The 122230-nt window shown below is 38.4% G+C and overlaps 2 protein-coding genes and 1 long non-coding RNA gene across 4 annotated transcripts; 1 reads left to right on the forward strand and 2 right to left on the reverse strand.

Moving 5' to 3' along the window:
* Positions 1-1516: 1516 nt before the first annotated feature.
* LOC139730816 (uncharacterized) lies at positions 1517-77665 on the reverse strand. The gene is made up of 6 exons (XM_071641684.1): positions 77589-77665; positions 66720-66787; positions 64915-64990; positions 9986-10059; positions 8650-8771; positions 1517-7514 (listed from the first exon to the last, which is right to left on the reverse strand). The coding sequence occupies exons 2-6, from the start codon at positions 66774-66776 to the stop codon at positions 2201-2203; spliced, it is 5643 nt and encodes a 1880-aa protein (XP_071497785.1). The 5' UTR covers positions 66777-66787; positions 77589-77665; the 3' UTR covers positions 1517-2200.
* Positions 26203-54231, reverse strand: LOC139730817 (uncharacterized). The gene is made up of 5 exons (XR_011710945.1): positions 53526-54231; positions 47558-47633; positions 46403-46438; positions 35447-35477; positions 26203-27819 (listed from the first exon to the last, which is right to left on the reverse strand). It is a non-coding gene; the product is annotated as an uncharacterized lncRNA (long non-coding RNA).
* A 15284-nt stretch (positions 77666-92949) lies between the features above and the next one.
* On the forward strand, positions 92950-110485 carry LOC139730818 (AN1-type zinc finger protein 6-like). Of its 2 annotated transcripts, none has more exons than XM_071641685.1 (5): positions 92950-93030; positions 106023-106254; positions 107262-107423; positions 108456-108761; positions 109717-110485. In XM_071641685.1, the coding sequence occupies exons 3-5, from the start codon at positions 107270-107272 to the stop codon at positions 109863-109865; spliced, it is 609 nt and encodes a 202-aa protein (XP_071497786.1). In that variant the 5' UTR covers positions 92950-93030; positions 106023-106254; positions 107262-107269; the 3' UTR covers positions 109866-110485. The 2 variants fall into 2 exon arrangements, with proteins under 2 accessions (XP_071497786.1, XP_071497788.1); XM_071641687.1 differs by lacking the exon at positions 92950-93030 and adding an exon at positions 101480-102549.
* The last annotated feature ends 11745 nt before the right edge of the window (positions 110486-122230 follow it).

Below are 122230 nucleotides of genomic sequence, written 5' to 3' on the forward strand. Positions count from 1 at the left end.
CCTGATTTCTTTGAAGTGTGGGCTGCACAAAAACATTCTCATGTACAAGATGTCTTACGGAAACTGCAAATTCTGTCAGTTCTGACAATATACACAACAGCTCTATTGACAATCATGACACACTGTCATTTGTGTCAGATTAACAATGTACAGGTGTGTGTGACCAGTTGCACTGTTAGTTAAAGGGCAACCCACCTATGAGGGTGACAGAATGATGCTTGCTACTGTGCACTCCTTTGTTAGACCTGCTTGGTAAAGTATTCAGTCTTACCTATACTTCGTTCCAACACAAATTATCCATAGCAAGGCAAGAGTTTCCCAAATGTTGCTGGCCTTGCAAAACAACTAGTATGGTCAAAACAGCAATAATGCAAGGAAAAGGTATAATACATAGCTCATCACTTAATATGCATAACAGCCAGAAAAGAGCTATGAAATTGATTCACTGATTAAAGTAGGTAACTGGTCAACTAATGAGGCTAATCAATGCTGATTGGACAGATCATGATCTTATTACATCACAGTTTAGTTTCTCATGAGTTAGATATTTAGTTCCTCACTATCAAGATTTCGTACAAGCTGTTCTAATGTCAAACACAACCTGCTGAACACTACTACCTTTTGGAGTGTGCTCCTTAATTCCTAACACTTTATGTGTTCCGTTTAAATATATTTGTTTCATAAAGCGCCACCTTCACGTTCATTCTTGTGCCAATTTTGTTTTCTTGCAATGGCATACAGTCATAATCTTGTCTTTCAATCTGTGCAGATCACAGTGTATGCACGGTTTATGCCACTATTGCAGTAATCCCCTCGCATACTAAGTTCTAATTGGCCTTTCAAGAAATCTTTACTGAAGTAAACTACGGAAATTCATCTCGAGTCTCAAGATAAATCTGGCACTAGAGGGTTAGTATGTTGGCACTGGCTGAAAACTCAGTTATAATAATAATATTAGTTAAAATTTCAATAGACAGAGCATTGTTTTGGTAATATCAATAGCATTCACCACTTATCTCCAAGAAAGGCATATTCAGGACTGATGAGAAAGTGACATAATTTACCCTTGCATTGCTTTAGAGAGCTTCCAAAAATAGAAAACATCTGTGCAGAGAAAAGATTCACTGGAAAGCTGTGTGCTGTTGATATCTTGGATAAGCCAATCCTATGACCTGTGTAATAATCAGCTGGATGAGTACACTGTGTTTCAATGACAAATTCATGTAATTATCAAAACATGCACGACTTTGTCCTTGATCATTGACTTACAAATATGCAGACAAATCCAGTGCTGGAAATGACATGGAGGAGGTAATTACTGCTAAAAACACTTTCGTCTATCAAAACAACATAATTTATCCAACTTAAGTTCTTCATAAAAAACAAAAAAGCGAAAACAAAACAAAACAAAACAAAAGAAAACAAAAAAATCCCACCAATACCCAGTTTCCAATGTGCCCCATTAACGAGCCGCACATGAATAAAATCTAAGAAAAAAAAAAAGAAAAGAAAGAAGTAACATCTCGAGCAATTCTGCTCAAGGACCAGCCAGATCCAGGAGAAACTACATCATTGCACTTCTGACATACATAAATGACGAGATCGGTCAAGATATTCCACTTTCTCCTGATCATCAGTTGTACATACATATTGACAAGGCGAGTGCTTTCTCTTTTGGAGTGACATAATTCACAGTGTTGCCGATTCTGCAACACATCTGTAATCCTACATGTTCCCAGCAATGTAAGAAGCACAATGTGAGCATGTTTATTAGAATGTAACATTCAACTGCCACGTCAACCCGATTCTCACTTGGAGAAACAGAAAATGACATACACTTCATAAGACAATGTCACCACCTAACCATTTTCAAGTGTCACTGGTATATCATTCAATTTACAGAACATTGGATACCTAAAAATGAAAAAAAAAGTGTCCTGGTGACCAACGATAATGAACAAATTTACATGCATGCTTATGTGCATGTATAAAATATCTGAGATCACCAAATGATTAAAATAAATAAATGCTAGATTGAACTTTGTAGATACACTATAGTTCAAATTGCAGATACTCAAACTGAATAACAGTATGGAGCACACATTACAAAAAAACATCCTGAAAAACAGAACTTCTTCATGTCAGGATTCTATTCTACATACTGCTACTTGTCACAAAGACGGCCCCGTGACGAGTGACCCTAGGGTATTCTCGGAAGGCCGGGTTTAAAGAGTGGTTTTCCCATGAGGGCAGCAGCTGGAAGTGGCATTCTGGGAGCACCAGGCAAGCGACCTGGCATGGCCCCAGGAAGCCTCATTTGCATCATTGCTTGGCCCCCTACTGGCAGACCTGCTGCACCAGCATGTATACCAGCTGCCCCTGGGGGCAGACGAACTGCACCAGGGGGAAGGCGTATTGCACCTGGAGGCATACCAACTGCGCCTGGTGGTAATCTCACTGCACCTGCAGGCAACCTCACTGCTCCATGTGGCAAGCTCCCAGCAGCACCAGGAGGCAAGCCAACAGCACCTTGAGGCAGACGAACAGCACCCGGTGGCAATCCAATTGCTCCTGGAGGAGCACCTGTCATTCCCGGCTGTACAGAGACTGCACTGTTACCAATACGAATGGCACCAGGGGGCAAGCTGGGTCCACCTCCGTGACTAGGATCTGGCATCCTTGCAGGAATTGTTGCAATGCCGCCAGGAACACGTACGTGCATAGAAGGTCCAACTCCTTGTAGACGCATCTGAAGGTGAGCACTTGTTTCTGGCATTTCTGCAGGTCCTGGTGTTCTGATCGGCAAACCATGTCTCTGTAGTGATACACCCATTTGACGCAGAGCCAATTCTGGAGACAAAACTGCAGGTCGGCCTACAACAGGTGCCATAGCAGGTGCCATAGCGCGCAATGGAGGTCTAACCATTGCTTCTGCTGAATGTAACGACAATGGCGTACCGACTTGTGGGTATCTGGTGGGCCTAATCATTGGTGATATTGATGGTCTTGGTGGTACTTCTGGTGCAGCTGATGTATTACTAGAAGTACTTCCTGGTGAGGATGAGCGAATCACACCATCTGCTGGCATTGGTATCTCAACACTTACAGGAACTCCTCCTATACTTATTGATATTGGCACCATAGGCCGCGGGCTCGGCGATCCATGACTTTCAGATACAGGAGTATGCCTGGGTGACTTTGCATTGTTGGGTGTTTCAGGACGATTACTTTGTAGCACAGGTGCTGGGGATATTGCAGGATGGTTTTGAGAGTCATTATCACTTGAAGGTATGGCATCCTGTTTAGGTGAACGTGCAGCGACCAAATCTGCAGAAACAGGTCTAGCAGGCTGAGGTGATGGTATAGAAGGCCTGGCAAAAGAAGTCTGAGGTGATATCACTTCCCTTGCATAAACTGGGGGAGTAGGAGCCCTAGCACTTGGTGGTCTTGGTCCGACCATAGATAAGCCGCGTGGTCTGGGAGATAAAAGTGAGCTCGCTGGTAAAGCAGACCTCATTTGTACAATACCTCCAGGAAGAACAGATGTAGCTGGAAGTCCAACAGGGAGAGCTGCACGCTGTACCGCACCTGGATGAAGTGATACAGGAATTGCTCCAGTTGGCACACCAACACCAGGAACTCTTGGAATAGCTGCGAGACGAATGCCTGGCTGCAGGCCTGATGCAGGTATGGCTCCAGCTGGAATTCCTCCTGTGGCAATCCCACCTGCCGCTAATGCTCTAGCAGGCACAGCTCCAGGTGGCAAAGCTCCCACTGGCAAAGCTCCTGCTGGTAGCGCTCCTACTGGTACTGCTCCTGCTGGTACTGCTCCTGCCGGTACTGCTCCCGCTGGTAATGCTCCCGCTGGTATTGCTCCTGCAGGCATTGCTCCAGATGGCAGTACTCCAGCTGGTACTGCTCCTGCTTGAATTGCTCCAGCTGGTATTGCTCCTGGTATAGCTCCTGCTGGTATTGCTCCTGCTGGTATTGCTCCTGCTGGTATTGCTCCTGCTGGTATTGCTCCTGCTGGTATAGCTCCAGCAGGAAGTGCCCCAGGAGGGATTGCCCCTGCCTGGGGTGTCCTAACTGGAATGGCACCTGCCGGTAATGCTCCAGCAGGCACCACACCACCTGCAGCCTGCATTGCTTGTAAAGCTTCGTGAGACACCGAAGCAGGAACCATTGCACGGGGTACAGCTGAAGTAACAACATTCCCTGGCTGGAGTGCTCCTAAAGCAGAACTGACTTGCAGTTGGACACCTTGTAATGGGGCAGATCCTGGTCGTAACCCTGCAGGAACCATGCCAGGCAAGCCAGCAACAAGTTGGGATGATTCCCCTCTTGCTTGCAACATTTCTGGAGTAATGACGGGTGTCATGACCCGTAAAGCATCAGCTCCTGGAACACCAGTTGGAGTCATTGCCCTGATTGCACCACCTAAACCTACTTGTAAAGGTATTCCTCCAGGTACAGGAACACCTGCCTGCAGAGCTAATCCTTGGCCAGGTACAGGTACAAGCTGCATTGGAGACACTGATGAGGTTGGTGGAGTATGAACACGTACATACTGCACACCCATGGGACTTGCAACTGGTACTGGCGTATTCGGACGAATCATTGGCATTTGAAAGACCATTTGAGGGCTACCAGAAAGTTCAGAGCCTTGAAGATGGGGGGATTGTGCAGGAAGTGGTGATGGATGTGATGATGAACGTGATGCTGGTCGAACTTCCATCTCTAACTGCTGCTCCTGCTGGCCAGGTACATCCTGTAGTGGATGGCCTGGATGTATTGGACCAATGAATCCTGGAGGTCTACTGGGCTCATCTTTGTCATCATCATCTTGTCCCTGGCTAGCCTGACTAGTCTGTTCCGGTAAACTCATGAGTTGAGGCTCAGGGAATCTCTGAACCACACCATGACCAATTTGAGGAACATGGGCCCGTATGAACCGTCCACCTGCAACTAAACCTTGCTGGGGGATTAGTACTGGACGAGGCACACCTATTGGTTGTGGCAACACCTGGGGTATACGTGCCAATGCAGGCCTATGGCAAACAAGATGCTGAGGAACCAGAGTAGGTTGTGGAACAACTGCTTCTACATGCTGCTGAAGTCCAACTTCTTGCCCCATTATCTGCTGCTGATGTGGCTGCTCCATCTGAATTGAGTGCTGAGATTCCTGATTACCTTGGCCACTAACTTGCCCCTGAGCTTGCATCAGCTTTTGCTGTACATGTAACCTTGCCTGCTGCTCCAGCTGCTTGTACTTTTCCATTTCTTCGGGTGGTATTGAAACAGGGCCATCCTCTTCTGATTTTTCTTTGGGCGTATCTTGCTCTTTTTTCAAATTGGGTGCATGCGGCACTTTGAATGTATCTTCTTTGCTGTCGCTTGCCTCATTTCTTGTGAATGCAGCATCACTAGTCGCCCCATTCGATGAACCTTTGAAAGCACAGCTCCCATGAGGGGTTTGGGACTCTTGCTTGATTTCAACTTTGGTTTGAGCTGGCGGAGAATCAGGCACTGGCTTCCCAGATATATGTGTTTTCCCCGTTTTACTTTGTTTGACAATAAGTCCTTTGCCTTCAGGCAATTGAGTCTTATCCTCAACACTAGAGAGGTTATGAATCAAATCAGACAATTTTGTTTTGCCTGTGGTGGATGTTGATGGTTTGTCAGTCTGCAGGGATGGATCGCTAGCTTTGCTTTCTTTGAGAGCTTGTCGCACCCATTCCTTTAGAGCCACACAGCTGCCAGCACGATCTGTTGCTTTCAGCTTGGGTGCATCCTCTTTGATTTTGTCAAGGATGCTTGCCTTACTCCTGTCAGGTTTTGGCGATCTACTCCTTGATCGTGAGTGACTGTGTCTGTACCTTCGTGGCGATCGAGAAGCACTACGACTGTGTCGCGATCGCTTGCTTCTGCTGCGATCTTCATCGCTATAGCTATCACTACGATAACCTCGCTCTCTCCTAGAGGACCTTCCTTCCCTATCTGAATATGAGGAGTAGCTTGAAGATCTGTGCCTCCTGCGAGAACTCCTGGATTTGTGATAGTCTTCATCACTGTATGAGCTCTTCCTACGTCTGCGGTCATCATCGGAGCTGTACTCACTGTCTGAATACCTACTCCTTCTCCTCTTTGAGTGCCCTGATCTGTAGTCATCATCAGAGCTTTCATGTCCTCTTTTGTGTCCTCTGCTGTCCTTTGAATCCCCATGACTTCGCTTTCTGTGCTTCTTTTTCCTATGCCGCTTGTTTCGTTCTGAGTTATCTGAGTCATAGCCAGAACCATGAGAGTGGCGACGCTTTGACCTTTTTTTCTTTTTGCGTTTTTTCTTCTTTTTCTTTGAACTTTCAGATTTATGTTCACCATTTCTCATGGAAGAAGTGCCCCGACCACTGGACTTTGACTTGTCTTTTCCAAGAATGCTTTTAAAGTCATATGATAGTGGGTTCACACTATAGGAGAGAGCAGGAGAAGCCTTGGTGAATACTACCAGATCAGTAGGCCATGGAAGAGTAGTTTTGTAATCTTTACCAAGAACTGCTAGATAGCCTGCCTCGACAGCATCCAATTTGACAGGCCACGAGATTCCTTTCTGTTCACTCTCGAGAGCCGCTAAAGCTTCATTCTCATGACGCTTATAGAATTCTTCTAAACTCTCAGTCACCTCTCCGGCATTTGGAGCAGTTTCCAATTTACTATCAACCTCACCAACAACATCCTCATTTTTCCCAGCTGCATCCACAACTTTTGATGACAAATTTTCATTCTGTGGGCTGTTCTTAGGTTGAGTTGCTAAACTGCTTACACTAGTGTCTTCTTTGTCAGCAGCCTTTCCTTTGATGAGGCTTTTGCCAAGAGGACTATGATTTTCTGTCGGTTTGCTTCCAGCCTTGACTTCAGAGTCCTTTGGGACAATTTTAGTCTCAGTACTGCTTTCACTCAAGTTCTTACAATTAGTACTGTTCGGAGGGAATATGACCTTAGAGTCTGCCTTAATCTTATTCAGTTTGGAGGGCAAAGCACCCTCTACACTGCTACTCTTTTTCAGGATTTTGTTCCCACCCAATTTACCATTGTTCTCTGCACTGGATTCAGATTTTGTCTTCTCAGACGGAGTGCTCACTTTGGGGCTTTTCTTCATGGTAATCTCTGGGGTCACTTGCACTGATCCTTGCACTGATTTCCCCTCGGCCTGCTTGCGATCATGCTTTGCCTTCTTTCCCTTGCTGGCTTTGAGACCGTCGGTGATCTGTGTGTCTGTGTTGCGCGTGATGCGGAAGACTGACCTCTGGCTGATGTTCACTGGGATGGTGTTTTGTTTGCCTCCACTATCATTTTCCATTGAAGCCGAGGCTGCCTTGGGACTTTGGGAGAGACCACTCTGCTTCTTTGGATCGGGCTTGTTGGGAGGGGTACCTGCAGCTCCAGAGTCACTGGTGGTCTGGCCACCACCTCCTTTAACACCTGACTTGGTGCTGGATCTGGTCACTCTCTCTCCAGACCTGCACAGACAACAATAGTAGAAATGTACTTGAGCAAGTAATAACGGCATCACTATCATACACATTTCACATGATTAATCTATGTCCTTCAACTTTAATGTCTTCAAGATGTCTTCACGATAACATTCACAATGTGTGCTTTCAGTAATGCATGTGTTTATATTATTATATATATACATATATCATGTTCACATAATTGAGGGTATCGCCAATACGTAGGTGCCGTGCGCAGAGCAGCGTTTTAGATGCATTATGGGATAGCTCATGTGGCAAACTAGCCCCGGTTTTGGCTGTACATGCACTTACAACACGCTCTGTCTTTATAAAGAGGTATTTTTTGTTGAAGATTTCTTTGCTTTCCATCATGTGACCAACACATTGAAGCCTTGCAGTAGTGAACCATGACTTTAGTGACTGCAAATCAGTAAAGCTTAGACACTTTCAACTCTTTTAAGCTGAATTATAGCCAAGAAAAAAAGGGCTAACAACGGAAAAGCAGACAAAGAACTCCATAGAATCATATGGGAACTGCGACTCGCATTAGACAACCGGAAGCGATCAATGGACCGAGGAATCCCACAGTGCACCTGTGACAGAGCTCTTTAGCGTGCGCAGGAGTTTTATACGTCCTTGGCAATAGCGAGAATTATGAGTACAATAAGAAATGTAGTACATTCATATATGCTCTACAATGTTTAAAGCTTGAGTTCTTGAATATTCGCACATTTCTTCAGTTCTTATCTCAGTTTCTAGAGTTCTGGGGATTAAAAAACAAACAAACAAATATGGATATACATTTCAACAAGACAAGCAAGCAATCACTTCCACCCAGGATGATGGACATAGATAATAGCCTTCATTGCACAAAAGCTTCACAACTGCATGTAAATACTGTAAAATGAGGAATGTTCGTGTGCATTTTAATTTTGCGAATTTCGCGACAGCCAAAATTCGCGAAATTAAAATGCACGCAAAATTTCTTGTCTACACTACATTGTATATGCATTGAATGTTAGAGCCACTCGCGAAAATTTCATACCGCAAAAAAGGCCGTCAGCTCCAATTCGTGAAAATTTCATGCCACGAAAATATCATGTTTTACAGTATAAAGTGAGCAAGACGTGGAAACCATTACCGTTTCTCCGATGACTTGTCGGGCCGTTTCTTGGAGTCAGCAGCTGGAGGAGCAGGTGCTTCCTGCTTGGTCGTTCCTTTACCTGTCTTGCCTGCAGATGCCTTCTCCTTGCTCTCCTCAACCTGTTCAAGGCCAATCACGCAGGGACACACAATTGACCAACAATCATTTTAATCACTCTCCACTTCATACATAGTCATTTGAAAGTACTTCTTGTACTGCCATGCCCAAGGCTTAATTACTCTCAATATCTCTGTCATAGCTATCTCTACTCTTAGTAATCCTGATTCAGGAAAGGTATCAACCTGCTGAACACAGCTGCTCTCGTCATATCATAAGAAAATGAATGAACCAATTTATAAATTAATGGTAAAGAGCAAATGAATAGATAGATAATGGGGAGCCTTCCATTCTTGTTTTGCTTTCTATTGTTAGTGGGCAAGGTATCATGTTTCTTGTTTTTCATGTTATCACATATGCAATAGCCCGAGTTGGGAAGGCCATCCACTTTACGACGGAAGAAATGTGCTCTTAAACAAAGGCAGAAAACCTTCACAGATATTGTATTTGGTTACTCTAATGTGCTGCATTTGGATGAAATGATATTGCCAACAAGAATTAAATTTCAATCCAGTTCATCTCTTTTTTCTAACTGGACTATTGATATTAACAGAACAAGTGGGTTTTTAGATGTTTGCATATGTATGTATGTATGTATGTATATATGTGTGTGTGTGTGTGTGTCATGTACTGACATAGCACTAAATTTCCAAGAGATTTGAGTAATGTGGACAGTAAACTACAAAGAAGTAGACATTCTGCTTCAGCCCCAGTTTGTTTACAGTTTGTGCGCAAAAGGACTGACAACCAAAACAAAGACAAGTATGACATGACCACAAGGCAATAGAATATTCAAATCTGGATTAAGAAATACTCTACATATACACATCCTCCCTGGCAAAGGTTAATAATGAAGTCCAATCTTAAAGAAATAAAAAATATATACATATTACTTTAATGAATATAAAATGCATATATTCACCAAAATTTTATGAGAAACCTTGTTTTGTTCGTATGTATTTATGTTGTTCTGTTTTGATACCATAAACCTACAAAAAGGCATAGCAAGTAGGCATTTGAAATTTTCACAGCAATTGAAGACCTCGACAGAGATTTCCACATACCACAAAGCAGCCATTGCTCAAAGGCATGGCAATTTAATAACATTTTGAAAGATTCATAGAAATTACAGAGTAGATTCATAGAATTAAAAAGGAACTCATCCAGAAGGACTTGCTGTGAGAGTGACAGTGGGTCAACTCTCTAATTTCCTCACCTGACCAGACTTGTGCTTCACCTGACCGCCGCTCTCCCGGCCTCCCCTCTGCGCCGAGGCTCTCTTGCTTGGCTCTACGGAGGGAAGAGAAAGATGGGCTAGCTGCGTTATTTCACAGCATCCAGACACCTCTATCTGACAATTTGCCACATGAGAACGACGGATGAAACAAAAAACTGCTTTGCAGAATGATACTCGTTTGCAATTCAGTGATGGACTGTGTGTTGCAACATGGAAGCTTTGACATGATGTTTATAGGAGTGAACATATTTGACAATGGATACATACCATGTATATTCCAGGAGTGCATATGTATGTACATACAGAATACATACATACACATATAAACACATACAAATACACACCCCCACATGTATAAGTACACATAAATGTCTGTATACTTACTGAAGCGCTTGTGACATGCACATTAGATTTTCTAACTACACTGGAGTTACCCAACAGCCACTGCAAGCACTGTGCTAGTGAATCACTACAGCACACAGGCAAAATATATTCTTCACATTGTGTACATTTTTTCCTACTAATGCTAAATGATGCAGATGAGCATCATCACCATCACCATCTCTCTCTCTCTCTCTCTCTCTCTCTGTCATGTTACTTTCTTGCTAACTGTTCCCATCGTAACATTAATTCCACAGCTTGTCCTTCATATTGGTACAAGTATGAAATACCTTCCTAAATGGTAAATACTTTGCAATGTATTAAAAATGAAAATATAAGTATGTATGGCGAGGTGCTCAACTTAACTTCTAAATGCCTGTTTAATAGGTGATTTGGAATTATGACATAGATCAATTGTTAGAACAATCAACCACCTGACGTTAGGGGTTATAAGATTTCTTTGTGTAGTACATGTATAAATTACTTCTTACGAAGGTGTATTCTTCAGTGTACCATTCTTTTGAAAAGTGATATTGGCATTGCAATCCATATGATTGGTATATTATTATTTTCCTTCTTTTTTTTCATCAATTCAAGCTATGAATGTGGCAATACATGCAGCCAAGACTTTTGGGCCAATCTGGGCAAAGTAATCATACAGCCACTGGGAAATCCTCCTCTGTGCATATGGATGTATTTAGAACTCAGAGTATTAACATGCTGGAGTAAAAGTCTTATACCATCAGCAATGCATGGCATTGGTATGACGACACAGGGATGGTTACAAGCAGAATATTGAATATGAGTTATGACATATGCCAATAACACATAGACATAAAATGCATTCATCCATGATGCATGCAAACATAACCCGCAGTCAACTTCCTCATACATGTCTTTGTTACCAAATCTGCCTCTTTTTCACTCGTGTTGGGTCTGTCGGCTCAGATTCAGAAAAGATATCGACCTAAGCCACTGGCGTTTACCAATGTACTCCCATTGTTCTGATGCAGAAGGTTATGATCAAGTGTTATCTTATCATCTCAAATTATTATTGCAGGCAAAGTATCCATAGGGGTAGAGTCCTTACTGTATGTTCTTTACAGCTTTACATTTACGTGATAAGCTCCACTTTTTGCATAACTTTGGTTCATGAGTTGCCTTTCATTTCATTTAACCCATGAAATCCCAAGGAAATTTTGCAGCAGAAATTATCATTTTGTCATATTAGTGAACTGAATTCAACTGCACACCTTTACACTGAAAAAAGATTAGATGTACCTGATGGTCAAGTAAATCTGCATAATATCAGTACAAATTTGTAAAAATGTTGGCAATTTGAGAAAGAAGCAGGAACTTTAATCTTCTAGTGTTGACAATTCAGGAAGCAATTAGAAATCTAGCAAGTAAGAGGCACTGAAAATTTCCGCTACCAAAACAAAAAATTATGCATGAACAATAATGAAGGGATCAAATGAGAGAGAATTTTTCACTCTATCTTGTGGAACTTTGGCAAAGAATACTGGTAATGAAAATTAGAATAAAAATACAGCTCGCTAAACCACAGAAAGTTGTCTCTCTGACTTGATGGGATACTGTTACTAGTATTAATATGGAGGTTGAATCACCGGCGCATTTCTGTTACAGCTTCATGGAGAATATATCCCGAGTAGAATGTTATGACAGTCAGTTTGAACAAACTTGGAACAATATTACAAATTTATGTTATGGCCATTAAAATGTTAGGGAGTTATCTTGAACTGAAAATTTTCTAGCTTCAACTGAGCCCTTACTTCATCAGTAACCATCATTTCCTTGCAATGAATTTTTGTCTGGAAAAGATGACATGTCTGTGACTAACGTAAGATAATATTTCACAGACATCTAAAATATCTGAGTGAATCATTTACTGGTAAATCAAAATCTATAACTTCTATCTAAAGCTACTTGTTCAGGTGGCAATATTCCAGGTCATTGCATGAAGAAGAAAAAAAGAAAAAGAAAAAAAAAAAGACATTCACGAGCCACTAAGGTCCTCACTCCAAAGAATCAAATAATATGCTATTCAAGAACATGAGCACTTCAACACTATGCAAAATAACAGTTCTACCCATCCACTGTACATGTCTCCATTGCACACTTCAACATGTATGTTGTTCAGACAATTCATACATATCTATACATATATGTCGGCATAGATATGGCCTTTCAGAGGCAGACCACAAAACTGTAGTCTCATTAAAAATTCCTTCCATGCCAAGACAACAGTACTACTCTATAAAAAAAAAAAGATCTGCTATCACAAACATCATCCAAGGATCAGCAAAAAAGAGTTCTAAAGGTACAAAACTAGGCAGTCACATGACAGGGATTGAGAATAAAATTAAAACAAAACAAAACCAAAATCAAATAATGTCATGCAGAATTTCATACACAGGATACATTTGTATACCCCTTATACCTAGATGTGAAGACAAGACAATGCTATATTACCTGTTACTATCAAAATAAGGATGATTATTTACACAAAAAGCCATTCAAGTTGCTCCAGATACTGCCCCTAGTCTAAGAATTTGGAAACATTTAAACACAGGGACTACATATTGGTACAAAAGAAATGATTTTGAGATAAATGGATAAAATGATGTCTAGTAAAGCAATGTCAAGAAAGTAAAGATGGTTCTTAAACCCCAAGGTGAGGGTATAACAATTCCTGTTCCCTCAATGAATAACTGGTTGGCAACATTGGTTGCTTCATGTTTGTTTGTTTGTTTTTTGTTTTATTTCATGTTTCAACACTTCAACCTATGAAAAATATAGAGAAATCATCAGCAATGGACACTACAAAAAGCAAAATATATTTAAGCATAATGTAGCAGTAGGAAATGGAATAATGTAGAGGCTGACATCACTGAGTTTTTGTGAGCTGGACTCAGAATGAATATCACAAGTGCTTTTTATACCAAGCAGCTACAAAAAGACCCATTTACTGATGTATAATGTTTATAGACCTACGTTCTCCAGCCATTAATGGTAGCAATTATTCACCTTCTCCCAACAGACACATATCAATGTTTGGAATCAAGCTAATGAGGATAAACTGTTGCTATGACAGTCAAGCCTCTGGCAAATTTTAAAGGAACAATCTGTTCTACGCTATTGGTATGGGTAAGCTTGGAATATATACATTGTATATGTCAGCAGATATATTTCAATGGGCCTAGAGCAGTCTCAGCACATGCTCCTAGTGACAAAATATGTCATTATTGGGCCACATTAGCAGACAGAAAATGGCACCCTTGCTTGCCCAGAAGATGCCTCACAAATTTGTTAGTGAAGAACATATACAAATTTGGGTTTGTTCTGACAAAGTGAGCTTGATTTTAAAGGAAGTTGTTGTCACATGGTTGCCATATGCTCTTATTTCAATCTGAAACTGCAGTTTATTCTAGATATAAACAAATCAAGAGAGAGCACTTTTGTTTGAAGAAAAAAAAAAAACCAATGTATACAGCAAATATTTAATCAGCTCGCATTATACTTTTGCAAGGAGAAATCAAATGATCTGGGAATTTTCTTTTGAGTTTTTTTAGTTCATGTGGCCTCATCATGTCACATGAAATGACAAACACCCTGCAATTTGTGTATGAAGATCTCTTTCTGATCAACAGCTAGACTTTGATATGTTCTCTCGATGCGAGTTTGCAAATCTAGTTTTAGTTTTGTTAATAAAAATGATTTCATGTGTAACAAGGTGAAAACATATACTCCTTGTTGAAAATTATCACACAGTATGAGTAAATAAAACTGCCAAAACTTGATGAAATTTTTGATATCAGGCACGAGTACGACAAACCACGGGCTTGTATAAGAACATGGATAACAAAAGCAATTTTCTGAGGCCAAATTAATCTAAATGCTAAAACTTGGCTTGGGGTTGGCAGGACATGTCAAGAATGGTACCATTTTTACTGATTCAGACCAGCATTTCTGTTACTTCATGACCACTTTTTTCCCTAGTACCAGTACATGATCTTTGTAAAAATGTATACTTGTCTATAATGTCATACATTTTCAGTGTTTCTATAACAGGGGCATACATATGAGAGCAATAAAACTACTTTCTTGGAGATCGTACACCTTGCAAATAGAATTGGGTCAATCATCTTTTGAGGATTACCACTTTTTTTTTTTAATGTAGACTTGCAGTGTTTGTAGTGAGATTAGAAATCGTGAAATCCACTGTTACCAGGTTCAAGCCATTGAAGTATAAGATATGGTATCTGGGTTGTGGGCATGATACAAGTACATGTACATTTACTATCACCCTATACCAATGTTTTATCCATTTATCAACCCTCTACTAGGACAGACATGAGCAAATGAAATTGACATATCGCAAGTGAGTGGCTATAAAAGATATTGAGATACCTCCCTGTATTATTGATGGAAAACAAAACAAACACAAAGACAAGCAAACAAGCAAACGAAAGCGTAGGCATTACATATCCTATGTGGATTTATTAGCCATGATGAACTTGCAATGCTAAGATTGATTTTCATCACTGCGTTTCAAGTGACGTGAGGCACCATAGGCATGCTTTACAGGCAGGTGCTTAAATCAGCATTTACTCTGATCAAGCAATGTCATATCATACATTGTGACATTCGATTGATTTCTTTTTCTTTTTCATTTAAGCAGGGAAGAGCATATAAATGCCATGAAAAGGTAGCTAGCCAACTCTCTTCAGGACTGCAAACGCACCATATACATTAAAAAATGATGGACAGTTCGTAGTCTACATGTGTTCATGTCGCATGGACACCAGAAATGTTGTCAGAAGACAGTGACACACCATCTTCAACCCTCGGTGGCATAGCACAGCACCAAAAACCAATACCCTGTAGAAAAGGGAAGTACTCTAATGCAGTTTTCAACATGCTTCAGGCAACCAAAACAGTGTGCAGAGGTTGGCATGTGTCACCAGTTTGCTGGCAAGACATTTACTCAAACTGCCCCCAACACACAGTCTGATGCCAGTAACTACAACTATGAAACCTAAACCATGCAATGCAACTATAAAAATCAAGTCATACAAATTAATCAATTTTTGTACCCCCCCCCCAAAAAAAAAGAAGAAGATAATTTTGAATGAATGAAACTGAGTATTGCATTGGCAGCTATGGCTATGATATGCCAGGCATCCCCTCCCTCCCCCCCCCCCCCAACATTTGACTGATAAATAGAGAAAGAATGCTATGCTAATCTACACTTCACACATGTTTCTGACACCCGAAGAATCATTAAAAGAAAAAAATAATTCTGCTTAAAAATTAACTATTGCCACCTACTGCTGATTAATCAAAACAAATCACTTCATGTCTGGCAGTGTTTCTGAACTGTGTTTGCAGAATTAAATTCTTCTACTTCCAGTTTCTCAGTCTGGATTTTATGTCGGTAGACAGACTGATCTCATTAAGTTATTATATGAAATCTAAGAACAAATTCCTTGTTCAAATTGGTCCATCATGAACTCTGATATTCCCTATGACAACAAAATGTACTTTGTAAGAATTGGCCAAGATTCATATTGAGTGTCCTATCCTATCGTGGTGCCATCACATTCAAAACACAAATATATTATAAAACAGGTATCCCCTCTAGTGAGGAAATTGAGACATTTTTGTCCACTATCCTTAAGTATACTGTCATGCAACAGAGAAACAGTTTCAAATTAAGGAGCTCATTGTAATCTTAAAACATTTTATTAAAGAGTTGAAAATTTTCTACTTTTAGATTGCAAAGATATAACTACACTAGGCATTGCAAAAATGTTAACCATTGTGTTTAAAAATATATAAGAAAGATTATACAATCTACAATAATCTAAATTTCATAACAGCTGCACTCAGGAAAAGGTTTTGGCAAATCATTGCTTGGCTAGGCTGGTGAATGTGGTAACTGCATATTATATGCAATGATTTTGTCTAAGATTTTTTGTAGAGAAGCAGGGAGCTGGCTGGCACGCTTTCATAAGCATTTAACACTTCGCAGAGGTGAGTTTCATCTCAAATGATACAAGCAAGTAACATAAACTGTGCACTTCCAAGAATACAACATAACTCAGGGAATACTGCCTCACTGTACTGGAATCAACACAAGCTGTATTCAAATTCAGCCCCGCAGAAATTGGGTATACAGTTTTGCGTCCAGGGATATAAGAAAAGTAAATGTATGTCAGATGATAGATGATAAGGCCAACAGACTGTGGAGGAAGAAAGAGGCAACTGAACCAGAGGGAGATCATTCATAACATGCAGGACTTACTTCCTTTTTATCTTTTCTTCTTTTCTTTTCTTTTTTGGTGTGTGTGTGTGTGTGTATTATTATATTTGTTAATGCACCGTGCAAATAGGCATGCTACATGAAGCATAACAAGAGTACTGGTATCACAATGATTAAAAAAAACGAAAACAACAACAACAAAAGCTCATCACAAGATATGGCTCTGCTCTCCGCACTCCTGTGGGGGTTAAAAAAAAAGGACAATAAAAATTCATCGAGTTCACACACTTGCAGCAGGGACAGTTGACCATCTTTCTTCCCTGGTACAGGAATATACACACAAAACACACACACAAGTGGACTATTTACTATTATATAACAACATGGTATAGTATAGCCAATACGGGACATATATTGTCTCATATTTACCACACAGCTTCCCCACAAATACACAATGTCTGAGTGAGAGACACAACTTTTGAGACATGATGCAGTGACCATTAATTAGTGGTGCCTGGGTGAAATGTATTACGTCTACTGACAGATGAAGTAGAAGGAAAAAGAAATAACTAAATGAATACTGGGATACAAACTTCTATTTCCATGCAAATATTTAATAAATCCCAAGAGACAGGGAAAGAGAGAGAGAGAGAGAGAGAGAGAGAGAGGAATGAGAGTAATGAAATACCACCACAACTCAGACATTAACATCAACAACATGCTTTTCTTCTGGTCCCTTGAAGTACGATCTATTCTGCATCCATTCTGTAACAAATGACCATTAGTAAACACACGTGCACGTACAGACATACATGTTCATAAGATTATTTTGCTATGGAGTGCTCTACATATATAAGGAAGATTAAATGGAATTGCAAACTATAGTTTAAGGGAAGCCCAGGGTATACACCTCAAATTAGCTAGGTATCTTTTTTTTATTATTATTTCAGATACACTACCCATAATATCAATAATGATGATGGTGTGTTCACTATGCAATCACCAAAAGAGGCACACGTAAGTATCATTTATTGACAGCATGCAGAATTCACAAGAGCAAAGCAACTTGTCGTATATCTAAAATTTTGAAAAATAACCAGACTTGAATGAGACATTGTAGTACAAAGTTATCCTAAAAAGTGCTCATAATACATCTGCTGTTCCATGTTAACCCTTTTTAGATTTAGTGAGATGAAAGAATTCACTGATTGAAAAACTTATTAAAGATATGTAAACGCAACAAGAAAATAAAGAAGACACGTGAAACACAAGTAGTCTCCTCTGATTCAACACATGCAATAATGTGGTGCAACTGCCACAGAAACAAATACGCTTCTCATGCAGCCTTTTTTTTTTTTCTGCACTTTCAAAATGAAACTCAATGCATGCTGAGAGGAATGCCAACAGCGCTTGTGCTGTTGTGAGAGTTGTGCGTGCACAGTACAACAGCAGAGATAACACAATATGGAGATGTTACGGTCATTTTCTCATCTGTGAATTCTCGCTGCTTCTAGCATCATTCACAATATATAAAAAGAAAATAAATCCCTCTATAAAATGCAGAATATAATAATGCTAATGTATTGATCACTGGTGCAAAACGATTCACAGGAAAACTGTGGTGAGCATATCATTCAGATTACTTAATAATTCAAATCTATCCTCTCTCTCTCTCTCTCTTCCCCTCATTCCTTCTTCTCTCCTTCTCTTCCTCTTTCATTCTGCATGTCTATCATGATCTACTTTGTGTGAATAATGCATCTTACTCTCCAAGAAATGGCTACAAATTTGCACTCTCCTTGAATTTACATGAAAGCATTCAATACATGATTTAACATGGCTTCACTTTACAATTTATAAAGTGTATTAGCTGATTTTGATACCATTGTGTCTAATATATAAGAAAGAGAACCAATGTAACAAATCATCAAACTTATGTTCAGCAAATCGACAGTCCATGACAAGAAAAAAAAATGAGGCAAATATGAAAATGATACAGATACACTGAAATGATATAATATATAGTACAGGTATCCAAAATGAAAAAACATTATCATAGTGATGACAGATTATATACAACATGAAAATGTCATCAACACTTCCAACTTCATGGAGCGATAAAATGAAGTGAAATGTTGGTTAATCCATGAAAAATTAAGCTTTGGCCTTTACTTGTTAAACAGATACATACAGATACAATAAAATGTATCACATCATACATTTCTTCTGGTTTTTTTTTAAAGTAATGTTCATGTTTACATGATTTAGTAACAAACAAAAGTGAACAAAATGTGAAGTTTGAATATTCCATTGGCGAATTAATTTCAAAAGCCTTTTATAAATTATTACAATTATATTAAAATCAGTAAATACTAAGCACAATTTCATATCATCTCTAGATCCCATCTATGTCATGGCATTATGTAATCTACTGGTAGGGCAGTTGAAAACTAGTTTATTCCACATAAGGATGAAGTCTGAACTTACTTTAGGTATTAATGGTTGTGCTTGCTGCAACACATTACTTGCATGAATTCAGAATAAATAAAACACAATATCTCTTTGGAAAAAATCTTTTACCACAGCTACATAGCAGCTTTCAGGCATGAAACAAGAGCAATTTCTTTTAAGTAACTTGAAATACATGTATTAAATGACTGCAGAATGTAAAAGGAAGTTGGGAGTGATTTGTTAATTTTTTTTGACAGAACAGCAACCAATTACAGATATCACCTTTATATAGATGGGAAATGATTTAAAGAAATCAAATCTAATGAGCCATACTCACAGGCACACCCCAGAGTTGGAAAACAAGACCAGTGTAAGGATAAATAATGTGGATGAATGTAGTGAATGGTGAACGATTTAAAAATGAAAATGCTTAACATGCCAGCAGTAAGGGTAGCTGTCCTCATTTGCTAGCTTTATATGCAATAATCATAATGCTGCAGCTGTAGGCAGCAGTTTAGCAAAGCAGCCTACCATGGATTTGAAACTCACATTGCAATGCCACCAAGTTTGGCGAAGGGGAACAGAGGTCTTTTGTAAGATTCTGTTGAATTCCATCACATTCTTGAGCTACCTCCCTTTCTGGCATTTTTATCATGACACAAACCTTGTATTAACATCACCTGAATTCTGAGATCAAACCTGTCCTTCAGTCACATTCCATTATGTGCCATTTTTCTACTCTGTGCTACAAATAGAATACATTGAATGAAATCATCCAATTATCAAACACTGTGGGCAGTGTCAGTGAGAGAAAAGAAGATCATCAGATCGAAATAGTAACTTCTAATTACGAATAAAGGCCTGTTCATACCAAGTACAGTACAGGCAACGGGCCACGTTTTTGCTATGGTGCGCCAAAAGGAACCATGTCTGGTTCTGCTAAAAAAGAATCAGTAATTCGGTACAAAATCACCCAAAATGTTTTTCTTATTAGACTAGTCAAAATCAAGAGCAACAAAATCTACAGAAGAAGATTGATTTTGTAACAAAATTATTAGTGGGGAAGTGATATGATAACAGAAGCAGACATGGTTCCTTTTGGCGCACCATAGCAAAAACCTGGCCCGTTGCCCGTACCGTACTCGGTGTAAACGGGCCTTAACACTACAAATTTGCTTCATGGTCTTAGTGTATCCACAACTTTTAGCACCTTGACTTTTTGGTATTTGAGCACAACTGAAAAATTTAATAGGAGAAAGTCAAGAGTAATTTCAATTCTCAGTATTTCAGCCAATGGTTTCATCTGGTTCCAAATGCCACCCTTTTTGCCGAGTTCGAAAGAATGCTTGCTTTTGTGGGCTGCTGCCTTTAGTTTTATGTGATAAGTGAAAGACAGACGACATTTGAGGAGGACGTGGCTTTGACTAAATACATGCAGCAAGCTACCTCACGTCTAATGAATTGCTGACAGTTCATCTACACAAAGGGCAAAGGAATCATGTTTAAGGAATCTCTCGACAAAAAAAAAAAAAAAGAAGAAGAGAGATTGAATGTTACAAGCACAGCGCTGCACACATACACACCACCACCACACACTCTGCGTCAAGCTTCATAATGGATGGTTTGGCATCTACAGTATTGGACACACAAACAACGTACAGTGTGCTTTGCAGTCATATACACAAGAAAATTTCTATTCAGTTTGATCTTGTTGGGAAGGGCGAGGTCTGTCATTTACTAGGAAATTAGATTATACTACAAAATTCTCAAAAGCTCTCAGCTTTAAGAAATGCTTTGTGAAAAAATACAGCTACCCCTGATGTTGAATCACACTTAAATTTCTTCGCAGTACATGCAGTATGTCATTTTCATGAAAATTAAAGAGAAGTGAATCTGGTTTTTATCATCCAAAATATGAACAAGCAACACTGAGCCATTAGGTTATCACTGGATATTACCACATTATTTTTCCCTCTTTGTAAACTGTGTAACTGGGCAAAGTATCCAATGCATTCAAAAGCGAAGAGTTTTGAAATGTTACTTCCCAAAAGATATGGCTCTTAGTTGCCCTGCGCCAGCCAGCATTAGATGGGTTTGAAGCACCCCACGGGATATTAGCTTGCTTTCTACGGGAGAGATGGCATAATTTTGGAAGAGTACAAAATGCATTATCTTTTAAACAGTCAGAGCATTTCTCTGATTCTCTGCTGTGGTGGGTTAGATGCGTACTTACGCTGGCAATTTCAAAATGCATTAAAACCATGTATGACTTTATAACATTTTTGTTCTGTTCCACGGATTCACAATTATTGTGGATTGGAATGCTCACGTCTACTGTTCAATTTCCAAAGGTTGCATGTCTTTCAAATTGGGTACTCGCTCTCCCATCACCCTGTAGACTACACCCCTCCCCCACAAACACTCAAACATACGCACACACAGACGTGGTTGTTCACTTACAAAGAGCATGTCAATGTGATGACGTCAAGGGGATTTGGAGATAAATTGGGCCAAGGTGAATTCACATTACTAGATGCAACACACACGCCATGCAAACTGCTGGTAGTTCTCACTACAGTTATCTAAAGCACGTTCTGCAAAAAGTAAAGATTTTAAGCTATGAATCAATGAAATGGAAAAATGAAAGAATGGAAAAATGATATGTGACAAAAATGACTAGGAGGGAACAGCAAAGAAGCACCACAAGTTGACCAATCACTCATTTATGAACATTTAATTATGTCAATGGAGAAGAAACTGTCAAAACAACATATGAAAGTTGGTTTGAGCTGCTACATGTAACTGGCTTAGAGTTAGAGGATACCTTTAAACATCATCTTTTCCATATGTCCCATGTCACTCTAATCCCGCTAAACACCAAAATTTTTCTTGTACCCTCTCGCCAATTTCTCAACTACCCAAAAAAAAAAAAAAACAAACCTAACACAAATAAGGGTATGAGTTGTTAATGGAAAAGTATAAGAAAAAGATTGACCACTTTATAGAATTATACTGACTTGAGAAGGCCGCAAACTTACTTGCAGTAAGGTAGGAAAAAAAAATAGCCATAATCAATCATAACAGACTCACATACAAGCAGAAATGCCGCATACATGAAACATAAGTGGAAGAGGGATGGAGGTTCAATTATTATGGCCATTATCGAACACAGACACATTAGAATTTCCCATAAAACCCTGCATGCATATTGATTAGTACTATATGGGCGTATTCAATTTACCAGGCAGAATCCAATAACCAACAGAACAGCCATCAGCCTGATGCACGCCATGCTTTATTCCCCTCCTTTCGTACCGCCATCAGTTTAATCATGCTGGATGCAGCCATGAATAATGCAAAGTGCGGTCTGCAACCATCCACGGAAGGGATGTGTACGCCAGCTAGCTTCACCATCATGACTAAACTCATTGAATTTTTCAGTTTCTGTTGCAGCAACTGGTGGAAGTGAATTGTGTCGTCAAGATATTGCCTGCTAATCCACATGTAATTTGTGCAGCTTTCTCATTTGCATGCAACCAAAATAGCATTTGCTTTCTCACTCAATGTCAATACTACCATTTCCACAACCTGGCTATACTACAATCAAACTGCCCCTTTCAGACCTTCTCCTCCCCCCCCCCCCCCCCCCATTTTTCATATGAGCCCTATAAAAAGAAAAACAACAAAGGAACAGGGCCCTTTTCATACTGGAATGGCAATTGTCATGGTAACGACAAGAATCCAGCTTCCCGACTGGCTGTTGCTACAAGAAGTTGCTATTCTAGCAAGAGTTGCTTTCCTATATAAACATCTTTTTTGAAATAGGACCCAGATTCATCATGTTGATGGCACTCACCAGCATATTGCTAATATTACAGATTCTTGATGGCATAAGAACTTCCAAACTTTCAACATGTGAAAGCAATGAATGTATAGCATGAAACAAAAGGTAAGGAAGGGGGGGGGGGGGGGGGGAGGAGGCTGAACCTCACAAAATGAATATGACCCTTAACCCTGCTTCTGCTTTCAAATGTTTTATATTTCAAGCATCTGAACACCACCATGGTGCTAAGAAGTTATACATTGTAGGTAGTAATTGTCAATTAAAGCCTTTTCAATTTGATCAAGAGATAATTCAATTACAGGAGTACATGTAATTAGTACCAGGAATCGAGTCAATCCTCATTTCTCAATGAGCAATTGAGAGTGCTTTTAATTCATGTTCTCTGAACACCTACTTACGGCCCCATATTCAGTTCCACAGCTGGACACAGTTGACAAATAAAAGTCTGCTTTATGTTTTGTTTTGCAATGAGAGTGGTATCAGTTCATATTCCAGTCTTGCTCTGGAGTTTATTGCTCCAACAACAGGAAAATGTCACGCCAAGCTATCAATTACTAACAGAGAGTGACAACTTATGAGACAAATTTACTAATGGGTGATGAATGTTTCTGGGAGTTTGCAGGACAGAATGAAAATCAAGCAGTGCCACATATTTTATAGGCCAGCAAATGTACACAGAATCTTAACTAGTCAATAACTTGATTGATAACTGAATTGCAAAATGCATAACTTGCAAAAATTTAGATCCCGATATCAAAGGTAATATATATGACCTCTAATGCAAGTAATTTTCAAATTTTCTTCTGGAAAGAGACAACAGTTGTTTCTCATTCTGTTACTTTGGCCAACATATGCAAATTGAACTACTAGCAAACTTGTCTTAAAAGTGCAATTCACAAAATGTTATATTCGCAACATATGGCATTGCAAATACTTTGTTTATGAGTATAAAGCATGCTATAAACTGAAATATCTACAAAAGTGCTGACTGCTTCAGAATTGGTGTCTACTAGGATATATCTATGCTATTAAATGATGAAATTATGTGCACATTCATACAATTTTCAGTGCTTCATCTATTTTCATGTAGATCAGGGCGCACAATACAGTCACCAAACATTGTTGTGGATAATGCACTAAACCCAGCATGAAGTCACATCACGGTGCTGGCTATAATCGCTGGCATTTGTGCTAGTTGCTTTGAAAAATGAAATTTAGCATTAGGATGTTAATGTGTTGATATTTTCCTGGAGTTCTGCCATTGCATGCTCCCACATGTCATACAACAGTCCACTATAATCAAACTGAAAATGCATGTTAGGTTACGCCAATCTCCCTCTTTCTCGTTTTCTTACCTTCCCTTCCCTACTTGGATTTCAGTGAGTCACTTTACAAAACAAGCGGTAATGTACCAAAGACTATTACTCACAGCTTGACTTTGCAATGTGCCCATGTTATATCACTGGTGAAATACTGAGCAACTACTACCATGGTACGCATTTGATAACCTACTGTCGCTGAGTGATTTAGCAAGCATAAAACTGAGTAAAATTCTAATTTTTTCCCCTTCCCTCAAAATATCATGTTGATACACAGGCCCTCATAACTCAATTGTTGAAATGAATGCTACCTCCTACAACATGGAGTCTATAAGAGGAACATTTTTTTTTTTTTTTTTTTTTTTTTTTACAAAAGCTCCACAAGAACCATTAATACTAGCTACATGCAGCTAGGAAATCCTTTCTCACCTAGAGAATGAAACAGTAAATGGAGAGAAAACACAATCTACAATGTACAAGTTGAAATCCCAGTGTCCTATGAATGGCCAATATAAAACCTACCAAACTCATTCTCAATAACAAGGTATTAGCAATCTATATTACCTGTGCTACAAAAATGAACCGAACACCCAATCACCAACTGGCACTGTCACAGGGAATATGAAAAGAGCATCACTCTGAGCATGACATTACATAGAACTCGACAGGACAGCAGTGAATTGCCTCTATCATGACCTTACATGGGACATATTATCAGTATAAGTTGTGACTGAATATTATACACAATGGGTTAGGCCTCACATCCTACCATTCTGTGTAATGGATTCAGAAAAATCAGCCATAATCAAAATGAGTGAGATTGTGATGAGAATCATTAGTAGCACCTGCATACAAGTCCTGATTAAATGCGCAAACTATGAGAGATAGCTGGCCTCACAACACTATGTGCACTCAGTGATAATGCTATCATCACTCACCACTCACGACCACACAGTCATTATATCAATATTAATGGGCATAGCAAGGATGAAATCACCTATATTGACAATGCAACACAGAGGGAGAGACAGACAGACAGACGAACAGCCACAGAAAGACGAGACAGAGACAGAGTTACTGAGTGAGAAAGACAGACGAAAGGACAGACGAAGAGATGACAGGCAGACACACACACACACACACACAGAATAGAAAATACCCAAGAGCAAGGAGCACCATGGACATGAATCACACTAAATGCTTTTTAAACACAATGGTATACACAATGACATTTCAATGACAAAGGAGACAGTTTGAGCAATTGAGTAACAACATCCAGTTGCAAGTCAGTTCACCCTTCAAATTGTAACAAATCATTCACTTTTACTACACTGAGAAAATGTGTATCTTTTGTGGTATGGAAGTCACACATTAACCCTTCATAAATCTGAATGTCACATTTGTAGCAGGACACACTAAGTAGCAACAGCAACATTATTTACAAAGTTTTTGCAGGATTGTCTTCACAGAATTTTTTGCACACACTTTCTTTTTCATCTTTATTGTCATTACTCCACAGTATTGGGAGGATCTCGCATTAGTCTTTCAAAATAGACTACAGTTTTGCAAAAAAGTGTCTGGCCAGGCTGAAAGTTAGTGATGTTTGATATAAATCTGATTGCTTTTATTTATTTATTTATTTATTTATTTATTTATTTATTTATTTATTTATTTATTTATTTATTTATTTATTTATTTATTTATTTATTTATTTTTTATTTATTTATTTATTTATTTATCTATTTATTTATCTATTTATCTATTTATTTATTTATTTATTTATTTATTTATTTATTTATTTATTATTCATTTATCTATTTAATTAATTAATTAATTTATTTATTTATTTATTCATTCATTCATTCATTTATTCATTTATTTATTTATTTACTTATCTATTTATCTATCTATCTATTTATTTATTTATTCATCTATTTATTCATGCATTCATTCATTTATTTATTGAGATCTGCAGTGTTGTATCACACAGTATACTTTCATACAACACTTCCCCTAGAATCACAATGTGTTTATTTAAAGGATCAGATTCAATTTTGTATATCAGTTTCCACCACCCTTTTTATCTCTGGTTCATCACAGGAAGTACCCCATTTTAAGCATGTGCATAGAAATCTGGCAATTAATAATTCAATTATGATTCATAACTGTATCCTTAATACACAAATTATCTTGTCTATGAAATTGACTACTGGTATTATATGCATATATAATCAGTAGATAGCATTATGCAGAGATGCTTCTCCGTAACAATACGTGTGTGTGCGGTTGTGTGTATTGGGAAGGGGGATTGTTTTTTAGCAAACCTGACTGGAGCATGCATTCACCATGTTGTTTTTTTTTCACATAATATTTCTCTTTTTTATGGGGAAGCTCAAAAGAAAAGAAAAAAATTGAGCAAGAAAACTGACATCTTGCACAGGGAACATGATAAACAAATGAACAAGTCTAAGTCTGAAACCGTTTAATGTAGGTGTCATTAGCTCAAGGCAGGCAAGATACATGTAGCCTGATACCTTTCTACCAGGGGAATGTGCTGGTAATGTAAAAACTATGTGTCCACTTGCGGAGAATGCAGAAGCTAAAACTCAATACATCATCAGTCTATACTTACGGAATGCTATACAACTGCACTTTTAAGCATGCATGCTAAGATTTAGGAATTTCCCCAGCTTAGATTCAATTGTATACCAGGCCTATGCAAACATATAGGGCTATTCATTCATACCACACTTTTTGGAAAGTGACCCACTGTTACGGGCAAGAATTCCCAAGATATGTAGCATGTGAATTTCATGCATTTAAGCAAATGGCTCTTTATTCCTAGAATACCAGCAGGCTGTTTTGCAATATTGGGCCAGTAATAACTCACCTTCTTTGCTGGAACATGACGCCCTACAAGTACACACATACAATGTACCACTTCACAGAATGTTATCTACCAATACTAGTACATCCATTCAGGATTTGTGTGCACCCATCAAAACAAATCAAAAAAAAAGTGGAAGAAAAAAAAAAAAGATAGCTCACTTAAACCACTGATCAGTTGAGCTAATACAGCAAATGGGCCTGACAATATACCAGAACAATTTTTGAAACCTATCCACCAATAAATACTTAACAAAAGAATTACAATGTATATATCTATACCCAAAACATGTGTCTCGCAATGAGGATTGTTGCAACACAAATAGTCCACTCACTGATATGCAAATTTATGGAACTTGAAAAAGATGCACACAAGTGGATCAATATATACTAGTGACTGATTGAAGAAAAAAAAAGGACAACATGCAAGCCTCCAAGTATTCGTTCCCATATCTCTCACGCAACAAACACAAGACAACACCACCAAATCATTTCACTACACGTATACATCTTTTGGTATTTGTTAATGCAAGGAAATATATGAAAGCAAGTAACATAAGAGGAAAAAAAAATATTAGGAAGAATGGCTAATGGTGTATGTTTTCTCTTGATCTTTTACCATGTTGGTAAATCCGTCACAATCTTGCTGTATGAAAATAAAGTGATACAAAAGGGAAAATAAAAAGTCACTCTCTGTGGTACCTGTCATTGAAAAGGTATTTCAACACAACTAAAATGTCAAAAACAAGTACAAGGTATTCATGAACATGTTTTATATAACACAGATAACAGTTAAATATTCTATAAGAGTATTACTGTTAAAAGCATGAAGATTAAAGTCATGTTGTATTAGTAGAAAGACATGGTGTATGACATTAATCCTAATGAATAAAGCTTGAACATGACACAGAGTAAGCCTTCTTTTCTAGTTACAGCGGCTAATAAGTCCTCATGTTGCATGTCTTCAACACACCCTTAACAGGAAGATCACTTAAAAGAAGAAATAATAATCCATCCCTACTATGACACAGGTACTAAGATAGCTCTGCAGCCTAACAAAATGACCCAAGTTAGCTCAAGAGTACAATTTAGAATAAAACACAAAACAAAACCCTTTCAGCTAAATTGTGACACCTAATTAAAGAGAGAATGTTAAGAATACACATGGTATACACTGCACACAATTTCTACTTCATGAAATGTGAGCAGTGGAGTCAGCTCATAGGCACACAAATGTCTTTGGGTGTCGCAAGTGCTTTTAGTCAATCAGCCACCTCAAGAAAACAGGTGGAATAGTGAAATGGTCTCACAGCGGTGGGTTCTACGCACTCCAACTAATAATAGTGTGTTATATGTTTTATAGCACCATTCATCTCAGTATTCCACACAAAGTAACCAGGAAATAAGCAATGGGCAAAGGCTTAGACAAGTCTGCTATGGTGACATTAATTTTCGTTGGTGAGGTGTGTTTATCTGCTGGGAAGCAGGTGTACTTTTGGCATGTTGTCAATCTTTGTCACTACTGCAAAATGCATCAAAGAGGAAAGCTTGCTTTCCCTATTAAATGACTTGGCTTACTTGACGCTTGTCAATGGCACCGTTCAAAATGGGCGACCACAGCATTACTCCCATGTAGAGAGGTCTAGCTGGGCTGAAGGGTGTGCAATCTATCTTAGATCTGAATACACACAGGGAGAAGCTGCCACCCCCCCCCCCCACTCCACCCCACCCCACCCTCTCTGGTTGTAAATTGACTCTCTACACAAGATGATGGATGCTGATTCCCTTTCCTCCATCCATCAATCAGGTCAAAACAACACATGGTTGACTAGTGGCTCTGGATAACAAGCCTACCAGCCAGTACACTTTAAAGGGTGTCTGCAATGTAGTGTAGCTCTCACAACTTGAAGAGCCAACATGCATTATGACTATCTACTGCACAAGGCATATTCTCAGTATGGATCTGCCACTAAGATTTGAGCACATCTACAGAAATTAAACAGTTTACATATTGGGTTGATTTATTGTCATAATAAAATATAAAGATCATGTTCTAGCAAATCAAGCTTGATGAAGAGGGTGAGGAAATTTCTTCATAATCACACATTGATATGTTTGTTTTACCCACTGTGACATTTATAAGCATTTCCTTTAGGGGGAATAAAGAATTTTCTGTCAAATGCCTGATGAAATCAATCTTTCACATGGAATGAGCACCAACATCCTTTTCCTCATGCATACTGCATACATACAATAGAAAGGTAGCAAACATGAAGGCGAAATGAATGTTATGTATGCTTAGCATCTGCTCAGCTCCAGGCAAGTACTACGATACCTTCCAGTATTCATTTGTTAACTTGCGTCACTCTTGATCCATTTAAACGTGAAGCCCTGTCTTAATCACGGGATCTCTATCCACAATGTGCTGACATTTAACACTCGACAGGGAAATTAATGTGAGAGGGCAGAGGGAGACACAGGGAAAACATGTTTGAGCACGATTCAGGCTGCTACGTTTTGTCAGATAGCTACACCTTTATTCTGTCACATGGTCAATCTTGGGCATCGACATTTCTTATCTTTTATTCCTCCCCCACCTCAAAGCATTTGCTATTAACAGAAGGAAAACAAAAAGTTCTTGAAGCAAAGAGTGTGTCCATTAGAACTTAGGTAACACCGAGGGCTGTTTTTGCCAGCGTAAAGTTCATGTAAGTGCCTGACCACAATAATAATAATAATAAAGATAGATAGTACCATGACTGATGAGGCGTTAATAGCATATGATATGGGATGGATGAATGAAAGTAATAAGGGGCTACAGAGGGTGCTGAGGGAAGGTGCATGGAGGGGGAAAGTAAGTAAGGTAAGGAGATGGGTGCCACATTAGTTTCGGGTGTCGATTTGGCATTCAAAATATAGATTTCAGTGAAAGCATTATCTCTGTTTCCACATTCAGTGACAATGGTGTGTGGATTATTGATGTATAATGCCTTGTAGGAGACTGCTGAATGGTTTGTTAAGTGTATGGCAAGGACAGCAGCCTGATCAATATATCTCCAGTCGCAGTGTCCCAATGCCACATGAGAAATAATATGGATACACCAAAGCCCTGTCGCATGAAAAATTTGGGTACGATAGTAACTCACAATATTAGTAGCCACCACAGAAACAAACAGAAATCCTAAAAGCCCCTTGGCTGTTTTGATGATAGTGCCGAGTGGCATCTGTCAATTTATAGTAAGTACAATGGAAGAAACGGGAGGATCTGCTGGGCAGTTCCTATGATAGTTGCTGTTATGGGTATACTATCAAGGCACATAATTATGCAACTGGGCCATTGACTTGTATTTGCATTTGCATAATTCCTAAGAAAACACGATGCATGTTAGATGAGGAATGGGAATGTGAATCTACCACGACTGTAGAAGTATATATAAATGTGAACAAGACAGGAAATGAAAGACAGGAATACACTTCAACTCACATTCATTATCATTCCGAAAAACATAGTTTAGTGTTTAGATATGATGAGGCAGACAATACTAGAGCCTTATTATCATAGAACTTGAACTTCAGCTGAATGATTTGTCAGTTTCATGCAGTGTCCATGTGCACAATTTTATCATGCAGGGTAAGTGGGCAATACATCAATGTTTATAAAACCTTTCAAATATCAGCTAAATTCTGTCAAAATTAGGAATTTTGAAGGATTAGGTTCCCTCCTTAAGACTCTGCCCCCCCCCCCAAAAAAAAAAAATGTTTGTAGCTCTTTTTTTTTTCTTCAAAATACATGTAGTAAGGGACAAATACTTTGGGTTGGATTACCTGCGTACTGCCCGACCTATGAGAATACACATTGCAGGGTGGGAAACTGATATCCACTTGGACTCTTAGACACATGATATACACATTGGCCCGAATTCACGAAGGTGGTACAAATGAAACCATGGTTTAAACCATGGACAAAAACCATGGAGCGCCAAGTGTCGCATGGAATATTTTGTTACGAAATCAGTCATTTCGTCGATGCAATGATTATTTTGTAACGAAATGACAACACTTTGTATCTAAATGAACAGTTCGTCCACGAATCATTAACGAAACGGTCATTTTGTCGACGAAATGACCAATTTTGTAACGAAATATTCTGTGCGACATTTGGCGCTCCATGGTTTTTATCCATGGTTTAAACCATGGTTTCATTTGTACCACCTTCGTGAATTCGGGCCTCAGTGTAGCTTCATCATTGCCTGCATGCTACGTGACAGCATCAAACCCACTTCCCTATAGAACTTTCACCTCCAGTAACAAGTAGCATCTGTGCAATTGGTTTACTGTACAAATTACGGCAATTCTCTTGTGTTAGTGAAGGAAAACATGAAGGAAATACCTGCACACAGTCTACAAGCAGGACAGATTTGCATAGTGTTACTTAGGCTTGCGTTTAGCATGATTTAGAGTGCTGTAAACCACATCTGGTGCAAATATTTCCTTCTTAGGTGACTACAAGATGTGCCACATTTCACAGAAAAAGACGAAGATAAACATTTGGATTTAGCTTCAAAAGACCAATATGATACTGATGGTATGCAACAACAAGCGTCTCTGTACTAGAATGTGGATATGACTGATTTTAAAGTTATTGCATGGTGTTAAAAATGGTCATTCTATCTCAGTCCGAGTTCAAACAGTGTATATTTGTATGGTATGAGTGTAGCATTCCTAAAATTAACTGCATTCGCAAAAAGCGACGAATCATTTCATGCATACATTCATCATGCAGTAAAGCCCAAAGTACCAGCATCGAGCATGTTGCACACAGCTATTGTACAGATACAAGGAGGAGGGAGATGGGAAAAGAGATAGTGAGAATGAAAGCAAAGACCCGTTTCAGAAAACACTCTGCATCAGTTGCAACTTACAGTAAATGCAGTTGCCAAGGTAGCAGCCAGGAAATATCCAATCAACCGTGAGCATTCAGGCTGTTGCCATGGTAACTCATTAATACAAGCTGCAAGTATCAGCAAATGGATTCCTGAAACGAGCCTTATGATCCACAGTCTGAATTCTTAAGGAAATATTAGTACAGATCTAACAAATAACAAGATTATGGTTTCAATTTTTAGTGTGCTACAGATGGAATGGATCTGGTAAGAGACTTCTCACAATTTTTGCAAGTAGAACATTGTGTGAATATTGTGTGTAAGTTCTCTTGGACCTGGTAGATTGCACGTGGTATTCATAGCAGGCAATATGAGTCACATGCAAAAGGTCACAAAACGGCCATTCCTTCTGATGACTCAATAAGCTGCACTTCTAAACATGAATGTTGTTTCGTCAACAGTTTACAAATTATACCTTGTATTTTTGGCACTGATACCATCTACTAAAGCAGGCACTGCAATACTTATTTCCTTCCTACAGCAGCCACATCAAGTAACCCACTCGGTATGAAGTTTAACTTTTCAAGCAATCAATTTGTTTTTTTTTTTCGTCCATTACAGGAGAAAAGATTAAGTACAGTATTAAAGTTTAATGCCAAACTGAAATGGGCTGTCAAGGTTTTTTCTCCCACAACGTAATCATGCCACGCACTGCAGAGAAGATTCTGGTAATTATGTTGATTGTCTGAACGAAGTTCTTCAAATTGAAAGTCTCCCTGGGGCATTTGCTAATTACCCAATTTTTAGTCATAATGGCATTCTGTCTAAAGAGTAAACCTTGCATGACAAAATAACATGAAAATAACTACTCTCATTATTGGCTTATATTTTTCAACGTGTTCACTAATTGTGACTCCCATTACCGCAAAACCAAGCTAACCTTTTGACAGCAGAATGCGTAATAACCATTCATGAACAGACTTGCGTTTGTTTGTTTTTTCACTCTTCCATTCTTTTAAATATTCTTTCGAAGCACTATCATTATCATCATTGCACTTTTATTAATTGCCACATCAAATTTTAGTGTTATCCCCACTGTAATAAATGTTTGCCATCATTCTGATCATCCATAACATTAATGATGCATTGAATTCTATGCATTGATATTACTGTTTTATCTGTATCATTACCATCACTATCAGCCTCACTTTTAAACAAGTAAGCATAAGTGACATTTCTATTATACTGTTGAATCATGTCGGGTCTGAGCAAATTACAAGTGGAAGCTATGAACATATCTAACCCTCAATGTTTAAGAACTCTGCCCCCAATCTTATTCAAAGATGGAAAAACAACAACAAAACAAAGCATTGTCGTCTTTGAGATATAAAGCCAAACAGAACAATTTGATGAAACATTCTCACTGCGGGACAGATATCAGAAGATACTAGTAGCAACAGGCCACAGGAAACAAATCTTAATATTATATTCACTCATTAAATTCCACACATCCATTTGAAAGAAACAACTTTAATATTCATAGTTCTAGTAACAGACTGGTCAACTTTTATTATATGATCCTTGGCCTATCAAATTTGAAATGTGACATTGGAAAAATATTTAATCAAATCTGCAAATTCTTCCAATAATTTTACAAAAGAGAGACCTCACTTCTATATTAAATGATGACTTCATGCTAATATTTACATGGTTTTTCAGCAAGGAAATATTTCACATATCAATTTATGAGCCAAAATGACTTCACTTGCCAAAACAGACAATAAAGAACAAACAAACCTGACACAAAAAGTTTCTGTATGTTGCCCCCCCCCCCCGAAACAAAATGTAACTTGATCATCATGACCTGAAAGTCTTCAAAGTTATTCAGCAAACTGAAACATGTCCTTGCTAAGGTGTATGTACCATCATGAACAATTGTGTACAGTTTACATGCCAGCAGGATAATCAAGAAAAATTTGTACTCTTCTTTATGAGTGTAAATGATGAGCTTGGATGAATATTAACTTCAAAATCATGGGAACACAGCCCAGTGGATGGATACAAGTCAAGTCAAACCTGTTGGATTATTATAGCATCGATAGACCATTAGTGACACAAGATTCCACTGTGACTGCCTTTTTTCACAATCAGCGTTGCAAATGGAATTTTCAAAATAAGAAGGCACACAACAGCTGGAAGTGGATAAAGCAGAACTACAAAAGATAGCCCAAATTAACTAGCAGATATGGTATTCAGTTATCATTCATTTCCTGGGGGTTTAGTGACCCTTTACCACATTAAAGTTGTTTTTTTTTTCTTTTTTGAAAGGAGGCAAAAGCCATTTCACTTTTTATTTTACAGGTATGATTTTCATATTCAGACTAAATGTTAGTATGTGCATGTCCATTATCTGTCTCTTAGTAGTAATAGAAAAACAGAGCATTGTAGGAAAATTGCTCCAAAATGACCACCAGCCCAATTTGGAAATCATTACTAAAGAAACTTCTCCTCAGAGCCAAAATAGTTGAAGTAATGTTATGCAGGTTGTAATCTCATGTGACAGTTAGTGTTCACTGTCTCGTCTCGAATGTCAGGGCTGCCAATATTCCCATATCAAATGCAGGCAGATTCTAAAGAGCAATCTGGGGGCATTTCATGAAGCGTTTTGGGTGATTTTTTTTTTCCTGACAAACTGTTACTAGTATAAGCTACTGAAATCCTTGGATCAGATTGGCTGAGAGCGAATTTATCTGACAAATCTGTCCGACGAAACCCCCACAGAGATAAAGTTGTTTATTACATGCATCTTAATAGGCCAAAATAATTTCCGAATCACAAAGGCTTTTACATATTTATCATCAGGACAGAAGTTACAAGAAATTTCATTTTTCATGGGGCCTCCTGCAGAATTAGGGAGACCTGACAGCCCAGCAATAACTACCCTAATATTTCACCCTCCCAGAGCTGTGGTGTGCCTTTAAGAGGAATGTGCAGTAAGGTGAAGAGGCAAGCTGAGAGAAGCAATGTGCATGACTAGCTGACGTTCAATGGTGCGGATATGCAGCAAGATGAGAAGTTGGTGTGGGGGTTATACAAGGTAACATCATCTACTGCAGTCTCTAGTTCAGAGAGGAATGAACACAAATACATGCAAGAATTCCACGAACAAATAACCAATTCATGTTTGGGTGGTTGTTGCTATGTTTAATAAATCTGGTTTGTTTTGTTTTCTTGCTAATGAAAAGAAATGCTTTTAACTTCAACACACAGAAAAGACAGTGGATTAAAGGCACCAAAATGAACAGAATAGGAAAAAAACCTGAAAACAAAAATAGGTCTAAATAATGAAATAGTCTTGATAACAAGTAGGTAAAGAAGAAAGACACTTACAAGCTCGCTTGATTTCATGTTGCTACACATACTGATAGAAAAGAAAAGGATAAAAAAGTTACCAATGCAGTACTTTACATCAGTGTAGCTACATCTAGACCCATTTACACGTCTGAGTGCTGAGTAACAGTTTGCTTTCCAGACAATCATGCCTATGCTTCAGGTTTACACAAAATATATTCACAAAGACTTTATGGTGACGAATTCCCTTGTCTTATGACATTTGCTGAAATACTGAATGAAAGGAGACTTTAAAAATTCATGTACATTGACTGTCACAACCAGCAATCTGGAATGCTGCAGAACTCCACAGCCAAAAGCTCCAACATATTCCACACTGTGTCATAGTGACACATCATCAGATAAAACCATCTTTCATTTATGTGATACAACTTGTTACAAGTCAACACGGGTAATTTTTTTTTCCATAGCGTATTCCCATGATATTGCATAACTCTTCTTTCAAACAGATCACTTTGGCATTCTTCATGAAAACAGCAGTTAAATGTCATATCTCATACATGTAAAAAGAACAACAACTTGATTTACGTGTGGTGTTGGAAATTACAACATGCAACAAATGGCCAACTGTTAGCAAATTAGAAAACGCAAAACAGCAAAATAACAGGGCAAAACACAACAAGCATCTAACGAAACACTCTACTCGAGACATTCCATCTTTTCAAACACTTCTAAGCACCAATGCTATGCACATTATTCATTAATGAAGGAGGCAAAGATATTTGCATCTTCATTGACATGAGAGAGATTGCACTTCACTGATAGCATGTTAGCTACTACAAAGTTACAGGAAACTCATTGAAGCCCAGTGTCAAAAGTGACCAAAACCTGTATTCATGCCTCTACTGAAACAAAATTGTGGGTAAAAGGGAGTCTGTAACAAGCAACCAATTAAAACCTTTCCAAAAAAAAAAGAAAAAAAAAAAGAAGTAGAAACATGACATAAAACATGACATACTGTACGTGTAAAACAGAATACAGAAAACACGTAAACAAGAACTCACACACTCACACCACACATATCCACATACATACAAACACACATACAGATATGCTAACATGATTATCCACAATTATATGTTATAACTTCCATACTCATGCATGTGACAATTCCCATTCGTGAATGAAAAAAAAAAAAAAAAAAAAAAAAAGGATGAAGAAAAATTCAAGGTATGCAAGTAGCTGGAAAAGTACTTTCATATTTGTCTTTAATAATATGGATGTATCATAAATGAGATGGATTGATAGCAACCTGATGTCAGATATGATAATCTACCAAACTTTTCAATACTATTATGATTCAAATACTGGTCATTCAGCAGAAAATTATACAAACTACTTACACTGAGATATCAATAATTGACCATCATTTCATGCAGGCACTTACTTTTGGAGTTCACCATTTTGTGGTGATTTTACACAAAAGCATGGAAATATTCCCATCTAACACTGTGAACTTGTATACAATTTGTTGCTGCAGCTGATACAGTTTTCTAATGTTTTGTTTTTTTAACACAATGTCAGCTTTTCAGCCCAGGGACAAGAAACAATGACACTTGATGCTGTGAATTCTAGAAAATTCAAGAGTCTCTTCCACTGCCAATAACTTCATCTGATTTGCCATCAATATTTACATAATAATCACTTTGATTTAAATTCCTTCCACTTGATATGTATAAGTCCCCCAAAAAAATTACATAAGATGATATCATCTTGTGTGAACCTGCAACATGTTTTCTAGGGAGTATGTTCCCTTTTGCATTTCTCAAATTTCCCTCATTTACAGTAGTGTAAAATTGTACAATTTAAGGAAACTTATAAAACTTTGTAAAAGTTCAAGGTACACACATATCAAATCTTGATCAATCATTTGTTGTTGTTTTTTCACTTTTTTAAAACTTCTGTGCATTATTCAGCATCTTCCCTACTGAGATTGTAAAAAGGATAAACAAAGAATATTACTTGCAGTTGTATACTTTTGCTTTTCTAAAACAGTACTTGAGCTTTGAGTGGTTATCCACTAATTTGAATTACATGTATATGTAGTGCATTTACTACAATTTGACACACATAATTGGTAGGATTTCCAATTTAGAATGAGGGTTCTCTAACAAATCATGACAGCTTCTTGCCTGTGAGAAGTTAATGTGTCTTGTTTGCATCTTGGAAGTAAAGATTGTAAAAAGAATAATAATAAACAATTTTATGAAATTTTCGTTAAACTGTTGAATATAATGGACTGATGGTCATTCTCATGGGTCAGTGCTTGGTATGATTTAAACACAAATGGAAGTGGAAATGGACTACTAAGCACAGATGTGTGGAGTGCAATTTCACCACATAATCATAAAGTCTCACTTCATTGATATTCTATTCCATTTTAACTTCTTGCTACATGTTAGGTTCTGCTTATATAGTGATGAGCATGGACACATGAAGTGATCAAAGAAATAACTTTGTTTGTTTGTGGGGTCAAGTTAAAACAAACTTTAAAGCAGATAGCATAAGAAGAGCAGTCCTGTGAACAATGTCACAAACGCAACTATACAAACTTGTATGTAGACCAATTACTGCTTATATCTTTGACCATGGGGAGCATATTTTCTTCCAGCCTATGCTTTAATGTTACATGACGAAATGCTTCTTTCATTGATCAGGGGTTTTTGTGTTAGTAGTGATATTAGTACAAATTACTGATATTGCATGGTGTATTGTCATAATAGCTTGCATAGTAGTAGGAGTAGCAATTGTTGTGATAGTACAATGTAGTTGAATACTGATACAGTAGTACTGCAGTAGCAGTAGTGGTAACAATTGTGGTAGAAGCAGTTGTAATCGTAGGAGTAGTAGTTGCAGTTGCAAGAGTAGCAGTTGTAGTAAGTAGTAGTAGTAGTAGTAGTAGTAGTACAGTGGTCACCCGTTAATCGGGAACCGCTTTAGCGGGAACCCAGCTTAAGTGCAATTTAAAACTTGATGTAACAAATTTTTCACCTGTTATTTCAACCGCTTACTGTAAAAGTGGAAATTTTCGCGGTGTTCAAATTTTCGCGCATTTCGCGCAACCAGAAACTAGCGCGAAAATAAAAGCACGCGAATATTTTTGCTTGCCATATGTGCCTGTGCGTGATGTCTTGATTCCGCGGAATTAAAAACATGCGAAACTCTTCCGACCCGGCCAAGCGCGAAAAATTAGTCACGCGAAAATATCCACTTTTACAGTAATCAGAACCATGAACTGCTTTACTGGGACAAATCTGGCTGAAACACTTCCATTATTCATCATTAATGTCAAAAAATGATAAGTAAAATCCTCAAAAATGAACTTTGAACTCATTTTGTGGATCAAGTCAATGAAGGCTTGTTCTGATGATGCATTCGCCAAAATTATAAGACTGCTGTGTCTTTTCTTATCACCGTTTTGTGTCTACATGTCATAGCACGCCGCCCTTGTTGCTGTGGGTATCGGCTGGTTTGATAACTGTGCATGGTTAACTGTAATGCCCACATACTGAACTTCATGTTGTGGTTTGAAAGGGCCAACAATATCAGCCGCCGCTTAAGCGTGAGCACCGCTTAAACGGGAGAAAAACTTGTCTCCCGACCTCTCCCAATTAAGCTGTGAGCACTGTAGTAGCAGCAGCAGTAGTAGTAGTAGTAGTAGTAAAAATAGTAGCAGCAGTTGCAGTAGTTGCAGTGACATAAACAAATTCAGTGGGAGAAAAAAGTAGAGGCATTAGACTTGAATCTGGTACCTAAGAGCCAAGTTAAAAGAAGGTCCATACAATCAGAATGGTGATGTGAGAGGGTGGGAAGTCATGGGCAAGGAGCCCAACAGGTAAAGGGAGGGGATTAGAGCGAGCAGGAGGGTGGACAGACAAAAGGCAGAGGAGAGCGGACAGACAAAAGGCGGAGGAGGGTCAGTAATGATCATGAGGATCAAGGAGGCAACCATTGAAGGAAAGGATGAATAGGGAGGCAACATCAAAGAAGATAAGGAACACCAGAAGGATATGGAAAGGGAAAGAGTGAAAAAAGCAACAGCAAGGGAAGGGGGGGGGGGGCTGAACAAACAGGGAGCCCTAAAGGTGTACCAGGAGGAGGCAACAAAAGGAAGTAATCAAACATATCAAAGTATATACACATTTAGTAATGGCAAAAGTGACAAAGGAATAACAGTAATGAAAAAAATAATAATAATTAATATATATTTATATATACAGATAGATAGATAAAAGAAATAAAATAAAGCACATGTGAAAACTAGGGGAGAGAAAATTGTATACATGTATGTAGATAAGCAGGCAGGGCAAAATAAGCACAAGTATGTATAAACAAACAAACCTAGTGTGTGTATGTGTAGGCGGAAAAGGCTGTATAAAAAAGATTCGGGCTATAGGAAGGAATAAATTGGGGAAAAAAGGATCTGCAAATGAAAAAAGCGCAAAGAAAGAACAAAATGAAATTAAAAAATGAAAAAGAGAAAAATAATAATGGTGGTAATAATAATTCATTACTGTTATTCCTTTGTCACTTTTGCCATTACTAAATGTGTATATACTTTGATATGTTTGATTACTTCCTTTTGTTGCCTCCTCCTGGTACACCTTTAGGGCTCCCTGTTTGTTCAGCCCCCCCCCCCCTTCCCTTGCTGTTGCTTTTTTCACTCTTTCCCTTTCCATATCCTTCTGGTGTTCCTTATCTTCTTTGATGTTGCCTCCCTATTCATCCTTTCCTTCAATGGTTGCCTCCTTGATCCTCATGATCATTACTGACCCTCCTCCGCCTTTTGTCTGTCCGCTCATTTTTCAATATGAACGCCTGAATGGAATGAAGGCATAGCCACAATGTCAAACTACAGTTCAAGTAGTAGCAATTGAAATACACATGGTAGTAGAAGAAGTAAATATAGCAGGAGTACATAAGCAGTCACAACAGGAAATACTGATGAAGTAGCAATATTAGCAAACAGAGTAATCGTACATGTAGTGGCAATAATACTAGTACTAGTACTCACAGCAGGAGTGATAATTGAAGTTTTAACAGCAGAAGTAATAGTAGTGGAAGTAAGGTGATAGTAGTCATAGTAGTAGTAGTAGTAGTAGTAGTAGTAGTAGTAGAAGTAGTAGTAGTAGAAGTAGTAGTAGTAATAGTAGTAGTAGTAGTTAAGTATCAGTAGATATAGTACATGTAGTAGCAAAACAGAAGCATTCATGGTAGTATTTTGTGGAAGTGACATCAGAAATAGGAGTACACACTTGTAGTTGTAGCAGCAGTATCAGAAATAGTTCCAGTAGCCAGAAGAGGTATCATGATATGTACATGTCTTAGTAATACTATCACAGTGGTAGAGACTGCTGCAGCACAATACATCATCACCAATATCATGATCACCTATTCTCTTTAAGCCAACTCACAAACATCGGATATTAGAAGACAAAATAACTCTCCCACACAAAAGAATGATACCAATGATAGTAATTGAATGAGATCACTTGAATAGGGTAAATGAGACAGCTGCCATACCTTGAGAGCCAGACACGTCGGGACGTTGCAAATGACTGAACAAGACTCGAGCATCTAACCTGGCAATCACCAGCACAAACATGCAGGACTGAATAAGCTAACTGTAACTTATTAATATTCCTCTGCCTTGTGGATATCAAAATCAGTTTTTAAAAAAATAAACAAAAGAAGCTAGAGGTTGTTCATATATAATGAACAGCCTCTACTATATAACTACAGTCCCGAGGAAAGGTGATACAAATTATCTTAATTCATCTTGAGAACAGCTTTCAATGTAAATCTCAAAATCTTCTCTCTTTCCAATTTTACATGCCATCCTACAAAAATTTATTAACGAATGAATATACCAACAAACCTTATATCATGCAATTGAGCAAATATAGAAATATAACCCTGAACAGTTCATCTTGATGTGCTGGTAAATGCTGGATTAGACACTCCCAATGTTTTGGTGACATTTAGCATTGTTAAAGGTAGCAGCCCTTTGCTGTGCAAAACATCATAAGGGGTTCATAAAATGATACAGGCTATTTGTGGGCAAAAATGACAACTCAATGAAGCAAACATATCGGAATATGAGATGTACAGCCATAATGCAACACTAACATGAGAAATCAAATGCTTTTACCTTATGGCAGCTGGAAGGTGCCTTTAGCATTCAAAGAAAACGAAAGGAAATTCAAAGAAAGTTTTCAGTTTTCTCGCAAAACTGGACAGTACACTTTTAATTTGATCTGAAATTTGACACACTCTACCTACTTCTGATGACCATCTCCATCAGCAGAAGATATGGTATTCAGTGGAAGCTTGGTGGGGTTGCAAGCTCGGGTTACTACCTTTAACATGGCCCCTATAGCATGCTTGGGGGTTGTCATGAAATATAGGAGACAGAGAAACACAGATGCACAGAGATCTTCTGTTGTCGTCATTTCTTTTAAATAGTTAATGCTACAGACAGAATTTAAACAGTCAGCCAAAGACAACAGTTCTTCAGAGAGATAGGAGAATATCATGAAAACACAGCCACAAGTCATTTTGGATGGGAGGGTAGGAATGCAGGTGGGGGGGGGGGTAGGAGGGAGACAGTTGTGCATGTTCCTGCTTGCAACACATACAAGCGATCAAAGAAGATGTTACTGAATACCTACAATACACCCAATTGTGCTGGGTTTCCATGTGCATTGTTAGTAGCTATCATGGACAAAGATCACAAATATGCCACAGCTGCTATCACTGCCAGCACTTGGGTACCTCCAGCCTACAGGAAGAGGAGTTAACATAGCTAGGAAATAAAGGGCAACCAATATCCAGGTACAGGAGTACATATCACCATAACCTGTACAGTGCAGGGTACAAAGTGCTTTCCTTCCATTCATGTACACAACATCTTCATGTTACTGGTCCACTCATCAAAGCACGCAAAATGTAAATGAAAGTTTATCTGTGCATGACATATGACAAACGGAAAGAGTGAATGTATGGTGTTAGAAACAATATAACTGAAACTTCCTCCTGAAAGACTTTGGATTTTCCGGGAATTTCCTATCAACTTTCTTTTTCAAGTTGCGAATTCAAGGCTACAATCAAACAAATACCTTTTGTTACATTAAAACTGTGACTTGTATTATCATCCTAGGCCTTAAGGAAGAAGTCACTTGCTGTTATTTCTATGCAAGAATTCTATCATTCTTTAAACAAAGGCTATCTCATTCAGTGGATTCACAACTCTGTGCCACTCGAACAAGAAGTGGTTACAGACTGTATTACGCAGTGCATCATGGGACTGAGATAAAGTCATCTAAACCAGCCTACTTGAAAGACCAGCACATTGCTCGTATGTTTGTTTCACAGTGTTTGGGTTCATAAAGGGTCTGTAACGAAGACATTAAAAGCACTGAAAAAGTCTATTGAATAATGATGCATTTCCTTTATCACTTGGCATTAGCTTCACAATTTGCGGTATCCCAATTTTTCTGGCTTAAAAACAAAGTGTGAACAGAAATATGCACAGCTGGGGGCAACATTCCAAATGATCACAAAATGTTTTTGATCATTATGTTGTACATCTCCTTTCAGCAAACATACTTAAAAATATAACACCATTTTGCCACACTTATGTTTCTATTCAATTTCAATTACAAATACAGTTCAATTCATTTCATCCAAGTTTATTAATGCTCACTTTAATTTGATATTCAAGAAAGATCTATTGTACACAGTTTGTTTTTTGGTGGTTTTTTGTTTGTTTGTTTGTTTGTTTTACTGGTCATTACAAAGATCATGTACACGTACCTGTGTTGATTTCTGCAAAAAAAAAGAAAAGAAGAAAATCGCCCCTCTTTTATGCTTTTGTGCATGTGTGTAGAGTTGCGAATCCAGTGTTTTCTAGTAAGCATTTGACATATTTACTGTGCGCTTGAAACATATTCTGCATAGCAAGCAAACTTATAACCTTTATCGATACTAACAGCACAAAGGGTTTGAACTACTGGTACACTGTATATGTCAGGGACCTGCACTATTACTCTTGGCATAGTAACCATGTATTTTGTTGGTTTCTTTCTGAAGACATTATTGGAAGCTGGCTGCTGTGTTTGCCCTTTTCACTACATTCCTTTTCTGGTCACCAAAGTACAGTACAACAAGATCAAAGCAAAGCAATCACTGAATTGTTACAAAATTATCCATGTTCTTATATGCTGGAAGGGAGGGGGGCATCAGTTAAAGTCTTTCTCAAAGAAATGTTTGAATGTTAGCTGCACTTTGCAAAGGAAGTCTGCACGGTACTTAATGTTTCACTCTTTTGAATCAACTATGCTTGATTACAGTTTGATTTTTATAAAAAGATAGTCCAATATTTTTAAGGTTTTAATTACAAGTCATAGAAATTCACCGTCATCAGTCACAAAGTCTAATGAGGTAAAGTGGGTAGGCTGATTGATGGATCTCCTTGAAATTCATTTTTATAGGCATATTATTGTTTTTGTGAATTATATTCTAATGAATGGGAGTCCTTACGAAACCTTACATCTATACCCTCATTGTGTGTCATTGTAGTTCTCACATTTACTTTATGTCACATATATGCCTTCCAAATAACTGTCATATTGCTTCTTTGATGAGAGGGCTTATGAAAACACAATTACCTCGCAACACACAGCGAGAACAGATTCTAGGTGATCCCTCGCATTTATCCCCAAGTTGAATTATCCTTCGGGTTTATGCCAGGTTCAAGTGTGTGCGTGTGTGTCACACACATACACACTGCTATAGCTTCTGACCACCCGAGCATTGAGAATTAAGGGTTTCTGGGACGAACACTGTACTAGGGCTTTCTATAGCTCAGTCGGTAGAGCACCGGTCTAGCAATCCGGAGGTCTCGGGTTCGAATCCCGATGGAATCCCATTTTCTTTGCTCACTTTTCCACTAATAATTTATATTCTTTCTGGTCAGTTTATTCTGTCTTTATTTGTTAGCTAATATTAAAAGCGTACAATAGAATTGGGCGCTTGCCACTTATGAAAAAATGAAGGGAGAATTTCATGATTTAGTAATATAATTTACCTTCAACCTAGTGTATCAATACAGGCATTAGTGTGGCTCCCCCGACTGTCACTTGTGAGTATAGGGAATAGGCATCAGTGTGGAGGGCGATAGTTAAACATATGCTTTTGTGAAGACAGGATGGCAGAGTCATTACCAACATTAACGGCTTAGTCTGGGACCACACATTTGAAGGGGGGGGGGGGGGGGAGATATTGCCTGAAATCTCATTAACGAGATACCTGCACATGACAGCAGAATATATTCTTTTCTGTGAAGCTTCATAAAATGTTCCCATGGGGAAAAAAAGAAGAAAAAGAATGTACCCAGACAGATGATAAGTGGTATAGCAAATGAGATGAACATAAACTGATTCTGTTGTGTGCCTGTAAACTTACACACAGTCTTTCATAATGTGAAGAGCTTTGACTATCACACACATACACACAAAAAAAAACAACAACAACCCAGTGGTAACACAGTAACATCAAAACGAAAAGTGAATTGATACCATATCAACATAAAATTTGCATAAATCTTTGAACAATTCATCACAGAAATTAAGACAACTACAATGTAGCTGGTTTTTACAATTAAAAAAAGAAAAACTAAAAACTAAAAGTAACTCTCCTTTCTTTCCATTTCTGAGTCAACATGTATGTTATGAAACTGTTCTCTTTTATCTCAGATATCAAAGTAAGGCAGCATTCAAAAAAAAATATGGAATCCAGGATGAATGGAATTTAATGCACACAGCATGCCCTCCAGATTCAAGATGTTGCTGAAAATATGACCAAAAATGCCCTGATTTGAGCATTATCTTGACTACCATGCACTTACATGATAATACATGGTATCATCATTCTGTGTATTATCTTCTTTACATTGCTATTTTTTTTTACTTGCCTGAGTGATTAATCAATAGTGGATGAAGATGGCATATGACTTGTGTTACATGTGGTTTGCAATTCATACAACACATGTGGTGGGAAAGCATGCCGCTAAGAACGTGTTGATTGGACTTGCTTACATGTTGTTGGTTTGTTTTTTTTAGCAAAATAAAAGACTGCTCTGACAGTGATCTCACAAAACCCATCTCTAATAGTGCTAACTATTTCGCTGTTCCCATTATCACAGATGATGCAGTAATGTGAATAGGCGGGGGAGGAAGGGGATCATCCACAGAGACTCATGACAAAAACTTCAGTCTGTTCCTGCTTGAGGCCCGAGTCCAACATGCAAAGTTGTTTGATTGTGATGCACAACCATCACATGACAGAATTTGAGGACCTGAGGTGGTCAGACACCACAAGTCAAATACTGGGAAAAGAATGGGTGAATCTTAGCACCCCTATACCCCCCCCCCCCCCACTCCCCTATTCACATTGGCTAAGAAGGTGAGGAGTAATGAATGTGTACACGCAGTACCGAGGTGAGATTAGTGTCATGGAGGGCGGAGTCACTGTGCACACAAACTACGTGTTGGTACACAGCTATAGACAAGTAGAGAGATGTTACCGCACGATAATGATAGCACATTAGTGTTAGTAATGTCATGCGACAAACATGACAGGTAAATAGGCACACATGCTGAGCATGTCAAATATACATGGCACACATCACATCACATTAACACATGCTTTTACTGGCTACACTGCCTAACATGTCAGTCACCCAGTACCAATATATTTACAATTTTTGCTTTATGAACAATCCAATATAGCTCAGCATTTTTCAAGTTGGTACTATTTTGAAGGGGAAAAAAAGTCTGAAAAAAGTTGTCACATAAAAACTGACAAATCGAAGAAGAAAAAAAAACAAAAACATAAAAACAGATTCTAACGCAAAAAGGTGCAAGATGAAATTACCTCTTCTTCCCATTAAAATGGAGCTGAATTCACCATCTGTAATTCAAGAAATGATTTCAGTCCATACAGAAATGAATTAGTATTCATGGACAGTGCTATCTTGTGGCTGCAAAGGGTGGGAAAGGGATGCATACATCAAAGTGGATCTCGCCGAGAGAGTCATATGTGGCTGCCACAATGAACTACATACTCAAGAGCTGCGGATGACATCTGATACGCTCTCCCTCATTTTGTGTCAATAGGTACATCACAACACATCTGGCCAATGCTAATACAGATTATTGTGCTAAGATATAAAATGACTCCAGGGTGTGTGGGAATATACACAACATGCATACCTAGGCCTACTCTCACTTCCTGGTTTCACTTTAAATCAGTCCCATTGGAAATCTCTTAAATCACCCAAGAAGATAAAAGAAATAAATGATAAGAACACATGCAGGCTTTACCTATCTGATTACCAAAAACAGCAACAAAGTTGATTCATTGCAATGGATTGTATCCCTAATGCTCTGTGAGACTTGTACTCTAATGCCCTGATGTGACGCTGTCAACTCACTTGTGAAATTTAATACATACAGAAGTACATGTATATTACTCTATACGCCACATATTTAGCAAGTCTACCGGTAATTTTTCATGAATCGGGACTTCCCAACAATTATGCGAGTGGTTAAATTTGCGATCGTGGAGTGCAGTAATGAATGTAGAAATGTAAAAGCACACGTCACATTTACGTCAAGATCAGAGTTAACAATTTGTGTGTTAAAAATTCATGACGAGCATCCGACTCGCGAAATTCGCAAAAATGAAAACCTTGCGAAATGTATGGCATATACAGCATTACTGGTCTTGAAATCTAACATTAAAAATAAAAATCACTATATAGTATCTGTGAGACAGTTTTGCTCCTATAATCTTGCATCATTAGTTGTAATTGCACCTTAATGTAGAAAACAGACATGCAAAACTTATTAAATGGAACAAACATATCTTGACACGTGAATTTGGTATTTATCAGATCACAGAAACAGACAATAAACAAAGGAAAGAGAAGGAGGAAAGGGCGGGGAGAAAACAATAACCGAGTGAGAGGTCTGTGTGAATATATTTAGTGTGATTGGTTAGTTTCATTCAAAACTACTGATCCTATACCTTGACTAGGTAAATGTTGAAAGTTTGACATCACACTCCATCAGATGAAAGGCTCACTGAGACTGTGAGAGGCTTTCTGAAAATTAATGGAATGCAACAAAGGAAGGAAAAAAAATTGGGAGTGAAATAAAGGAAAAAATAACGATAGGAGGCATGCCCATGTGTGATACGTGAAGAAATAAATGTACACAAGCTGAGCATGAGTGAAATTATGGATATATTTGCAATCACACACACATACACAAACACACACACAATGAGGAAAGGAGTGGGGAAAAGTGTGAGGGGCCTTCTTAGAGCTGAAAGGGCAGAATAGGTAGATTCAAAATCAATGTTCAAGAGTACATTTTGTTTGCAGTGTGAATGTCATACTGCCTTCAAACAGTGTCAGAGATACCTCCACAATCATGATTATCAATACTGATTAGTGATGCTAATGCTATGCTGTATTAGTAGATTCAAGGTACAGACATGTGTACATGAGATGCTAGTCTACATTTCAGACCAATGCAAACAGACAATAAGCAGCCTTCTCTGACTACTGCACAACTCATGCTGATTCATTACCAATAAAAACCGAATTTGAAAATAAATATCTCTTTTACTGGGCATTGTGGTCAGGATATTAAAATGTTGGTTCAAATCAATCCATCAACAGCATGACATTACGATTCTGAACATATTATCAAGCTGCACAGGATTGCTTTGTTTGCTCTTGGATTCTTCCTTGTCAGCCATCATGAATAACATCTGGACATGAACGTGACAGCATATTTGAGCCGAAGCCAAGGTTTCTGACGCTCTAGCTGCTGGTTTTTAGCCCAGGTGCCGCCGGGACAAAGTTCAACCATGTTTGAATGGCTGACAATGCAGAGTCGATCATTCATGGCACAGTTCTGATAATGGCACTCGAGCATAGTATTAAGCATGCGGGGATCTGATTGTTTCCATGTCATTGCAATCTACACTGGGCTGCATGCATGTTATCATGCATTCTACCGGTGGTTGGGGAGAGCCAATAACAAAAATGACGACAAACTCCTGTGGGAATATCTCTCAATTTCCTTGGCATGTTGATGCTTTGGATACATAACAAATTTTAAATCTGATCCCAAATCTACCCTACACTGTTTTAGTACTACTTATTGTTATGATCCCTACCAAGGAAGTCTGCACGGGCAATAATATGATTTCAATTTCAATATTGACATGTGATACTAGTCGTTATAAGAAATGAATGCTCTGGGAACGGTTTCGCTAATTGGCTCAGCCGCTAAAGATTGGTAGTTGAATAATTTCTTCTGCTGGTTAGTCAAACATATGAAATATGTAGCCAATATAATGGCAAAGTGTAAGTGTAAATTGATATTTTATTAAATCTATGTACAAACAATGCAAGCATTCTGTTTCATGGTGGTTTACCTGAGATGGCCGGATAAAACACATGAACATTTCTGGTCACTTGACTGAGAAATAAGATTCTGACCAATGTGTGAAGCTCTCATAATTATGTTGAAATGACCGTCATCAGCACAAAGCAAATTGAACATGATTCCCAGCAGAACTTAGGAGCATTTGCAACCATAGACCGTAAGAATCTAAAAATGAATAGCTATTCGCTCATCTCCAAGGGGCAGAGGAACATAAAGATAGAAAAGAATGAAAGAAATGCTTGAGAGATGTACAGGTGATTGAACTTCATTTATTAATGCGCACAGAATTGGCCAGTATGGAGTGAATTTTCACATAAAGCCATGATAGACCAAAGTTTTGTTTTTATTATTTCAATACTAGTACTCATGTAAGGACTGGGTTCTCTTCAAATTCAGCAAGAAAAATGTTCAGTCTAGTTGCTAGAATGGAAGATTATATGTGCATCTCCCCATGATACCATGAGTTAAATAATTGATGTGTGGGTGAATAGTGACAGTGACACACAAAGACACAAAAACCAGGCACATAGAGTACAGGAAACAATGTTACAGGGCTACAAAACTTGGGGGACCATTCATTATCTTCATCCTTCAAAACAATACTTGTTGTGTAAAGGGTTTGTTAATGTTTACTGAGGAAAGAATGGAATGGAGATCAGGTTAATATCACAGCCAGTTGAAGCCAATCACAAGTCACACGCACAGAGCTGCACTTGCTCCGCTGCAAGCAGAGCATGACAAACCCTTCTGCACAAGAACTTAATTTGTCAAATTCTCCTTTTTCTTATTAACTAGTAATCATTATTTTATCAAAATCTGCAGTAACAAATGAACAATGAGACAAACAAACAAACAAACAAACAAACAAACAAAACGTTAAAAACTCTACCCAAACGTAGCATAAGTTAATCATTAGACTCTTTTCATTTTCCGACATTTTGCCATGACTAGTTCTGCAATTGGAAAGTGAATGGCTAGCAGTAGGGTGGATGAGAGAGAAAAAAAAATAAACAAAAGTAAGAATAGCCAAATATCTAATGAAGAAAGTCAGTAAGGATTTGAAAACTAAAAAAAGGATGCTATCCCCTGACAACATACAACATGTCAACAAGAGAAATGTTAAACCATGTTTTGTTTTGCTTTTCTTTACTTTTGCTTTCAGAAGTCAAACCTTGGATACAGAAAATGAGAACGGAGAAAGAAAAACAAAACAAAACAAAACAAAACAAATGAAACAGCTCACATAATAATCACCTCCTTTGAAAACAACAATAAGTGAAAAGAAAACATTTACTTTCGGAGAGCAGCTTTAAATACTTGCCAGTTTGACGAACAAAATGACAACATGGCTGCTGTTTTGAGGTCTATCAGCACTCTTAAAATACAATCCAGCACAATATTAATGAGCCATAATTATGGGAAATGTGGAGTCATAAATTGTAGAAGAGAGTTTGCACAACAATTGCAGAATTTTAGTCCAACTAGAAGCATTCAAGGGCATTAAATTCATGTTTGGGTGTATTCTGTAGCTTACTAGTATCATTTATTTTGCTGGCGGTGTATCAAGATCAAACTCTTGTTGGCGAAGGGGGTTTTGAGTTGCGTGCAATCCACTAATAGGCAAACTACCCGTATTACTGCACTATCAAATGGTTAATAGGGTGTAACTTCTCATTTAAGTGATCTTCAACCAAACAGGCATATACTATTATACATATGAAAGGATAAAGTGTATTGTGGTCATGAAGAGAAAAACTGAATGGCCAGTACAAGTACATAAACAAATGAACATACATGTACCTGTGATCACAAAACACAACAGTTGTACATTTACATAAAATATGTGTGATCACAGTGGCTCTGAATACTGAGTAGATCGAGTAAGAAGATGACATGCGGCAGTATTACTCAGTCTCAAATAAGATTGGAAAATGTTTCTACCAGCCTCCCCAACAGCAGAATTATTTGGAAACCAACAAAATAAACAAACTGAGTTTTCTTGCATGCTTACACAAGAGGAGACATCAAACAAGTGTGTTAATGTGGTTAAAATGAGTAAATAATCATTAGATAAAATTTAAACAAACTTACAATTTATTGTAACTTTTCTTTAATACACAGAGGCAAATCACACAAGTCCCACACGTCCACATTAAAATCAGTGCATTTCCAGTGTACATGATCTTCCTCATATTTCTGCAGTTCCATCTAAATCTTACAGACCAATACCAGCAAGAATACAGTTGTGAGAATTTTCTTTTAAAGAATAGGAGCTTGCATTATCACTCAGAGAGATTTCATTTGCTTCTCACACATAAATACTTGTGAACAAGACTATGCCGGGGCATGATTTTGATCCATTTTTAAAAATGATGGTATGCATATACAATGTACAGCAAAAAAATGAAAAAGTATCCTCACTTTGATATCTGCATGAAAAAAAAAAATATTTGCAATGAAGATGTTTCACTTCAAATGTAACTTACATTCCCTTAAAATTAATTATTTAAGGCAAGAATAAGAGGAGTGTGAGCAGAGTTCATTTTCAGTGGAATCAGAGCCTCTTGCCTATCAACTTTGGGATACAAAGTTTGCAAATTCAGGTAAAAGCCTCGTACACTGCAATTAAATGTGAACAACTTTCTGAAGTCTTCACATTCTCTTATCAAATACGTTAATTCCTCACGATGTACCTAATGGATATGGCCGTGCACAATGGCAATACAACTTTGATGGGGCAAAATAGTGATAAACATGGAAGTTTGATCATATATGTTCATGTAAGAAAAAAAAGTCGATGGCAACAGCATTAACCTTTATGCTATTAATTTTCTTGAGCTATTACGCACTGCACATTGAATGTCAGAATGATGGCGGCATGCCGTGGCAGAAATGGAAAACAAAAATGACATACAGTTTACATACATGTATATTTGTTATGATGCACTGGGACATGAGAGTAATAATAGCTGTGTATATCATTATAGAGACTGAGTGCATTTCCCCTGTGGTTAAAAAGATACGAAAAAATATAGAATTGCACACCGCTAGACAGAATAATCCACTTCACATGATAACAACCAACAAAAAACAAAAAAAAAAACATTTCAACTATAATACTCTGAAATCACAAATCTAACATTTAAATTGACAAACAATGTACAGAGGAATAAGTGCATGAAATTAAAGAAACCATTAGTGAGAGGGTACAGGGAAAAACTACATTAGCAATTCTACATAATATACAGCGCGATTGCACTTGTGATAGCGAAGTGACATGACGTTTTAAGCTTGCATGGGCTGATTTGAGAAAATCTCCCCTCTATAATACAGTAGGCCTATCTATAACAGCATGAACGGAAGACTTGATAATAAACTTCAAACTATGTTTACTGTAAACGTCAATATTTTCGCGCGATTAATTTTTCGCGCTGAGCGGCTCGAAAACATATTCGCGGGTTCTTAAATTCGCGCTCCGCAGCAGGTTACTTTACTGTAGTACACATTCACTGCTTTCATCCAAAGCCTCTGCTACATAGCTTGCTATGCCAGCGTACGACAAGCGACGTAGCGAGCGGCTCGACTGCGAGTACAAGCACTCGAATACGTAGTACAGCTGTGACTCTAGTACCGTAGTCACGGGGGACTGTAGCATCGATGCGTGCGGTGCACACATGCATGCTACAGTACACAGCAATCTAGGGTATCGTCTCTTCGCACAGTAATAGTAGCGTAAACATGCCTGTACATTGTACTACGTAGCAGTATCATCGATGAAGCGCACACAATTCATCCCGTTCAAAATGTGCGTAGAAAATTAATGTACCGCGAAAATTTCCACGTTTACAGTAATACACAGCAGTTCGATCTCCACTTTCTCTCTCTTTCTTTCTACTTGTTTTTTTTTTTTTTTTTTGGGGGGGGGGGGTCAAGTATTTAAGCGTGCTATTTTGAATAAATTACAAATATGAAATAAATCTGTGTTTTGGCACTTCTAACCTCACTACATAAATTCCCTAGCATGAATTCTTCTCATACATGACCTACATGTAAGCCTTGTAACTGAACATTAAACAAGAGATCATCTAAAACCCCTTGTATCAATACGACAGCCACAATTTCAATTAATTTTTTTTTTGTGCCCTTTTTATTGTTTTGGTTCTTTGTAGTTATGGGGAAATAATATGTACAAAAAAAAATGGTCCATCATTACAAATACACATCATTTTATCTCTTTATAGCTCACTGTCACAAGAAAGCCTATAAGGAAAGGGATGAAACTATGGATTTAAGCGGAGTTTGCAATGGAAGGTGATATTTTGTGTAATTCTCTACATCCATGGGTGTAGACGAATGAGGCATTGAACTATCATCACAGCCAATGGCAATGGAGCTGAGACAGAAAGCTGGCATCAAAATGCTCTAATGGAATGCCTGGCCGGAATGGGAGCATGGAATGCACTCCACTGGCCTACCAGGCTTAGGATATGAACAGAGCTTACATTACACACCTAGCAGCTTTTCAAGTACGTTACCTTGGAAGTCTAGATGGAGCTTCAACGCAACCAGACGCTGCTACACAACCGGAGAAGCTCGATGAGCCCTAGGTGTACTGGTATTAAGCGACTCGAATGCTTTAAAATCTTGTGCTACACAACTCTTTTCCATTGACATGCATGCGACCATGCTGCAACAGGGCCTCAACAAGCACAAGCTAGCTAGCTACAAGCAATATTTTCTTCTGGCCTATGGGTGCACCGTGTGCTCAGGCAGTATTTCCACGAGCATACTATTCCCTCTAAATGGATGGCATTGGCAAATGCGCAGAGACACAGCTTGCTGGCATGGCAGATCGACGACATGTACATTAGCACAACACCACGAAGGACCAATAGAAATTTAAGGTCGTGAGTGCATTCACACAGAAGGCACAGGCACACACACACACTGAATTCATACACATAGCATGGAAAGCGCACGTACACACACAATACCGGTGGAGCAGAACTCTGGGCCTCACGCTTGCTGCAGTCAAGGAGTTTCTTCAGTTTGTACAAACTACAACGCAGCACAAAATCCCCCCCCCCCCCATACAAAGTGCTAACAAAGGATGAGGTGTATAGAGCCATAATGGTTAATTGATTAGGGATCCATGAATTACATGTTCACTCAAGGTGATGGGAGATGGAGATTAGTGGTCGGGAATAACAAGTTAATACAGCGGGTCATGATGTACATGTACATGCCTCTTGAGTAAAAATGTGGCTGAACTCTAACCTCAGTCTAGAGGAAAGACGTGTACTCTGACAAGGCTGCTAGGTCTATGTTAGAACAGAAACAGAACAAACAAAACAGGCATCAATATTGGGGAACATTCTCCTCAAAAGAAAACATAAATGAGATCATACATGTACCTTCCTTGCCACAAACAGCAAGCACTGCTCAGGAATTATTAGTCATTTCAAGAAAAGGACTAGCATGATGGCTACCCACACACCTACCACCAATTGGCAAGATCAAGAGCACATGACATATTTCTTGCAAATGCTGATATATCTTGGATCGATACATCAGTGAACAGCCAAACACAAAAAGAATACACATGGTACATTATGTAGACGAACAAACACAAAATATGAAAACACAACACCTTTTAAACAGAAGAAAAAAGTGAGCATGTCCTTTCTTATTACTAAAACTATCACCAGGATTATAGAGTTTTGCAAACTTTAAAGGACAAGTTCACCTTCATAAACATAAGGATTGAGAGAATGTAGCAATATTAGTAGAACACATCATTGAAAGTTTGAGGAAAATCGGACAATCCGTTCAAAAGTTATGCATTTTTGAAGTTTTTGTGCAGTAACCGCTGGATGAGAAGACTACTGCAATGTGTGAATAATTTAGATGTCACATGCGTACAACAATATAAGGAAAATATAAAGAGAATTTCACAAAATTTCATCTTTTGAAAAAAGTACACATTCCCCCGACTCGTTATCGACAAATGTTATGGGTAATATTATTCCCCCTGCCTTTAGAAAGAGGAAAGTCAAGTGCTCTTTTATTATGCGAAAAAAGTGAAAATATGTTGAATTTTCTTTACATTTTCTTTATACTGTTGTACGCATATGACTCACAAGCTGTAGTAGTCTCCTCATCCAGCGGTTCCAACACAAAAATTTTAAAAATTCATAACTTTTGCATCGATTGTCCAATTTTCCTCAAACTTTCACTGATGTGTTCTACTAATATTGTTGCATTCTCTCAATTCTTATGTTTATGAAGGTGAACTTGTCCTTTAACGGGTTTCATACGATAGCTGCAATCAAAATGCAGAAATCTGAATCAATGTTGCTAGCTGTGACCGTTGTAACAAAATTTACAGTGAATTGAGATGTCGCAGAGTGTTTTATGAAATAGGATCCTGGTTTCTTTTTCACACAGAGTACAATTTGTAGTTTACATTTAACATTCTGAAGATATATATTTAGTGTAGTGGATTATTATGACTACCAATGCTACTATTTCACATCACAAGCAAAATCAAAATATTATGGCATTAGCAATGTATTAGATTGAATATTCACACACAGAAGATATGATTTGCACACAATATTTATCACATTTTTATGTTAATGTGTCTCTACTCTGCAGCAAACTAACAATGCACACGATGCCAGTGTCTGCGCATCAGTCAGAAATTGGGGGAAAAAATTATAAAATCCTGTGGATTTGTGCAAGAATGCATGGCACTGTGAAATATGAGTGTGAATTAAACAAAGGTAAACATGATTTTACACTGGATGGAGCTGATTAAAGAAATGTTTCTCTTACTTTTAAAAAAAAAGTTTAAAGCTTTCTCCATTCTCAGTATATTCACATGCACACGGAAATGTCCCAGAGCAAAAGGTTAAACTGACAGGGAACTAAAAAAAAAAAGAAAGAAAAAAGGGCATAAAGATGGTTTTAACCCTTTCTTTGCCATGAGTCAAATGTGCAAAAATTTCACGCAAATACCAGGAAATTACTGTGACATGCAGAGGGTTAATCAAAGGTGACACAACAGTTACGTTCAGACGACAGGCCCTAACCCCGAGGTTAGGAAACCTCGAGGTTAAGCTCTTACCCCCTAACTTCGACGTGCGTCCACACGACGAAGCTTAACCTCGAGGTTAGGAAACCTCGAGGTTAAGCTCCTGCCCCTTTGAGTTTGTTGATTTTTGTGTCCACACAGTGCTTAACTACAAGTGGGACCCCCCTGGCTCGTGGTTAGAGTGCTAACCATAAGATTTCTCATGGCTCTTAACATCCAGCAAACCTCGAGGTTAGCTAACTACGAGTGCATCTTCACGGTCCCTAACTACAAGCTTAACCTCGAGGTTTCCTAACCTCGAGGTTAAGGCTTGTCGTCTGAACGTAACTAATCTCTGCTATGATTCCATTAAACTAAAACAGCATTTAAATGATACTCCAACGGATACAATGGCTGTATACATATAACTGCAACAACATTATCTCATTCACCATTCACACTTTGCAGGTTTGTAGTCTCCGTAGCAACCACACATGCAAACTTACGTGTACATGGAGATAAATACTGCATGGGAAATTCACAAAGCATAAAATGTGTGAACATGACTCTTTTCATTCCTATGTCATACTTAGACAAAGGCTAGAGTACTGTAAAAGTGGAAATTTTTGTGCATTTCGTGTGACCAGAAACTAGATAAAAAATAAAAGCGCACAAACATTTAGGCTCGTCATACATATGTACCACTACAAAATGTCTTAATTCTGAAGAATTAAAAACACATGAAATTCATCTTACTCGGCAGGGTGCGAAAAGTAACTCCCACAAAAATATCCACTTTTACAGTGTACCACTCCATATCCCAGCTGAGTTTGATTTTCATACACTCATCAATCAATTTCTATTCTACAAAGGGTGTATCTCAAACACAGATTTTTAGGTGGCAAAAATAGGAATGGTGCATCGGTTTGAGGAAGGCCCCTTTTTGCACCCAACACAATACTTCTGACTTTACCAAATCACAGAAAAAAAAAATGTCTTCAATCATAAATAACACACTGAACCTACCATATAATGCAAGCAACAAAAACTGTCTACTACCATGATATTGATTGGGGCAATACACAAAACAGCACATTATTCACACAAAAACTGCATCACGATGAGAGAGTCGGTCAGAAAGATACCACACCCTTCCATATCAAGTGGACCAGTAAAAAGGACAAACATATGACGATGACTTGTGATGTTGAAGGGCATTGATGCAATGGCCTTAATTCATAAAGGTGGTTCAAAGCTAGTCCATGGATTTTGCAAATTTAAACTGTGTAAATGTGCATGACAAATTACGTACATTGTACGTCAAGAGACAGCCATCAATGAACACACGCTGGTATGCGCATGTGCAAGATACGCCTTAATAGTCCACGGACTACATTTACACCATCAATATGATTTCAGCTACCTTTGTGCATTTGGGCTAATATGACCATGATATGACTTTGTACAGTGTGTAGTGCAGTTTGGAATTTATATCATCAATTCATATTCAGGGGAGCCCCCTTGTTCTGATGTAATTTGTATGTCCAATCCACAGAAAACATTTTGCAATATTTGTATAGCTGACTGCAGTCTATGAAACAAACATTAGACTTGAAGAAAAACAACAAATCAATCCATTATTTGTGCAACATCGAAGAGTCAAGCATAGTTTAGTGTGTCAACCCGAACTCTTGTGAACAACATGACAAAATGGGTAAAGAGAAGCTTGGTCAGGGATTATGATGGCTCGCTTAATCATTGCATAATGTTGTGTCCAATGGATATTAACAAAACTGTATGCTCCATTTAATAATATTACAATGTACTTGTGTGAAAACATGCACAATTGAATATCTGTGCTACAACACCCTTACTGCAATGGCCGTGCTTCTAGTCTTTTCACAGGATGAAAGGAATTAGTTTAAAATGTGACTGATGATATCAATGTGTGACATGCCTTCAAAAAGGAACAAATTATCCATAAACCAAGTGATTATTACTTCTTCTCTATGATGAAAGCAAAGCATTGGTTCCAGACATTTCATACTACATGCACATTCCAGGAAAATGTTAGTCAGTGGTACTGTGTCAGACAAAGATACATAATTTAACATGTCAGTGACTGGCATAATAGACAACAAACCACTTGAAATCCTTCAGTTTCATGGGTTGCAATGAAATATCAATCAAGAAGTGCGCTCAAGCTAAGCTGCTAATTTACAGATTTGGTGATCAAACAGGCAGGAGACAACCAGTGAGTGTGTCTACACTCCAAACATTCTGACACAAATGTTACCATAACATGACCTCACTCACAACCTCAAGAGAGTATACGGGGCTCGACACTAACTTTATATGGTGCACTGTTCAGGCTACTCAAATCTTTGAATTTGAAATTCTGGCGGCCAAAGAAAGGAATGGAGTAGCCTGAATTGATAGGAAATATGAAAATTTATACTGAATATTAGCCTTTTTAACAATTTTGTGGCCCAACATCAATTCTTAGTGGCCCTGGGCCACCAGGCCTTTGCTTTAGAATGTCGAGCCCTGGTACAGTATAAAAAGCCTTAATAATGAGGTGGATTACTTTGCGTACTGAAATTCTTCTGAAGGCTATACAGAGGGCTTGACACATTTTGTGAGGGTGACATTTTGGGTTCACAAGTAAAATTGAACAGATAGACAGACACACAGAGATAACCACACACACACACATACACACAGAAACGCACAAACATAAAAGAAACAGATAAGCATGCCCTAGCCATGGACAAAATTAACACTAACTTTATACACCCAACACCTCCTCAACTTCAATCTGCAACAGAAATCACCAGACCCCTCATTGACAGGGAGGACTTGCCCTTAGGCAATTTGATTTCATCTCTTCAAAGACAAACTATGACAGTTCTAGTAAATAACTTGACAAAAGTGTTGTCTGTTTTCACACATCCACTGTGGTTAATATTGAAACTATAATAAGATCAACATATTATGGAAAATGAAATGGAACATCAAAAGTCATTTTGTAACCAGAACTGATAGCTTGCACTCTTAATGGTTATAGTGTTACGTAAGAAAACAGAACTGTGGAATATTTCTCTATAATGCGACATCTACATGGTAGATCTGCAGTTCAAATTCTGAAGGAGTGGGTGCAAGACACTGCTGAAAGATAGGATGTAATCATAGAAACGACCCGATAACATAATGTCTCCACACCCCATGGGCCAGAGGCAAATAAACGGGCAGGGAATATGATTGATGCATACCTCGAGGTTTAAGGAAGTCAGTGGATGGGATACACAGATTATGCATGAAAAGTGAGGATGGGTAATTTTTCTCTCTCGCTTGTAACAAGGAGCTACACTGTAACTGTGGACAGACACAGAGAGACATACAGAGTATGGACAGATGATAGAGCTATTCCAGATCTTCTGCAAATTGGCACTCGGAGCGAAATGGCTGCACATTCTCATGAACACCTCCCTATGTGTCAGTCTGCAACTGCGCTCATGTTGAATTCAGGGACAGGGACAAGATTACTTTTGCAGGCTTCAAGTTAGATTGGAATGCCAAACTTGGGATTTGAGATCATGCAACGAAAGTTGTATGGAAAACCAATGTGGCTTTCAACTCTTCACTCTCAACATCTGGTCTGATAGGTGAAAGGTGGCCCAATAGTCGCCTATTTGAGAGTAAAATTCGCATATTAAATACAAAAACAGAAGCTCCTAACTGCAATGGAACAAGGAATATCACACAGATGACAGACATCATTTCAGACATAGGGTTTAGGTTTGAGTATGGTCCATTTTCTTTCTTTCTTTCGTTTAAACTAACAATCTATACTAACAATCTCTTGTTTAAAGGATTGTTTAAATACTAACAATTGACTTCACAAGTGTGTGTCTAACTTGGTATACAGCTGTAGTCTTATGCGACCTAAAGAGTATATGGAAACAAAAAACATTCAAAAGGGCAAGATTGATCAAACGCATAAACATACACTTTGTAAATTTATAAGCAGTTATTTATTCTTAATTTGGTCACAATAAAAAAGTCACTCGGTGTACAAAAACTGTTTATATTCTGTAACAATTCTCTTTACCATGCCATTAGCTGACAACAACACGCAGGCAATGCAACAATCCCAAATGTAGACAGCTCTCTTGTTTATTTGCCAAAATTGATGTCCATCTAAGATTTTCCATACACTAAAATTTCTGGCAATCATTCAGAGATATGTAAGCATTCTGACTAAAGAAGTTCAGTCCACTCCTCTCTCTGAGGTTAGAGTATTTTAAATTTGAATGGTACAATGTATCAAAAGAAAGTCTGGCAGGAAAAAAGAAATCAAAGATGATAATGTTGTAGTACTAGTGGAGCGTTCAATGGGAGAATATCAGACATTCGCTCAGTCATGTCTTGCATAAGATCTGGACTGTATGTTTATATGCAGGGTTTTTATAAATCTGTGCTGGATAGTGAACACACGTGACAGAGTCCTTGTCAAACTCAACATAAAATTGTTGAATACACGCCAATTCCCTCTCATGTCATAATAAAGGTGACATTCCTACATTAGTTTTCTGCAAAGAGATGTAACCAATAGATTGGGGATTAAATAGACTAAGGTTCATGGAGCAAGCATGCATTGTTAGTAATGTTTCTTCTGTATGATTTTTTTTTTCTTTGTACAGCAGAAAATAAAGTAAATGTGATAAGATTACTGCAAATGAGTTTTCTTCCTACTAGTTTCAATAACACTTTAGAAAGTCAGAAACACCCATATGAATAACTGAATTAATAAAGCACAATGCAAATGCCATACAGCATAACAAAAATAAATGTACAAGAAAAAGCTAACACCCGCACTACAGTTGGAAGGGAAACACATTAACTTTCAACCTTGTGAATGTTACTCAAGGGAATTCCTGTTGACACTGCTTGCTGATGCTGAAATCACAAAATGAAAATTGAAAAGGCACAAGCATTAACGTTGACCTACTAAAAAAGAAAGAAGCTTCTTCAAACACACCCAAGAAGAAGCTGTGATCTGAATGTCATACAAATTCAGTAAAGTACACATAAAGAAAACTATGTATGATGATAAAAGGTAAATTACCTGAATCAAGAATTAGCAACAGGCAGAACATGTAAAATATGACACTGACAGATCAAATTTCGGAAAGATGAGAGCAATACCAATAAACTGTCAGTAACTTCCTCTTCTGACATATTGAAGACAGAGTTTGATTGACAACACCAAATATCACTCATGCTTTATGGTGTTAGCATGGCCTGGGGCCACTATTAACAACATCGCATTAAATACCAGTAAGGTGATCTTACAACATAACATACCTGTGAAACCAACAAAATAATTGAATATACACAAACACAAACAAATTGTGTAAAAATAGAGAGCTGGGATGGGGAATAACAATGAATTAAGTTTGATGCCATTCTAAAAATATGGGATGCATTTGCACTGCCGGTGTTTCAGTACCTTACCAGCAAAGAAAGCAGCAAACTTTAGATGAGCCCCTCTGCCCATGGCATGGAACAATCACTCACACGCATGATCTCTCATTCAAAAACATTGCTTCCTGGAATAACATTTGCAGGTATTTTCATGTGTAAAATCTTTCTGATACCAGTAATATAATGCTGGTATAAATTCACACAAACTTTTGTAAAAGAAAAAACAAACTTTGCAACTCAAGAGGCATTTTCTTAATAATTCTAGTTGTATGGCATACATTATATTTTGAAGCACTTTATTTTAGTGTATTTCACCAGTCAAACAATATTAAAATTAGTAACTTAAGAAAATATTGCTTCCTGTAACACACACCCATTACATACTGTTTGTAAGGTAGAAAATTAACTTATTCCTTGAGAGTGATAATACTTCTTTCTCAATACATGTATATCAATATGGCCTTAAACTACCAATTTAAACACTTCTGAAGAAAATGTTTCACAAGTTCCACTTGATCAAATATCAGACTTTTAAAATAAAGGGTATGTGCAATATAGAATGTTCTGTCTAGCTCAGGTAAACAAAGTACAAATCAATGCTATACTCATGTTCATAACCTTTTTCTGTGAGCATATATTCATCATCCCTACACTGCAAAAATCTGTGATTTAACCTCTGGATTCAGTAGCTTGAATACAATATTGCAACAAGCATAGCAGTTTCTGGTGTACACTGTAAGTGACAGATTATTATGTGTTGCCTGCTGTATAAACTTTAGCACTAAATGTCACCAGACTTAAAAAAAAAACAAAAAACAAAAGCAAGAAACAAAATGATTCTTGAAACTATACTAAACATTGCAATACAAATGATATGATGTAAATGATGAAGCATGGTGTATAATGTGCTTCGTGACTCATAATCACACACACGAACTTCCGACAGAGATAGCCCCACAAAGGGAAAGATAAATCAAGTTTAGAAGGAATTAGGCCTACTTCTCCTTCCTGCAATCTTTTCACAACATTAATGGAAATAAATCTGATCAAATATGTAGGACCCTGGGAGAGTTCCATCAATGCTGACTACAGAGAAATGGTAATAATGAATGCACTCCATTGAAAAACAAATGACCTACTGACTCTGCATGAGACATCAGGAACAGTAAAACAGTCACAATTTGGATGCACGTAATTGCCTTTAAACTGGATAATAGGTTGAGTATAAATGATTTGTCGTCTTGTCATCTCTTAAAACCCTTTAATTAATGTCAAAGCTGGTTATAATGTTGAACTGGATCAGTATACTGATGAGTAAATCAAATGTCATGTGCACAGCCACAAAGCTTTGGAAGAAACCCATCTGGACGTCCTATGACTTTGGTGATTGTATACACATTATATGCGCATGCTCAAACATGATGAGGGCATGGAAGTAGAAGATTTAGATTTCTACTTTTGCACCCGATGTCCATTCATGGTCCATTCATAAATGCAGTGTGTAGGTTCGGTATTCACCATGCAGTTAATCCTTAAGTGGGATATTGGCAACATCATGAATATGAGAATGGTCATAAAATCTAAGGTGGTGCAGGCCAATAAAGATGCCCTAGCATGCAATACTAGTACCCTGTCTGTCATCTGTGTGTTGGGGGGAGGGGGGCACTGACATAGAAGCATATAATATTCAAACCCACCTCATGCACTAACCAGCAAAATGAAGGAAGAATGTGGTTTGTGAATGGTGATAGCTATCGCAAATGAGCAATATGCATGCTTCCTGTACATACTTGCACATGTATGCAAATCTGCACAGACACTCGCCCCTCGCAATGGTGCCTGACCTTCTCTGCCCCACTGGGCTGTCCGAACTGATCAGGTGAAGCTGGCATCAGCTTCTCCCAGCACGGCCTCACGAGGGTGATGTAAAGGTCACCGTCAGGAAACGTTAAACAACCAATTCATTACCCCCATGCACACAGTGACACGCACACAGTCCAGTTACATTCAGAAGTGAGAGATGTGAAATGGCAGTGACAAAAATTCAAAACATGACCTAGATTTGATACAGCCTGTAATTTGCAGATGATACATCAAGGTACATGTATACCCCTTGAAACGGAACACTATCTGACATGTAACCACTCAAGAGTACAAATCATACTGATGTAAACAATACCATGCTGTAATTACAAACTAAACTACATTGTAGGAACTTCTAAGCTGGATCCTCTATGCAGGATTTGTGTTTAATTCTTTGTTCTTTTTTTTTTGTTGTTGATTACTTCCATTCACTGCATAGCCTTAAAAACAAAATGCTTCAAAATATAACGAACTTATTTTCTTTTGTAATCAGATGATCAGATAAATAACTGCCTGTGCCACATTGAAATCTCCCAAGACTTGATTAGTCCACGGAAATATGTTTTTACTGTGTCTATGAGACTTTGTAAATTATATACCTTTTTGTCAACTATGCACATGAGATATTTATCTTTGGTGGCTCAAGCCTGGAAGCTCTAATAATGGTCATCCCAGAGGGCTTTCTTCCTACTATTGCCATCAAGGCTAAATAAAAGCACAAACTATTCAGACCAAGAAATTAGCATCTCATGCGTAAGTTTGCTTTTTGATAAAGAAAAGAAAAGACTTTGAATTCACACTGAAAATTAATATTAATATAATGACGGGTAGGTATGACATTTATATCGGCAAATTTTGTGCATCACGGTGGCTTTTACAAACACATGTATCACCGATATCATCCATTAAAAACTTGTAATGAATACCAGCACACTTTTTTTTTTTCTGTAATTTACTTTCAGATTAATGGTTTGGTCATGAATTCCTTGAAAATTTTAACACTGCTGCTTCATGAATGACCTCAACCCATCTGACTTTTTCAGATGCAACCAGCACTCACCATCACCTTATTGTCATCTCACACACTATTACAAGAAGCACTGGTTAGCTCCACCAGTCTATAATACATCCGATGATCCATGTAAGCTCCAGCGGGAGAAATCAAGGCTCCAAAGCCAAATCCATGCATACATGTGTTTCTGATTGTAAAAATGATGGCTTCTTACCTCAAACAATTGAACGTAGATTTATGTAGCAACAAAGCAAGAATGTGTACTTTGACAATGGCGTGATGAAAAACTGAACTAAAGCGAACGACCAAGCTCACTGAACACATAGAGCACAATGTATGTTTGAAGTAGCTAAACTATGGTCATTTTTATGACAACAAAAGTTAACACAAACAATCAAACAGGCAAATAAACAATTATCTAAGCTTTTCTTCACTGGGAAATCACCCTGGGCATATTTCCAACACCACCTGGATCAGTGAGCGTTACCTTTGGTATCTGCACCAATGTTTAACTGCGGCTTCCCTCGGATCCCGTCTGATTGGCCAGAAAGATGATCTCCAGTCTAGTGGGGAGAAAGTGGAAACTGTGTTAACCCTTACAGTCCACATTTTATTTCTATAGTGCAAATTCAACATTGAGGGGGAAAGTCCTGTCACAGCAATTATGCAGTGAATTCAAATTCTAAATTAATCTAACTAAATTTAACTAAATTCGAAATTACACATAGCAGTAACAATACGGCATGGAAGCAGAAATCACAGCGTAAAGATGCAGCATAATCATTAAGATTTACTGTCTATATTTTTTTCCCCACGAAATTGTATTCAACATGAACCAGCAAATGTGAGTGTCCACATAATATGGGTTGCTCTAATTGCCAGCTTGCACTTCAGCAGCAACTGGTCGGAAACTAGCGATGAGAGAAAAATATATATTATCATCAAGAATGTCTACTTCAGTTCCTGCATGGAAGAACTTTGAGAGCCATTGAATTAAAATGGTATTGAAAGTGAGGTATCATATTGCATTTAAACAATCTATGCTACATAGGTGATAAATATACTGTCTATGACTTGTTTGACAAACAGATTATCAAGAAAACTATGCAGGGCAGGAAATTCTTGAATCTGAAGTGAACATGATCTAGAAGGTTTCTTATTGTCCTTTACATTGCATTAATGATGCGCTATTCATATGTTAAAAGCAATAGCATCTCTCCAAGAGTGAAATTATTCAATATATATAAATTCAAATAATATGCACAGAAATATACAAGATGAATATAAAACATATCAATTTTAGCATAGCATGTCATCCAGTTTTGGATCTGTGTCTTTACAGCTTGGTAACTCGAGACCCACAAGAACTCTTTGGACATCAGCAAAGACAAGAAAAGATCTAACGCTTGTTTCATTTAATCATTACAGAAGGTTCACATTATACTTGTGTGTATTCTGAAGCTACAATGTACATAACTTTCTTTTTTTAGGCCAATTGCTTTACGATGCATTTTCCAAATTTTTGTATCAATGTCTGTGTTTATAGTTTATTCTTATAGCAAGGGGATAAGGGGAGCTACTTTTAGGTTTCTGATGTAATATTGATCCATTTTGTGTTCCTAGTATGTCACTTAATGCTACATATCCATCTTTCATACTGTTTAAGGACATTATGTGGTATCGGGCATAAAAGCAAACACATTTCTGATGCTTTTGTGCCATTATTCAGAGCTGATGTACATCTTAAATATGAAGGGAGATATGCAATAGAGCTAATAAGCAGATTGCTGTATACAAGTATTATGGATGAAAGTAGGAGCATGGTATGCATGACCCACATGTGGAAGCTGATCATCAATCTACATGTAACTTTCTTGTTTAGAAAGTGGTATTACTTTTGAGTCAAGTCTGATCAAAGATTTGCCCTACAGTTTCTAGGTTTAGTACCATCATTTTGATTTGACATAAAACAACTCACATATCTCTAAAATAACATCAAACAAAAACATGAAGCATGAATATGAACATATGTACAATGAAGGTGTACATGATGACTGTACATTTGTACGTACTATGCACATATGTCATGTATAGGCCTACATAGTACAAGTATGCGTTTATACATTCCAGTGGAAATTTGCCATAAGCACTTCTTTTTGACAGATAATTGCTTCATCATATGAAGAAGTATGTAAATTAAGATCATTCAACACCAAATTTTTACAATATTCATGTCATTCTTAATGAAAGTGGATAATTCCTTCATTTGACAATTTGCTTACATGTACTTACCTTGTTTACGGGGACTGTGGTGTCTGATCCTTTTTTAGCTCGCAGTCTACTGGCCATGGTGTGGTCAGCTGTAAGAGGAAGAGGGAGCAACAGACACACACAAAAAAAAGAAACATAACTTGATGGCTTCCACTGTACTAAATGCAGCACGAAGCCACAAGACAAATTTTTATCTATATAAGGCATTTTAGCAGCGCATCATACATGCATATTATGTCCACTTGATTTCCATGTGCAATATCAGAGCAAATTTAATTAAACAAAGGCTAGTGTATTAATTTCCCCATAGGCTACTGTAGTAAAGTGGCCACGCAATAATAAACTGTATTTTGTCTCGACTGTTGCCATATGCCTTTGCTTGCTACATGTGTAAAGCTACATAAAATAATGTTTTTATACTGTAAGCACAAGTCACAACTTAGTGCAGAATCTACTTCATATTCTAGTACAGCTGTAACTGCTTTTACAGGCCTCTATGCCCTTTCTAGATACGATATACCAGTATTGATTTAACATAGATAACAATCATCATACTGGATGGCTTTATTTCATGGGATACCACGGAATATTGCATTTGTTAAGGCCAATATTCCCTGGTTCTCCAGTATTGAACTGTTCATCAATAATGGTACGTGCTTAGACTAACATTACCAACAGTACAAAATAGCACTGCTAGACAGCAGGCCAACATGTGTACATGTAGTGCACAAATCCAATACCAATAGAAAGTATCATGAAAATGAATTCAACATTACTGAAAACGACATTTGAGACGTCACATTTTATGAACTCGCTAGAAAATACTATTATGTGAGAAAAGGTCTAGTTGTTTCTGAAACGGCATATGATCTTAAGATCTATCAGTCATTCAATGCACAACAAAAACAAAAGTAATTCCAAACTTTTCTATCAAGTAAGCATTGCAAGTGGGAGTCTCTCAAAATTTCTGTCCACATTCATGTTATCACAAGCCTGTATTAAAGATGTAAATTGAATAATTTCACTGGTAACTGGGTATAAAGTTGTTGTCATACTCCAAACATTTTTCAATGGGAAGCTACAAGAGCTATCAATTCATATTCTTGTCTTGTCATTGTACAACCGCATGCACACCAGTTCAGCTACCACAGAAGCCTCTGTTACTAGAGGCACACATGTAGCAGACAGGCCATGTATTGAGTGGGAGCCTAGAATCCATTACCCTGGGGAAAGCAAGCTTTCAGCTAATTGAATGGAAATTTACTCTTACTTAGATTTCATTTGGCTGCCTAACTAGGAGAATGAAGGCACAGGCAGGCAATTACTTGCAGCTACAGGTGAAACTCAGGAACATGTACCCTTTGCGGAAATTATGATGTTGGCAGAAAAAGCATAAAAGTCTATACAGCGGCACAATATACATGGCCACAGTAAAACTGAATGGTAATAACCAATCTATTGTTTCAGTCCAGTTTCAGTCTGCTTAATTTTTTTTTTCCTGCGCTGTGACATGGCCTCCCAATTGACTCATAGCAGAGTTGAAAAATGCAACTCGAGAAATGCCATCTTAAAGGGGATGGCAAACGCATTTTAAAAGTGGGAACTGAAAAGCATTTCAAACAAGGGAAGTTGATTAATGCAGCTTATGATGCTTTCAAATCATAGCTTTGTCTACTCAACTCGTTCTAGATTATGCGTGATTGTACGGGTGTACGCTTTAAGTCATGTCAAAAGTCTGTACATGATTGGAGCATGTAGAAACAATAAGAACAGCAGGCCTGATTTGTGAAGTTATCGAAACTAGGATACGTGCAATGACTGCGAGAGATGACTTTCACATGGACAATAGCAATAGCTATTGTAGTTTGATCAAGCAAATTTGATTTACTTGATCAAACTTCATTTGATTTGTTACGCCCAGAGAGTAGGCGCTGGTGCACCAGTGTACCTACACTGTAGCTGCTGTTCTGGAGTACCTGACCGCTGAGATTAAGGAGGGTTGTGAACAAGTTTCACATCAAGCAAATCAAATGAAACACAAATCATAATTCAACTAGAAATGTCGCTATGGCGACTGGTATGCCTCCACAATAATGCATGACTCTCTTAATAGGTCTATAGTACATGTGGACAATGTGTGATTACATTTTCACAAAATGGGCAAAATATCAAAATGACAAGATTGTCACAAATGAGTTGAATGTTCACCTTCCTTGACTTAGGTTTAATTGGATGAATAGGAGAGCATGTATTTGGAGATTTAAGAACTTTAACTTGACTTTGATCCATTCATAAGTTTATGCACTGAGAAATTTTCAAGGTATGGAGAAAAAGTATAATTTCTGTATTGAATAGTAAATTGTTGCCATTTTCATCTGGCCTTTGACCTTAGAATTCATATTAAGATAATCACCGTCAGGCAGAACATGCAAAAAAATATGTAGTAAGTTTCAAAATAACTTGAACCATTTCCTAGATAAGGACGAAACAGTTAGTTCAGCACATTCACTTGATCTTTGACCTTTTGACCTTTGAGGCAAAGAAAAAAAAGAAAAAAACTTAACAGAGAATCTCTATTGGGTTAATAGATGCCTACACCAAGTGTTAAAAAAATAATCCTGCTGGCATTGCATAAATATGAGGGAAATAGTAAAATTTTAAAGTGTTGACCTTGACCTTTGACCCCATGAACCCTGAATTCTCTAGATAAACACTGCCAGTCAGTATATGTATATATACTATGTTCCATGAAGATACCTTGAACAATTTACAAGGTACAGAGAAAAAAGTGAAATTGTAATATTTCTACTTGACCTTTTGACCTTTGAACTTTGACCTCATGACCCCAAACTTTCACCAGAGAATCTTAATTGGGTAATACATGTATACACTAAGTTTCAAGAAAATATCTTCAGGCAATGCTTAGATATGGAGGAAATAGTGAAATTTTACATATTTTACCTTGACCTTTTGACCTTTGACCTTGATCATGTGCACCCAAGAGTTGATAGACACAACTTCACCCCCTAATACACGTACATTCCAAGTTTCATTAGGATACCTCACAGGGTTTTTTAGTTACGCTTGCCACAAAATTCATTACGGACGGACGGACGGAAAGACGGACAACCCGAAAACATAATGCCTCCGGCACTACTTCGTGGCGGAGGCATAAATATGTTTTTTGTGAAACACAAATCATAATTACCCACGCCGATGAAAATCGGCAGGGGGTTATGTAAAGGGTTCCGTATGTTTGTTTGTTTGTTTGTTTGTTTGTTTGTTTTTTTGTTTGTTTGTTTGTTTGTTTGTTTGTTTGTTTGTTTGTGTACTTGCAAGAGAACGGGTAAACGGATTTGCACGAAATGTTCAGGGAATGTTTGGATAATGACAGGAAAGAATCGATTAGATTTTGGTGATAATCGGTTGACCCTTGCAAATTCTGTGTGACCTTGAAGTTTTGACCCCATGGTATAGTGACCATTCCGAAAATTTCCCGTTTCTCACTTTGCGATTTTCCGCTACCATACGAAGACATAAACTCCCCAACGATCCGACTTCGCTGCTCAAATGTTCGTAAGAATTCCGAAATTTACGTTTAGGCCTATTTGAGGGACTATGTCCTTCTAGATTTATGAAAGTTCGTTCTCCGTCATCACAAACTGGCCCGTATTTTGATGATTTTTCAAATTAACATTGATTGTTTTTTTCGTTGGAGGAGCATTTTGCTCGGTCGCAGTCACACTGCACGATATGCGTGCTCAATGTCAATGCGTGTGCAAGGCCGCTGAAAATGCATCGCGCTCTACACTGTTGGTGCAAAATTGCACCGGGGACGTTGCGGCGCTCGTTGGTGGCCGAATACTGGTGCAGTAGACATTTGCATTCAACCCTTGCATTGAATAATTCCCGTAGACACTAATCATAGGGGTAATTGCCTAGGGGGTACGTAAATTTTGTTTTTCTTTTTTGCTTTTGTGGATACCATCAAAGATCGTACACTCATACGACCTTTGATATTTGATGATTTTTCAAATTAACATTGATTGTTTTTTTCGTTGGAGGAGCATTTTGCTCGGTCGCAGTCACACTGCACGATATGCGTGCTCAATGTCAATGCGTGTGCAAGGCCGCTGAAAATGCATCGCGCTCTACACTGTTGGTGCAAAATTGCACCGGGGACGTTGCGGCGCTCGTTGGTGGCCGAATACTGGTGCAGTAGACATTTGCATTCAACCCTTGCATTGAATAATTCCCGTAGACACTAATCATAGGGGTAATTGCCTAGGGGGTACGTAAATTTTGTTTTTCTTTTTTGCTTTTGTGGATACCATCAAAGATCGTACACTCATACGACCTTTGATATCATCACACTCTCGGCTTGCTATAATCAAAATATCCCGCAAGAAAACGGCGTATTTCTCGATTTTTAGCGCTTTTTCCGCGACCCGTCGCGTAGACAATACTCTTAAAACTGGACTTAATTCGCGCGCGCTTGGAAAAGTTCCGATTCTGCACTTTTGACGGTGGAATTTGGGATTTTCGATGGATTTTTGGAGGAGACTTAAGGACTTTCCTGTACGTGAATGAGTGTTAATACCGTATGTGTAATTATGTGATTTGCGTGTGATGTGACTGTAGAACCAAAGATCGTACACTTCAGTGTACGATCTTTGGTAGAACTCACTGGCTGGTGATAAAGCACACTGGCAATTAAGTGGCCGAATTCTGGTAGATGACCGAATGCACATTATGTTTACCCCGACTTTGTACTTAGGCGTGGGTCTGCCGCCTTTGACGGCTCCTCTCTAGTTCAAATATGTTTTCTGTGAACATTATTACAGATTTGTAGCAGATTCCAAATACATGGAGGTCTGTGACTACATTACAGAAATGCAATATTAGTTGTACTTCTCTGCATTTTGCTTCAGGGTAAAAGGCAAAGTGGAATGAGAGGTTAAATGTCATCCATCTTTCGGCAGTTGGCAAGTCAGAAAAGCGTGTATATTCCTTAAATGCATGTATCATTTTTAATACCGGTAGTCATTTCGATTTTTAGGACAGCTTCTCTTGACATTGTTAAATGCGATGTGGCATTGCAATCATTGTCAACTTGTTTTCATGCTCACTGAAATATTAGGGGAGACCTCAAGGCTACCTAGGGAAGACTTTTTATGCCTCCGCCATGAAGTGGTGCCGGAGGCATTATGTTTTCGGGTTGTCCGTCCGTCCGTCCGTCCGTCCGTCCGTAATGAATTTTGTGGACAAGGTAACTATCAAAACCTGTTGAGGTATCCTAATGAAACTTGGCATGTATGTGTAGTAGGGGGTGAAGTTGTGCGTATCAACTTTTGGGTGCACATGCTCAAGGTCAAAGGTCAAAAGGTCAAGGTCAAATACATAAAATTTCACTATTTCCACCATATCTATTGAATGCCTGAAGATATTTTCTTGAAACTTAGTGTATACATGTATTACCCAATTAAAATTCTCTGGTGAAAGTTTGGGTCATGAGGTCAAAGGTCAAAGGTCAAAAGGTCAGGGTCAAATACATAAAATTTCACTATTTCCACCATATCTATTGAATGCCTGAAGATATTTTCCTGAAACTTAGTGTATACATGTATTACCCAATTAAAATTCTCTGGTGAAAGTTTGGGTCATGAGGTCAAAGGTCAAAGGTCAAAAGGTCAAGTAAAAATATTAAAACTTCTTTTTTTCTCGGTACCTTGGAAAATTGTTCAAGGTATCTTCATGGAACATAGTATATACATGTACTGACTGGAATTGATTATCTAGAGAATGTAGGGTTCATGGGGTCAAAGGTCAAGTGCAACACTTCAAAATTTTACTATTTCCCTCATATTTATGTAATGCCATCAGGTTTTTTTTTTTTTACACTTGGTGTATGCATGTGTAACCTAATAGAAATTCTCTGGAAAGTTTTTTTTTTTCTTCTTTCTTTGCCTCAAAGGTCAAAAGGTCAAAAATCAAGTGAAAGTGCTGAACTAACTTTTTCCTCCATATCTCGGAAGTGGCTCAAGTTATCTTGAAACTTAGTACATATTATGCATGTTCTACCTGAAAGTGATTATCTTATGAATTTTAGGGTCAAGGGCCAGATGAAAATGGTAACAATTTACTATTCAATTCAGAAATTCACACCAATTTTCCACACCTGTACCTTGAAAATTACTCAATGCCTAAATGTATGAATGGGTCAAAGTCAAGTTAAAGTCCTTAAATCCCTAGATACATGCTCTCCTATTCATCCAATTAAACCTAGGTCAAGGAAGGTGAACGTTCAACACATTTGTGACAAATTTGTTATTTCAATATTTTGCCAATTTTGTGAAAATGTAATCACACATTGTCCACATGTACTATCTAGACCTATTGGGAAAATCATGCATTATGGCGGAGGCATACCAGTCGCCAAAGCGACATTTCTAGTTTGTTTATCTGTCTTTGCTTAACCCTAAAAAGACTGGGCTATTTTGGTAGCTCGAAAGACTGGGGGGGCCTAAAGGGCCCCCCCTTAAGATCTCGGCCGTGGATCGCGCGATCGCCGCGAAAATTTGCACAATGATAGTGTGCGATGTAATCTACAAGATCGTATATTTAAATTTTCCAAAATAGTCTTCTTTTATTTTATTTTGATTAATTATGCTAATTTATGCGAGAAATCAGACTCTTTGATCTAAATCAGTAAATAAAGCTCCAAAAGTGCTCATTTTTGGTCTAATTATTCTTTGTGGCATTCTTAGCAAATGCACTTGAAAAAAAATTCGGTATCAAAATTAATTTCTTATTCATTTTATTGTTTCATGAATTTCTTATGTATTTCTTTGTTTTTATCGACCTTTTGTTTTTGTTGTTTTTTTAACAAAATTTGTGGCAGACACTTTTTGAAGCATAATACTCCTAAAAGAAATTAATTTTAGCCATCGAGAGTAAAAATAAGCATATTTATATGAACCATGTGAAAAAACTCAATTTGCATTGACTTTGTACACAAAATCACATTTTTGAGCCATTTTCGGCCTCACATGCATGTACAAAATGTTATGTTACTTCAGAACCGTACCCCCGGGCGTCACAAATTTGGCGTCAAAATGTGCGGGAAACTTGAAAGAAAAAAGTCATAGAGCATCGCGGCGAGAGCATTGCGTGTTGCAGAGTAATCGCGCGGAATGTCGAGGGGGGGGCCTTTTAGCCCCCCCCCCCCCCCAGTCTTTTTAGGGTTAAAGGACAAGTCCACCTTCATACAATGTAGACATGTGGATTGAGTGAATGCAGAAATAATAATAGAACACATCAGCAAGACTTTGAGGAAAATCAGACAATCCGTTTAAAAGTTAAGAATTTTTGAAGTTTCTACTCTGTCACTGCTGGATCAGAAGACTACTACAGCTTGTGATGTCACGTGTACCACGATATAAAAAAATATAAAGAAAATTCAAGATATTTTCACTTTTCTCACATAATAAAAGAACACTTGACTTCCCTCTTTCAGAAGGCAAGGGGAAATAATATTACTCTCAACAGAAGTCAGAGACGAGTCGAGGAAATGTGTACTTTTTTCAAAAAGTAAAATTTTGTGAAGTTTTCTTTATACTTTCCTCACACAATGTAGTAGTCTTCTCATTCAGCAGTGACTGTGCACTTACTTTAAAAATTCATAACTTTTGAACGGATTGTCTGATTTTCCTAAAACTTTCACTGATGTGTTCTTCTAATATTGTTGCATTCACTCAATCTACATAATTATGAAGGTGGACTTGTCCTACAATGGCATTTATGGAATTTATCAAGTATGTATTCCAGGCACAACTTTTGTTTGTTTTTGCTTTCAAAGATATGAATATGGTCAATGCTTATTACAAAAAAACAAACAAAACAAAAACAAAAAAAAATGGGACCACTCTACTGAAACTGTTGAGGGAGCTTTTGTTTTCGGATGGAAGTGCTGCATGGCATGAAGTGCTGGAGAGTCAAGTGGTTGTGCTTGCACAACCTACAGTCCTTAGAATCCCTAGCACTTGCACACTGACACCACAGGCAAAATGCTAGGCAAAAAGGAAAAAAGAAAGGTTTAGGCCTATTCCCTCGTGTTGTCCTGCCTAAGATTTTTATCTGTGCATATTATGCATAAATATGGAATAAGGCAGGCTACCATTTTGACAGGCCATGTAAATTGTTGATTATGTTGATGGATGATTGAGCAATTAAATGTGGCAATTCTGACAAACAGACATGAACGATAAAGTGTAAAACTACAAAACCTTGACATTTGACATGGCAATGAATACAGATAGTAAGCAAATAATCAATGTTGGTGAAGGTGATGGGACAAACTATCACTTCCGAGGCGATCTGGATGTAGCTATCTTTCCGAAGCGCAGCTGAGGAAAGATAGCGTACACATTCAGATCTCCGAGGAAGTGATAGTTTGTCTCATTGCCTGAAACCAAAAGTTGATTATTTGCTTTATATTCCACATCTAGGGTCCTAGATATTCCCATTTTATTCCACATCTGAAACCTTTTTAGCTGTCTTTAGGTATCCTCAGGGCTTAGGCTACCTAGTTTACTTCAGACGTATGCGCGTAGATGACAAAACAACGAATTTGCTCCGCGCCCCTCGCGTGGCACCGAGATAAAAGTGCGTTGCACTGTGGTCTATCACTTGACCCAGGTCAAATGATAGACCACAGTGCAACACACTTTTATTTCGTGCGTACTCAAAATTGTAAGTTATATCACGTGTTTAATAGGACTGTGTGGACTAAGGGATCAGCGAAACAAATGACTATCATCATTGAGTGTATCGAACTTTTCTTCTCAGGTGATGTGATGGGCAAAACTACACTTTGTCACGTGATCATCTCTTGACCAATCCTATACCAAGATTCTCAGTATGTGGGATATAATCAGAATTATAAACTCCAGTTTGAAATCTACGATTCCCACTATAAGCCGTGACCGTCATCACTTTGGTTCCAGATTTTAGAAAAGTACTGTATTACTCATAAAAGGGCTATTTAAATGGGTTTGATCATGTACAGGTCATACTTTCATTGACACAGGAGCTTTGAGCAGCATGATATTACATTGTGTACTGCTTAGTATCAGCATGGACGTAATATAATATACAAATATACTTGGCCTTGAGAGTTTCTTGTTAAAACTATGGGCAGAGGTGACTCCAAACTAGTACTATTCACTGAGGGGCGCAGCCCCGAAGTGAATAGTACTAGTTTGGAGTCACCGTGGCCCATAGTTTTAACAAGAAACTCGAAACTAGGCAAAGTATATTTGTTTTATATTTTGGATCAAAAATTTGAATAAAAAGTGAAAATCATTATAAAAAATAGGCTTAGCCGCACTGCGGCGGCAGCGCAGCGCCTGCAATACGCAACAGTGCGAGAGATCGGAAATTGAAAAACGTAGTAGCCGTGGCACCGCCAGAGTTGCCCGTCGCATGTATCAAAGCGCTCGTATGGCCGCTGCAAACCTGAACACTAGAATTCGGGACCGGACGCGGACGGGTACACTTGATTGTAAAGAAGGGTGATTGTGACATCATTTTGCAAATAGTATATACTATTTGCAAAATGTCGTCATAAAAGTGACGTCATTTTGCAATTAGTACTTCATGGAGTGTCAAACACACCAACACTCTAAAATAGTTCAAAATACCTATAATCACGTGAAGCTCTTTTAACCAATCAATGGAAGACAAATTTTTGATCCAAAATATAATATGGACTATTCACGGCAGTCTTTCTTTGATGTAATGATCGTCACCGACACATGATTATGTGCATCTTAATGAGTACATTCAGACAATAATGATTGTGTAATCATGTATCATCACTAACAAAAGAATCATTTCCCTCATTTCAATCTTGTTTCGCTGATGTGCCTTTTTCAAATGGAAATGTCTTTGAATACATACAGATGATGAGGAGCAGCAAAACCTGAGATCATAACAAATTTTGTGTCAAAAGATGGGCAATTGCTGATTTGCACATTTTCGCACACGCATAAGACCTTGCCTAATGGGCAATGGTTCTCTACCTTTACCATCCCTTTTTGCTCTGGAATAAGCTGCGGAAAAGTGAAATATTGAGAACACAAATGACAATCATTCTGCCAAAATGTTAGCTTTCTTTTAAAAACCGCCTGCTTCTCCCAAGCAAAATTGTTTGAGGCATGATTTCCTAACATACACCACAACTGCACATTTACTTTAACACTTGATTTCTATGAGTTATTTTCTTCTGTGCATATAGTTGTAGATTTCTCTAATCTTCGTCTTGTTCTTCTCCCGGCTTGCTGGCGGTGACGATCATGGGATCAAAGCAGTGAAGCATGCTAAAAATGTCTTTGTGGGGCTTTTGAGATGTACAGGTGCATGAATTAATTAACAATACGATGAATGTCCTTGTATAGGTCCATGGTATCAGCCACACACATGCACATATTGTGCATGTATGTACTATAATAAGGTACAGACATTATCAGACTTATTATGTGCATGGTGAATGTAAATGGGTGCATGCAGGTGCCAGCCATATAAATCGCTTGATACATCCCTTGCATCGTTTCGAGTGATGTACTGTTCTAGAACATCAACCCAGTAAAAGATTACACAAGTGTTGTCCTTTCATGGAGGGGGTAGGAATTTTTTAGATGAAAATGGTTGTGACTTTATTATGCTTATGAGTGGTGTATCTGTCACATAAAGCAAAAACAATGCCTTGATTGGCACTACCATTTAACACATACATTGCACAGCTTTGACCACTACAGCTTTATAGCATTAAGCATTTCATGCTTAGCATTTGGTAAATCAGTGCATTGCACTGATGATCCATTTCCCTACTTGAGCAGAGACGCCGCGGAGATCTCTCCTCTCCCTTGTGCTTTTCCTCTGCGTCAATCCAGGCGGAGAAACTGGTTCTCAGACTGAAAGCAAGGGCAAAGCAAACGAAGTGCCATTGAAACCACTTTTCAAGACCAATCTCCTGGTTGTGAAGAGATATACGTGGCAGAAGACACAAGAGAGTGGCCCTCAACAAGCAGAGTAAGTCCTTTCAGAGGTGTGCAAGCAGGCAGGAAATCTCTGCCTTGTGATACGTATACTACAGTAGGTTATGCATGGTAGCTTCAGGTTATACATGTAATTGTCTGGTCAAAGTACTAAACTTCAATACCATCTATTTCAAGCAAATATAGATATGACAAAAATGGCAAGGTATAGCACTGTGTATTTTATGCTGAAGTTTCATGCTGACATCACATTTTACTCTGATTTCTGCAGTTTCTCTGATTTGATGAAAGTCATTTTATGACATACATACAATATATCAATCCTGAAATTACCTGAGCACTGCAGTTTGGTTGTTTCGCCAGTTCTGTAGGCTACCAACATGGCATCAGGCTACAATGTACATCATATGGTGCATAAAGTATTACTGGCACCAAGACAGCATAGATTCATACATGACCAGAGCATTATTTGACCACAATGATGTCTTTTACATCGCTTGGGGTACATCTTACAAAGCTATAGTTCACACACACTTCTCTATTTTTCTCTCTCTCAAAGCTGAACACATAATGCACACATGCATTTGTGCAGTGCCCATAGAGGCAGCTTGACAGGATGGGTATCCTGTGATACTACATCATAAAAGAATCCTTATTCATCCTTCCCTTCGAAATCGAAGAGTAAAATTATTCCTTTCTTGCTGCAAATTTGTATCCCATTAACATTTTATGTGTAAGAAATCACTAAGTGAGATGAATCATACTAGAAGTAGGTCAGCTATAAAGCTAACTACACACAGCCCTGTGGCTGTGCACAAATGTCACGACAGGGCTGTACCACTTTGGATCCAAATCACAAAGCGCACATGTTGATCGCATTGATTTTGGATTCATGACATCATGTTTGTCAATTCAGACTCATTAAGGACAATCTTCATTAGACTTCATCTCGGTGTTATCGATATTGACATCACACAATTCACAACTTACCAAAAAACAAAGATTTAATGCGCACTAAATCAGACTTCTTTGCACGGCCATATTTAAATTATAACCAGGAGCATGATCAGTGCTGCACTTTCATAGGTCACGCTGTCGACTGTGCTATGGTACACTCAAGCAGCGCACGCCAAAGAGCTCTATGTGGAACATGCACAGAATGTGGTCACGCATTCGCACACAACTTGCATCATTCAAATCTGGTATTCTAAATTATGAAACGATGGACTCCGACAGTCAGGGATTGCGCTAAAAATTCCCTGGTTTTGTTTTTTATTTTGCTCTGTGGACTTATCGCAAGAGCTTGCTATGGACCTACCACGGTATGTACCATTCTGTAGTGTAAACATATGCTTTACGTGAGTATAACATACAATTTGTGGTAGACCATACAAATTTTCATTAGTTTTGTAGTTGTGTTGTGGTTTCGCGGTGATGGTGAGGCTGCCATGGTCTGACACTGCGCGAAGCATTTTTAGCAGGGAAGGATAGTCCATTTTTAGATAGTGATGGGGCAGACGGCTGGAAACCAATAGAAATTTAGGTAAGACTATAGGAAACAATCTGGTGCTGCCTTTATACAGCTACGCGCTGTTGCACTGTCCATTTCTTAGTACATCGTGTCACAACAACAGCTAACTAGCTGGCCACATATCCAGCTCACATATTAACAGACCACTGTAGGCATATATAGCATGCATTATGTGCGTACCGAGTTTGCAGATGGCACGCATGTTTACGAGTGTATAGTGAACAGTTATAGCGGCTGAGCGTGCAGCTGTCTCTTACGTACATACGCGAGCGCGCAGCTGTTTCTTACATACGCGTACCCGCTGCCCTCCTGCTTTCCCCAAGCATTATGAGTGACCTGTGTGAATCTTGTCGAAAAGAATGAAGCAAGGAGGATACCCTTAAAAGGGTAAATTACAAAATGCCGGCAGCCAATTAATCTTAAATTCATTGGGAGGGATATAAAACAAAAACACCAGGCCACTGTTCAAGGCACCGGTTGAAACTAAGGCTAGAGTAAAATGTAGTGCATCTATGTTTGGCACATTTAACGGTTTTTGCGCTATATAATTCCAATATAGATGGGGCTGTACCAATCATGGGCTTGTTTCTCTATGTGCATTCATTGACTTCAATAGCACTATTTTCTGAGGGGCACAGCCATAGTGCTATTGAAGTCACCCCGTGCACATACATGTAGTTTCAACCAGAGCCTCTCAGGGCCATGTTTTACCAAAAGATAAAGTCAATCTTAAATTTCCTTACCACACAGGCTGCCATAGACTTACAGTTGAAATCAACTATTTAATCAATTTTAACTCTTCATAAAACAGGGCCCAGGCCTGGTATATTTGTATACCCACGTACTAACCAGACACTATCTCAGTAACAGCTGGTAAACAAATAGTGAATGGTCACGAGTGTGATGGTGCAAGATTTTGCACTAGGTGAGATAGAGGCACTCTATTCAACGAGGCGAAGCGGAGTTGAATAGTGCGCCTCATCTTTCACCGAGGGCAAAATCTTGTTCAACTGCATGAGTATAGACCATACACAATTTGTTTTATACAATACCTCGAACGTCAGCAGATGGGGTCCACGATCCACACAGATCCTTTAATTTGTTATTTAGCACAGAAATGGCAACCATTTTCTGTGGAAGACGAATGAATAGCCGCACAGTCGCAGTCACTGTGAATACAACTAACATACATACACGCTGACGTGCAGCCGATCGGTTGAAGTTGTTTTAAAAAAATGAGTGACAACAAAAGTACGCGCTTGTAATTGTTGAGTGCGCACTGCAAAGGTTTGTTTATTGTGACATCAGAGCCGTGCAATTGAACAAAAACTTTGTCTCTGAGTCAATCATGAGTTTAACACGACAGGAGTCAATAGAAATGGCAATGGGTGACGTCAGCCATGCGCCATCCATTTTCGCTCAAACAAAATTGCACGGCTAACAGCCACAGAGTGCAATGGATCTTTTAACTAAATCACATGTCACGTGGTGGGCAATTGACCAATCAGATAGTTACATTGGCAATTGTGCACTTTACGGCCCTATATTATCGGTGCGAGATTTTACCCTAATCGAGCAGTGCGTGTGAATTTGAGTACCTATCAGGCACCGCGGGTCGACAGCGGGTCTTCCGGCACTGTACTGTGTATGTGTGTGTGAGATTTCGCGTTGGGATGCAGTGTGTGTGAATGTGTCAACCTGCGTGTGCGTGATGAAAGCTCTTACGGTAGGCCACATGGTTAGCGGTTGCTCTAATGCACTTGTCAATGTAATGACGCACCCCACTACCCCCGGACATGGGTGCGTCATGGTCATTTTTTGACTGACCACACGGGGTTTTTGACGGACACCACAGTCACTTTTTTGACGGACATAACGCTGCAAGTGACGAACACCACAGTCACTTTTATGACGGACAACACGTTGAAAGTGACGCACACCTCGGTCACTTTTTTGACGGACATCCTCGGTACATTTGACGCACCCCCGTAAATACTGAAACGATTTTTGCATACGTTTTATTCAAGCAATTTCATTTTCTTTTGGTTCGTACACATAATTTGAAAAAGTTTCGGCAAGTTTTCCTTACCATGTAAGCACCGTATTGTCATTCACCTTACATCACGCTGCTGCTACGATATTCCGTACAGTAGTATGTATTCTGTGCATGCAATCCATACATGACAATCACATGTGCGCAGAATGCGCTGAGTGTGCGCGGCCATTGCTATAGTGCGGTGGATGCATACTGCTGCAACGCAGGTAGGTACACACCACGCCATGGCATTCATATTCCCGCTCGAGTACTGCGTAACTACAGCCTAGTCACGGTACGTAGAGATTCGCAAAGCTAGCTAACAGCGTCGCGCGCGCGTCTGGCCAGCTGGTCGGGCGCGGTCGGGCTATCCCGCAAGCAGAAAATGGCATGCGGCAGGCACTTCTGCTGCCGTTTCGACAGGAAAGATTGAACTAAGTTGTTACATCGCTGAACAGTCCCTGGTTTGAGATTGAGTATGCATGATTTCATGGGTTTGTTGGAGGGAAAATGTAAGGAGAAAGGGTGGCTTTTAAATTCTTTGCTTGCCAGATTCTGGCAAGCATTTTTTCCTCTTATTCCAAAACGCTTCCCGACTTTGATTTTCACGTGCCGCGGGAAAGCGCTCACTGTAATTTCACTCGCGGTAGCGTGCAAAAATGCGTGCAGTTTTCCATAGCCAAGTAACGTACCATGACCCACCCCTCGGTTCAAAATAATGCGTGTTATTTTCCATAGCCAAGTGACGTACCATGACGCACCCCTCGGTCAAAATTTTGACCGACAATGATGGGATTTTGACGCACCCCTCGGTCAAAAATTTGACGGACAAAGCTGGTAAAATGACGAACACCTGGGTCACAAATTTGACGGACCAAACGAGGAAATGACGCACCCATGTCCGGGGGTAGTGGGGTGAGTCATTACATTGACAAGTGCATAACGCCCTTCCCTGTGCGGCGTGATCGAGTGCGAGCAGACCCCAGACACACAGGGTGCTGTGCACTGACACACAATGGACCGCAACGGGTGATAAACTTCCGTGCTTCAATCATGATTTTTAAATGAATGAATTTTGCGTTATTTTACTTAAGCAGGGAATCACAAATTAAGCTGTTACGGAGAACATATCTGCTCGTGGCTTGGCAAAATTATTCTGCGAAATTATAATAAAAAAAACCCAAATCTTATCGCAATTCGTCAGTCTGTTAACTAAGCGTTTATTTCGTCTACACAGTTACCGGTACGAGCCCGACCAGATGCTGTGCGAAGTGTGTATTGCTACAGGCAGCCACTACATGGACACACACACACACAGGCCTCGCCCACATGGTTGGTTGCACGATTTATGATGGGTTCGGATCGGGATGGACGAAGAGGCATGAAAATATGCATGTAACTGTTGTGGCGAGCTGGCGCAAGCTAGGATGTTCAAAAATGGAATCTATTGTATCACAGACTACAGCCAACTTTCTCACACTTTGCGCAATGAGCATGGCAATTTTCTGCGATGCAACATTGTATGGTTGGACCTACTACACATCGACCACCTAATCTTTATTTGCTTGATAAGAATATTTAATGTCACTGAAATTCAAGTACATGTAAACACTTGACCTATGTGATTGAGAAAATCCAGCACTATCAAATGCCGTTGTTCCCTTTTCGATTCGGAGTTTCAGTGCAAAAATATTGCCGTCGAACTTGCGTGGCCTCGTTTCAGCTCCCCGCGGTAACGCTCCTTATTGAGATCGACCGCTGTTTTTGCATTGACAATGCACGTAAACCGAGTTGTATTGAACACCATGTTGTACGGAGCTTTTTAGAAACTTCCATAGACATTACATTACGATTCAATTAAAATATTCATTCAATCCATTCAAAATATTGCCCTTGATTAAAACTATTAATGAACAGTGAATTTTCACGTTTTCCCACACATCGTCATCAACAGTCAAATACAAAGCCATTCCATTTTTATGTGCTCTGTGCGCTGTGACGTGTGTATTAAGCGTTCTGTGCGCCGGTTTAAATAAGGGCGGTCGATATGTAGTAGGGTTACCATATATAAGAATCAAAATGTAAAGCTCGACAATCCTGCAGCGGAGAGCAAAGGCACGCGAAATCGCGATCGCACAGTGTTACGATGTGTCAGCTAGCTCTGCAGAAGCGTGAGACGGGCTTTTAGTGACCTTATCACTTGTCAAACGGCGTTCCATACAGCAAGAGAAGCTCGCCAGCTGCTCAGTGCGGTGTGGTTCATCACATTGGCACACGGCGAATGAGGTAGTGTAGCCGTAGGCCTACCGTACCGATTAATACTAATAGGGCCGTAATTACATAAAGACAAAGTGCACAATTGCTGCTACATTCTATTTAGATAAATAGGTGTTACATAATGACTGATAACAATGCTAATTATGTTTCTAAGTATTGTTAGAATTTAAGCAGTGAGAGGATCGACTTCTCAAGAAGAGCAAGGCCAAACAAACCGGGATCAGAACAACATGAATGATGAATACGGACTTACAAACACAACCCATATTGTGTTGTACAGACACAGACCGAACTTTTAAGTCTAACGTTGTTAGAGATCTACCAATCTCTTAGAGTGTCTATCTAGATCTACTCTTGACCGAAAGATCGGTCTGTATCTGTCCGTCGGGGAATGTTCCGCGGAGACTGCGTCTGGCTTCACGGATCCCCTCCGTACGGAGGACAGCGTTAATGGCAAAATATAAAAAGAGTCCTCCGGACAGACGGATCTTTCTGTCTAGATCTACTCTAGAGTAGATAAATGGGGTTCTCGATAATCAAGTGGAATCTTGTGTGATGTCGTAACTTGTGGAGCATGGAGTTAATCACATTTCCTCAAGGCAATACAATTTATTGGCACAATGCCGTCGGCGTCGGGTTCAAACAGTTCGTAACTTCATGTAACAAAGCCAAAGGCAAAGCTAAAGTTAGGCCACTAAAAAACTGTGACTAACGTTGAGTCAAATAATAGGGATTCTACTCACTGGCACACTGCTACACACTGTGTCGTCGCAGGTGGCCTTTCAAATTACTGCAGATTATTGATGATTGTAACTGGTGGTTGGTTGTACGAAGACGACCAAGACAGCCGTAAATCGTGATATATCAAGATGTAGATGTATGCATAATCTTCAGTCTTCAGAAGTTCAGTTCATGAGTTCATGTCCATAGTCTAGTTGTATGCAGTAGCTGTATGTAACGACGTAGCCCATCATGTTGATTGTCGACTGTGTGTGCGTACACCGTCATAGTCATGCCAATGCATTTGTACAGTACATACTAGTACTTGTACGTATGTATGCATATGGTGGTACGCGATCTCGTCGTGTGATAGGTGTCGCCCTCTACGACCTGTTGTTGATCGTCAAGAATCGATAGTTGACCATCTTCCGATCACGAGATGTACCTGTGTGTATGTTGTGTAGAAGAAGAAGGAAAAAAAAAACAAAAGTGTAAAAGTGAGGGAGAGAGAAGCTGTAACTTAGAACTGTGCATAATATCGATAGCAGTGGTTGGCTGACTTTGCGTTGTGAACGCACGAAATATGTGATGGCGCCATTGTATTACAATACTTATTACAATCAACCACAAGATACGTACAAACTACTGCCTACTCCTGCTAGCGTTCGTTTCATAAAGTCATCACATAAAAGTTTTCACGTAAATCACACAAAGGCCAAAGTTGCTTATTTCGATAAGATAAGAGAGACTTGGAAAGAGAAGTAAAATCCATTTCATGAAGTGTGTCTTATGCAGGGCCGGCGCAGTGTTTTCAAAAGTGTGGGGGCCCACTTCCGGGTTTCATGAGCTAACAAGCAAAAAAAAAAAAAAAAGGTCCTCAGCTCATTCTCTCCCCTCCCATTTTCAGGGGCGGATCCAGGGAGGAAGGCAACCGGCGCACGCCCCCCTTTATTTTTTGTTGAAACAAAAGAAATAAAAAGAAAAAATTGGGGGGAGGGGTGCGTGCGCCCCCCCCCCCTTAAATTTTGTAAACGCGCCCCCTCTTTACGGAATTCCTGGATCCGCCCCTGCATTTTAGTGCCACTTACGTACTTCCGGTTGAAAAAAGTGTGGGGGCCCAAAGTGATGACACCTTATTACTTATGTATTCCTTTGTATGGTGCACAAAAAGTGTGGGGGCCCGAGCCCCCACGGCTGCGCCGCCCCTGTTATGAGCGAATAGTCTCTCGGATCATGAAACGGATCCGAGATGATTTTCATGTAGGTGGAAAACAGACTTAGTATACCAACAACTACAATTCCATGCTTCGACAATTTCCACTTTCAATTATTTGATAATTTTTAGCACATAATATTATATTATATTATTAATTCACAGAATGGTGATTCTGTGAAAGATATTTAGTTTTAAGAGCAGTGATAAGGATCTTCTAAATAGTGAGAATTTCTCTCCTTTTTAAAGTTCTTCCCCTCCTTAAAACCCCCCAAAAAACGATAGGCGATACGTTTCGTCAAAATTGTTGGCATGAGATTTTTTAAAGTAAGGTTTGGATTGTGTGGGTGCACATCAACAAAACCATGCTGCCGGAAGCAAAATTTTACACCATCCCTCCTTTGTTAATTGTAACTGAAATACAAGATTAATTATAATTCTTTAAATAGTTTGCATAACTTATGTCCGTTTCATATCAAAACAAAACACAAAACATAATTCGATACAATCATATTATGGTGCAAAAATCCAAAACCTGGTAATTGTATTCATCAACCTTATTCTGTGATTAACTTGTTGAAGAGGGGTTTCAGTATACATTGTATTACTAAGTATTTTAGGGTACCGACCAAAAATGAGTTATGAGATATATTGATAAACATGGTCAACCCATTTGATATTCAAAAAAACGTGGAAAATTATCAATACAGCTATCAATAAAAATACGGAGAAACCGCGTATCACCACAATCAAACATAATAATTTGATTATCAATGATGCTACATCCATTTCAATTATTTTCAATCAGTATTTCTCACAAATTGGCAATAATCTTGCTCGCAATATTCCGAGAGTCAAAAGATTTTTTTTTTTTTTTTTTTTTACAAACTCGTAATCCTAACTCATTGTTTTTTGTTCTTTTAGGGAGAAATGAATTGTTAGATATTGCTCAGAATTTGAAAAACAAGAAAAGTGCCGGGCATAACAGTATTGATAATGTTCTTTTGAAAAATGTTATCAATTCTATTGTTGATCCATTGGTACACGTTTTTAATTTGTCTTTGTGTAACGGAGTTGTCCCTGAGGATATGAAAATTTCTAAAGTAATTCCTATTTATAAAAAAAGGGGATAGGGAAGATGTTTGCAATTATCGACCTATATCTTTGTTGACTTCAATTTCGAAATTACTTGAAAAAGTTGTTCATTCTAGAATTTTAAAGTTCTTGGATATTCATAAAATAATTTCTGATTATCAATTTGGTTTCCAGCAAAACCACAACACATCCCACGCAATACTTACCTTTTTAGATAAAGTTTCAAAAGCTATTGATCAATTATTTCATCATACAATCGGCGTTTTCCTGGACTACTCCAAGGCCTTTGATACCATTGACCACAATATACTTCTTTATAAATTATCACATTATGGTATCCGAGGAAGGGCCTTGGAGTGGTTCAGGAGTTACCTTTCTAATCGTAAGCAATTTGTTTATGTTAATGGACATACATCTGTCATGCAAAATGTTAATTGTGGAGTGCCTCAAGGAAGTTTGCTTGGACCTCTTTTATTTATCCTTTACATTAACGACATGCCGAATTCATCAAAATATTCTTTCCTTTCTATTATTTGCTGATGATTCTAATGTTTTTTGTCACATTCTGATCCTAATATGTTAAATGATGTTTTACATGTTGAATTGGACAAATTACTTCAATGGATAAGAGCAAATAAATTGTCCATAAATATTTAAAAAAAACCCTAAATGTATGATTTTTAGTAACTCTTTGGAAAATGTACCTAGGAATGTATATCTGAATGACACAGTTATCGAAGAAGTTTCTTCAATCAAATTCTTAGGTTTGATTATGACCGCAAACTCACTTGGAATTTGCATATTGATTCCATAAGCTGTATTATTTCAAGATAGGTGTTATAAATAAAGTTAAATTTTGTTTACCCCAAAATTTTCTTTTAGTGTTGTATTCATCTCTGATTTTACCTTATTTGAATTATACTCGCCTGGGGAAACACACATTCTTCTCATTTGGATAGACTACTTTTGTTACAGAAAAAAGCTCTTCGTATATTATTTGCAATGAATTGTGGAGAAGTCCGGATGTGTTATTTCATGAAAACAAAATCTTAAAAGTTAAGGATTTGTATTTTTTACACCTAGGACAATTCATGTACAAACTTACCAATAATTCTCTCCCATTTGTGTTTGAGTCCATGTTCACTAAAAATAGATCTGTTCATTTTTATCCTACCCGGCAATCCAACTCATTTAATTTGCCATTAACTAGGACTATGTTTGCTAAATCTATATTTTCTTTTACTGGCCCCAAATTTTGGAACACTCTCGATAATATGAAACAAGTTCTAAGTTTAAACACATTCACATTTAAACTGAAGAAGTTGTTTATAAATTCTTATATAGTTGAATGAGTTATATTTTGATTAGCCTTAATTTTGAGCTTTCTTACATATTCGTTATACTCATTATTTTCTTTTATCTATTCCTTGCCTACATTTATGTACATATACCTCGGTGATCCATCGCACCATGTGCCTCGCGTGTGCTGATATAGACCCTTCATCTCTTCTCCTTTCTCGCCTTTTCCTGTCCTCTTGTCTCTTTCTGTTTCTTCTTTCAAAATAATTTCCTCCTTCCTCCTTTTCCTTTACTGTGTTTTGTTTTTCTCTCTCTATCTTTCTCTTTACAAGAGAGGTTGTTTGTGTTCGTTTGTCCGTCTGTTTGTTTGTTTGTTTGTATGTATGGGCCTGTGTGTGTTGTACACCTTTTATATTATGTCTAGCTAATTGCTTTTTGATGTTATTTAGTCTTTTTGTCCATACACGAGGAGACTGCAAAATACAAGCTTAGCTTTTTAGCATGTATACATCCTCCATTTCCTGCAACTTTAGTTTTAATTCAATTTTCATTGCTTACTTTGCTTTTGTGATGCGTAGTACACTTGTATTGTCAACTTCACGTATTTTTCTTTGTTACTATATTGCATTGATGTTGTGTTATTTTGTGTATGAAAATGTTGTTGGAAATGAAATAAATGAAATGAAATGAAATGATTTACAACCGATGAATTTGTAACCAATATCACTGAAAGTAATGTATTGTTTGAAACAACAAAGCAAATACATTAGTTTCAGCGCAAAATGGGCCAAGCGCCATTGCAGTTAGTCCATCATCATATCGAAATAATACCTTTCCAGTGATACCTCAATTGCATCATAACAAGGAATAAAATTTGAAGTTATGATTAAAAATATTCTTAAGTATTCTCTTTGTTTTAGCAGCTTCAATCACTAAAAAAATCTTAACTTAACAAGAAAGACAAAAAAGGAATTTAACGCTCGTTTTGCGATAAAAGGCTCTTCAGATGATTTTCGAACCTTCTCCTCTCTATCCTCTCTTCTTTCTGGTTTCTCCTCCGCGACTAAGTTCCTTAATATTGACCCTTTACCCGATTTTTCATCACCATACAACTATCCCTGTTGCTTATCTTCCGTCTCTAGTATAGTGCATCTTCAGCTTCCAGTTCACCATTGCCCTCGACTATATACCATATACTTTCCTGACACTCTCGATCCATAGGTGTAGGGGCCTATCGGTATGTCTCTTCCCTTCTCATTAACCATTAGGGTTTTCGTTCACCATTATCCAACAACATTCATTTCAAGGACTTCATGCACATGGTGTTTCCACAAATCTATTTTCCTCGATATCTCTGTTAACAGTGAAAACTTGTGCTTTTCCATTTCTATAAGTCTCTATCATTTTTATGTCATTGCGATATCGATGTCGAGCTCGAAACACTGAATTAATGCTTAAAGAGGAAATCCACCCCAAAATAAATAAACATCAGAAGAAAGAGAAAAACATTCCTTACAAGACAATACAAAAATGACAAAAATCGGATGAGAAATGAGGAAGATATGACATTTTGAAATTTCACATTTTTGGGGAAAACAATTGTGAGAGCACGACATCGTCAACGTATACTGATCTGAATATTCATAAGGACAGGTCAAAAATGTAACATTTCAAAATGTCATATCTTTCTTATTTCTTACCCAATTTTTTCATTTTTGTATCATTCTGTAGGAAGTATTTTTGTCTTTCTTTTGAAGGTTATCAATTTTGGGGTGGATTTTTTCTTTAAGTGACGATCAAGGCACGAAACGGAAAGACGGTGTCTAAATTTGCTGAGATTCTCACTTCACATGACTATATGCGACACCCCTCTACACTTTTTTTAAATTCACAGTTAACTTTTCCAAGTGATGTGTAACACCGCATACAGAATTAATTTGATATCTGATATGATTAAAGAATTCCACTCAATTTAGTGAAAAACTCTATAGTTACGACCGATTTGTCGTATACACCATAATCTATTGACTGCCGGTTGGAACATTCACGACCAAATGTGTATCTATCTAAAAGCAGAAGTATAAGTGTAATCAGCTTCCATTTGAAATATTATAACTGTGATGTCATAGAAAAATATTTATGACTCAGTTCACTATTTTATATTAACAGACTTATAGTGCAGAACGTAGTCATAACATCTAGTATACGTGGTGTTTGAAGCCACTTCATACCATACGTCACGTACCTGCTATTATAATTTTAAAACTATACATATTACATGGTTTATAATTACGTTTTAACGCTTCATCAAATTTATTTAATTGTGTAATTGTTTTCTTTTTTGCTTCAGTAACAAGCGGGTATATTGAAGCCCTTATACATCACACCTGCCAATTATCAAATACACTATATCACGATTTAGTACTGTTAAAATGTTTTATTACATGATTTTATTGTCAATGTTTTCCTTATTTTTTCGGACTACAGCCAAAAAAATGAACTTAGGGATTCTTGAACCTCCGAGAAAAAAAAATTATTGTCGATCATTGATGCAGAACTTAAGTTTGAACTGAAAATTATCATAAGTTTAGGGTTTCATATTTCCATTTGTTGTGTGTTCGTGTGTGTGTGTGTGTGTGTGTGTGTGTGTGTGTGTGTGTGTGTGCGCGTGCGCACGTATGCTTGTCCAGGTAAAAAAAAAAGAAAAAAAAAAGAAGTAGATGCTCCTGAGTATATGTCCACAGAAAAAGGTCGAACAAAATCATAATACACTACTTACACTGCACCCACGCAAGTGCACCTATAGGGCCCCATTTCATAAAAAGTTGATACGATGACAACTTTTGCTGGAATGGTAATTGTCATGGGAACAATAATCCAGCTTCCTGATTGGCTGTTGCTATATAGGAAGTTGCCATTCCAGCAAGAGTTGTTATCCTATAACATCTTTTATGAAAGTTAGGAAAGCAACTTTTGTTGGAATGGTAACTTCCTATAGCAACAGCCAATCAGGAAGCTGGATTATCGTCGTTATATACCATGACAATTGCCATTCCAGCAAAAGTTGTCATCGTATCAACTTTTCATGAAATGGGGCCCAGGGCCCTGTTTCATAAAAGATTTTAGGATGACAACTCTTGCTGGAATGGCAACTTCCAATAGCCACAGCCAATCAGGAAGCTGGATTCTTGTCGTTGTCATGACAATTGCTATTCCAGCAGGAGTTGCTATACGTATCGACCTTTTATGAAATGGGGCCCTGGTGCACTTGCGTGTCATGGGTGCAGCGTAATCATGAGTGTATAATGGTTGTGTTTGACCTTTTTCTGTGGACCTACTCACGAGCATCTTCTTCGGCTTCTTCTTCTTCTTCTTCTTCTTCTTCTTCTTCTCCTTCTTCTTCTTTTTGGTAGGTTGCCCTGCACATAATCTATACTTAGGGATCCTATGAATGTAACGTATAGTCTAGATCAGTGTGATTTAAATCAATTTTGTATTATAGAATGTTTAAAGTCTCTATGCACTAAATTTTCAAATATTTGTTACTATTCATTAATCTCTGGATATGCCTTATGTTATCAATGTAATTTGGGCCGGGAACTTAATAAATTAAATGAAATTAAGTGAAGTGAAAAAAAAATGGAAAGATAGAGTGAAACACACTGAAATACATTTCCAGAATACCGCTTCAGGTATATCACGTCATAAAAATGAACATTTCTGAGCTCACTTTCACGTGTTTGAATTTCATTTCAGTCTATATTTTATATTGCCGCCGATATTTCACACCAATCTTTGTGTCATCTCACTGCTAGTTGTCAGTTGTATTTTAATCTGAACTGTCCACATAAAAAGCTGTACTGGTGTACAAAATGAAATTATGGACCGGTTAAACAATGTATATCTCTCCTGTACTTGAGATAAACTATCCTATTAAGCTATTCCATTCATTTGCCTGCACATACTCTATATGATAATCTTCAACACAAAATCCAGTTTATGTGTTCGTTGAGTTTTTGCCCGCTCTTGACGGGGCAAACGTCTGACGAGCCTTCTGAACATCCTTTCTACAGAGGTTTTAATCAGTTTTCAATTTGGTTGGGAGTAAACCGATCTATTAAACAAAATTTTAAAGGGATGGTATAGCATTGATGGAGGTGAGGATTAGGCTTTTAACTTTTCGTGAGATACATGTACCAAGAAACCACGAAATAGTACCGAGGATACCATTCTAATAGGAATTCAAAGTTTATTTCATGAAAATCGGTTTTGGAATGGCTGAGACATCCACACACACCAGACACACAAAAAAAGAGTAAAACAAAGTGATCGTAATAAAAGGTGGATCCCACATTTTATTAGGATCGCTCTGTTTTGGATACTGTAGTATCTCGGCCATTTCAAATTTAATTCTCATCAAATAAACGTTGAATTCCTTCTGGAATTATATGCTCTTCCACATTTCAGAAGAGGTGTCTCATTAATTATCTCACGAAAAATGTTATAAACCTGAAGTTAGGTCTCAACCAAAGCTATCCTATATCCCTTTAACCTTGATCAATGCAATTTCCGAAATGACGTACACATAAATGAAATGTAGGTTATATCACATTCGCAGTGTCAATGACCCTCAAGATACGCACACCAAAACCGCATGCACATCTTCACATCCAACTGGGAATGCTCCTCCTCCATGTCCTCGATTTCTCATGTCTATTCGTCAACCGACAGCTGACATAATCAGATCAGAAAATTCAGAAAGAAGACTTTTTTTTCAGTCTGTCAATGTTTATTCTTGACTCTTCGTCCTTGTATTGTAATGTTCCCTGACATACCCTCACGCACTCGTGGGGAGTCACTCACTTTTCAATGTGATCCAAGCATGAATAAGCGTCGTTTCTTTGAATCATCGGACAGGAGTTTAAACATGACGTCACAAAGATTTTCTGCATCATCACATAGTAACCAATGAGAGCGCAGCTTGGCAGTCATATGGTATTACGTGTCTCGCTATTATGATAATAGTAAATACGGTCAACACAACATATCTCCACATAGGAAGAGACGGAAACTGGTGAATATTGGACTTTTCCCTGTCATAACCGGTTCGTATTTTGCATTTTTTAATAATGTAATATCTAGATAAGACATTATCCTACCATTTTCACCGTGTTACAGTGTGTATTTGTGATAATTTGATGTTATTATAAGGGTTTTATTTTGTTTGGTGTGGTTCTGAACTTCTGACACAGCGTTTTGGACGCCATGTTTCACAATATTATTGTATGCAAAATCACTAGAAATACCTCGGACTGAAGACAGTAGAAGACAATAGTTTGTCCCATACCCGTCTCAACAACAATTAATATTTGTGTTATTGAAATTCGCGTTGTTTTTTGTGTTTTACAGGGTGCAAACATTCTCAGTACAGCATCTTTATGTGGAAATTGAGAGGGTATTCCCTCCCTCCCTACAGTGTACCAGTGACAGTGTGATACTCCCGTAGCCCGTAGGTTGGCTTGATTGTGTGTGTGATAGACATGGCGATTTCATGGAGCTACACTACGTGACTCAGCTAAGCTAGCGCCTAGCTGAGTAGTGAGAGGCTAAGCTTGGCTAGCTAGCGCTCTGATGATACTAGCTCAGCTTGGCTTGGTTAGGCTACGCTGCAGTTTTGAAATACAAAACTTCTGGTCGGATTGGCAGGGTTATTGAACACTCTTTTTGTTGTGGTACACCGGCAGGCCTCACTTTCTAATATAGTCTCTAAAAGTCCTCCAAATCTCCTGTGTAGGGTTGGACCTACAACTCATCGACCGCCCAATAGGGCTACCATACATGTGGGACTTCTTCTTCTTCTGATTAAGTCTGCCTCCTTCAATAGACTGAAGATTCTTGCAGACTGGTGCTATTTACATTATAATACAATTTATTTACAGATATTTACAAGCACATAGAAAATTTGACGAAAATACTAGCCACTGTGATCAACCGTTAGACGGTTTCGAAATGATCCCACAGATGGCGCTGAAACAATTTCTGACGACAGGGAATTCCAGTTCCTTACAGTTCTTGGGAAGAACGAATGGCGATGCGATTCAGTTCTCGAATATGGTACCTGGTAGGAGTGTGGTTGCGAGGCTCTCGTTAACTGAGTAGCCTGTTTGATGATATAGTCCTGTGCTGAAAGAGGAGTGAGATTATTGTGTATTTTGTACATCATAATTAGCCTGTCATTTTCTCTGCGCTGTTCCAGAGTGGTCCAATTAAGTTCTTGTAGCATTTTGGTGACACTCGAGGTGTTATGGTAGCGATTTAAAGTGAATCGCGCAGCTCTTCTCTGGACCATTTCCACTTGGTGGATTAGTTAGGTTCTTGGTAGATGGGTCCCAAACTGTGGAAGCATACTCAACAATTGGTTGAACCAACGTTTTGTAAGCTGTGGCTTTAACATCAGATTTTATGCGAAGATTGCGTTTTAGAAATGCAAGCACGTTATTGGCTTTATTGACAGTATTGTTAATGTGTTGGGTCCACTTCAAATCAGAAGTGATGGTTACACCCAAGTACTTCACGGATTCAACAGATTCAAGAGGGGCGTTATTTAGATGATACACGTGTTGTACCTTACTTCTTTTCCTGGATATTGTCAAAACCTTACACTTATCTGTGTTCAAATCCATCATCCATTTTTTCGCCCAGTCACCAATTTTGTTTAGGTCCTCTTGAAGATTTTGCGTATGATGTTGATTGTCGATGGTCATGTAAGAAATTGCATCATCGGCAAAAAGGCGAACCTTTGACGCGAGACCATCAGGCAAGTCATTGATGTAAAGTAGAAAGAGGCAAGGCCCAAGAACCGACTATGGCATTCTCCGGCATTTGCAGTAACTCATGCATTTTTGGCCTGCTCCTGGCCTGGCCCGTGCTAAATTGGCTTGCGCCAGGCAGTAAAAATTTTGTTCAGTAGAATTTAACTATATAGCAGAGCCGTGCGGCCGTGCCACTTTTATGATTACCCATTCACGAACTCGGCCACGAGAAGGGGATAACTACCATGGTAACTGAATCATGAATGCGCGCTGTGGCGGAGTCACAGCCAGGTGATTGCGATCTTTGACCGTGCAAGGAATTTTTGCCCGAGCCTGGCGCTGCTATCATCTGTAAACTGTTAAATCAGCACTAGGCCCGTGCCTGGTGCTAGCTTACAGCAGTGCCAAAATAGCCCGAGCCTTGCGCGGGCCACTTTGGCTCGACCCATGCATAAACTCAAGATTTTAGGACCTAGCTCGGGCCTGGCCGGAGCCAAGAGAGTTACTGAAAGGGGTTTAACATGGTCCATGGATGTAAAATGCATCTGACTGTGTGCAGCACTATAAAATATGATAATTTGTCTTATGAAATGATTCAACCAAGTCAGATATGGTCAAGTTACATTTTGTTTTTGTTTTTGTACTTTGGGACAACTTAGTATGCTTCCATGGACTTTCATGTTAAAATGCACTTGGATTGAATCTCGGATATTTTATTTGTAAATTTGGCAGAGGAATCAGAATGTTTCAATGTCAGAACTGATTGAAAGATAAGAAAGAGTAATGGCAGGCTTGTAAATTTAAGAAAGCCACATGAGGAGATCATTAAAATGGCATCATTATGTTTTCTTTATGTGATATCCAAAAATATGCTCTTGTTATGATTGATTATTCAGCAGTGATAATCTTATGACATTGTAACAAAAGACGATCACTAAATCACAAAAATATTGCATTGACGGCTTCGTTTCCAATGGGTGTTTTGTATGATTTTTAATTCTAACCATGTATATGAGTAAGTATTTATACAACACCTCAGAATGATGTCGAATTGTGATTGGCCAAGAACATGTCACATGACATTCAATAGAAAATACCTATCAAACTCATTGAGAGTGACAGCCATACAATAGGCCCCTGGCATGGGCCTATTGCATGGCTCGAAGGTACTATAGCACGGCTTCGCGGGGGGCTACTAATGCATGGCCGCTCACAGAGCTGAGTTCTGTGGCTCACACCCACCCGTAGCAAAGCTCCAGCAAACTACATTGTGTACATTGTACGTGATGGCCGGCTGCGCTGATGCGCTGCCGGTAAGTCTCACATACCAGGCGCGGCGGAGTACTGCATGTTGCAACGTTAACGTGTACGCGCAGCTACTTTACCTAGCTAGTTGCATGTATCGCGACCCTACACCTACTGCTGTGTTTTTACTTTTGACTCTGATCTGCTACGTGGACCACAGCGATCCCAAAATCTAGACTTCATTTCAAGTTGAGAAACCGTAATTTGATGACTTTTCTGTGTTTTTATACAAAATCATTTTCGGAAATAGACAAAGTCTAGACCTAGGCCTACTACTAGATCTACCGACATCTCAGATCGGCCTAACAGTCAGGCCTAACTCGATCTAACGTAAGCGTATAATGGGTATAGACCCTGCGGAGTTTGTGATTCCTGTGACTGTGTGGTCGAATCATGACGAGTGTTTGAAAGCAGTACACAGGGTGGTTTACAATTCTCTGCCTGATTGTTACATTTATTTTTGGGCCTTCCTGAGTTGGCGGTCACTAATTTAGTACTGTGATTGTGGACAAGGTGTTGTATAAAACGAATAATTTATGATTTTGTTCGTGCATTGGGGCACGTAATACCGCACTCGGCGCGAGATTCGCCACTGGTCTATTCAACGCGGCGCTACGCGCCTTGTTGAATAGACCAGTGGCTCATCTCGCGCCTCGTGCGATATTCGTGCCCTATGCACTCACAACTCATAAATTATTCGTATAATATGTACTGCAACTAAAAGTGCAAGTGTACTGTGGGTGTGAAGTTGCTATGAAAAATGTATTGAAACTGTGATGCTCTATTGAGGACATTGCCAACTAATTATGCCACAACTCGTGAATCAATTCTGAATTACAAGGGCATACTTTTTTTTTTCTGAAACAAGTTAATATTGTCTACAAGTACAAAATTGTATTTGAACTTGACAGTTTATTTAAAGTATCATGTTTGTACAATGTATGTTATGTAAGATCACCAATAAACCAAGAAAAGATGACTTTGTTTTCATAGTTAATCATACTCTCAAGTAGCAGGCTTCATGGGATGACATACAGGGTGTGGTGTGTCTACACTGTACATGCAGACTTTTTGTACAGGCTCTTTTGAGAGTCTGGCTGGCCACAAGTTCTCCATTAAAGGGGGGAGTCAACCCTGAAAATTAGCTTTTGTGAATAGAATTTCAGGTAACTTAGATGAACAGGACATCAAAAGTTTGAGGAAATCCTGATCAAAGCTGAGAAATTTATGATTTTCTTTCTTTCTTTCCTTTTTTGAAGTTGTGACAAATCAAACACAAATTGGCAATTCTCTGATATCAAATGCAACCTCATCTCCCATTGCTCTGTACTATAAAATGAAAATTTTTCATTTTCTCGTCGAGTTGTACATTGTACATGCACCTACAACCTTACAGTGTACAATCATCATAAATATGTTTCTATACAACCTCTGCATGCAAAATATCTTTTCTGTCATCAACAATTAGAGAGAGGGAGAGATTGCATATGTACTTTTATGCACAGGGCACATGGAAGGTGAGCTCACATGATACAGTGTACACTGTACATCAAGGAGTTGTCAATTTGTGCTTGGCTGATTAGAATTTGCTCAAATTTTCACTGTCCTGTTCCTTTTTTTTTTTTTTTTTTTGGTCTGTTTCTATTCACATAAACTTATTTTCATGGTAGACTTCCCCTAATTATATTGCCGCTGTTTCACAAAGCTCAGTAGCAAAATCCCAGCTCTCAGTATTGCTTGCTTGTCTTACAGGGTCTGTTCATTTTACTATCTGTGTGGTATTTTCCATTTACAGTGTATGTATATCATGGGAATGTTGAGCATAATGTACATTGACCATTGTACAAGTGTACATGCACAGTACTTTCTCTGTACAAGCATGCTGCAACTGTCAAATAAACACTCTAAATTTGAATTGCCAGAAATGTACTTAAAGTGTCATTTGAAATATTATATGAAATATGTTTGAAATATAAAAACATCTAATAGTCCATCAAGTTCTACATTGTAGATCCCACATGGCTGTTGTAGTTCAAAATTCATTTTACAAAAAGCTTTGACATTCCTGCTGGTACATGTACATGTACTTACAAAGGTACATATACAGCTGGGTAGAAAGATAAACTTGTGACTTCCTGAATCTGCAGGACTCGAACATATTACCAGCTTGGAGTCCTTGTTCAAAAGCCAAAATGTTGGAACAAGCAGACTGTATGACTTGTAAAGATGTGCTATTTTCAAATCATCCTTGAAATCAGTTTCGTTCCTGGGTTTCATCAATCCCTGATCTACATTGTAGCTGTACTTGTAGAGTTTGAATTAATGCACACTTATAGGCCTCTCTGCACACTGTGACTCAATCTTGTAAGTTTGACAGAATTTTGGCTGGCTTGGCTTTCCTGCTTTTCGGACCAATCACAAACAGTGTCTTTGTGAGTGGAAGAAGATAAAATCAAGTAGCAAGCCCTTTTCCCTCCACATGCGCGATGTGAAGAAGTGATTGTAACAGATACCAACAGCATGAATATTGAAATACCGTAATAATTCTTTCTGACTCAAGCTTGGTGTTTTGTGAATTTACTTGTCTTGAAATAGCGAAACATTTGGCATCAAGTTAGTGCACTGCTTTGCAACCTTTACTACATGTACATGTGCAACGTTAAAAACAAAACTGAATGTAACATTTTGTATGCTGTGTTTAAAGGACAAGTCCATCTTCATATACATTAAGATTGAGAGAATGCACCAATATTAGTAGAACACATCAGTGAAAGTTTGAGGAAAATCGGACAATCCATTCAAAAGTTATGAATATTTTAAGTATCTGCGCATTCACTACTAGATGAGAAGACTACTACAGTGTATGATGTCACATGCGTACAACTATATAAGGAAAATAAAAAGAATTTCACAAAACTTTACTTTTTGAATAAAGTGCACATTTCTCTGACTTGCTACTGACGTATGTTAAGGGTAATATTATTCCCCCTGCCTTCTGAAAGAGAGAAGTCGAGTGTTCTTTTGTTATGCAAGAAAAATGGAAATATGTTGAATTTTCTTTATTCTTTCTTTATGTCGTTGTACTCATGTGACATCACAAGCTTACTAGTCTTTTCATTCAGCCGTGACTGAGCAGAAACTTCAAAAATTCATAACTTTTGAACGGATTGTCCAATTTTCCTGAAACTCTCACTGATGTGTTTTACGAATATTGCTGCATTCACTCAACCCACATGTCTATGAAGGTGAACTTGTCTTTAATGTGTGGTCATGGTTAGACCTCCGGGAGTGGGTGGGTAGCTACAGCTGTATAGCAGACCTTTCAGAACAGCCTTTGAAACCGGTTTCCACTTAATGATGCTTGTGAGCTGTTCTATATTATGCTCATGGTGAGTCACTAGTTATTGTCAGGGTCAGCTACACATATTGTATGCCTACAAGATGTGTACTACCAAGGAGCTTCACTTGAAGCTCTTGGTACTACAATGTTGTGTGTACCAGGTATCCAGATACAGTACACTACATAAGTGGTACTTTTTGTAATTGGCTGGTGCCTGCATGTACGGGTATTGTACAATACCATGGTTCCTACATAATGTGTACATCATACAACCAGAGCTACCAAGTCTCATGCATTCTGCGTGAGACTCAAGCATTTAGGGTCTGTCTCACGATCTCACGCATGGCACCCATTTTTCTCACGCATCTGGTGAAGTCTGCAATTTGGGCCAAAAATAAGGAGCATAGCTCAAAGGATTCGAGTGATAGTTGCAATTCTCGCTATCGCCAATGACGTAAAAAGTACCCGGATGTGGCTTTTTCGTCAAGATTTAGGGCACTTGGTAGCAAGGGCACTTCCGGCGCGGGGCATAATTTGCACAACGCTAGCGTGCGCGTACGTGTACCTTACCTATAGCGCAGCGCCGACCACGGATACTAGTACAGTGGGCCAATAGCTAGGCCGCTGTACCGCCCGAGCCACCGAGTGGCCAGGCCTGTCATACTCGTACACTGTAGTCCCCGCCGGCGGCCGGCCTTCTTCTTCTGATTAGCATGCACCATAGACAGAAAGATCCGTCTGTCCGGAGGACTCTTTTATATTTTGCCATTAACGCTGTCCTCCGTAGACGGAGGGGATCGGTGAAGCCAGACGCAGTCTTCGCGGAACATTCCCCGACGAACAGATAAAGACCGATCTTTCGGTCAACATGCACCACTGCACGCAGCGCATAAGCTAATTACATAACACATACCGGTACGGCGTACTGCTTGATCATGCGATCGATGTGCACATCAAAGATCAGTCATCTCTGCATACGCTGAAAATATGCTGGAAAATATTCACCCACCTGGATATACAGTATATCGTCACGGAATGCCCATCTTTTTTTTTATTTGTTCTCTGTCGAAATGTCACGAACACAATCGGGAACGAACAGTGATCTCGAACTTATCCTGTCTCCGAAGCAATTTCTTCCAAGTAAGTACGTACAATGTACGTAGGCACTAGGCCTACTACCTAGTGCTACTATAATGCTACCACTACTAGTAAGTCGCGCGTGCACGTACTGCGCTGTGGAGTCACCCGCAAACTTCACCCACGCGGCCACGTCACGTCTCGCATGCCAGTAAGGGTCCTATTTCTGCAGATTCTTTTCATTTATTGTCGTGCGAACAACACATGGCAGCTTCGCAGCAACAACCAATAGTCGTATTAACAGCAATTTCTTAAGATTGGAGAAATTTCAAATCATATTAAAGCTGTAATTCAAGTCGAGAAAACCGGAAGTACACGTAGAATACAGTCGGTTGTGTGTGTAAATAGCATTAGTCACGTATCACGCGCGTACGAACAGAAGTGACTTTGCTACCGGGCTATCCCATAATGCACCGTAAATGACGCTTAAATGAACATCCGGGTACTTTTTACGTCATTGGCGATAGCGAGAATTGAAGGTATATTTCCCTTTTGCCTTTCAAAATTAGTAAAAAATAGTCACTTAAGTATGCACCAGATCGCATTATTAAGAGCTAATGATTTAAAAAAGCTCCCTACCATGGGAGGGGGACACCCTCCTCATTCGCGTGCGCATGCGCGCGAGCGCCGAGACGCCGAGTCATAAAAATCTCACTCATAAAAGTTTTTTGAACTTGGCATCTCTGTACAACTCCGGTACATACATTTTGTATAGCATGATGTAATATGACATCGCATATGATGAAGGTAGAATTTTCTTTGCCGTACTTAGTAGTGGACATGTAGCCTCTACCTGTAGTTTTATTACAGTGTGTTATCAGAGCTAAGGTGTATGTTGCACTATGCTCACTGAGCACTGTCAACACCACAAGAGTTAACATATCCAGAGCCACAGGGTAAAATGATGTTATTGTTCTCGATTTTGGCATTTTCAATTCAATCATCTTGATAGTGCACTTGAACTCGGAGCAAATAAGGAAATCCTGGTGCTTTTCTTCCTTGAAGTCTTTCCAGCTCAACCTCTACAATGTATGTGGAGCCTAGTACAATGTATATTGGAGTACATGTACATGTACCATTGTGGAGTGATGCCACACGATGTTATGCTGCTTATTTGTTTTAGATCAATTACCTCATGGAAATCGATATTCTGCTGTCATCTTGATTCAAGATCATATTGTATAATAGGGAATATCATGACATCTTTTGAATACAGGTTCATGATGTCACAACACAGTTTTTAGAGTGAGAGAGGGAGTTATGGTGGAATCATTGGAAGTCCTTCTTTGAAGTTAATGCGACAATGTGCTTGTCAATCCAAACCCTGTTGTGCTAGTGCAGTTTTGTAGTATGTACATGTACATGTATTTGTTTGAGGAAAAGTCAAGAGATACTTTGTACAGGAAAATACGCGATGTACAAAAGTGTAGGTGATGAAAATCTGAACTTGTGTCAACGTCCATATATAATCAAGCATTACACCAGTGACAGACAAATGTGAATGTTGTTAATTTTGTATGTACAGTACATGTAGTAATTTCAAAGGAATATCTTGTACACTATTTCCTCTGTTTTCTGGGTTAGCTTAGTTCACTGTGAACAAAAACATACTGCTGCACTTTATGGACAGCAAATCACCAATGGACACAAAAGAAATCTTGTTTTATTATCCTACAGTAGTAACGTAAAGGAAGCAGTAAATCCTGCCATTGTTATAGCAGCACACATTAATGACACACTTCCTACTATACACTGCCTGTGCTTCACGCTTCCATGGCACTGTCCCTCAGCCCTTTGTTACTACTGGCTTTCCGAGCATCCTGGCACAAAAAGGGGGATGTGTATCAAAGGTATTCTTATGTCTATTGAATATGCAGTGTGGCTGGGGTGTAAGAATCCCCTGCCTTCGAGACCATTCTGGCAGAGTGAGGTGGAAACTGTCAACAGTTGCTGCCAGCATTAGGGAAGCTACACGGTGACACTTCTTCCCAGCTTTTTCGGAGCGGAATCGCCTGAAGTGTCCAGAGGAAGTGAGTTAGCCCCTTGATGTGTGTATGTGTGCCATTGCTATGTTACTCAGTAACAGCTGAAGCTGACAGTTTTTGGGGAAGTGCTAATCGATGCGGTGATCTCATTGTGTAACTCCATACATTTGGTGAGTGTAGGGAATTCCCTTTTGCTATGGGAGGGTTTCTGATCGCTGTGATGGATACACACTGTATGTGCCAATGTGGTTTCATTTTACAGGAAGATTGTACGAGTATTTGCCATACAGCCTGTACATGTAGGGGATGTGTATGGTCTCATTGGACCACACATTCCATATGAGTGACTGAACCGTGTGTGTATTGAGTATATATGCACAGTACATGTACAGTGTACATGTACAACTGTACATCCCTACACAAGTATCTGTGATGTATGTAAAACCAGGTATACACTGTACTGTACTTGCCTATGCTGCACTTGTAGTTTAGTTTCATTACTGGTACACGTGTTTGCATTTGGCAAAGGTCTACAAATGCCGGTATGTGTAGGATATAGTAACGTGGCCTGTTTGATGTGATGTAAGTAGTACTAGTGAGTATTAAAAGTAGTTTAATAGGTCCTGTTTACCCTTTGGGAGCAGTGATTTAAGATGTTCAAGATATCACTTATGATGCATGTATACGTTGTATATACAGTGTAGGTCAGTTGTATCACAAAACATCCTGCCATATAAAATTTTTGCAATAAAGCCTAAAATATAAGGAGATATCACTATTTTTCTTATTAAACCGTAACTGTAGACGGTTTAGTCTGGAAACATTTTTATTATAACTATTGTTCCCATTTTGTATATTTAACAATAATTCACATCGATTATTGTATATACATTGTACTTGTTCAAATTTTGACATTGGTTATTTCTATCCGTAACTCACATTGTAGAACTTTTTTAAAGCACTAATGCTGGGTCTTTGTTTCATCTGCAAATGGTAAATTATGCCTTTAATGTGACTAACTTGTACAGTAGAGTGTACAGTACGTATGTTTGTGCATTGGAGTATGGAAGACATTGTGAACATTAAAAAGCCAGTTGAAGGTGACAAAGAATGAATTAACAAAGAAAGCCTTTGCTACAAATGTACACTACATCCCATAAGGAAGTTCTCATACATTGCACATACGTATATATGTACATGTACAAGTTGTACGTTCTGGATTGAGGATTCAATGCTTTTGTTTTGTTCAGGGTATAAATGCACAAACTACAATGCACAGAACTTGTATTTTCAGCAGGAGACCAATGCTGTAATCTTTCTGTATACTAGTATCATGTTTGTTTTTGACTGACATGTGCAATGTATAATATATTCTGTGCATTGTACACGTCAGGCATGGGGCTGTTCTAGCAGTACCATTGGTACGGCATGTGAATTGTTATACATGTACAGTATATGTTTTGTATATCAGGACTGATTGTTGCTTCCCATGCATTCATACCCTTTTGTTTTTGAGACTCTTACTTAGCAACCATGTGAAAAACAAGGTTATTAAATGTGATGCAGTACCATGGAAGAGGGCAGTGGGGGAGCATTTCAACAAGAACTAAATGAGTCAGGTGATATTAGCATTATGATGCCAAACACTCTGACCAAAGTCTAACAATGCTTTATACAAACCTGTAGACTCATTTCTGTTGTTCTCTCTTGAGTACTCAATAGACTTTGCTCCAAACTGTTGACATGATGCAAAACTCCTGTAGCGTAAAGGGGGAAAAGGGTAGAGTAGAAGAAGAAAGAGGAATCTCACTGTATTAGGCTTGAAACAGTGGTTTGTCATGTCTGACTACATACACTGTATGTCATGCCATATTTATGTCAATACACAGATAACATACTACACGTACTGTACATGAAGATGTCCACATGTACATGTGATGTACCAGTACATCAATCACCCTGGTGTTCTGTTTTCAGCTTGCACAACATGTGAATGGTCTGCCCAGGTTGGATATGAGTCAGAACCATCTTGGCAACGGAATGATTCTGTACTTCCTTTATAGTTGACCCCCCGTCATGTACAAATTAAAAGATGCAGTACATACATTGTGTACAAATGTATGTAAGTGAGCATATTAGAGTTTATATTTCTGCAAGATTAAAAGTTGCACAAATGGTGTGCTGTAATTGAATCCAAACTCACACACTGCAGGGAATAATTTTCCTGGTATCGCATTGCAGTTTGCATGCATTTTTACACCACCGGTACACAAACTATCTTTTGTGAAGCAGTTGTCTTCCATAGAAATGTACATGTTCAGGATACCACCTGAAATATTGTTCATCAGCTGAAATTGCTAATCAGATTTGAGTTGGAAAATTATTCCCTGCACTGTACTCATTGGCTATCTTTCTTGAAAAACCGGTGCAGATTTCTATGCAGTAGAATATTAGAATGTAAACGGTTTTCATGTCATATACAAATATATGAAATATTTGCCCAGCATACAAGTGTAGGAGCAGATGAAGGTTACTGAAGGTTATCAGGACCAAGGTTCCAGATTTTCATCTAGTGATAGATGTGCAGTGCTGTGGAAGGCACTGAGACAGCAGTGACGAGTTGTACAAGCTGTATGCCTACAGCTGTACAGGACTGTACATGTAGTTGTAATGTACGTGTACACTGTACAGGTACATGGTACTGTTGTGTCATGTATCAATGTAATTTAAGATATTGGGTTGGATTCAAAGGCTGTACATTAGAACTGTAGAGTGTATTATACACATCCAGCATGAGATCTGTGAACCATTTGAGTATCATTGAGAGCTACAGTGTCTTAAGTGTCTATCCATGTTGACCAAGTCTGTAGTAATTTGTGGTCATGTACGCTCTATGCATTGGCCTGCTTTAATTTTGGTTCCAGACAACCTTCAACTAGGAGTTTACAGTCTAGTGCTGTATGCATTGTCTTCTACCATGGTCACCTGCGCTGATAGCAGGCAGTACCGGTAGTTCACTGACAATAGTGATATCCTTGACAATGGCATGGAATGTGGCCTTCAAACTCAGCTGGATATTAGATCAGTAATACAATTTAAATGTCATTTTCAGAGCTGACTAAATATTACTCACATACCTGTAATAATACTTACTGGCAGCAAATGCTACAGTACGTTGACATCATACGCTGCTGCAGCCATAGTGACTGCATATCTGACAGGCTGCTTAGCTTCTGCACATCTTGAATGTGCATGCAAGTATCATGTTTTGTGTTGAGAGAAAATAGAATATTGTTACAACCTTCATTGTTTCATTCGACCTACATTCGTATGTACACTAAGTCCCAGAAGTCACAATTACAGTACATCATGTCGTTTGGTGTTGTATTCTCATATCATAATTTTACCACAAAATTTCATGGCTGTTAGATATCACAGCATGTGTGCATTTCAAGTTGTAGTCCATGAATCTGTGTTAACCCTCCCCCTCTCATGTCTTTTCTTATGTCGATGTGCAGGAACACAACCAGAAGAGGAACTGTCTGGCAGAAAGAAAAATTGATCAAGTAATGCAGTAGAGGACATTGTAAGTTGAAGGCCACAAGAACAAGTTTTGGGACAGGTTCCTACTTCTGGCTACAATCATTCATGTTGTTCTAGAAAGAAAGAAAGCTCTCCAGTGCATTTGCCGATTGACAACCCAGTCAGAGCCAACATCTTATCAAGCCAGGCAGTCACCAAAGAAAACAGGCAAGTATTCCAGTGACAGTATTTCCATTCTGAGTGTCATTTAATCATCAGTGATTACATACATCCTTATAAACAGCATGAAGTTTGTAACAAAACATGTAATTTCATGCAGCATACATGTATGTAGGTTTTCATTCAAAGTAAATCTTGATATAGGATTAAATACAAATTATGTAATTCTTCATTTTTCTCCCTCTGTAGTTTTTGTACTGAATGAAAATTCCACCCCCTTGATCAATGAGTCCTTTCTCTGCAGTCGTAGCCATCTGTGACACGTAATGTGTATGTGTGCCCACACATGTAAACTTGTTCCATTTACAATTGTAGTCACATTTTCCCCAGGATATTAGAGAACCTTTTGTATGTAGACAGCAAATGGAATTACTGAGTATCAGTAAGAGACAGTGCTTCCTTCTACTTTTGTATTCAAATTTAGGAATAATTTTATCTTGGTATACAAATAATGGATGTTTATGAGTGCAATGGACAGAATATTTCATGAGGTGATAGATGAAATGATCCATTCAACGAGGTACACATTAGGCTTTGGAAACATTTTTTTGTTGTTGTTTTGTTTTGTGAGAAGCAAAATATCTGCTCGACTTTATGGAGCTGTATGCGATTACAGAGTGTTCATAGACACTGAAATATTTTTCTTCTTTTGTTTGATCAGAATGATTTGCAGGTGCCATTACTTTTCAGTAGTTTTTACTTGTTAGACATCAAGGTTTGGTTGATATGGGTAGGACATGCTCGGAGGCAAATCCTGATTGCTTACTCTTTATCAAATGTGTGTGGCTCCAATGATATTTTATGTGGACTATATGACTCGGTTCAAATGTGCAATGATCCAGGTGGTCATCACTAAGTTTTTGATGTATGGTTTGCTTATTTATTGTTACCTGCATTGGTGTGCAATTTTGTGCGTATGTGTGATGACCCTGGCATGACCTTTATGTGATTTTTTTTTTTCTTCTTTGTTGTTGACATTTCCCACACAAATGCAGACCCGGTTATGATGGATAGCAGTAATGGTAGCAAAGAGATGCAGGGCAATCTATGCCGGAACGGGTGTGGTTTTTATGGCAGTGCAGCGACGGAAGGAATGTGCTCCAAATGCTATAAGGACTACATGAGGAAAAAACAGAACTCCCCAGTTCAATCTCTAGGTGAGATTTTGTGTTCCTTGATCGTTTAACTGTTTATTACCATCAAGTACATCAGAAGCTTTTGCAGCGCAGAATATGTATGTTTATAGGTTTTGCGCTTTATAAATTGATATATTATTATTATTATTATCGTGTCAATCATATGTGTTCCCATTTTCCCCACTGTCGCAAGGTCTTTCGGTACCCATCATTTTTAGATCACTATACTAGAAATGTCAAATATGAATTTGTTATGAATGTAATTCAGTGGTTTATTTGAGTTAAATCCTTTGATTCGTTATTGATAAACAATGTTTCCATGTGTCTGTATGTTGGTAGATTTGTGTACTGTACATACATGTGTATGAGAACTTGCTACTTTTTTTTTCTCACTCTCTCTCTTCCCTGAACACATGGACATGTATAGCCCAAGGACGTAAACAAATCTGATTCTCTCACTGTGTACCTCTTTTCCATGCGAAGAAGACTGAAATAGAATCTCTTGTATAAGTTAGGAAACCCTAGTGTAATACTCAGCTTTCAACATAGCAGTAGTATTCAGATCCTTCAAAGTTTCTTTCCACAATACATGTTTCCAGTCCTGGGAGAGTTTTGCCACTGAAATTTCATCTTGTGATCAGATTGGCTCCTAATTTCATGCTGTATCCTATATGTTGGAGAAAGATGGATAGAAGTAAGTCGGTAGATTCATTAAATCTGCACCATTTAGAAATGGTAAGTTTGGAATCCTGTAAGGTGCTATTGAATTCAAGAATTGGTCATAAATCTAGCACTTACAAGGCTTTTGAAAACTCTGTGACCAAAGCGAGAACAGAAGAGGGCTCTAAAGAAAGTCAATTTTTTACGACACACTGAAAATGAATTATACTAAATATACAGTACCAAAGCACAGAAATGTGGTTTGTGGGAGTTAATGAATTAAATGATGTGCATTGCAGAATTCCTGATAGAGTGCATGAGTGGAAGGCATCATTGAGTGCCATAATACGCTCATGCCGTGATGTGTGACTGTTGCCATTTCCATCTTTGCAGCATCAAGTAACACAACCAGTTCTAACTCAGCCACACAAACGCCCAATACCATCACGCCAGACGCCTCCCTCACCGCTGCAACGACTGCCACCTCAGCCACAACTGTCACTTCCACCGCGGCGGCGAACGAACGCGTCGAGGCGCCGGCGGAGGAGGAATGCAATTCACCCGCAAAGTCAGACACGCAAGCTCAGGGCGGGGCCTCACCCACAGTATCAGACTCACAAGATTCGAGCGACGGCAGCGAAAAAGGGAAGAAGAAGAGGAATAGATGTCACACTTGCCGCAAGAAGGTTGGCCTTACTGGTAAGTCACATGCTTTTGTTTTTCATAACCTGGAGATTACAGACCTTTTCCGTTGAAAAATCTTGTAACTTTTGTCGGCCATAACTGTTGGGCTTCCAGGATAAGAAGAAAGATGATTCAATGAATTATGCAATAAGTGATGCATTGCAATGTCAGTGCATAAATCAACTTGTGTAAGGTATACTGGAGCCCTCTAGTTAGAGCTGAAAAAAGACATGAACATAAAAAAAGCACCCAAACTGAACAAGTGTATAGATGCATACAGTATTTGATGCCCCTCAAAGCTGCTATTATTCATGGTTTGTAATGTGCTCATACTTGACATATGTTGTGACAGTGTACAAAATATTGAATGCTGGATATGCAGGCACAAGTGTTTCCTTTCTGTCAAAAGCAGGCATGTGGGGCCATTTTGCATACCTGCCAACTGTTCAGTTTTAATCTGAAAATTCAGATTTTCGCACTGAAAGAAAATACATTAATTTCAGTGTGTTCTGATTATTGGGTTTTTTTTTGGGAAATATCTGTTAATAGTGAAATATATGAAATTTATGAAAGTTCAGATTTTTGAATAATTTTCTTTGTTTGTTCAGATTTATTAAGTCTTAGGGTTGGCAGGTATGATTTTGGTTTGACAGATTTCTAAGCAATCCCCCCCCCCCCTTAACCAAGGGTTAAGGTTAGCTAGTGCTAGGGTACTATTATTGATTTGGTCCTGCTCAGTATGCATGATTATTCTTGTTCTTTGAGTTCATCAAGATCTACCATTCTTCCCCTTTAAAAACAAAACTATCTGGTAAATGTGATTCTTTATTGTAATCATTGATAAAGAAATTAACATGGCTGTGCCAAGTATCAGTTTTACATGAGGTACTTAGTTCCTATGTGATTTGCAGTGTTGATAGTCTGACATGGTGCATGTTGTGACATTCTGTTTCATTTCCCATCCTTCCAGGTTTTGAATGCCGATGTGGTGGCCTGTATTGCAGTATACATCGTTACTCAGACAAACATGACTGCTCCTTCGACTATCGCTCACACGGCCAAGAGGAAATTAGGAAAAATAATCCAGTAGTTGTTGGTGAAAAGATCCAGAAGCTGTAGCCGCTGGTGAAGAGTAGTTTTTATCATAGATATTTTATTCATGTATTTGATGGTGTACCCGTTACTGTTAGCTTGTGTGGGAGGGTATTTGCCAGTACCAGAATTAAGCGATTTGATATATCTGTATGTGTTTAAAACTGAATAAACTTTGTGTCAAGTGCGCAGTGACTCAACAAGAACATTGGAGATGAAAAGTGCATCGCCGATTCCCTGAAAGATCATCAAGAATCATCTGTATTTGGTAATGGCAGAGTTTGTTTTTCTTTTTTTGCCTCCTACCCTGCACAGAGGTGGAGGCATTATTTTCCAGGCTGTAATTCCTACTTTCGATCTTGTGTAATAAAAACGGTATTGATGTGCAAAACCTCTAAAAAAAAAAAACAACCCAGAAACTGCAGAAACTGTGGAATCCCTTTTTTTTTCTCACTCTCTCTCCTCTGATTCATTTTGCTGCTTCCTGTGCTCAGGAACATTTGTGGCACAGGAGTCCAGTGGATGTCCAAATGTTCTCTGGAGTGATAGTATGATGTATGCCCTGAAAATAAATGGCCCAAATGGACCTGTTTGTGTTCAAGTTGAACTTGACTTAATATCCTCAGAGTCAAAAGACCTCTTTCCCCCCCCCAAAACCTCGCACAGTATTTGATGAAAAAAAAAATGCAATCATGAATTGAAATACATTGATATTATGTTTCAACATGTGAAAGTCTATCGCTTGTAGAAGCGCCATTTCATGCCTGTAATATTTAGCTGTTATGAGATCCCTTGTCTCATACTCGTTTTCAATCAAAAAAGATCAGTCAAATTCTGCCTCCATCCCAAAGGTTTCTGGGGCATTGCTTTTGTCTGATATACCTGAAGCTTCTCTGGACAGGTCACACTTTTTGGCGGTTTACACTGTACTGGATTTCATGGGAAAATTGAGCCCAACAACTTCGTACATCCAACAGCAATAGCTTGCAATTGAACGCTACACGCAGTAGACGGAACTGTAAACATTTTGTTTGAACAAGATTGAAGCACCCGCCAGCTGCACAATGTGGGAATGTCCACGGAGTCCTGCTTCAGACACCCATGACCTGTGCCGTGAAAGTGTCTGCAGATTTGCAACTTGCAACTATTGTGTTTACCTTGGCAGCAGCCGAGAAACGACCAATGATCTCTGTGTAATCATGCTGTTGCCACAATGGCTACTGTTACCTTAATAACTGCAAAGATCTTTTGGAAATGAGCTCTGAAAGTGTTTTGTTTCATGAAGCAATCATCATTTCTCCTTTTGTACTCTATCACATTATAATCTGCTGGTGCAAATATTATTTTGGATTATGCCAATCATGAATGGAGTGATTTCTGAAAGAAACAGTTATAGAATTCTTGTATCTAGGGTTACTGCGTGAGTTTTAAAAGAAAAATCTGTGTGTATCCGTAGAGTGCTGCAAAATTATCGCGCTGCTGACTCGATGGAAACCGGTAGAGGTGGACTCGTGTGACAGGGAATCCTTTAGACAGCAGACATTCTCTTCTTCTTTCGCAGTTAGCAGTACGGTATGACTAAGTACCATCTCGAAATGCTTGTCAGATTGATGAGAAGTAAACAAGCTGATGGTAATGTGATGGCCTGTGATTGACTTTGAAGTGTTTGCATGTTTTCAAGACATCTGATTTGAAGAATGTCAAGTGAGATGCCTCTATTTTTTAATTTGACAATTTTTAAACATATATATATATATATATATTCTATATACACACACACTAAAATCCATGTTCTATAATGTTCCATTTATAGTAGTATTAACTAAAGGAATTGCTTGTATAGATACGTTTTCCACGTAGCAGCATGAGTAATGACAGATGTACTACCACCCCAGTTGAACAATTGTGTTTTCTTGTTTACTCGGCTCATATGAGGTGAATCACAGGAGCAGATTTTTGGATTAGCCAGTGTCAGGTACATGTAACAGGATTAGTTAGCATTTGACTACTCTTGGAGTTGTGCTGACACGAATATTGTCAGAAATCATACAGGAGCGGCACTTTGTACCCGTCGGCATCACAAACTCACGCCATGTATAGACTGTTAGCGTCTAAAAGCAGGGAGGTGGCAGTGTGTGACCTGGCATCGTCCACAGTCGAGTGCCTCACATCAGCTGTGACAAAGTCACATGGGAAGCACCAAGATGTCATCGCGTCTGACGCTGCTCTGTGTCGGCCTGTCTCTCCGCCAATTTCTGCTCTCTGTAGCTTTATCACCATACTCACTATGGGCAACCTACTAATATGTACACAGTAACAATGTCATTTTCAATGAGGGGGTTGGAAGAGTATTACTGGTAAGAGAGCGGTCTCCACTTACCCTCGTTACCTCAGCATCATGCAGGTGGCACTTTTGTGGTGTGGAACATGCATGCATCTTAAGTTGGTGTGGTACAGGAACAGATTACTATGGATTAAAGGCGTAGAATACCAATATACAACACTATCTCATGTCCTTGCTGGTTGATCAGGATTTTTCTGCTGGTATGTACTCATTAATCTCAGGGTATTAACTTTTTTCTCCCCAAGATTCGTTCTTTTCTTAGAAGTTATTGATGTGAGCATGCAAGGAGTCTAAATGGCAGAAGCATTGTTTGACAGATCGACAAATGTACAGGCACTCATAAGTACCGCAGTGCAGGAATTGATATTTTTTAGCTAGCAGACCAACCATTATATCTGCCGAAACAACTTCTGTTTAAAAATAGAATAGCATGTGCTTTGAAACATTCATACGTGCGTAAACAAAGGTTAAGGCCCCTCTATTTGTACTTTATTCGCTGCTAAGTATTTGCATCCAACTTTCATACATGTAAGGTGGTAAATCTTAGTGCAAAATTAGAAGAACTCTCAAAACGCATCTGTTGGTAGTAGTGGTCAGATATGCAGAATAGCCGGGTTAATGCTTATGGGGGTTGCACATGCTGTTAAAGTAATGTAGATTTAGTGCATACCCCATGCACTACCGATGCTGTATATTTCATACCTGCAGCGGCATGATTAATGGTATTAGACAAATTCAAACATCATCTAGCACATGTGAGGGCCATCAGGTTTTATTTGCAGATTAGTTTGAGATGCTCTCACATAAGGAATGTTTTTGATAAAGTGTGTATTTAACTATCACAGACATTGTTGTACGATTTCGGTACTCTGTACTCTTCTTCACTAAATCCCTTGGAAGCATTTATCAGTCTGTATCACACTCTCCAAATTCTTATCAATCAGAAACTGGATCTCAAACTTACTTCATGTGACGCTTTGCTGATTTACAATAATAATAAGTACAGTAGTTTGTATCACATATTTCAGAACTCTTTGCTTGAGTAACTGTGTGTTCAAGTTTGTCTCTCCCTGGCATGAATTATGATGAAAGGTTGCCAAATGCTGTGACACCATTGTTTTATGTTTTGATGTTTCGACATTTAATTGACAATGCACGCAATTTCATCTCACCACACCAGTTCCAGCAGTTGTGGGATATGTGCATGATACATATCGATGACCGATATCGATGACCGAGTTGTGATGATAGAAAAACCTGTCTATGTATCGTATCAAACAGCAAACCCATGTAAGTTTGAAGACAGCGTGCTTTTAGCTTATTTTTTAATAATCTTGATGTCAATCAAACATGAAAGACAGAAACATCACCTATTATTCAGTGGCAACAATAACAACAAAAGGATGAAAATGTTTTTTGCATGTTAATATTTCGAGATTGTAAAATCACAAATATTCCAAAATTATCGATACAAATATTCTAGACATGCCAGCACAAATTCTATTTGTGAGCTTTATCATTTGTGCAGTAAGAGATCCCATGATTGGTGGAGCCATTGATTTGACTTCAAAACACTTTTTGTGATCTGTTGACAGCTTTTTAATGTAATTTCGGATATTTTTTCTTTAAAGACTCAAGACATTAACAGTTATGAGTGTCTGATGTTGATTTAGTGCTCATGCCAAAGAATTAACAGGTGTAGAGAGAGGGTAGAGAAGTCTTGACAGGTCTCTGCACATGGTCGTCAGAGAATCGTAGGATTTTCCATGGGAAATTTGTCTCTTTGAGGTTTGCTGGAGTTTAAATCTTTCATGTAGCCACCCCATCATACTCCATGATATGGGTGGACTGTTGAAATTATCATCATCAAGATCAAAAAGTTATTTTATTGTCTGATTTTTTTATTTCATTTTTTTAAAATCAGTATATTCATTTTCTTTTATCACAAGAGCAGCCTGGACACTGACTGGGTCGGGAAGATGAGGCATGGCTTGGATCTATTGTTAAAGTGCCAGCGCTTCTTGTAGGCTATATCAGATTTTGATTCTCATTATATGGATTAAGGTGATTAATTAAATTATTTCTGAAGAGGAGTTGAGGAATAGGTCACGGATACACAGGTTGTTAGCAGATGCAGTAAATAGCAAAGATCATATGTACCCAGGCAATTTTCAAACACATTTTTTTTGGTAAGTCACATTTTTTTTTGTAAGTCATGCAAGCTCTATATTAGTCATATGGTAAAGATTACAGAATGTTTTATTGTATGCTGCACACACTTAAGCACAGAGAGATGCGAGTTACATGGAACTTGCCTCACCTGTGCAAAATCTGCACCAGCCCTCAGTTCACACAGACACACCGTAAAATGTTTGAGCAAACACAAGAGTTCAGTGAGCTTTTGGGTGGGTGAATATTATTGATATCGAGATGGCATGTTTCCACTCGATAGTCTCACTCAGAATTTCCTTGTTTGATTCAATTTGCAGGTAACTTGTTACATTTTATTGCTTTTAATAGTCCACGTCAAATTTTGACTGAGCAGGAATCATATGAGCCATGTATGTCTGGTCAGTCGTAGGGCTACTAGGGATCCCCCTCCCCCCCCCCCACTCCCTTCCCCCTTTTAGTGTATGTTGTAGTTGGACACGATATATTTATGTAAACAGTTGAATGTTTCACGCGTAATACACAGTTATTGACAATACCAAGTCTGGGTGTTTTAGATTGTTTTTTTAAGCATTATAAGAGATATTGATGACCCATAACAAGCTGTTTCCATGCATCATTGTCATGTGTCTCTCTTGATCCTTTTTCATTTCTTTTTCCCCTTGCTGGATATTTTTCATCTCACATGTATTTCAATTTCCACTCTACATCCTCTGCAGACATTAATGGGACAGTTGAACTTTGAACTTTGTAGATGTCACACAGCTGTCATGGGTAGGAAGAGCTCTGTAGAGTGATGTGTCATTAAAGTGTGTAAATATAACGTGCCCAGGATAACGTCATATATATGTAGTCCATGTAGATGAGATTTTGTATTACAACTTTATCCGAATCAGAAAAAAAGAGTTGTTTGCTGTACTGACAAAAATTTGTTACCGCACTGCAGATTTGCCCATATTTGTATGTCACTACTGGTACAAGTAGATGAGTGAATAATTTTTGACAACTTTTCTACAAGGTCTGACTATCTTTTCTCGCTAGATGCCAGGGGCAGATGTTTACATGTGCAACAAAAATTGTAATGTTTAAAGTGGGACCTTATTTTCGTTTTCATTTAACAGAACTGAATGACACGTGATACTACTTGAACAACTTACATACACTGATTGTAACTACTTTAGCAACAAATGAAAACTAAAATGGCAACTGGCTGTGATAAGCGTAAGAGCTAATATGCTTATTGCAGCCAGTTGCCACTTCAGTTGCAGTCATTGCAAGTTGCATTTGTTGTAAAAGTCTTCACGAGATGGAGCCCATGCCGGTGTTGCGGGTGGGTCGTTTTCGTTGAAGCAAATAATGCATCATCATATTCTAATTGGGGCATTGCAGTGTGTTGAAGAACCCTGTGCGTATCCTTCTACTTTACTGGACACTAGTAGAGACTCGTATGTACAGTGTACCAGAGAGGAGAGGAACAATTTTTTTTTTATTTGTGTTTCTTTTTTTTTAACAAACATTTTGTATTTAACATTGCCCTGTGAAATGCTTGCAAAAGGTAGTGGTAGATAGTACACTTTTTTGTATCACTCTGGTTATGATGGAAATTTTCTGAAACAATACTTTGTATTTGTTTTTTTTTTTTTTTTGGAGTAAATGTGTGTTGATTCAGTTGTCAATGCCTTATGACTAGCTCTCATTTTTTTTTTCTGTATGAGTATACTTTTTCCATCTCTCTTCCTATGTATGTTGCTTTAGCATTTATTTCTCTAATCTGCTTTCTTTGTAATGTGGAAACAACATATCCTAGCCTATTACCTGAAGGCACCTAACACACAATAGCTGGCGTGTTGTTTAAAAAGAAATTGCATGAGTTAGTCCATTTTTTTTTTTCATATCAACTATTCTAGAAGAGACAAGTATGTCAAGGCTTAATTGATTGATTTTTTTTTTCTTCCATCAATGCCGTAATGTATGGGAAATTAAATTAAGTATACTTCATCGATACAAGTGTCTCTGGTTTCACGTTTTGTCTGTGTGAATTTATAGGTCCAATTGACACCTTCATTTTACGCATTGCGATTAGGGCAGTTTAGTTCTTGTGTGTGTGTGTGTGTGTGTGCATGTGTTTGTTGTGTGTGTACACTTACCCATGGTGGAAAACGAGGACATCCTTGGTTCGCAGACCATTCCAAACGGTCTGCTTTGGCATGTAGGGGTACATGTCTGTAGGTCCTCGATTAGCATTATTGTAATAAGTCCTCGGTGGTATGGCAATATGAGTCCTCGATTGACAAGATTCCTACTTACGCACAGGTCCTCGGTTATGTGGTAAAATTCTTGTGGGTAAAACAGGTCCTCGGCTTCCACCATAGACGCATATGTGTGTGTGTGTGTGTGTTGTTTGACTGTCAAGTTTACTGAAAGGCATTCTGGTTCAACGAAAAGAAATATACACCTTCCCATAAACCCTTTTTCAACCCAAGGCCCCTTTGGTTCCCACAATTTTGTTGAGGCCCATAGTTAGATAAATCATGAATATTTTTTGTTTCACTTTTGGCCAACATTGTGCATGGTTGAGATACACAACCCTAGAAAGAGCATAACTTGTATATTTCCCTGTTATGCCTTTTGTTAAGCATATTATAACGTTGAAACATGCTAGTGACATTATCTGTCAATCATTGCTGCAGTAAAATGCATCTATCCCCATACTGTGCATAACTTAAATGTTTCATGTATGATTTTAAAAAGACACTACAGCAAAACATATGTTATATTTGGTCAACCTTGGGGAAGGTGCATCCCAATGTCTTTTGTTAATCATATTGGCACTTTACCAGTGATTGACGAATGATTTCACTGACAAAATCTTGGTTTGGAAGGAATTTTGTGGTTGTAGCAAAGTACATGTAATCTGAAGAAAAACTGAAATATATAATAGATATTAAGATATTCTTTTGGTCACATGAGTGGTGGTCAAGGTATTGTCAATAAATACAAGTCAATGTACATTTGCATTGCATAGTCCCTTTTAAGGTTTTTTATCTTTTCACGAAAAAGTGATGTCAGTGATGATGACATACTGTAATATTGATCTATCACTTGGTCTACTCCCACTTTGTCTAATAGCCATTTAGTCTCAACCCACAAGGTCTAATCCCATTTCGTCTACTACCAGTTCGTCTAATGACCATTTAATCAAATTGCCACTTAGCCTCATTACCAGTTGGTCAACTTCCAGATGGCTATTCCCAATTTGTCTATTAATACCCCCAGTTTATTAGACAAAACAGAAAAAAATCCAAAGAGTCAAAATTGCAATTAGACTATCTGGTCATTAGATGAAATGATGATTAGTCAAAGTGGACATTAGACCAAGTGAGGATTAGACCAAACAGGCATTAGATGAAATTGATGGTAGACCAAACGAGTTTAGCCGTAGTGGTGTTAGACAAACTGGGAAGTAGACCATCTGATACATGTATTATACCAAGTGGCAATAAACCACTGTAATGAAGAGTGGTAGTGTCATTGCCTTGCATCTCCTATTGGCCTACTCATAAATCTCCACAAAATTCCCCTAAATTTTGTTGAACATGAAAAACTTAAGGAAGAGCTTGAGTGCTGTGTATCAAATTACTGTGTTTTGACAGTAGTGCTGATATATGAGGTGGGGGGCAATTGTTTTTGCTACTTCCATTGACCTAAAACATTTACAACTTCAACCTCCTCTTTATTGATACAGTTGAACCTCTTGTATCCGGACAAGTCGGGACCGGGCCTCATCCGGATAAGGGATTTGGGCAGATACGGGAGACTCAATGCTTTATACATGTACATGTACTGATGTAGCCCATTGTAGTGCCACATGTAGTAATGTGTATACTGCAACCTTTTCATTGTTACATTTGGGGATGTTTGATGGGGATGTTGAAATGTCTGAAGGTAAGCAATTTGGAGGGAAATTTGATGTAATGTATATGTTGGAAGTAATATGTAATTCATGTGTGTTTGGGTAGGAGTTCTCAAGGAGTTGGGAATCCCCCTTTCCTCCCGTAATTATTGAAAAAAAATCACGGCGAGATTGCGTCCGTATAATAGAGAGATCCGGATAAAGGGAGGCCGGATAAGAGAGGTTCAACTGTATTTCTGAGTTTTAAAAAAAATAATGTGGGGAAGAGGTTGGCTTTTAAATGATCATGTCCCCTCATGACTTTAACAAATACCTGTACTGTGTGTGATATATTTGCCTACGTCTTGTACTTCAAAGTTGAAAGAAGGTTGGGTGAGCTGAGTATTCATGATGCTTGCAGTAACATATTGCTTATTTGTTAAGCAGGGTTGATAGGAGGGGGATGTTGGTTGTTCAGACACTGCTTTGAAACTGAATTCACATGAAGAGTTAATAGAGGTAATCCCATTGGTGCAAGGTCACCAGGGGACAGCCGATTCTACTTTGCTATGAGCAGTATCTTGTAAGCATACTAAAAAGAGAGAGAGAGAGAGAGAGAGAGAGAGAGAGAACAGCTAAATACAAGGACAGAAAATTGGGACCGCCAAATTCAGCTTGTCAGAAGTGGTACCTCATTGTGAGCAAACTCATTATAATGGGGGTTTCCCTTAACATACCAGGAACAGTTTTAACAGGAGACCCATTTACTGATGTATTCATCATTCAAAGGACACTTTTCCTGAAGACCCAGCAATAAGCTACATGTATTCATATCATCTATTCCTACTGAATAAATCTCAATACTGCAAAAGCGGACATTTTCACTATGTTGAAATTTTTGCACATTTCAAGCAACCAGGAACTAGCGGGAAAATAAAAGCATGCAAATATTTTTGCTTGACATATGTTCCAGCAGTGAATGTCTTGATTCTTTGGAATTAATACTGCATGAAAAATCACTTGAAATCTACTTTGCATGCACAAGGAGTTGCTATGTCAAGCATTCCACAGGGCAGTTTTGTAGCTGTCAGGAATAATCATTGTTGAAAGGGTTTCCATGAAATGTAAATGCTGTGTTGGTAAACTGGTCTTCACAATAAATTTCCATCATGAAAATCAAAGCCAAGATGACAAGGTATATTCCTGTAGTGCAATCGCAGAAATATATTTCCAATCTGATAAGAGTTTAAACACACTTATTTCCTTCTTATTTCTGTTTTCTTGGTTTACATGTTTGTAAGTTATTTCCATTTCATACGTGCATATAATACTGTTACTGCAATACAAATATTGTGCATTTTCTGTCATATCCACACTTAGAAAAGAGTATGCTGTATAAAAACAAGGAAAAATATTTCATATACACGTACTTATGCAAAGATCTCAGCATGAAATGGTATCTATATGGTTGGCAAGCACATAATACCACATTATACTGTACAGCACAGGTCAGCCATATTTGAAATATGAATGCACGATACACATAAGGACATATACATTATCACAATGCAGTGCATAGGAATGCAGGGGTGCATAAGCATTATTACCTTTAACATTCTATGCAATACAAGCCCCTCCCCCCCCCCCCAAAAAAAAAAAAAAAGAAGATAGACAACACATTTGTGAATTCATCAAAATGCTACAGTCACTGAAGAAGGGACATATACATTGGACGGAATAAAGCCCAAGATGGGAAACGGCAGTGACAATACCATTACATAATGTACTGCTCAAGAATTAACTACTGTAAAAGTGGCAAATGTTCGCGGTGTTGAAATTTTCGCGTATTTCGCGCAACCAGAAAACCTACGCGAAATAAAAGCACGCAAATATTTTTTGCTAGCCATATGTTCCTGTGCGTGCTGTCTTGATTCCACGGAATTAAAAACACGCGAAACTCTTCTTACCTGGCCAAGTGCGAAAAATTAGTCGCGCGAAAATATCCACTTTTACAATAACAGCCTGTCTGAATGAGAAACTACATGATTTCAGCCTCAATGCATGTCATTAGAGATGTTTTATGAGGTAGAAAATGAAAGTGTCAAGGCAAGCATAAACAAAAACTCAAAAAACAAAAACATGCTTGCTTAAATGAGACAGAGGGATATAACACACTGTCTTCAGGCCTTGCAGCACTATGTAGCTATCACTTTCAGATGATATTTTTCTTTTCTCTCTTTTTGGTTTGTTTTCTTCTAGTCTGTTTGTTTATTATTATTAAGCGTCTGTTGACCTCTCACATTTGAGTCAACTGGACCCTGGTATGCTTTAAGGGGACAATACTACTCGGTCTATGAAAATAACTTATCATTGCCCAGCTCTGAAAAAGCTACTGGGGAAAAATTGAATGGAGGTCACAAAGTGTAAGCTCAGACGGACAGTTTTGCCCAGAGGACACGAAGCCCAGGCATTGAAATGGTAGACATGCAGCGCTGAGTTGCTCATAGGAACTGAAAGGGAACAAACCTTCATGCCACAAATTAAGAGCAGCATTCTCAGATCAAAGAAATATATCATCCCATGTTCAACATGACTTAAAGTAACTTAACTTCATTGAAAAACATTGGAACAGCAAAAATCTTTATTAGGATCAGACACGAGGATAAAAAAGTTATTGAAATCAATGTTACATATTATCATAAGATGGTGATGCTAGTCACTATCATAAATGCAAAGTAAACGATGTTTACTGCATGTCGTGGCCTGAATTTTCTCCCATGGAACTGCCCATTATCTTCCATACATTTTCTCTTTTCTTATTGAAAATCAAAAAATTGAATACACTCCTTTTGCATCAAATTGTTGTAGAGTTGAACTAATTTAGCAACTTTATTGTGGAAGAATGTGTTCCTAATGCACTTCCAAAGGCATTAGTAAATTGAGCTATTAAAGCTCTGTGTGAAAATTTTAAAATTTTGGTGAAAAATATTTTGGCATTTGCTACCGAGGACCACTGTCTGTATTAATGTACGCACATAATCAAAGACACTCATAACATGTAGTTCATCACCATGCTGTTAATGTTTGCCTGTATAGTAAATCCCTGCACCTGAACATGAGATTAAGAAGGCCAAGTATTCTACAAATAATTTGAAAAAAAAAATCCAGGAGTATCTCTATCTTTACCTGGTAAACATTTAGTTGTAAGAGCTCAAGTATGACATGTGACCAAGTAAATACAAATGAGTGGAATGAATTGAATACTGCAAGATCAGTCTAGCTTAGATGAAAACAACATTTCTCTCAAAAGAAACCGATTTCCTGCACAAATATCAGAATCAACAAACCCATCTTCTGCCAAGGCACCATCCTGGTACTCCATTATGCTCACTGAAATTCAGATATCATCATTAGAATATCGCTTCTTGGGAGCAAACTATGCCAAACGGACCACCATGATTACATTGTTCAAGAGTGCACACAAAAATAAGCACACTTGGGACTGCACATAAAACGGTTTCTACAACTGTAAACCAAAAGCTCCTTCCCAAAGTCATTTCTGCATTTTCACATCAAAATCAGTGCAAGTCGAAGGCATAATACACCTTTGCAACACAACTGATGTTCATTGTAATAGCAACTAAACCTTAAATAGAAACATTTAGGTCCAGACAATTTTCTGACTATCCCTAAATCATTACCTTTAAGTAGGTGTGACTTTGACAGTACATGCTAGCACAGCTCTTAATCATTACACATGATCCCAGCATTTGGATCGAGTCCAGCGATTGATAGTGTTACGACACATGGGGTCTATCATGACAAAGGAGAATGGCTCATAATACATCATATTCTGTCAACACTCGAGGTCAAAGGCATCACATTCAACTCATAATGGTGGTGGGAACATGACTGCCAAACAGCAAAATGTCACTACCTCCATTACAAATTCTTTGGAGTCCATTTGGCAAAAGAGCCAATTTCATG

This window comes from Diadema antillarum, unplaced genomic scaffold (genome assembly GCF_040938485.1).
Source record: "Diadema antillarum isolate AM-2024a unplaced genomic scaffold, OU_Dant_1.0 seq00000338_RagTag, whole genome shotgun sequence".
Lineage (NCBI taxonomy): Eukaryota > Metazoa > Echinodermata > Echinoidea > Diadematoida > Diadematidae > Diadema > Diadema antillarum.

Coding starts and splice junctions, on each gene's coding strand:
- LOC139730816 (XM_071641684.1), bottom strand. CDS start 66,776: ATGGCCAGTAGACTGCGAGCTAAAAAAGGATCAGACACCACAGTCCCC. Junction 10,060..64,914: donor CATTGGTGCAGATACCAAAG/GTAACGCTCACT, acceptor TTCCCTCCGTAG/AGCCAAGCAAGAGAGCCTCG. Junction 8,772..9,985: donor TGAAGCACAAGTCTGGTCAG/GTGAGGAAATTA, acceptor GGCCTTGAACAG/GTTGAGGAGAGCAAGGAGAA.
- LOC139730818 (XM_071641685.1), top strand. CDS start 107,270: ATGATGGATAGCAGTAATGGTAGCAAAGAGATGCAGGGCAATCTATGC. Junction 107,424..108,455: donor CTCCCCAGTTCAATCTCTAG/GTGAGATTTTGT, acceptor CCATCTTTGCAG/CATCAAGTAACACAACCAGT. Junction 108,762..109,716: donor CAAGAAGGTTGGCCTTACTG/GTAAGTCACATG, acceptor CCATCCTTCCAG/GTTTTGAATGCCGATGTGGT.